At 40.5% G+C, this 144,179-nt stretch overlaps 7 protein-coding genes across 11 annotated transcripts; 3 read left to right on the top strand and 4 right to left on the bottom strand.

The window, feature by feature from the left end:
- Positions 1–20,051: 20,051 nt before the first annotated feature.
- Positions 20,052–40,390, bottom strand: LOC113144788 (coiled-coil domain-containing protein 180-like). The gene is given in 34 exon segments (XM_026331013.1): positions 20,052–20,348; positions 20,674–20,739; positions 20,813–20,896; positions 20,991–21,048; positions 21,420–21,478; positions 21,577–21,698; positions 21,888–21,971; positions 22,208–22,285; positions 22,523–22,639; positions 24,032–24,058; positions 24,060–24,177; positions 24,259–24,405; positions 24,505–24,685; positions 25,483–25,652; positions 25,727–25,908; positions 26,025–26,129; positions 27,016–27,142; positions 27,418–27,533; positions 27,763–27,936; positions 28,022–28,141; positions 28,339–28,430; positions 28,732–28,808; positions 29,243–29,341; positions 29,623–29,786; positions 29,920–30,015; positions 34,432–34,542; positions 35,022–35,141; positions 35,248–35,357; positions 35,790–35,845; positions 36,143–36,225; positions 38,060–38,088; positions 38,171–38,242; positions 38,547–38,999; positions 39,181–40,390. Coding segments are annotated over 34 exon segments (5,064 nt in total). The 3' UTR covers positions 20,052–20,191.
- Positions 40,391–44,860: 4,470 nt separating this feature from the next.
- Positions 44,861–55,164, bottom strand: lonrf4 (LON peptidase N-terminal domain and ring finger 4). 3 transcript variants are annotated; one of them, XM_026330837.1, is made up of 12 exons: positions 54,326–55,164; positions 52,902–53,020; positions 52,155–52,277; positions 51,528–51,716; positions 51,323–51,440; positions 51,059–51,131; positions 50,726–50,840; positions 50,136–50,257; positions 49,892–50,050; positions 48,575–48,737; positions 48,307–48,456; positions 44,861–48,011 (listed from the first exon to the last, which is right to left on the bottom strand). In XM_026330837.1, the coding sequence occupies exons 1-12, from the start codon at positions 54,621–54,623 to the stop codon at positions 47,862–47,864; spliced, it is 1,779 nt and encodes a 592-aa protein (XP_026186622.1). In that variant the 5' UTR covers positions 54,624–55,164; the 3' UTR covers positions 44,861–47,861. The 3 variants fall into 3 exon arrangements, with proteins under 3 accessions (XP_026186622.1, XP_033181300.1, XP_026186621.1); XM_033325409.1 differs by having other exon boundaries at positions 48,363–48,456; positions 51,059–51,134; XM_026330836.1 differs by having other exon boundaries at positions 51,059–51,134.
- A 694-nt stretch (positions 55,165–55,858) lies between these two features.
- On the bottom strand, positions 55,859–58,493 carry med7 (mediator complex subunit 7). 2 transcript variants are annotated; one of them, XM_026329635.1, is made up of 2 exons: positions 58,346–58,493; positions 55,859–57,428 (listed from the first exon to the last, which is right to left on the bottom strand). In XM_026329635.1, exon 2 carries the CDS (start codon positions 57,417–57,419, stop codon positions 56,655–56,657), a length of 765 nt encoding a protein of 254 aa, XP_026185420.1. In that variant the 5' UTR covers positions 57,420–57,428; positions 58,346–58,493; the 3' UTR covers positions 55,859–56,654. The 2 variants fall into 2 exon arrangements, with proteins under 2 accessions (XP_026185420.1, XP_026185421.1); XM_026329636.2 differs by lacking the exon at positions 58,346–58,493 and adding an exon at positions 57,757–58,288.
- A 1,967-nt stretch (positions 58,494–60,460) lies between these two features.
- Positions 60,461–66,326, top strand: itk (IL2 inducible T cell kinase). Of its 2 annotated transcripts, none has more exons than XM_026329750.2 (17): positions 60,461–60,689; positions 60,816–60,920; positions 61,017–61,098; positions 61,229–61,354; positions 61,545–61,582; positions 61,968–62,119; positions 62,220–62,285; positions 62,402–62,456; positions 62,945–63,024; positions 63,618–63,760; positions 63,922–63,996; positions 64,305–64,473; positions 64,563–64,779; positions 64,866–64,930; positions 65,061–65,179; positions 65,920–66,077; positions 66,186–66,326. In XM_026329750.2, the coding sequence occupies exons 1-17, from the start codon at positions 60,552–60,554 to the stop codon at positions 66,249–66,251; spliced, it is 1,854 nt and encodes a 617-aa protein (XP_026185535.1). In that variant the 5' UTR covers positions 60,461–60,551; the 3' UTR covers positions 66,252–66,326. The 2 variants fall into 2 exon arrangements, with proteins under 2 accessions (XP_026185535.1, XP_026185536.1); XM_026329751.2 differs by having other exon boundaries at positions 61,974–62,119.
- Positions 66,327–67,576: 1,250 nt separating this feature from the next.
- On the top strand, positions 67,577–88,023 carry cyfip2 (cytoplasmic FMR1 interacting protein 2). The gene is made up of 30 exons (XM_026329749.2): positions 67,577–67,742; positions 72,970–73,119; positions 73,208–73,297; positions 74,040–74,117; positions 75,089–75,190; positions 75,341–75,522; positions 75,607–75,703; positions 76,472–76,600; positions 76,716–76,820; positions 76,950–77,038; positions 77,167–77,404; positions 77,539–77,691; positions 78,185–78,324; positions 78,433–78,580; positions 80,187–80,340; positions 80,461–80,617; positions 80,694–80,790; positions 80,874–80,950; positions 81,062–81,170; positions 81,273–81,392; positions 81,499–81,698; positions 81,795–81,882; positions 82,004–82,147; positions 82,298–82,388; positions 83,352–83,482; positions 85,004–85,076; positions 85,225–85,319; positions 85,442–85,680; positions 85,854–86,001; positions 86,107–88,023. Exons 2-30 carry the CDS (start codon positions 73,003–73,005, stop codon positions 86,272–86,274), a joined length of 3,759 nt encoding a protein of 1,252 aa, XP_026185534.1. The 5' UTR covers positions 67,577–67,742; positions 72,970–73,002; the 3' UTR covers positions 86,275–88,023.
- A 496-nt stretch (positions 88,024–88,519) lies between these two features.
- hmmr (hyaluronan-mediated motility receptor (RHAMM)) lies at positions 88,520–95,942 on the top strand. The gene is made up of 19 exons (XM_026329593.2): positions 88,520–88,655; positions 88,918–89,016; positions 89,103–89,182; positions 89,275–89,352; positions 89,508–89,696; positions 89,820–89,906; positions 90,019–90,130; positions 90,646–90,711; positions 90,923–90,996; positions 91,076–91,146; positions 91,228–91,595; positions 91,685–91,833; positions 91,918–92,132; positions 93,341–93,541; positions 93,627–94,238; positions 94,316–94,388; positions 94,928–95,104; positions 95,204–95,366; positions 95,494–95,942. The coding sequence occupies exons 1-19, from the start codon at positions 88,610–88,612 to the stop codon at positions 95,508–95,510; spliced, it is 2,877 nt and encodes a 958-aa protein (XP_026185378.1). The 5' UTR covers positions 88,520–88,609; the 3' UTR covers positions 95,511–95,942.
- Positions 95,943–96,303: 361 nt separating this feature from the next.
- On the bottom strand, positions 96,304–98,764 carry insb (preproinsulin b). Its single transcript, XM_026331014.1, has 4 exons — positions 98,727–98,764; positions 98,449–98,544; positions 97,144–97,346; positions 96,304–96,449 (listed from the first exon to the last, which is right to left on the bottom strand). Exons 1-4 carry the CDS (start codon positions 98,762–98,764, stop codon positions 96,304–96,306), a joined length of 483 nt encoding a protein of 160 aa, XP_026186799.1.
- Positions 98,765–144,179: the final 45,415 nt, after the last annotated feature.

Genomic DNA, 144,179 nt, shown 5'->3' on the forward strand with positions numbered 1-144,179 from the left:
CGGCCTTGAGGCAAAGATGGATGGAGGTAGTAAACAGGCACCGGAGACAAAAAGAACAGGACACCAGGAGAAAGAGTGAGAGAGAGATGTATGGTAGCCCACATTGCCTCAGACAGAATGACAGATGAGGGGATTATGGAGCAAGGCTACTTTCCACAGTGATCAAAGTTAGGGAGCCTCCCTGTACAGCCCAGGTAGACTCCCAGCCATTCACTCTGATATGTAGGGCCAAAATCCAGCGACTAGGAAAGACCCTCAATTTCATTTTATCATTACATTACAGAATTCGCTACTTAAATCTTTTCACTGCAAAGCAAAGTTGATTGTCATTTCCATTTCTTGAAAACAAACAGTTTTTTGCCAATAGAAGACATTTTTCATTCTGTCAGCCAGTGCATGATGATGTGGGTCTCTGGGAGCTGTGAATGGGCAATGCCTTCAGCTTTAGTAGACAGTTTTTCTCTGCTCATTTTCAGTGTCAGAGTTCAACCGCAAGACACTCACATTACTGTAGAAACATCCGTAACTCTAAATTTCAGCCTTCTCCTCCCCCCAGGCCCAATGCATTATTTAGCAGGTACACAAATCAAAATTTTCAAGACAATCACCTTATCTAATATGCATTAGTGCAGTAAAGATGCATATAGGCCAATGCATTTATGTATGTGTGTGACTGTATGAGAGCATCTAGAGGGAGCATGTATATATGCAGTACATGTATGCATATATAAGCACATGTGCAGATGTATGTACATCGGTGTGTGAAGCATGCTAGTGTGATTTCAGTAAACACACTATGAAGTAAACCCTGAGTAATGGATTCAGCCCCCGTAAGTGTAATCAGTGAACCCTGAGCTCAGCCTATTGAAGTTTAATAACATTCTGAATGTCAGAACACATGACAGCAGAGAAACATAATCCCTTCTCCCCGTAGAGAGAGGCTGCAAACTAACTCAGCTTCTCTGTCTTTCTATCCCTCCTCTCTCCTCTCTCACACACAAACTGCACACACACACACACACGCACACACACACACACACACACACACACACACACACACACACATCAGGACTGGTAAAGCCTTTCAGATTAGCTGGTGTGATTTAAACAGCTTTTAAAGAGCAGTAAATAAGGAAGAGTTCCATCTGAACAGAGTTCACATATCCATGTCCCCTGCAGGATTTTGTCACCTTATCACACCCAGGGTCTGTCTGTTTGATAACTGGAATAAAAGTCACACAGCGTCCTCCATGGCATCTTCTCATTTCAGGCTGTGTGAGCGTGACTGTTTGTGTGGCTGGTATCAATGTTAAACACCTTCTCGTCTGTGAAATCATCATTTGATGATGGCAGACACTTTGAAATACCTCTCAGATTTTCTCAGCTAACAATGACTGAAGCTAATCAAATATTATTAATGACCAATCTCAGGTTTCCCTGTTGTTGTGCTGTGAAATCAGATTTAGAAAATAGTAAACACATGGACAACATAACAACACAAGTCAACAACATAATAACACACACTTCATCCAGCACAAACCCTTCAGATAAAGTAGTCAGGGTGGTTTATTGAAAGATCTCAAGCTCAGGTTCAGTTTCTCTATAGGATCAGGCCTTAATCCATAATTAAACAACTAAATTCGATCAGGCTCAACTTGAGCTTATTGTCCAGTGGGACTTCCATAGAGATAAAGCTTCAGTGTTGTTGTTTGTTTTTCCCCATCAAAGTAACTGACATTACAATTATTCTCTTCCATTTTCCATTTTCCTTCAACTATTATTTCACCCTAAATTTGAACTTTGGTCCAAGAAGAAAACCTTTATTTGTCATTTATGAGTCCTGAGGTAAAATTCATAAGAGCAACAGACTGACTGTCTTCTTATTTTATTCTACTCTCATATATTGGGATAATTAATGGCTTGCGATTTCCCCAGGATATGATAACAGAGCAGACCTTGGAAACTAATAGGCTACTTTAAACTGCAATGTTTAGTGGAAAATAGTAGTAATGACCACAGCAGTGTGAATAAATGACATAGATGGGAGGGATTTTTGAAAAGAAACTAATTAGAAATAAAATAAGTTTTTTCTTCTTTGATCTGAACATTAAATATTTTGTATTAGCAAAGGATTAAATGATTGTATGTGAAAGGGCTTGCTCATAGCCACAAAGCGACAGGGAATAACCAGCAGACGGTTCTACTCAGCTCTACAAGCTCAGCACTCAGTATTTTTCAGCTCACTGTTTTGGTTTTATTGCCTGCAACTTTGCTGCTTTGGGTTCGTCTCATCACTCTCTTCAACCTTATGTTCAGTGGCAGCCAGCTGTTTTCAATTAAAAAGTGCAGATAACCCACCAAATGGTGCAAAGGCAAAGTTAGTGTTCAGCTGAAAAGCCTGAGAAGTTGAGTAACTATTGAACTTAGATTCAGAAAAGTACACACTCACTATTACATTACAAAACTATTACATTTAGTCAACTTTTTCTCTAACAGGCCTTTGCATATGAGCATTATGCAATAATTATAAGGTCATAATATGGTGCGTTTACAGTTTGTTTCCAGAAGCAGCCAAAAAGTCCCCTTTGCCATGACTGTTGCCATGGTTAACTATTTTTACACTGTACAACTTAAGAAGGTTACCTATACCAAGATGGACATACTGTTCAGTTCTTGAAGTACCCACAAAGTACACAGCCAAGTATATGGTAAATGGTGTTACATCAGACCCTGTTGTTTATACATATGCACTGCTAAAAGAAGAAAAGAAGTCTTAATGTCAGATTAACATGTGACATTTTTAGAAATCCTAAATGAAAAGTACTATGATATTTATGCCACGCAACACTGTTGATTTCCATAAGGCAACTTCAAAGCCAGTGGTTGATTACTGACATTAAAAAGAAAATAAAGTAAACAGAGTTTACACAAGAAGACAAGAAATCTGAAATCATGATTGCTAATAATGCTGCATGTACCGTATCTGAATGCTTCATTATCACAAGTTTGCATTAATTCGTACTTGAACACCTCTTTATTTCTCTCTATCTCCCTCTCTCTCTGTCTCTGCCCCTCACTCTCACATTTATCATGTCTTCTTTCCACACTCCCCCCCATCTTCACATTTTCTCACTGTCCCTCTCTAATCTGTAAAACCACACATTTAGCTCAGTACAGAGAGTGATGATAGGAAATGTCACATTCCACTGCAAGCAGCCGACCATCACACTGGAATGTCAATTGGCTGACTGGTGTCGGGATGGAAGGATGGAGAAATGGAGGAATGAATGGCCAGAGGAGTGGAGGATGACAGGAGCGGCCCTGTTCTATTGTGTATTTTTTAAAGACATGGCGTTTTTTTGATGATTATTCTAATCCCACCAAGGACCTCTCAGCCTGAACTGGGTGCCTTATCTTCCTTCCGCAGTCATTTTCTCATTAAAACACAATCACAGGCCACCAACTCTAATAAACCTTCAACTTCCTCTTTGAGAGAGGGCTGGAAGGGGGGTGAAAATGCAGATTACACTAGGTCTGTCTGCTGGTCTGTCTGTACATGACATGGGGAACAGGAATGCTGCTCCTAATCACTTCTAGTGCAAAAAGGCCATTTAAAAATCATTGAATTTGGTGATTTTTTTTTTTTAATCCATGAGCAAGGTCACCCTTTAATAAAAGCTATGAGGATTACAGAGTGCCTAGTGGGATTTAGGCTGTATGTACCTTGATTGTTTTTTTTGCCTTGGAGAAGTGACTTTGAACACAGTCCTGAAGTCACTGCTCTTGGGGCAAGTTGTCCAAAGTTAACATCAATCCAAATACTTTGGTGCAAAGCTGTAAGCACTGATCCACCCCTCCCCCAACACACACACACACACACACACACACACACACACACCCTCACACACCCTCACACACGCACACACACACACACACACACACACACACACACACAGACATACAGGCATGCTCCAGACAGTCTTAAAGCCTCTTTAATCATTAGCTCAAGTGAATATATCAAATTCTGCTACTTGGCTTAAATTCAACCATGGTGCAGTGAAACCTGCTTAACAACTTCAACATTTGGATATATTATGTGTGCATGTGTTAGGATTGGAGAATAAAGCACATTTACTGACACTGTAAATCTAAATTTACTCCCATTAGAGTTTATGATAAACAATTAGCCTGTTGTCTTTACAATTAACCTGAGACTGACTTAGCTAATTACCTCTCCACACATTCTCAAAATCCAGTCAAGAAGTCTGTTGTTTTTTTTTCCCTTGTCATGTTGCAATTAAAGTAATACAGCACAGGAAAAGAACTGTGCTGAAAACATTTTAATCGTATTTCAGATGCATTAAAAACACTAATAGCATTTTATTGTTATAGTTCACAGAAGAGCTTCAGCAGTTTACTACAGGATGATTATGCCATAACAGTTTTAATCTGCAAAGTAACTGCTGACTCTCGTTGTCATTATGTCAAAACATTTGAGGAACAGAGTGATAAAGTACTTAAAACTGTACTTAAGAACTAAGCAGTATTTGACTCAATATGAATCTTAGCAGAAACCTACATAATTACTTTTCACCTGCTGAATAAATGATAGAAAGATTGTTGTTCTGCTTTTGTACTGCTTTTGTGTACAATATAGATTTACATATAGAAATAGAAATAGATGGCACAGTGGTGGCACAGCAGGTTTGAAACTGCTGTTACCTATTGACTGGCATAGGCACTAATGATCTTTGATATTTGTGCCATATGCTCATGTCAACATGTATACATGCAGTATGCATACAGTATTACTCATTATACATATCTGTTCTATGTGTAAAATCTCTCTCTGGGTGTGTAAAGGTTGGGCTAAGAGTCACTTCTTGTAATGCACTTATCAAACAATGACATGATAAACAAAGCAACTGTTCCTTACTGGGCGTTGATTATGCAAATGCAAATAATGATGCAGTAATACACGTCCACTCATGACTGTGAAAGGGGAGAACCGAGACTCTAAATTAGTAAAACATCTGGAGTTTGGATATATGCTATTTTAAAATGTTTAACACACCCCTGATGTGAACCTCTGCAATGCAGCTCACTCTGCTTCCACTAATCACCATCCCCCCAATTACAAAATTTCAAATCGATATACTGTCTGCCACCCTTTACAGAATGTCAATGCTCCAAGTATGAATCTCTGAGAAATCATTTTGTAATGTCACATTTATCATTTACCATACTATGTTTATCTCAAATACAGCTCCTCCCTGTAAATTTAAACAAACACTCTTGGTTGAATTGCTTCAAGAAAACTGTGTAGGAAATCCTGACGCCATCACTGTACGTCCCCTAAGCTATAGCCTCTGATAACATGTCAGTAATTTGACACTACACCCTTTGCATCCAGACGCAGATTAGAAATGTAAGGAGAAGACTTTATGGAAATAATATGCATTAAAAAAAATGAGAGAGGATCCAGAGTCAGTGCAGGCAGCTGTCACTGGTAGTGATTCAGAGGTCTATGAGGCCTCTCACTTTGTTCCTAAATTATTCATGCAATCTGTCAATGCTACTGTCTAGGCAGACTCCTCTCCCCATGTGTTCAATGATGACAGAAATCCTGTGCTGTGTTCACTGCTATCATCTGCAAATCCCTCACAGAAGACACACACTGCACTTACAAAGCTCCAGCACATACTTTCATATGTGTGAGAAACCATGTGTGTATGTGCTGCCACTTATAAACAGGAATGATACATATGAATACATGTCTCCTTATTTCCTTGCTGTGCATTTTAGACTTTTTGTGAGTGTTGTTATATGTATCTGTATCCATGGCATATGAAAATTCAAAAATATGCACATGTACTCATGCATGTAATCCATGCTTACAACAAATCCACACACACAAAGAAAGACAGGGCTTTTTCTTCCCCCTCATAGCAGTGAGAAATACTGCAGTTTCATGTCTCTTTGTAGGGAATCTATAAAAGACAGATATTCCTCAGATGTTGGAATACATGTATTATTCAAGCTCTCCTTCAAATTGCCTCCTCAAGTTCCTCAAGTTTCCTGTACCATAATAAACTCTCTCTCTCTCTCTCTCTCTCTCTCTCTCTCTCTCTCTCTCTCTCTCCCTCTCTCTCTCTCTCTCTCTCAGTTGAGAATGTACAGCATTCTCAACAAGCCAAAATATTGATAACTTAGTCTCATTGTAAGTATTAAGTAATCATCAAAGAGTTAGGAGGACTATTTCTACAGTATAGATGCTGACGTCAAGTGTTTGTGCAGCAGCCACAGGGACACTCAGGAGAAATATAGGCCCAATACACACACGCTGTCAGAAGGCTAAATGGCAGATGTAGCGCCAGACATCAATATATTTGCACAAACACACAAACTTTAAATACTGTCCCTGAATACACAGGATGTCTGTGTCCAACAGCGATCTAATTAAGAAATGCCCAGTCAGTAGATTATCCCTCGAATGGTAACCAAGGTTGAATGCTTTGCCTCCATGACAACCGAACATCTAAATCTGAGAAAGTCCCTTCTTTTTTTTTCTTTTCTTCCTTTTGTTCTTTCTTTCTTTCTTTCTTTCTTTCTTTCTTTCTTTCTTTCTTTCTTTCTTTCTTTCTTTCTTTCTTTGATCCATGTCACATCTGAAGTTTTCACTTTTCCCTGCTGCTGTATACTGGTCATTTGTTACAGGACTTTCTCTAATGATAAGACTGTGAAATGTGATTTCACCCACAGCTTTGGCTTCTACTGCTTTTATTCAGACATTGCCTTATCTTTCAGACACACCTTTAGCTTTTCCACAAACTTAAATCCCAAACTCACCCGAGTAGATACTCTCTCCTGTGAGAATGATGTGCCGATTTGCCTCTGGTGTAAACTATGACCACATGGTGGTGAGATGAAATACACTGATATCACTGCATTTACTGAAATGTGCTTATTTATCTTATCAGGCTTATCAGGTTTTCTTCTCTGGATCCCTCCTCATCACCTTGTCTGCGTCAGTTAACTTTTCTTCAAACGCTTGTTTATTTCTTTCATGATATTTATTGTTATCATTATCCTCTCTATTGTCTTGGAACTTGATGTAGATATGATCTTTCACATGCTTTTCAAATGGTCATTGTGCTAAATATCTCTCTAACAGATATATATTAAATGGCTCATCATTTTTAAGATTTATCTTAAAGGGATAAATATATCCTTTGCCTTTACTTCAACATGTTCAATTTTTATAGCTTGGGTTCAGACTATCTCAAGAGTTTGATCTACTTTTGCATGCAACATAACCAGTTGCTGTTGAGAAGACACTTGCTTAAATTAGAGGTTACCTAGTACTCTTTTGCCTATGTCATCTTAATACACCCTCTTCCCCTGTAATAATAGCCAAATGTTCAGCTTGACAAACCCAATCCTTGTATTCACGTGGACAGAAATGAGGATCAACATTTCCTTTTCTTGATTTTCTTGAAATTCTTCTAATGTGCTATATTCAGATGGAAGCCTGGCTATTGAGTAAAATTGCTCCATGGATTTTTAGCCTCCATCAAAAAGACATGTTCTAGATGTGTTGTGCATCATTTTACACACATTTCCACAAAATTCAACCTGACATATTTGGTATATTTGGAAACTTCAGGTCCCCTACTAGAATTTAAAATAAACATGTGGGTTTAAACAGTGTTTGGCTGCAGGGCACGGTGACTCACACACTAGTTGCAGCTTGAGGAAACAATGGAGAGAAAGAAATCCTAAGTCAGTAAAAAGGGTATAAGTAAAACAGTCAGACGACACTGTTGACTAGGCTGTGCTAAATTTTATCTGGCTTTCCTACCACTGTGGTGAGTGAAGCCAAATGTTCTGACATTTTTTTGGTAATGAAAACAGATATTTTATCTCTATAAACACACTGAATTGAATTTAGCTTGGAGCATACAGCTGCCCTTGCATACACATTAAAACACATCTTTCAACATCTACTTTTCACACAACACAGCATACAGATGGAGAATCCCATAAACACACACACACACACACACACACACAGACTGCTGTTACCAACTGTTTTTGGGTGTGACCTGCCATGATTACACTTAGCTTTTCCTGTCTCTTCGTCCAGCAGGTACATAAATATACACAAGCAGCAGACCACTCACACAGACCACTTTATAAAACCGTGAGGACCATACAAGGCCAGGTGTGCGTCCCAGCAGGAGGTAACTCTATGAATCAGTGAGCCAGCTGCATGACATCATACCTCCTGCAGTGCATCCCCTACTTTCTATTTCTCCTGTCCTTCATTTCCCAGCAGGCAATCCCGATCTGCTTCATTTGTTTGTGTGTGTGCGTGTGTGTGTGTGTGTGTGTGTGTGTGTGTTTTTTTTATACAAGAAATCACTCAAATATAAAATGAACACCCATGTTTGTTTTTTTTTCTCCTCTAGCACACACAGTCTGTGCCAGTGTTGCCTCAGATATTTACTTTGCAGAGGGAATAGTCAATCTATCTTTTTTGACATGTTAACCTGTTAGTCATGCAACACAGAAGTGCAAATTCTTTGTTTTTTATAGTGAAACCAGAAGTTAAAGGCTTTAAACATGAAAACATGGAAAACTTTTGATAGCTAATCCCGTGACACAATGCTCCTTTCTCGGTCGCGTGCCTTTGTCTTCATGTGTTAACTTTTTGTATCTGTTGTGTTTCTTTATATAAGTATTTTTGCCATGTCCCACAGTGCTAACAGAGGCAGGTGGCTCGTGTGTTTACCCTGGCTCTCAGAGGCACTGTCACACAAGAGCGTACTCATTGGTTTATCATCGTGTTGACACTCAAGGGGATTATACAAAGACAGAAACAAGCAAGGTTTATCAGCCTCAGCCCCACAGGAGAACACACATACACCACACAGACTGAAACGCACACATTGCAAAGGCTCTAATCCTCCTTAGTTGAGGGGCAGTGGAGTACACACACACACACACACACACACACACACACACACACACAGCTCTGGCAACTTGAGCTCTTTCTCACTATCTTCCTCTTCCCTTCACTCTGTTTCAATTCACCACCCTTTTATATCTGAGGGAATTAGCTTCCTGCTTGTTGCCTTTCCAGTGTTATGAGGTAAACACCTTTTACTTCAAAGACAAAGTTTCTTAATTTTCTAATTAATAATCCTACTCTTGACATTGAAGTTTGCAAGTCTAGGTTTTGTTCCTATTACAACAGAGCCACATCCATCCTCTGGTGGCCTTTGTTGACTCTCTTTGTGTTGTTATAAATTACCCAGGAAGCAGACCTCTCTACAGTGTTTTAGTGGAGACCGTAGTGAGTTGTTTTGTAATTACTGTTGAATAATTATTTATAATTCACACATATGTTCACAGTCACTTGTATTAATGTGATTTTCAGGACTGAGAGACCATCATCCCACTTTCTGTCTGTTGCATTTCTTACCTTGGCCTTCACCTATCACAAACTCCAACTTTAATCCTATACCCGATTCTAGTCTTTCTGTCTGTGGAGGATTTTCTTCCCTTTCTATCCCTGTGAGGATATTTGGTCCTCTTAACAGAAAAAATACAAGAACACACACACACACACACACACACACACACATAGCCGATTCCCCCTTTGCGATAACTCCTACAAAACGCCTGTCATCCTTACTCAGTCATATACAAGCAGGGAGTCAGCGCAAGCCGATAGATCAATTTAGTACAGAAAAGCTGTGGCATTCTTCAAATGTAATGGGCTTTGATGTAGACGCTGAGCTGCATTACAGAACCCTGCTGAAGCCACTGAAACCTCTTTTCATCTGCCTGCTTCCTATGCAGAAGACATTGGCAGGAAACGTGCCTCACTTCTGTTATGCAGTTTTTCTTCTTGTTCATAGAGCAGTGCAGTTCATGCACACCTACTCATACATCCTCCTTTACTTTAACTAATTTATGCTTATTTTTTTAGTTGCACTAGAAATAACTGCATCGTTCAAGCCTGTTTCATATGATTGGTTCTCCCTGCCAGCCAACTACACATTTGACCCTATCTGTGACTTTAACATCATCACTTTGAGCCTGTATACAAAGAAAAGGCCATATTCATCTGAAATTTCATCATGTATATCAATAATGAGTCCATTTGTGTAACACTCTTTTATTCATCCACAGCTATGGACTGCCCCCTTGAGGAACATTTTGTTAATAGCATGTGTTTGTAGCATTCTCTAGTTTTTCTTGTGCTGTTCTGGGGATCACATCACACAGCTATACTAGAGAAGGACAGTGTTTCAGATCAAATAAATAGTATCAAATAAACAGGGGAACCTGACATCATAACCAGTGCATTTATGGATACAATAAAACTGGATTTAAACTGAAACATATCCAATTGGACATTTACTGCATGGGAAAACCCATTCTATCCATTCTAATTTTAACTTCTATCCACAAGAGTGTAACTGAGGCTTATTTCACTCTGCTGCAGCTGCAACACCTCACGTCTTGAATAAGACATTTAGTCTTAGTCTGTCTGTCTGACTGTCTGACTGTGTCTGTCTGACTGTGTGACTTTCCACTCCGTCTCTGTCCAATCACGTGGGGCGGGGGGGCATGAAATGGAGACCAGGTGAGCAAATCTGAGCTGCTCACTGTTTGACTGGTTCCAACTGCAGTCAACAAGTGTTTCTAATAAACTGACCACTGCCAGGATTTAATGTTTACGATTAAATTTTAAGGCTCTCTTCCAAACCTGGAGCCCAGCAGAGAAAAGGAGGAGGAGAGAACTATAAAGGAGACACCTCCATGGCGGAATCAGTCACCTCGTGTGGGATTAGCAGGTACTAACAGGTACCACACTCCCATGAAGCTCCCATTTTGTGTCCTGGGATCTGTTGCTCCTAAAACCAGTGGGACCACTTTGTCCTTCACCTTCCACATCCTCTCCAGTTTCTCATAATCCCTGTTTGACTTTCTCTAAGGCATCTGTAAGTCTGAATTTGGGCTTTAGTATAGTGTAGTTCACCCCTGCTTCTGATGATCTGATGTTCATGCCTGGTCTGGTGCTTCTTTGATCGGTGTGTCAGTGCCACCTTTTAGTCCAGCCTTTCTCAGCTACTGTGGCAATTCACTGTTTCTCTCCTACCGGGCCCTCTTGCCTCCCTCCTGGAGTCTGTTTCTGACAGTTTGATCAGAATCCTGAACATCAGCAGCCCGCTGGATGTGACTTTGTAGGACTGTCACAGACTTCCTCCAGAGTTCCTCCTGATGAACCAATCACAGATGCTGAATATTTACCCAGCATGCCTCTGTGTCTCCACCCCATCAGGGTGCAGGAACTGTCAGAGGAGGTGTCAGGAGGAGAAGGAGGCAAAGGACCTGGAGAGCATGGTTCACTCAGCTTATCTGTACAGGCACTTTCCAACCTGCACAACCTAATGGGTTTACAAAATGTATCAGACATGTTCAATTCAGATTATTATACCGGTCTGTATCCATCTCTCTCTGTCTGTACCTGTCTCTCTCTCTCCATCTGTACCTTTCTCTCCTTCTCTGTCTCTCTCTCTCCATCTGTACCTTTCTCTCCTTCTCTGTCTGTCTCTCTCTCTCTCTGTATGTCTGTCTTTACCTGTCTCCGTGTGGCAGAAGCGAACAGTGAAAGCAGAGAACAGTTTCCAAATTGAAGGTGGAGCTGCAGCAGCTGCAGGTGAGTGAGTTTTATTGATAATGAATTATTGATCAGATCACTGATGAAGGGACAGAAGGAAACCACTTGTTTTTTGATGTTAATATCAACTTTCTTAAACACAGCAGTTAAGCGGAGTGGACCGCTGTCATTTCTTGCTTATAAAACATATGAGCTTTTATTTTATCAGCAGACAGATAGTAGAAGTCAGTTATTGTGACCAGGTGTGTCTGTGTCTCAGGCAAAAGTGGAGTCTCTGCGGGCAGAGAGCAGCCGTCTGAAGGTGGCAGAGTCTCACATCATCACGATGAGGCAAAATGCTCAAGTTGCATCAGACACCTGAACAAGATGTCAAGCCGCGCCCACTTTTCCATCCAGCTAGTACCTGCTGTGAGAAAGCCAGGTAGATTATTAACAGACAGTCTGTAAGGACAGGCTGACTCACTGGTTGTAGATAGACTATGGACACGCCACAGTCTCCATGGACAGGAAGACTGCAATGGTCTAGTCCTCGAGGGCCACTCTCCTGCTGGTTTTCCAACTGTCTCCGCCCTACCCACTGCTGACACACCTAATCCAGGTAATCAGCAGTGCGTAGGACATGGATAGCTAGATAACATGCAGGGCACTGGCCCCTGAGGACCACGGTTTGGCCCCCTCTGCCCTACAGACAGACACCACAGACAATGCAGGTCTGTGTAGAGGAGACAGACTTAGACTGCAGTCTGTTGTCAGACGAGGGAAATCGTGATGCAATACAGTTCACTGTCCACTCCAGGCTCAGCAGCAGGCGGATGCGTAGTCAATGCCACTGGACTCCCATCTGATCTGAAGCTGTTTCTGTGTGAATCCAGGAAGCTGTTAGAGAAGGCAGAGCTGCTGCGTCTGGTCTCTCAGCTACTGCAGTCCATCGACAAGATCTCAGACTGGTTGCTGATTGGTTGGTGTGTTGAACAGGTCGTGTGGACACAAACACACTGATCAGTAACTTGGCAGCAGGACTGTGTGTTTGTTAGAAAAAGATTTTATTGTGTTCAATTTTTTGTATATAATCTTACACACTTGTTTTCCTATAAGTGTTTATTCTGGGATTTCTGAAAACATTCCCAGCTTTTTGCCATCTCTACGCTGGGGATAACAAAGACAGGGCGACTGACCGTTGTTTAACCACATTTAGTGCCTTGTCTTAAAGTTGTTTAACCACAGTTCTGTCTTATCCTAATCTGGAAGATGGTTGACCGCTTTTTAACCCATTCTAGGTCTTATCTTAATGTGACAGTTGGTTGAAATTGCCCACACCTCAGGAAGTGATTCCTCTTTCTTCAGACTAACTTTGGTCACACTGAGCTATAAAATGTTCAGCTTGGCTGTGCCTAGCCAATGATCTCTCACTCTCACCCCTGCACGGGGGAGTCTGGGACTCCTGACTGAAAGTCCTCCACTCCGGTCCCATAAGGGAACAGTTTGGAGAGTTGAGAGGCTGGGATCTGCCAGAGGAATGAGGGGTGAAGCAATTTAATTTTGAGGAAATTAGAGACCAGAGGCAAACTTCTGAGTAAGGTAATAAAAATTTAAAGTTGTCAAATTGGGCCTTAGAAGGTCAGGGACCTAAAACAAAACCATTTGTGAAACTAAGTAGGCATATCAGAGACTCAGGGACTCGAAACAAAAGCGTGAAAAGATCTGTGGGGGAACTAGCGAAAAATACCCCGGCGCAGCATCGAAAGTGCTTTTGAGCATACTGCCAAGTGTGTAGGTACCAAGGATAAAAATGGTTGATTTTCAGGGAAACTGAACTGGGAGGACTGCAGAAGGTTGATGAAGGACATAGATAGTAAGAACAGAAGGTAACCGGAAAGATCAGAGGAAAGAATGATTTTCCAGACAATAGAGAGGGTCAGCGGAGCTTATTCTCCCACCCTCATCCAGATCCGCTGTCACAGTGAACAGTACAGGACTTCATTCATACCATATCCTTCTGTTTAATAACTCCCCTCTTTGCAGCAGATCACTCCACCATCCTCCACCACAGTCTCTTCTGCGGTGTTTACTGTTTATGTTCGTATATCGTATAAAGTGTATATTTACTTCTGTGTGTATATTGTACTTATGCAAATATGTTGTATAATCTCCTTTATTATTCCATTCTATTTTCATTTTTATTATTTAATATTTTTCAAGAGTGTCTGTATGTAACTGAGCTACTGTGACCAAGGAATTTCCCCTGTGGAACAATAAAGTTTATCTAATCTAATCTAAATCTAATCTAATTTCCAGTAGCGGACCATCGACTGGGTCCCAAGGACGCGGACGGGGACGCTGTGCTGAAGAAAGACCTGGCAGACAGGAACAGGGTACTCAGCATGACTAGAGTTATGTCTGTGGAAAAACATGCCACTGTGTGTGAATGTGCCCACAGTGTAAGAGATGCTCTGAACAACATGAGGGCACAACAGAGCAACAGCGTGACTGACAGATGAAACAGGTCGGATGCAAAACTCACACACTGAAAAGCAGGGAGACATACAAGAAGTAGAGGTAGACAAAACAGACATTCTGAGCTTAGATGGTGTTGCTGAAATTGTGCTTTATAAAGGAAAAGTAACTTTGCTGGTGCAAGGAATAAAATTCCTTTATGATACAGGAGCTTGTTAAACAGTTCTTAGGAGTCCACCAGCAAAACTTAAGGTGGTGACTCAAGAACACATCCTGGTGCATGCAGCGAATGGGGGGTTGCATGTTGATCCCCTAACAGTTCCATTTGAAGTACATGATCAATAAACAGAGCTCTCAACTCAACACGTCGGCTGCAATGACACCCGATTACGCCAATCAGAGGTCATTAAAATTAATGTTGAATCAGTGTGTAATTTTGCCAAAACAATGTCGGATTCCAAATTTCTCTGGACCCCTCCCCAATCTGACCAGCGATATCATGTTTACCCGCATGTTGTCGTTCCGTCGCTGGCTGTCTAGATGGTGTCCAGCAAACGATGTGGGCTTCATAGACAATTGGGCCAACCCGGTCTAATAGCGAGGGGTGGCATCTATCCCACTTTGGATGGTGCGGCTCTCATCTCTACAAATCTGGCCGAGTTTATTAGCCAACCTAAAGTTTGACAATCCAGGGTGGGGACCGGGATGCAGAGACTCAGTCTAAAACGCCTCTCTGCAGTTTCCTTAGAGCCGCCGCCCCCCTCAAACCACATAGAGACTGTGTCTGCCCCTCGAACATATAAATCAAATAAATCAGAAGTTAACAGAAGAGGAGTTATTCATAAAAACTTAATAAAAATTAAGACCACTCCTCTTATTGAACAGAAAAACAGAACTGTCAAATATGGATTAATAAATATCAGGTCTCTTTCATCTAAATCTCTGTTAGTAAATGATTTGATAACTGATCACCAAATTGACCTACTTTATCTTAGTGAAACCTGGTTACAGCAGGATGAATATGTCAGTCTGAATGAATCAACCCCCCTCAGTCATAAAAATTATCATGTTCCTCAAAGCACAGGTCGAGGTGGAGGAGTAGCTACAATCTTCCACTCAAACTTAATATTAAAGTTTCATCCTCAGAACAATTTTAACTCATTTGAGAGCCTCACTCTTAGTCTCTCACATCCAAACTGGAAAACACAAAAACCAGTTCTACTTGTCATTGTGTACCGTCCACCTGTGTCACAAGGTGCAGGTGGTGTGGTGTGAAGGAGGAGATGTGAGGACCCAAGTGCAGGACAACAAAGGCTTTATTTCCAGGGTTCAGGCAAACGTAACATAAATCTCTGCCACTCGGCGGGCAGGCAGGCAAAAACAGCGGAAACGCCACTCGGCGTAAACGGGCACAAGGCTAAATCCTTTCACAATTACCAACAGGCATCACACAACACGCGGACTAACATTAACAAATGCTTCTGCAACTAAACAAAGGAACAAGGGAGGTATAAATAGGGAGAACACAAAAGGTGATAGAACACAGGTGAACATAATGGGGACAGGTGAAACTCATGAACACAAATTACCAACAAAAGGCTGCCAGAGACCAGAACAGGGGAAAACAGGAAGGCCACACAAAATAAGAGTCCTCTGGCAGGAAGTCCCCAGAGGGACTCATGACAACCTGTCCCTTACTCAGAGTTTTTAACTGAATTTCCAGACTTCCTGTCTGATTTAGTGCTTACTTCAGATAAAGTCATTATAGTGGGAGATTTTTTACATTCATGTAGATGTTGAAAATAATTGTCTCAGCACTGCATTTAATCCTATATTAGATTCAATTGGTTTCACTCAAAATGTTAATAAACCCACCCACTGTTTCAATCACACCCTTGATCTTGTTCTGACCTATGGCATCAAAATTGAAGATTTAATAGTTCTTCCCCAAAATCCTGTTTTTTCAGATCATTCTTTAATAACTTTTGAATTTAAGATAATGGATCATGCAGCGTTTGGAAGAAAATTCCACTACAGCAGATGTAACACAAAGCTGTTAATAAATTTAAGAAAATGATTCCATCTATATTTACATCTATGCCATGTGCCAACACAGTGGTGGGCAGCTGACTCAATCCCACTCCCTACCAAGTTGATCATGTTGTTGACAGTGCTGTAGCCTCACTGCGTGAAACGCTTGATACTGTGGCCCCTCTGAAAAGAAGTTAGGGAATCAGAGGAGATTAGCCCCATGGTACAGTTTACATATTCGTACCTTAAAGCAGGCATGAAGGCTGGAAAGGAAGTGGCGTTTCACAAATTTAGAGGAATTGAATTGAATTGAATGTCACTAACTTTGTGCTCCCTCTGTTCTCTCTGTACCTTCTGCAGGTGTCCCTGGTCCTGGAGCTGTATATTGCTGATGTGCAGTTACTGGCCCCACCAAGCTGCAGTGTTTATTTGTTGTTTATTGTTGCTGTTCTTTTCTCTCTGCTCTATCCACTCACCCCAACTGGTCAAGGCAGGTGAGTAATTAGCAAGCCTCTGTGGGTGCCCAAAACTGAGCCCGGCTCTGCTGGAGGTTTCTTCCCTTAATAGGGAGTTTTTCCTCTCCACTCTCGCCTAGTGCTTGGTCATAAGGGATATGTTCGGTTTTTGTTTTGTTTTTTTGTAAAGTGCCCTGAGATTATTGTATTGCGATCTGGCACTATACAAATAATACTGAAAGACAATGCCTGGACCTCTTCACATCTCTGATTGAGAAGCTCTTTTTTCATGAAGATGACAACCTCAGTGTCTAGCTCTGAGCATTATTTCTGTGAAGATAATGATGAAATGTTTTGAAAATCTTTGTGAATTAACATTTCTGAGCAAACATCCTGAGTTTTGCTCTGTCTTGAGGAATCCTGACCATTTTTGTTTCTAGCTGTAGTTATAGAATGATAAAACGAGGGGTGGGCAGCATGGTGGATGAGTGGTTAGCACTGTTGCCTCACAGCAAGAAGGTCGTGGGTTCGCAACCCGGCCTTTCTGTGTGGAGTTTGCATGTTCTCCCTGTGTGTGGGTTTTCTCCAGGTACTCTGGTTTCCTCCCACAGTCCAAAAACATGTATGTCAGGTTGATTGGTGACTCTAAATTGCCCATAGGAGTGAATGTGAGTGTGTGAGGTTGTTTGTCTCTATGTGGCCCTGTGATGGACTGGTGACCTGTCCAGGGTGGACCCCTGCCTTTCACCCAAAGAGAGCTGGGATAGGCTCCAGCTGATCCCTGGGACCCTGGCTTTCAGGAAAAAGCGGGTACAGAAGATGGATGGATGGAAAAAGAGGGGTGTGTGTGAGGGAAATTTCCAATAGAATACCTTGACAGACATTACATCTACTACCTTCCTGTGTGACCTGAACAAAGACTTTTGACACTACTTTGTATTTCAGCAGGAAGCAGACGAAAGGACAGGTCGTCACACAGGCTTGCTGAATTACATTTCCGACCACTGTGTATTCACTTGTGTATATGTCATGCAGGCGTGACTTACATGTGACTGACTCCGATGTGTAAAGTGAAACTGCTGAGTAGGTATAAAAGACTGCTTTTACCTATATTCTGGATCAATCGGTATTGGCCATTCTGCAGAAATGGAAAATTCTGCACAACAAAGGAAGAAGGACGAAACAACAAAAGAAAGCTCCCTTCTTCATTTCTGGGTTAACGTCCACTCAGAATTATGTAAATGTTCTGTGCTTCACGTAGGCGACGTCACCCCCACAGCTTGATCTCCTGGGCCTTGTGTCTGTGTGTTGTTGGTTTTAAGCTGTACTACTGTCTACTTCTCATCACACATCCTGTTGACATCACAATGATGATGCTAAAATGATACATGGTGCACACGTATTAAGACGATGACAAAGAGGATCTTTTTCGTTACTGAATACCTGTGGTACAATGAAATTCAGTTGTAGTTCCAAGGCAGACCTGTTCCTTTGGAAATACAGCCTGTTGAGCCATGGCCATAGCTGCTTTTTCTTTTAAAGCCTTTTTAACAAGTTATTTTAGACTGTGCAGAGACAAGAGGCAACACAGATGTTCTCTCTCTATATTGGCTGTTTCATATAGACACTGTTCTGACACCTGTCAGACAAAACACACGCACTCTAAGAGAAGTATCAACTCACACCGCCTCATTTAGCAAAGCTGCTGTTTAAAACAACTGCCTTTGGTAATTTGCCTGTCAGTTAATTAGTAAAGACTGATCAGGCTCCTGGTGTCATTTTCCTGCCTCCGTAATGGGTGGATAAAATCTTGAAGACCATCCCAAAGCTCTGATTCCTGCTCTTTTACGAACCAACACAGCCCTCCATCAAAAATCAGCTGGTGACTGGACACTTCAGATGAAGGACCAGAGGAAAGGATGTCTCTAAAAACCATGTTCCCTCAGTTCCTCTCTCTTTACATTTTACATGGGTGGACTAAGACATGTAAGAGATATATGGGTGGATTTAAGGAAAATGATGTATACCCAGTGAAGCTATCTCTACAAATACAGCTGCACAATTGTTTCTAAGAATCATGTTTGGTAATAACTTGTGGAAGATCATGAACCAGACCAAACTATACAACATTAGGCTGAGACTAACTGGCCAGCAGATAGAGAACGAGCTTGTAGGGTCAAAGATTACAGGTGAAAGTTTACCTGCAGGTATGAGAACGTGGTCCAAGTGGTAGAACAGCTGCTGTGTCAGAGATGCCAGTGATGTCACAGACTGCTGAAGAGAGAAACACAGAGGCAGCAAGCTGGACTACTACTGATACTGCTTCACACCGACTCTGACCTCTGCATACCTGCAGTTCCAGGTGTGACGAGCAGACGGCAGTGTGCAGCTGCTGTTGGCGAAGACCTCCCACTGTGTCATGATCCTGGTCATGGACTTCCTGTAATGAGACTTTTAGTTTGGTTATGTTTCCTGTTTTGTCTGATCTTGTACCAGGTAGCTTTATGTTTAGTTATGATTATTAGTGTCGCCTGCATCTGGTCTGTCTTGTGTGTGTCCGTTCTGTGTGTCTGACTCTATCTGTGTTTGCGTGTGGTCTCAGGCAACAAGGAGATGAGCCTCACCTGATACAGATGAGCAATCAGCGACAGGGCACATATACCTGTCGGCTGCCTCATCTTGTTGCCGGATTGTCACTGCCATAGATGTTCATGGTCATTGTCCAGGTTACGGTTTGTATTTACATACCTATATCTCATAGTCACGTCAGGAACTACTGTACACTAACTTCTTCACGTTTAGATTACCCCTTGCTTAGTGTCTGGATATTTTGTGTATGGACTCAGTCCCGGTTTTGACCTCTCTGCCTGCTGGAAGACTGGATTTTCTGTACTGCTCTGGATACCATCGCCCTAATTACAGATACATTAAATCACTCATCTATCTGGTTGTCTGCATTTGGGTTCGCCTGTCACAGCCCATCCTGACACACTGTAGCTTACGTCAGCGCACTAAGCATTGTGGGAATCTGACAGAAACTACAATACAGCGGATAAGATATCGAATATCCCGTATTTTATGACAGACGCTCTCCTCCATATACAACGTACTCTCCATCTGCGAATTATTAGCCATTTGTGTGTCTTCATATGCCTTACAAGATGGTGTTATAAAGATTTTCATACTTCCTCACAGAAAAAGCGGGAAGACATGTCTGCTTTCCGCATTAACCACGCCCACTTCAAATTTCTGACCAATCACACAATAGTTCTCTGACACCACCCGAGAAAAAAGTTCTGCCCAGATGATGTGTCGAGAACAAGCTGTGAGAACTTCCAAACCAGGGCTGCGACAAAAAAATGACATTCTTTTCTTGCAGCCAATGGGAGAGAGAACTAATTTCTTGCTTCTCGCAGAGTATGTACAGGCCTTTAATGTGATTAAATAAGCCCAGATTGAGGGTGTGTGTGGTTATTTTGACAGCATACGATTTTTACAGACACCTCTACAATCAGTTGTGATGTATGACATGGACACAGCATGATTTATTTCACAACTACAGAAAGAGAGATATACCTTCTGTGCTCATGCTTAGAAACCTCTTGGCCTGCTCCTGATATCCCAGCAGTCTTTGCTGCATGCTCTCAGCCCACTGCTCTACAGTGTCAGGAAGCAGCTGGAACCTGTCAAGACGCTTGCTGGTGTAAAAAGTCCTGAGAGACGGAAAGATGAGACGTGTTCTGAAGCGTCAGTGTGGACAAAGACTGGTCACATTTTTCAATCTGTAACAAACTACAGTTCTGACGTGATGCGGGGTTCAGCATGGACATGCATTTTGAAGTCACCCTCATGTGCTGTAACACTGTGCTGCCTGAATGGAAGAGGAACTGAGGTCTGAAACAGTGGATGAGACAGCATCAGATGTTGTTTTTGAACATACTCACACAGGCCTACTGAGAGTGGTGCACTGTGGGTGGTTTGCAGCCTGAATGTTTGCAGTGTGTTTACAGTGAGTCTGCCAGCGGTGTGTCTCTTACCTCTGCTAGCAGCAGGAGGTCGTTGTTGGTTTTCCACAGCTGAGATTTCACTTTGGAGCTGAAAGTGCTGAAACACAAACACAGGCGTTAGCACCTGAGCAACATCTGCCATCCATCAAACATGATCAGATTAACCGTACCGCATGTTCAGCTCTGTTTCTGGTTTGTTTCCAAAGACCTGGAACCCTCTGTTGGTTCTGATGGATGGGCTTCTGCTCCTCACACTGACGCACAGGTAAAAACAAAGCAGAAAATCCACAGTCAATGTCAAACCAACAACCTCTGCAGCTTAACGTGTAGCTCAAAACATTCAGGAACTAAATGTACCTGTCACACTTTTCAGATTTTTGCTGGAGATCCTTGACAGGACTCTGACCTGTGGACACACAACCTGCTTTCAGTTTGTTTCATACACAACAGGAAGAGAGACAAGCTTTTAGTTTGCTATTAGCAATGTTTAAACACTCAAAGTATGTTTCAGTTTCATGCCCATCGTTCTTTGGGTTTCTCCTTAGTGGCGATAAACAGAATCATATCTCGACTGTTTTCTGGAAATTTTGGGGAAAAGCATCATTTGCACTTTTCTCTGTCAAAGGTATTAGATTTCAAGAGCAGGTCCAGGGATCCAGGGCCCATTATGGGGAGTCACAGCAAACACTGATCTTGTTTAATTTTCTGCTCATACTGATGAATACAAACGACTGGTGAAATTAGTGCACAGGGCTATAATTTAGACCAGGGGTTTACCAGCTGCTAGTCTTCCCCTCTCCTCTTTCTCTGCTGTAGCATCCTGGAATGTACAGATCCTGGGGAGGCAGGATTTTGGACAGATGAAAAAAAAGTTTTACTGCAATCAGTACTTGTACTTCCTGAAGAATTACTGCAGTATAGCTGGACTACATACTTATTCAGGGACCTAATGAGGCCCACCACAGGGTCAGTCCTGCTCGGCTGCAGTAAACCAGGAGTTGAGGCAGACCGAACCTGCTTCCTGTATTTAGGACAAGCTGATGGAGTGAGGTCTTCCTGCAGGTGTGTGTCATAACACAGAAACAACACCCAGACTGTTAACCTCAGGACAGATCAAGGTGTACACACAGACAACACACAGAGGTACAGACAACAAGTACCACAAGTACTGTCACCTAATGGACAAAAGGTGACAGATGTTGACAGGTGATGGTCAGACAGCTGTTAGTGCAGAAAGTAACATACCAATTTATAGTCCAGGTACTGACAGCGCTTACTGATTTCTTCAGTGACTGATGACAGGAATGAAAAAACCTGATGGGGAGACACCTGTAGACAGACAGACAGGTGGAAATATTAGTTGGACCTTGTATGTTATCTTACAGTATCTATCACACATTGACATAGACCAAGTGCTGCTCATAAGCGATTTGTTGGGTATCTGTTTTTGTGCTCACGTGCCTTGAGATGGCTGTATTGTGATTTGGTGCTATACAAATACAATGAATTAAACTGAATTATTAACCATGCAGTTCACAGTACTAATGCAGCAGTACACTGTGTACCTGTGTGTTCTCTACCATCCTCTTGAGATTCCCCAATCGGCTGCTAATCATCGACTGCTGCTCATTACTGCTGGCTTTCTGTTAGACAGACAGAAAGAGAGGCAGTCAGACACAGTCAGACAGACAGACAGTCAGACAAAGTCAATCAGACAGGCAGACAGATATGGTCAATCGGACAAACGGTCAGAAAGAGAAACAGTCCATCAGACAGGTAGAGATAGTCAGACAAACAGCCAGAAAGACAGTCAGTCAGTCAGTCAGACAAACAATCAATCAGACAGATAAACGGAGACAGACAGTCAGACAAACAGGTACCTCTGCCTTGATGTGAAATTGAGTCCTGCTGATGGTTTTCTCGATCTTTTCCATGAACTCAACCTTAGACCTGATAAAGCACAGTTTCTTCTCCAGTCGATCCGATGTCCCCATCACCTGCAGGAGGAGTAAACCACCTGTGACATCTTTGTTTCTCTGCTTTTACTGATTTCTGCAGTAAGTTCGATTTTAAGACTTTTGATGACATTTTTAAAATGACACAAAATATAATGAACTACTATTTCACCAGTTAGCCAGACTTCAAGCATGTCTGAAGGACATAAAGGTTTGAATGACCAGTATAGATGGTATAGCTTTGACCACCTTTTCACTACTGTGAAAAACCTTGGAGTTATTTTTAACCAAGATATGTATTTTCCACATAAAACAAATCTCTAGAACTGCCTTCTTTCACTTGTGCTATATTATCAAACTTAGGAACCTCCTGTCTCAAAATCTGAGACAGATTGCTCATCTGAATCCTGTCTAGATTCTCGTCTTTGGCCCCCTGTAAAATCCAGATTGGAATTTAAAATCCGTCCTCACATACAAATCCCTTCATGATCAAGCTCCTTCATACCTTAAAGACCTCATAGTACCATATCATCCCAAGAGAGCACTTTGCTCTCAGAGTGCAGGTCTACTTGTGGTTTCCAGAGTTTCCACAAATAGAATGGGAGGCAGAACATTTAGCTATCAAGCTCCTCTCCTGTGGAACCAGCTCCTAGTCTGGGTTCAGGAGGCAGACACTCTAGACTTAAAACCTTCCTTTTTGACAAAGTTTATAGTTCGTGTTGGCTCAGGTACCCCTTAGTTATGCTGCTATAGGCCTAGACTGCCCGAGGACTCTTCATCATGGACTGAGCTCCTCCCCTTCACATGTATGTCTCACCATTGAATGTCACTAACTTTGTCCTCCCTCTCTATCGCTGTACCTTCTGTCCCTGGTCCTGGAGCGGTATATTGCTGATGTGCAGTTACTGGCCCCACCAACCTCCAGTGTCTATTTGTTGTTGCTGCTCTTTTCTCTCTCCTCTATCCGCTCTCCCCAACTGGTTCGAGGCAGATGGCCCCCAAACTGAGCCCGGTTCCACTGGAGGTTTCTTCTGCTAAAGGAAGTTTTTCTTCTCCACTGTCACCAAGTGCTACTCATAAGGGATTTGTTGGGTTTCTGTTTTTGTTTTTGTAAAGTGCCTTGAGATGATTGTATTGTGATTTGGTGCTATGCAAATAAGTTAAATAGACTGAAATAAATTATCATGAAACATGAAACACGTTGACATTTGTCTCCTATCCTTGAGACCTCTTAGCTACAGAACAAATATTTCTAATGTTGTCATTTGTTAATTAAATGAGATCTGGACTCAGATCTGCAGCAGAGAATGGATGGCCTACTGAATGTTTCCCTTATGTGTGTATCCAGTGTATATCCATGTCCAGAAAACATCAACATGGCTTGTCTTGCTTCAACAGAGGCTGTCGATGGTGCTAAAAGCTCAAAGCACATACCTGCTCTAAACTCTTGGACTCAAAAGATCTTCAGCTCAGAGCAGATGGACTCCTCTGTCACAGCGATCTTTTCAATTATCTTCTGCAGCCTCAGCTGAAACACTTGAATCTCCTGGAGCGCAAAGTTGCCTCCTTCACTAAACAACCTGCAGGAGGAGAAATACCTGAAAACTGTTTCTGTAGGTTCAGGTTCTTTCAGGTGACTGCTCAGGTGCTCTAGGTGTTACCTGAAGGAATTGAGGAGTTGTATTGTTGTGTTTCTGGCCTCCTCCAGTCTGGTGCAAACAGTCTGTCTGAAGGTGGTTTGACAGCAGTTGGTGTCTTTGATATGTCGATCCAGACAGTCACGCAGGGTGGAGCTCAAAGCCTCCAGACTGCAGAGAGAGAGAGAGAGAGAGAGACAGACAGTGATAAGTGTTTCAGACCTGTCTGTGCTTCATCAGTCAGTCAGTCGGCCAGAGGTCAGCTGTTACCTGTGGCTGCTATTGGCCATCATAATGTCACCCTCCATGTTGGACAAAGTGACAGAGAAGTCTGTGTTCTTGCTTCTGATGGACGTCTGCAGCTCCTGGAGCTCCATCCTCAAGGAGGTCAACACTTCCAGCACCTTATCACAGTGCACATCCACCCTCTGCCTGTGGAGCTGTAGCTCAGCTAAAACCACATGCAGATACACACGTGCAGAAACACACACAAACAGTTGAAATAGCTGACAACACCTCAGCAGTGTTTATTATCCCAGTGTGGGAACAGTTTAACAAGCAGTGCAGTCTAACACCTGTGTCAGCCACACAGGAACCGTACAAAACAACGTTCTTCATCCTGTTGTCCACATTGCTGTGAAGAGCAGGGCTGGAGGTGACTCTACATGAGAAGGTGGAGGAAGTAGGAGGAGTCAAGTATAATGGGTCACGTGGGAGTCCTTTTTCCCTCAGAGCTGCAGCAGAAACCTGTGATTCCCACACCAATGGCAACTGTTTTTCTGTGTAACGTGTAATGTGATTTGTTGTCAGTTTGGTTTGCAGTATGCAAACAGATGTGCTGAAATGTGTCATCATTAGCTGATGTCTGGATTAAAACTGTAATCATGCTTGTAGCTGTCAGGCTACGTACAGCAGAGCTTTGAGCTGAATTCCACTAAAAGCATCATCTAAAGCAGCTGTGACATCCGTGTCTAACCAGGCATCAGCGAAGACGCTATTTTGCATGTTTTGCTGCAGCAGAGAGATGTTGTTGCCGTGATTTCTGTTTATATTGTCATGTTTACAATAAAAAGAATCTGCTTTCAATCAGGGATGTTGATCATTTTTTCGGACTTTTATTAACACTTGGAGATTTTTTTTGCTGATTTGTACTTTCTGAGTTTTTCTACTGATTGACCTCTAATTTCCGTTCATTTTTCTCTCATTCTGCAAAATTATACAAGGATGGATGGATGGATGGATGGATACCCAGGCGGGGTTGGTAGATGTGGGTCTGTATGTATTGGAGGTCCGGGTGCTTCTGCTCGAGTTCCTGCACCAAGGACAATGCCTCCTTCCTGTCTGTTACCATGGTAGAGGCAGAGCTGAGGACGTCATGGAAATACTGCTCCGAGTGGTCCAAAAACAGGGTGCGTGTCCTGCACATTGAACAGGTTCAGGTTAAAATAAGAGTCAGGGTCCTCAGAAGTATACAAGAAAAGTGTGTGTGTACCTGCTCAGTGCCTCTGTGAGCAGCTCCACAGGAAACATGCTCAGGTATGTTTCCTGCTGCAGGTTGTCTGGCAGGTTGGGGGAGGGGCATTTGAAGGCTGGACCAGCATAGAGCATACCCTTTGACGATGTAAACTTAACACTGCAGCTGATGTCACAGAGCTTCAGCAGAGAAGATTCAGCCTGAACACACACACACATACACACACACACACACACACAGACATGCAAACAGGTGTTTTTTGGTTTTTTGGATCAATAATGAGTTGATCATTGATTGTCACTGATCAGAGCTTTACTTCAGTCAGCCATTCCTGACAGGGCTGGGCAGAGTCATCGTGCACTGTCCTTTCAGTGAGTGTGACTGAACATTCAGTTTTCGGCTGCTGGTTCAGGAGTTCATGCTGAAAAGAGAAAATATGTGTTTGACATTTTCTTTACATCAAAGCCTTGATTGATTGTTTGTTCATTAGTCGACCCAGACAAAATGAAAGCAGTTTCATAAAATACAACTTTTTCAACTAAAGAAATGTTACAAATGGTTGCCATGGTTACTGGCAGCCAAGTGTTTGTGGGAGGTGAAGTTGCCATCAGGTACATGTGCATGTAAGGTGTGGTTCCCATGATTACTGGCAGCTAAGGTGTGTGGGGGGTGTACGGTGGCCGACAAGGGCAAACGCTTGTTTGAAACATTGTTAGCACATATTAGCACATGAGAACAATCATCAGAGGTCGCTCATTCAATTCTTTTGCAATTCAACACTATAACTTGCGTCATTACGCAGCCTCCAAAATGAGACGTGACTTATGTCACTACATGTGTCTCTCTCGCCTCTGTAAAAGTTCTTTGTTCATTGCACCCCTCAGTACGGGGTCCCCCTATCGGCCTGGCGCACTTCCGTTGTGTTCTCTCTTTTGCAGCGTTTCTCTTTTGCAGCGTTTCTGTTTTGCAGCGTTTCTGTTTTGCAGCGTTTCTCTTTTGCAGCGTTTCTGTTTTGCAGCGTTTTTGTTTTGCAGCGTTTCTCTTTTGCAGCGTTTTTGTTTTGCAGCGTTTCTCTTTTGCAGCATTTTTGTTTTGCAGCGTTTCTCTTTTGCAGCGTTTTTGTTTTGCAGCGTTTCTGTTTTGCAGCGTTTCTGTTTTGCAGCGTTTCTCTTTTGCAGCGTTTCTGTTTTGCAGCGTTTCTGTTTTGCAGCGTTTCTGTTTTGCAGCGCGTTTGCCCTTGTCGGCCACCGTAGAGGTGTGGTTGCCACCAGGTACATGTGCATGTGAGGTGTGGTTGCCATGGTTACTGGTATGTAGGAGTGGTCCAGGTGGTAGAAGGAGCTCAGGCTGCTGCTGTAGGACAGAAGCTCCTCCAGAAAGTGAGATGGGAGACGATCTGGCACCTCCCACTGGCCAGAGACACATTGTCTGCAGCTGCACAAACACACGTCTGTTTTCAATCCTCGTATATTGAATATATTCATCTCTTGGAGACTTCATCCTGACCTCACTTTAACCATAACCTAAACCCAACCCCACCTCAAGCATCATAATTAAAAACAACAGCTTGTCATCTTAGAGAAAACAGTAAACAAATTTGCGATAAACTGTGCTGGTTTTTGCTCAGTAGTAGGACATGAGTGTAACTAATTTAAGACCGACATAAATAACTCACAATAGCTTTAGCATTAGCATGTCTGCTACAGTACCTTTCTTTGATGTCCTCCAGGCAGCAGACGCTTTTGTCCAGAGATGTCTTCAGTGTGTCCTCGTTGCTTCCCTGACGAAGTTCACTGAGCAGGACATCGAGACACTTCATTTTCGTCTGACAAAACAAGAGCAAAGCATCATGGGAGACACTTCTACTTGCTGACAGATATCCCACTCATGATACCCCGTGAGATGCATCGACACTAAGACTCACTGTGTGTGTCGTTGCAGAGACTCTCCTCCTATGAGTCAACACAAAGACTTGCCTGTATGTGTCGACGCTGAGACTCACCTGTATATGCTGTTACTGAGACTTGCCCATACTCTTCACTGCTAAGACTCACCTCTATAAGTTGTTGCTGTGGGTGTCTGAGGTCGTCCAACTCTTCTTGTAGTTCTTCTTGTCTCCTCTCTAATTTGCAGCTGTGTGTCTCCCATAGCAATGCAGCTCCTCTCATTACAACAAATACACATCTACTGAGACTAAGACTGTGACGGGCCACTGTGTCACAGCCCACCTGCAGACAGACAGGACAGTCATAAATACAGACACGTTTGCCATGTAAGAGTAAAGACATTCTCAGTCAGTGATGTGTGACTGACATCCAAAGCTGCCAATCGCTCTTTGTCTCGACTCTGGAGTTGACCAATGAGAGTGAGGACCTCAGAGCTGACGAGTTGGTTCACCTCCTTCTGTGACAGCTGCAGGGCAGAGAGCGCCTCCTGCAGGTGGAAACATTAAAATCACTACTCACATGTATGTTACATGTGGTTTACCAATCCCACAACACAATGCTCCATATTATACAGACACAAATGTTACTGTGATTCGACAGCTGTTAATGATCTGAATTTACTCCTCACCACTGTTGGTTCACTGTCAGGACCTTTCTGTCCCACTGTGTCAGTGTTGTTTTTACCTTACAGCGCTCCACCTCCGCCAGTCGATCCTGCCACATCTGTTCATAACAGCAACGCAGCTGATGGATGAAGTCACCATGAAGATTGTCTGAACACACAGTGAGACTGCAGTCAACTTTCTGTCCACATCACATTTATCTTCAGCTAATTTCATGGAAATGTTCCAACAATGTGACTGAGGTCTGGTTTTTGCCTGCTCCACCTGTGCGAGTCTGAGCTGACAGATGGAGACAAACAGATTCTCCAGTCACTGCCGTTAAACCACCACAGAAGAAGAAAAGCTGATCAAAAGATGTAAACCATCATAAAAACCTGATGAAATGTGACGTTTTGGTTCATATCATGTCTTCATGTGAGGAAGGTCATCAGGTTATGTTTGTGTTTATTTAGTCTTTCACTTTCCATACTTTCCAGCTGGTTGAACCAATCACAAACCATTGTATTGGAGCAGGTGGGCGGGACCAGGGAGCTGAAGCACTGAGACAGGATGTAATTGGACAATCAGTACTGAGGGGCAGACACTGGGAGCTTCTTAAACACTAGACCCATTATTAGATCCTCCGGCAAAGAAAACAAAAACAAACAAAAACGTAAAGCCAAACAGCCCAGAGGGTATATTCCAGAACAGGTTAAACAAACTTTGAACCTAACCCTCAACACATCAGAAGGCTACAGCTGGAAAAGTGGTGGATGTGACTAAAGTTTATATTCATTTAGCTGCAACCCAATGGACAGCTGGCAGCAGCTCTAAATATAAGAACATTATAGTGCCCACAACAACGTCTGGAGCTGGCCTCCCATTGTTGGTGAGGAAGAACCATGTGAGCCTCCTTTTCTTTTTAAAAGGACAAAAAGACATGACAGAGTGAACCAGTCAGAAGACAGAGTCTGTGCTGATGTTACCAGATGTTGTTGATGATGTCACAGCGTTGTGCCATCAGATCTCTCTGTTTCATCTGAAGTGAGCTTAGCTGCGGCTGCTCATCACTGCTGCAGAGAATCCTGCAACACAAACAATAGCTGATCCTGGACCTGTTACTACAAATACTACTGCAAATACTACACATTCTTTATATACTGTAAATAATACGAACTCTACAAATAGTATAAATACTTTAAATACTACTGCACCTGTGTGTGTTAAACTACTGATACAGCTGTTGAAAACTGCGGTACAACTAGTGTTTATAAGGCTACTGCTGCTGCTGACACTGTTATCTGGAAAGGTCTGTACTACATGCTTCACCTGTTTAGATCCATCGGTACCCTGGCTCTTCACCTACCTGAAATGGTCTATGACCTCTCTGACTCCACCCATCTGCCAGCACTTTTTACAGTCCTCCCAGTGTACACGAAGGAGGAACTCCTTCTGCAGGTTCTCCTCCTGGAGGAGTAGCATCAGTCGGGCTATGCTGCGACGGTTCACCAGCAGAGACTGATTCACCTTCTGAGACACACACACACACACACACACACACACACACACACACACACACACACGCACACACACACAGAAGTGTCATATCAGTGTGTGGAAGTCAGAGGTCAGTGGTCAGAGGTCAGAGGCGGCTGGGAGTTACCGTGACCTCAGTGTCAATCAGTCTTTCGACGTCTGGAGGATGCAAGAAGTGGATGTTTTCCAGCAGCTAACGATACCTCCTGAATATAGCTCTGACCTGCACGTACACACACACACACACACACACGCACACACACACTCAGTACTCGAGTCACATTCAGTCCAGACCTGAGTGTCTCAGCATTTATCAACAAGACTTCAATTCTATTGGATTCATGATGATTCATCATCAGAAGTTGTATACAGATCTTCGTAGAATCTTGGGATAAAATCATTTTTTCCTTGAAAATAAAAGTGTTCACATTTACATCATTTCAACTAAGGCAGTTCCAGAGCTGGTTCGGTGCCAGTGCCTAATGTTGAACCAGTTCTTTGCATTTCAAGAGCCAACGACCTGGTTCTCGACCAGGAAAATTGGTCTTAACTTAGCACCAACTCTCTGCTGCTCCATAAATATATAGAAGCTGAGTCATGGCAACAGGACTTCTAGTTTTTAGGTTGAAACTTTTCACCACTAATCCAAGTGTCTTCTTCAGTTCAAGGGAAATTTATCTTTCAGGTTAGTTTCACTCCACCTCTATCCTGAATTGGCTCGTTAGGTAGACTATATAACTGAGACAAGAGTTGTTAGACCCACAATCTTGGTGGAAAAACCCTCCCTAAAAAGGGTTGGAGGGATCAGACATAACTTATCTTATCATAACAATCTACCAGGCTGCCCTTTCATCTGTTCCCAGGAAATTAAGGAACACATCAAATGTCTTCCAGGAAGGACCCATTCTGCAGCCAGTTGGTGAATCAGAGGGGTCACATGAGTCTACCCTTTATGACCCTCACCTTAGCTCACTTCTATTGTTTACCTAATAATCCTATTCAGGGCAGCTGTGAAGTGAAACCAACTCTCACTTGATTTACATAGCTCACCCAGTGATCCTAAATGGGCTATGGGTCAAACCAAGCTGAAAGATAAATTTACTAACATAAGCATTAGCTCGTCCACCTGCATGCTGTGTTCACTGCTCAGTCAGCCTGCATCACATAGCTGCAGGTCTCATGCTGGAGAAACAGAGCGCTGTTTATTCTGCTGCTGCACCACGATTTTAACTGGGAAGATGCAGCAGATCTTCTTTGACTGGGACGGATCCAGTGACGTGTATACGTGGGGCTTTGCTGGCTCTGTAGCCCCTGGAAAAACAAACTGGATCTGAGAAGGTTCCCAAGTTGAGCCACCTCTGAACTGGCTCAAGACTGGCTCCGAACTAGCACTTAACTCTTAAGAGATCCTAGGGACATTTTGTGCCCTTCAGTTTTTTTTTGTTTTTTTTTTAAGCCCTTTTGGCTGTATTGAATTAAATAGCTCAAGTTTGCCAGAGGATATTAATTTTTAAAAAAACTTTAGAATTGTTGTCTTTGTTTCTTAATTTAGCCTAAAATGGCTAAGCTACACAAAAAGCAACACATTTTATCCTAAGGAAAAAAAATGTCCAATTGAACACCACTGAAAATGCCATTTTTAATCCTGCATTTAACTTAACATAAACTAGTGCATTCCTTTATGTTAAGATTTCATTTTGGAATACCAACTTTCAATTTTTAATTTTTATATTTGTCCACCAGACCTTGTTACTCTTTCCTATTCAAAGCATGCAGCAAAATTTCACTTTTTACTGTTTTTTGCAATTGTGCCTTGCTAATGAAATGATAAGTGTCTGTCACTATTGATGCTGAATTAATGGTGTGTGTTTGTGTGTCCAACTTCATAAGTCTTTTCTCACAGAAGGCCACACTCTGCGTTATAAAGATCAGAAGCAAGGAAATGAGATGCGGGAACTAAAGCAAAATTGGATTTTGCTTTGGTTCTCGCTTCCCACTTAAATTAGTTTAGTACATAAACAACACTGAGGTTGTTTATGCAGCTGCACTCCAGCTATGGTTATGAGTAGAACTTTCCCCCTGGGCTGACGTATTTTCTGGGCCGGGCCGATACATCTTCATACCATATTTGTCCAAACGTTTTTCCCATAGTTTTTTCTGCCAAATTTGTTGACTCAACTAACCCATCTCCCCAAAACACATGCTCCCAAACCCCTACATTAACTCCTGAACACACAATGAACAGCAACCAAAACGCACAGTAGAACAATAGAACAGATAAGGTAACCAGCTAGTTCTTCTTTACCCAGGGTCCATTGCACCAGGCGCCCCCCTGTGGCCAACACGGTATGTGGTGGCCTGGTCTAGGCCAAAATGCCAGGGCTGATTTTTTGTCCCAGTCCAGCCCTGGTAGTGCGGGAGTAGTCATTTTGGAGATGGCAAAACATTCTAGCACACATGAGACTCTGGACATGATCATGCACTCTGAGTGCAAAGATGGCTCCTCATCCTCCCCTGAGGACTCTGAGTCTGACACGGAAGAGGCCTCAGTGGTAGAAAATTTTTGCAGGAATCCCGTGGGATGGGAAATCAAAATCACAATTAATTATTTGATTGGGATGGAACGGGAAAAAATGCAAGTGGGAGTGGATGGCATCGGGAATCGTAATAAACACTATGATACCCAACTTTATACACAAATACCATTTATACAAATGAACTATATATTTTTATTTTGAACTCAATTATAGTTGTCCTGTCTCTGTATGTTCTCATCCTGTTTGCTTTGGTGTCTCTGGTTAAGTAAATGACGTGCTCCACACACCCGTAACTGTTGGTGGCGGTAATGTACCAAGTTGGTACACCAATGCCAACCACCAATAATATAAGAGAAGAAGAAGGTTTTCATGCATGTAGCCCACCAAAACAAACAGGAGGTGGGAGTGGGAGGGAATGGGAGTCATTATTCAGAGATTGGGATTGGGATGAGACAGGATTTTTTTTGTGGGAATGGGATGGGTGAGGTTTGAAAATCCACTTCCGTGTCACCCTCTAGTAGAAACAGACCAGCTCATTTGACCAGCTTGTTGACTTATCTGAAGATTCAGCCGCTGCAGGAGTAGTTGCAAATCTGCAGGGTGCTGCTGCAGGGCCCTCTCTCATCAGTAAAAGTATAGGCAGGAGGCAGTGCAACTTTTGCACGGACATAAAGAGAAGAGTTGGGAGCACCTGCTGCAAATGTGGGAAGTTCACATGCAAGGACCACAGTCTGTCCATTTGCATTTGCTCCACCTAATGCCAGGCTTCTGGCATTCTGGCGTACACTACAGGATTTTAAAAATCCAAACCGATTATGAAATCTGGTTGCACCACACACATAAGGAGAATCTTTGCAGATTATCTTCCCTCAAATCTTAAACATGCACACACTACAAGATTTGAAAATCGCAGCGCGTCACACACTACAAGATGTTGCTAAGATTATCCTGGCAGAGGGAGCGCCTCATGGAATCTAGAGGAGACACGGAAAAGCATCAAGGTGCTCAACAAGATTTTTGCTCCAATTCTCGGGAGGAGGAAATCGGGGCTAAATTGGGCTAAAACTCCTGTAGTATGAGCCTGGAAAAAGCTGGACTCACACCCAAACACATATGCTCTCTTTCACTGTCTCTCTCTCTTTCTGTGTTCATCATTCAATGCTCATCTGTCATCGTTCATAAATGTCTTTCTGGTTCAAACTGATCTTGTATTTTTTAGACCACAACAGGGTAATAAGCATTTAGTGGGGAAAAAAACCTTTTACTTGTAGCCTTGAGCCTGGTTCTGCTGGAGTTTTTTTTCTTCCATTAAAGGGAGTTTTTCCTCTCCACTGTCGCCAAGTGCTTGCTCATAAGGGATTTATTGGGTTTTTTGTTTTTTGTTTTTTTTTGTAAAGTGCCTTGAGATGATTGTATTGTGATTTGGTGCTATACAAATAAATTGAATTGAATTGAATTGAAATTGAATAATAGGACAAGACCTAATAAAAATCATCATATATAAATATAGATCAAGATTATTCTGCCACTGCAGAAAAAATGATGCATCAAAAACAATGTTGCTGCTAATTATTGACCCATCTGATATGCCTTGAATTGTATTTTATGGACTTTATTTGAGTTTTTGGAAAAAATATATATATATATATATATATATATATATATTTTTTCCACTTTAAACAGGAAAGTCTTAAAACTACTTCAGCCTGAATTATACATATCAAATATTAAATATATTTTGGGGGTTTTTAAAAGCTCCGGAAATATAATTAATATTTGATATGTACATTTCAGGCTGAAGTAGTTTTAAAAGGCTTGTTTAAAGTAGAAAAATATATATATATTAATATATAATATTTTTAGAGCAGTTTTTGGGATAGTGACATTTTTTGTCATTAGTGACAAATGTGTTAGGATATTAAAGGATCTCTTAAGGGTTAATTTGTGTTGGTGGAAAGCAGGTAACTGTGTAGTAAATGGTGCAGATGTGGCCCTGTGCTGATTCCTCCTCACTGGGGAACACACAAATCCACCGACAGTTTGAGTTGCATTTAGAATCTCCATAGAAATCAATTCCAAAGCCCTTAGGGTCAAACACTGACCTTATCTGTGCGCTGAGCCTCACATTTAGTCAGTTTATCGTTCAGCTCACGGATCTTGATCTTCTTCAGCTTTGTCTCCTCCTCAACCTGTTCCCACAGACCATGGAACTCCTGCAGAGGAGAGGCTGTCTGGTCAACCTGTCTTTCCACAATCTGAAAAATATCTGAATCAGCTTTAAAAACCCAATATGTGTGAAAAATGTGTGTGACTGTAAAACATCCAACATCTTATTGTGGGTACGACCTTGGAGTCCTCTGTGACAGCTACAGTCCTGCTGAAAATATCTCAGTAGCCCCCACTCCCTCACCTCCCTCTTAATGGAGCTGTCCCATCACCAGCGGCAGAACTGACAGTGATCAGCTGCTGTTTGCAATGAACCCAAGGACGTACAGACAACTGTCACTGGATCACTGTGATACTGAAGGAAACTTAAAAACAGCAGGAGTCTGAGTGAAGCTCTGCAGCTTCTGTTTCTTTTGAGTGGATTGATGTAGGTTTGTTGTGAAGGGACATCAGAGATAATGAGACCCTCAGGACATGGAAGTCACACTGGATCATATCAACATGTGATCCAGGTCATCATGTGTACCTGCAGACTGGCATGATCCCGGCGTTGCATTCTGGTCTTCAGAGTGTCCAACCTGGGGTCCACCTCTTTTAGAGAAGACAACAGCTCCTCACTGGCAGACCTCACTTGAGTCTCACACACCTGAGGGGACAACATGAGAATTATTCAAAGCTAGACAAAGGTATACGGTGTCTACTACTGCTTTTACTAGTACTACTAAGGTTTAGCATACTAGTATATGTTCTACCTGACTAAGTTCTGTGAGTTCTGCATCCAGCTGTTTCAAAGCCTCTTTGGGTTTTTTATGGCTTTTCTCCATCATACGCTGGGTGATACCTGAACATGCACCACTGGCCACTGAAAGAGAGCGGGAAGAAGACAGGTGAACACGTGAAGTGGCAGCTGTGACTGGCTGTAGGGGCTCTTTAGTTTTGTTTACTTTGAAAAAAATTTTTTTAAAGGCCTGAAGAAATAAGAACAATCATAATTTTCTCAGGAAAAAACAGAACAAAACTCTAGTTTTTTTTTTTTTTCTTAATTTCTGTAAACATCCTGCAGATTCCATATTCACTTTAGGAGCCCTTGGCAGGGTATCAGCCTCAGGTTGGGAATCATTCTGAATCTCCCACAATGGAGTTTATTTCAGTTTTTCATTAGCATCAGTATGCAGCTCTATTACTTGTATTGTATATCTATTAACGTGCACCCCAACCTCACCCCCTTCTTGCTTCATCACTTCACACCATCCAGGTGATTCACAACGATTTAAAAAGTCCAAGTGATACGAACCCACAGTATCAGGAAGACTGCTGACCTCATTAACCTCATCGTCAACCTGCTGACACCTGCAGGAGGACAAACACAAGAACCTGAGAAACACGAAACAGTCACCTTCACCCTGAGGTAGAAAGTAGGTTTCCATCCAAACCTAGAGCACATTTATTGGAATTTCCAGAAAAGTCTGGTGTGCATCTCCTCCACCTGTGCGAGTCTAGCTGACTGAGAAAAAACTGTTGCTGCCATTAACCCACCACAGAAGAAGAAGAGCTGGTTAAAAGAGGTGCAGTCAAAGCTCAAACTAGGAAACAAAGTGGAAACCACAATAGAGTAGATGTTGGCTGAGTGTTTTCCTGTGTGTCTACCTGCTGGCTGAGCTGCAGTGTGTGTTGCTGTCCTCAGCAGACTGACAATTTGTCCTCGTTTGTTTTACCCCAGCCAGCTGAACCTGCACAACACAAAGACACCTGCTCAATAACAGCAACAGAGATGGTGCCATGTTAGAGGCGAAAGTCTACAGGGAAAGTCAGCTGACAGTGAAATATGTTCTTTATGGCGAATTGAATTGCTCTGAATTGAAAGTCTGCACACTATGGCACACTATGCAATTAAAAAAATGTAAATGGTTTCAAAACAATGCCTTGATTAAATTTTGATATATACCAGTCTGTGATATTCCATCCACTAAAATATATGACTCAATATAAGTCAGGTGTTAACCCTCGCACTGTCTTCAAATTTACTACGTACCTTTTGTCCTCCCGAGTCAAATTGACCCGGCCTGTTTTGACTGCTTATAAAGCAAGAGGTATAAAATGATCACCAATTTTTTTGTTTCATCTTTTAGTGAACTTGTTTCCAACATAATAACATATATTTTAGTAGATGGAATATCACAGACTGGTTTTGTGTGCGTCTGTGTCTAGAAGTCATTTGGGGGTTGGGTGTGTTTTTAAATATGTTCATTGTGCTGTAAAGCGCAATAGTATATATATAGTACAAGGGTGGGCAATCCATGTTCATTCAAGGGCCACTGCCCTGCTTGTTTTACAGCTTCTGTTCCAGCTTCTGATTGGCAGAACACACCTGACCCAGGTAATCAGAATTGGTAAGGCAGGGATAGTTGGAAAACAAGCAGGGCTGTAGCCCTTAGTGCCCACCTTTGGTATAGTATATAACCCATTGCACCACTAAATGTTGACCCGAGAAGACCACAAGTGCTATAATTTAACTTTAATAAAACACACATAATTCAACAAAAATAGTCATAATTAATTTTACTTGCAAAGAGCATGGTAGGGAACTATCCATGTCATTTTTAGTCAATTATGTAGAAAAACATTTATCAATGTGGCCTAGAGAAATTGTACAAAATTATTAAACTGTGTCCAATTCGGATCGCTTTTCAGCTAACATTCTATTAAAATTTTTCTTTAAATACTAATATATTTGATCAAATAAAGTTTCCAGCTGATTTAATAGCATATAATTAAAGTCTAAGTTATTACCTTTCTAACCATATATAGTTTTATTTATTTAGTCAACATTTGTTATTAACCGGAGATGAGAAAAGTGCCCTATCGCGGTTGTTTTAGCCGTGCGCAACTATTGTCCAATTGTGACCGCCTACGTCTGCTCGCTGCATCCACTTTGTCCTCCTGATTGTTTGGGGGTTATTAGCTTGTTCCTCATCAGACTGAGTTTACCACAATACTATCAACACATCCGGCTGCAAATTACTGCCCTTCAAAATAAGATTGCATGCTCTGATAATTACAGATTGTGCAATGAAAGCGTGCAGATTTTAATCTTCCTGTCTCATACTTGCTGTTTGGTCTTTTAAAATTTTTCTTATTTCAATCTCTTCTTAAATAATTTATATACATATAAAATATAAAGATTATATGATCACACACTTACTAGAGAGGGGTAAGAAACAGCAATTACAAGTAGCAGAGCAATAGTTGCAGTGTGGCTGTAAATATAAGGACTGTATTAAAATGTGTTAACAAACCAAGTCACATGATGAGCAAATGCAGATAATATGATTTATTCAGATCAATAAATAAATAAATAAATAAATAAAATGAACAGCAACAAAAAAAAAAATTTAAATGTCCTGGCACCAATAGCACCAATAATCTTATTCCAGCTCCTCCTCCTCCCAGCCCACACAAATGGTGTGAAACCATTTGTGGCAGTTGTCACACTGGACCCACAACACCAATCCCTCTGAACTTCCTGGAGGTTCAGGCTTCCTGCACACACCGCCAGACATTTGCCTCCTGTCTTCTTTTCTGAGTGGTGTGACCTACTCACAGAAAGAAGTATAAGTTAGATAACTCAATAACTATTATGGGCTGTAATGCATCTGTTATGTTTATTTTTACTACCGGTGGATGTCGTGGGTCCAGTGGACGAGGAGAAGGAGCTGGACAAAGGTTGGGCCGTTGGAAGCTGAATAGCTATATAAATAAGAGAAAGACTTTAGATACATCTTGCTTACTCTTCTTCAGGGATAATGCTACCAACATGTCAGAATATTTTTTTGTGCAGTTTATATTAAGCATTGGTGGGAGGGAGAGGAAGACATTTGGGACCCCTGGAGGCCACATTTTTGGACTGATGTTGATGGCTCTAAAACAAAAAGTTTGTATTTTAGCATACAAATAAATGCTCAAAATGATATGTAGCAGATTGCTATCCATTGCTATAATTATTATATTTGAATCATCAAATACTACAAAGCGTAAAACAGATATAACTTACGGTCTTCGGAAAACATGGAGAGGGGGACACAATCTCCTGCAGGCAGGCTCATTGGCGATGGTGTGCTGCTGGGGGCAGGCAGCCAGGGACCGTGAGAGGTAACAGAGGGGGCCGTTTGGGCTGAGGGACCGGCAATGGAACGGCCGGAGCTGGCAGCTGGTGCTGCCCCGAGGGGCACTCGTCTTCTGTGGCTGGGGCGGGAGCCGCCAGGCAGGGTGCAGGAAGTGGCTGCCAGGCTGATGTCTTCATCCCGCTGCTGCTCTCGATCTCTTCTGGCCAGAGCTTGGGCCTCTGCCCTTGCAGCACGGTCCTCCCCCTCCTCAATGACACCAGACATCTCCTGAGCTGTCAACACCCGGGCCTTGCTGGTGTTCCTCCTGACTCTGCCGGTGTTGCGGGCATAATTGATTTCAGCCAGGAGGTGGGCCAGGTCTGCCGATATCCTGCCTGATGCTACCAAGGGATGGGTCAGGTAGGGATTAGATAAGGGAGGTGGAGGAGGGGGGACAGTGGTCTGGTGGGCGGGGACACAGAATGTTAGGGGATGGGCAGCAGGAGAAGGATGAGAGTGGGGTGAAGATGCAGGGGCAAGTGGGTTTGAGGGTGGGGCAACACTAAGGGGGGGAAACAGTACGTGGGTGGGTAGCATCAGGCGTGGCCCAGGAAGATGCTGATGGGGCTGGCAGAGGTGGTGAGGTCCCACGACATGGCCCAGACGGCATGACCCGTGACCAGTCAATGGCCAATGGGTCCAGAGGGTAAAGGCCACACCTCCTGAACCCAGCCACTACAACCCTGCGATCCTTGAGCCTCTGATAAGAGTTTCTCCGGACCCTTGAAAACTCTTTCTTGGAAACCAAAAAAGAGTGGCTTACTGCCGAGAGATCTCCTGTAACACCAGAGAAATCTGCCTTCAAGGGTCCGAAGAAACTCACATCAAGAGGCTGTAGGATGTGAGAAGTGTGTGGTGGCAGGCAAAGGAGAATGACCCCTTCCCTCTGTGCTGCCCGGACCAGCTCTGGATCCAGGTGGGACTGATGACCGTCCATGACGAGCAACAGCGGGCGTTCCTGGGTGGCAAACTTGAGGAAGTGCCCGGCAAACCACTTCCTGAACAGCTCTCCGTCCATGTACCCTGCTGGCGACTTCCCATAGAGGGCATCAGGGACCCCTTCCTTGTTATAGGGGCCCCCTGGATATCCCCCCTTGTAGATGATGAAAGGGGAGACATCCTCCCCAGCCGCGTTAAAGCAGGCCAGGACGGTGATGTGGTCCCTGGTTCCCTGGGCCTGCCGGTATGCGTGTTTGGTCCCCCGGGGCACAATGACCTTTCTTCTTGTCTGAGCCAGCTGAAACCCTGTCTCATCACAGTTGTAGATTTGACGGGGCTTCTCCCTCAACCTGTGCTCCTCCAGGGTGGTGGTGAGGAGCCTGAAGTACTCTTCAATGGGCCCCCTCTTGGCACAGGATGCCCTCCCACGGTCATTGATGTCTGGGGTCCTGGATGTAAGGCGATGGTGATGCCGCTCCCTGAAATTAATCCACCACATCTGGCCAAGCGCCGTTTTTGGTGCCTCTGGGTGGCGGAGGTTGTAGATGGCCAGAGCGTGAGCCATGACCTGAGGCTTTGTCAGAGGAAACCCATGACTGGCAGAATACAAACAGTACTCCACCAGGGAATTCTCATCTTCAGGGGTGAGAAGTGTCCTCTGACCCGGCACACAACCAGAGGACACCCTTCCACTGACTCTGTTTCTCAGGGTGGTCTTGGGAATTCCCAACTGTTTGGCTGCCTGCCTCACACTGAGCCTGCCTGCTTCCACCTCCTGTAACGCCAGTTCCATGGCCTCCAGGGTCCTCCTTCACTACATCCAAGAACCTCCTCTGTGGTCTTCCTCTAGGCCTCCTTCCTGGCAGCTCTAACCTCAGCATCCTTTTACCAATGTATTCACTGTCCCTCCTCTGAACATGTCCAAACCATCTCAATCTGGCTTCCCTGGCTTTTTCTCCAAAACATCTAACATGAGCTCTCTGATGTCCTCATTCCTGATCCTATCCATCCTCGTCACTCCCAGAGAGAACCTCAACATCTTCAGCTCTGCTACCTCCAGCTCTGCCTCCTGTCTTTGTCTCAGTGCCACTGTCTCTAAACCAGACAACATTGCTGGTCTCATCACTGTCTTGTCCACCTTTCCTTTCATTCTTTCTGACACTCTTTTGTCACACATCACACCTGACACTTTCCTCCACCCGTTCCAACGTGCTTGCACACGTCTCTTCACTTCTTTTCCACACTCTCCGTTGCTCTGGACTGTTGACCCTAGGTCCTTAAAATCCTCCACCTTCTTCATCTCTACTCGCTGTAACCTCACCGTTCTACTTGAGTCCCTCTCATTTAGACACATGTACTCTGTTTTACTGCAGCTGACCTTCATTCCTCTCCTTTCCAGAGCAAACCTCCACCTCTCTAGATTTTCCTCCACCTGCTCCCTGCTCTCACTACAGATGACAATGTCATCTGCAAACATCACGGTCCACGGAGATTCCCGTCTAACCTCATCTGTGAGGTTGTCCATCACCACATCAAACAAGAAGGGGCTCAAAGCCGATCCTTGGTGCAGTCCCACCTCCACCTTGAACTCCTCTGTCACCCCTACAGCACACCTCACCACTGTCTTACAGCTCTCATACATGTCCTGCACCACTCGAACATACTTCTCTGCCACTCCAGACTTCCTCATACAAAACCACAGCTCCTCTCTCGGCACCCTGTCAAACGCTTTTTCCAAATCTGCAAAGACCCAATGCAGCTCCTTCTGGCTTTCTCTGTCCTTCCCCATCTGCATTCTCAAAGCAAATATTGCATCTGTGGTTCTCTTTCTTGGCATGAAACCATACTGCTGCTCACAAATGCTCACTTCTGACCTCAGCCTAGTCTCCACTACTCTTTCCCATAACTTCATTGTGTGACTCATCAGCTTTATTCCCCTGTAGTTTCCACAACTCTGCACGTCTCCCTTGTTCTTAAAGATGGGCACCAGTACACTTCTCCTCCATTCCTCAGGCATCCTCTCACTCTCCAAGATCTTGTTAAGTAGCCCAGTCAAAAACTCTCAAAAACCTCTCCTAAACACTTCTACCTTCTACCTAAACACTTCCATACCTCCACAGGTATGTCGTCAGGACCAACTGCCTTTCCACTCTTCATCTTCTTCATCCTCTTCAACATCTTCCTCACTTCATCCTTACTGATCTTTGCTACTTCCTGCTCCACAACAGTCACCTCTTCTACTCTGTGCTCTCTAACATTTTCCTCATTCATCAACTCTTCAAAGTAATACTTTCCATCTTTCCATCACACTTGTGGCACCTGTCAACACATTTCCATCCCTGTCCTTAATCACCCTAACCTGCTGCATATCCACACACAACACACACCTCTTCTACCTCATTCTTGTGATACACATCACTTTACAGATGTTCATGACGTGACTAGGGCTGTGCAATTAATCAAATTTTGATTTCGATTTCGGGTCCCAACGATCACAAAAAACTATGTAATCGAGAAAAAACGATTATTCAATTTTTCAAGTTATTTTGGCTTGCGTTCTTAATGACACGCATGCACTTTACGCCTGAACTCTCCCAGCCTACACTGTCAGTGAAACTAGTTGTGTATGTGGTATCTGGTGTGAAGATGGCAGAAATAGAGCAGCCACAAGTGTCTTTGGTCAACAAAAGAGGTAGAAGCAATTCCATTGTTGGGGAACAGTTTGGATTCGAAGAAAACGTGGATCAAAAAAATATTATGTGCAAGATTTGCTACTGCTAATCTTTTTAACCATCTAAATTTTAAATACAGACTGACATATGACCAACTAAGAAAAATGAAACAACATAGAAGGACCCCCACAAAGTCCTTCGCTACACAGTCATCAATTAAAGACACCCTCTTCAGTGCAATGCTGAAGAGTATATAAATAGCATGTATATTATTTGTTTTAAAGAGAATTAATTGTTTTGTTCAATAAATGCAACATATTTCCAAAGTCAATGAGTAAAATAATCGTGATTTCAATAATGACCAAAATAATCGTGATTTCAATAATGACCAAAATAATCGTGATTTCAATAATGACCAAAATAATCGTGATTTCAATAATGACCAAAATAATCGTGATTATGATTTTTTCCATAATTGAGCAGACCTAGACGTGACTGACCTTTGGCAGCATTCTCTGTCGGCTCCTCTTCCTCACTGCTCACACTCCTCTCACCCTGAGAGAGAGGGCCTTCAATATATCACGTCACTGTTGCATCATGATTATATCACTGCTATATCAACACGACATCATCTTAATGTCATGTTTTAAAATGAGTCTAGTTACTGACAGATTCAGTTCCAAGTTGGTAAATCACCTGTATTCTTTACAGGCAGCAGCTGCAGACTCACTGTGTGTGTTCCTGAGTCCAGATCCCATCCAAAGACTTGACAGCAACAATTAATGGTGTCCTCAGTGTAATGTGTGTGAATCAAGAACCTGGTTTAGCTTATTGGTCTGTGCAGTAGACCTCCATTGTTGTCCAAAAACTATTAAAAACTCAGCAGGGAGCCACACGGCTTCACTGGCTCACATGGTTCTTCCTTGCCAACAATGGGAGGGTCGTCTTTTTCTGGCCGTCACTTTTTACAGTCTCTGAAAGAACAAAGAGTTGACTGGTCTCTGCTTCTGCTGTTCCTCCAGCTTCACTCTAACTATGCTAAAATGTCTATGCCAAAATGTCTTTCTATCAGTATGCAGGGCCATGCAGAGACCTTTTAAGGGGCAGGTGCTCAAAGTATAAAAGGGGCACCTGGAACAAGGCTTTAAATAGGGCTGTGCTCAAAACATCAATACAGCAATACTATATATATATATTGTGACACATGTGACACAAGTACAGAGGCTTCTGTATTGATATAGCAGCCAATGCTGTGATGCGGTTTTGAAAAAGCAATAGAACATGAAAGACCACTTTAATGTTTAAAAGGTTAAAAATATTTTTTTGGACCTATTAATAACTCTGGGATTAGAAATTGACTTCTGTTAAGTTGTCCACTTCTTAAGGTTTTCTCCTCTTTGTTATACAGAATAATAAAGAACAGCTTTTATATTAAAGGTCACTAGGACATGGTCACTATTGGAAATATATGTGGCCCTGAGGTATTGCTGCTTAAAACTGCTCCTTCTTTTTTTGTTTGATTCTCATCTCTTTATGAGGCATCTTTGCATTGCAGAACAAGCACAAATGGACATTTCATACCTTTTCCTGAAACCTACAAATAGGTATCTCCATCCATGTCATAATATCTCCATCACTGCACTTTGATGTCGTCAGGTATATTATTCATTTTATATTGAAATTGACATTTATTTCCAGAGGGATATTAGTTTAGTTTACAGGCTATAGTGTTTCTTTCTGTTGTTGTAGAAAAAAATATTTTTGTCATATTAAAAATATAATTCTATTCTAATCTTGTTCTGAATTTCATTTTTAAAATTATATTAAAATAGTATTGATAAGTATAATTAGGAGGATGGAAAAATCAGACTAATCATGTTTTATCAAGTGCAGTGATAATTATTTTGAAGCCACTCTACGTTTCTTAAATCAATATTGTAGTAATAATAACAGTACAAAGTATGAATAGTTAGTCACATAACATAAAAAGACCAGATGCCCCTGAAGCCTTTCTACCCCAAACAGCAAGAACAATTCATGAAGCGAACATGCACTTTTGTTTATATTGCTGTGTCTAGAAGTAACATTAGCCAGGCCAGCTAACTTCAGTTCAGGGCAGGCTACACACACACACACACACACACACACACACACACATATACACACAGCTCTCTTCACGTCACTCTTGTAAAAATGCTACTACTTATAATAATAACAAATAAGCAGGGGTGGGAAGTAACGAAGTGCAAATACTTCGTTACTGTACTTAAGTAGATTTTTCAGGTATCTGTGCTTTACTTGAGTATTTATTTTTATAATGACTTTTTTCTTTTACTCCCTACATTTAAACACAAATATCTGTACTTTATATTCCTTACATTATCAAAACAGGCTCGTTACTTTTTCAACCGTAAAACCGTAAAAGACGTAACTAACTAGAGAGGGGAATCAATGTTATGATAGAGAGAAAACTTGCAGTGCAACATGGAGGAAGGAAGGGATCCAGGGAGTATTGCCAAGTCCAACGACGATGCAGCAGATTCAGAAAGGCAGGTTAAATTTGAATTTAAATCCATTAACTTCATATAATGTAGGATTTACTTTGAAAAGCTTTATTTAGAATAACATTTAAAAATTCATCCACTGGGCAAGCAAATAAATAACAATTAGACCATTTACTGCTTTTGGCTTGGAGGTGCAGGAATGAATATAAATAACTTCTATATCAGTGGGTTTCAATGTAGTAACATAGAAGCATTTGAACTTTTTGATTTTGTGCAGAGGATACATAGTCATGGCTTCAGTTCACACAGACCACTGACCATCAAACCACATCAGCCAACATTTTCTGCAAAGTTGCAGCACATAGCAGCAACACGTCACCATGGTGCTTTTCACAGCCTTTCCCAAGTATACAAGTGTGAAACTCATTCTTAAGCAGAATTGCTGCCAAACGGGTCACTTACTATGCTCCATGTCAGAAACTAGGCAGAATTAGTGCAAATTGTTTTAAATGTGATAGAAGACATTTTATGATATCTAATTATACTGCATCCATAGCTAATGGATGCTTGCCAGGGTATAAAAGAGGTGATTGCCAAAAAATCATGACTGTGCTGCAGCACATTAGCAGCACCAAGTTGGAGTCTATTAAAATAATATAGTCAAATTAAACATTAAGTTGATAAATAATTCAATCAAAAATAGGGAGGTGAAATAATTTATGTGTGTGAATGAAATCACACACCCAATGACAAATTTAAGTTCTCTCCCAAACCACTAACTGCTGTGACCAACATACCGTCATTAATTAGTTAGAAGGTAAACTCTTTAAGGTTCAATGTGTAGAGTGATTTATTAGCAGAAATGGAATATACTCTTCATAAATATGTTGTCATTATTGTGTAACCACCAGGAAATACCAACTGTTGCAGTTTCTTAATTTCTCACTAAGCCTTTTAAAACTGCATAGAGCGGGTCTCCTTTCACCAAAGCAGCCATGTTCTGCTGTCATGTTTCTACAGTAGCCCAGAATGGACAAACCAAACACTGGCTGTAGACAGGGAATCAAATTTTTAGTTTTAAAGCTGACAGCCACCACAGAAGGTTGCATTTTGCAATCTCACCACTAGATACTGCTAAATATTTCCCATTTTAAACAGTGCACCTTTTAAGGAATATGGATAGCACTCAGAATTATGCATGATTTGCCAAAGAGTAAAAAACTAAAAAAGCTGCTGCTGACAACCAGAAAAGCACACAAAATGATTTCACTTTGTAGAAATGTCTTCTCTGATAAGAATTGAATCAGGGGAGTGAGAATCTCTTGCTGTTAGGTGTTTACCACAAAGGCATATAAAAAACAACAAAACAAAAAAAAAAAACTGTAAGTTTCAAAGCCAGCTGAGTGAGCTTTTATGATGCCCTGTAGCAGGAAACTGACCTTTGTGTTGCATGCCATTTTTCAGTGAAATCATAGCAGTGAAGATATGTTGTGATCACGGGCATGTTTAAGTCTTTGACTCTAGTGTTATTCCCAGATGGCTTCAAAAACTTCAGAATTGATTAATCCTAAGTTAAGAAAAGTATGAACCCTGAATTCATACTTAAGGGTCAACAAACATATATAGTCATTCTTTTGTTGACTATTGCTATAAAACACATAACAGAAATATCTGTGGCATATTTGCCAAGGTAAAAAGCTCTTTTGTTTCACCTAGTTAAGCCTGTGATTTATGTAACACTGCAACTGCAACATTCCATTGAATATAGCACTATATAAAAATCGCACAGTCGAATCTCTATGCACTGCAGAATCTCTAAGATGTACAGGTCACCAGGTGACTTGGCCCATGTACTCAGAGGCACTGTTACTAGTAGCAGAGGGGTAGGACAGACAGGGTGACACAGTAGGGGCCAGAGGTAGGTGTTGTGGCCTACTCAGAGGCACTGGAGAGGGACTCATGTCAGACCCTACCCAAATTTTATTTACCTTTGTCCCTGTGCAAGAGATTTTAAATGCTCAGTCTTGCACCTTTGGCAAATGGACATGACAGTAGTTGCTGTTAGTGCTGATACCATGCCAAAGCTAATTAAACAAAAGAAAAATCAACATGGCATCTGAGAAAAGTGACTCCTTATTCACAGATGACACACATCCACATGGTGCTGCATCTATACATGACCATCAATGGACGTAATCACACAACTAATCTAGTACACCTCCATCTCCCAATTCACTGACCCCTTCTCCACTTTGTCATAATTTCACAGAAGACATTTTCCACTACATGCAGAGCCAGTAGGTTTCATTAATTTTAAATGATCCTATATGCTATTATTGCAACATTTACTAAAACTCAACAGGGATTTTTAAAGATTATTCAATAATGTAAATTGAGCCGTATCAACATTTCTCAAGGTCAATACATATAAAATGCAAACTTTACTACTGTGCCCTTAAGCAAGGGTGAACATCCAAAATGAGTTCATGCAACACATGAACTTAAGTTCTCTAATCTGCATAGTCCTGAAAAATTCTCTAAATTGTGCCTCCTACTAATGTCTATTCTCACTCCAAACTTAGCTGAGTTAAAGTAAAAAGTATGATTTCAATAGGTAAAAAATGACAGTATAGTGACATAGTGCTGCTGTTGGTTGTCATAAATGGAGGGAAAAAACAGCGACACCTAGTGTCGGTTTTTGAAAATATTATTTAGAAAATGATTTGATTTCATTATAACATACACACCAATTTTTGATTCTTGATGATCGTAAATAAGAAGCATCTTTGGTCAATTGTGCAGTGCTTAATGGTACAGCAAGTACAATATGTATTCAGAAAGAATTCTAAAATGATGAGTTCCTGGGGAATAAAATGACATAAGAAATATAACATAAACTCAAATGCCAAAGATCTGCCCTGTGATTTGTAATAAAATCATTACCTTTCTGTTATCAACCAGATTAGCTGACTTTGAGCTCTGACTTTAAGACAGTTCCTGCATTATTCAGAGTAATCCAACCCCAAAACTCTTTGTCTGTGTAATATCTGACTGTAGCTGTGGTTATAATACCACTATGCTTTGAGATCTAGCTCTGAGAGAAGTACTCAAGGACGAGGCGGAGGTGTCCTAAGCGGTCTTTGAGTGAGGTCAGGGACAGGACAGTGGTTTGATAAGCAGGATCCAGCTGGAGGACAGACAGCAGCCACCAGCACCAGGCCGGACCATTGGATGAAGCCTGGGGGAAAAGATTTGAACAAAAATATAACTCAGAAACACAAAACACATACTTAGATATAAAATCTCATCAGCCATATTAATACAAATCACAATTGAATCAGCTACCTACTTTTAAAGAAACTTGTACATTTTAAAATTTCTAAGTTCTGTTTTATGAAAATCACATTAGCAGTGGAACATGACAGACTACTATCTAACATAAAAAAACAATGACTCAGTGGTTCCTGTAAACGGGTTGTAAAAGTAAATGATTAGCGCTACATTAGGAATCATAGTTGCTATTACACCCCAACCTGAATGTTCTCGTCTTTATCTGGCATGGTGCCATACTGTCTGTCAATCTGCTCACGGATGCGGCTGCCAAGACGCTGATACCAGTCCTGAGCCTGCTGGTACACACTGTCATGGAGCCGTTGCAAAAGCTCCAACTCACTACCATCAACCTGGGAGAGGGGAGGACACAAAGCATAAAGATAAGAGGAGGAGAGAGGGGGGATGATGATCAGTAATCAGGTTGTTCAGGTTCTCCATGCAGCGTTGGTGTATCTCTGAGATGCTAACCTTAAGGTCCTCCAGATACTCTACATCAGCAGTGTGGTAGCCATCTCTCTGACCTCTCTTTAAGACCCTGAATCTGCTGCCACCGACAGTGTCCACATAGGACCGTCCATCCGGCAGCAGCTCCATGCTATGGATCTCCAGCATACAGCCATAGTCTGCAAACCTGTAGCAAATAAAAAGAAAAAAACATTCTAGCTTGACAGTTGTACCCCCTGATTTATCTTTTATTGTCATTTTTGTTCTATTGATAAAACAAAATCATTTATATTTCATATTTTGTATCTTTTTTCAAAATACTTTCTACCCCTGTGGGGTGAAACATGAGGACATCAAATAGCCTACAATGCAATTTAGTGGTGAGCAAGGGTGGCCTCCATGTACCAACTACCAAGTAATTAAAAAAACTTTTATCTGCACTGCTCACACGTAACGGCTCATATTGGTATAAACTCATCTAAACATCTTGTCATTACTCTTTATACATCATGAAGAACAACACTAGCAGCATTGCATCATGTCACATGATGTGGGTCACATGACACACTGGGAGTGGCATAAACTCAGTGCAGGTCTACGAAAATGGGTGTGTAGTTGATTTTTGCCTTGTGATTTTTGGCATGACATCATAGTTAATAATACTGTCAAAATAAAATAATCATTTGAGCAGTGCCATAGTGTCAACTATTAAGTTGATCAACCCCAATTTATTGTGACAAGGTCTTTTATTCATTTAATACAGATGGAGCCAGCTGTCTGCTCCATATTTAAGGCAAACTCTTAAGTTAATATCTTCAACCAATCTTCAAATTAGCCATTACCAAAAAAGACAATCCTAACTGACAAAACAGACAAGAGACTATGGTACCCGGGTCAGGTTGTTAAATAAGACTTATTCAAAAGGTTTGTAAACTCATAATGAGCTGCAGAAACAAAATCCCTGAATACATTATGCTGCATATGTTAAGATGTTTTATTTTGAGGTTTAAATTAATAAACCTACCAGGAACTAGCAACTAATATTTGAAGACAGATCTCACAGCAGAATGTTGCTACCCCCCCCACGGTCACATATGGCTGTTTTAAACTTTGCCCACTGTGCTCCTGCTTGTACTGTGCCACCGATAATCCCATCAGTCTCCTCCTAGCCTGCTGTGCGCTTCAACGGTTACAGGAATGTCAGGTATGGTCTCTCCATGCCCAGAGAGTCTGGTCACAATAACTGTTAACACCTTTGAAAAAGCCTGTGGCCTTTAACCAACAGAGTATTATTTTGCATTGCTTTTGACAATGAAGAATGTGTTTCTGTGTAATGTATACCCTTTGCCGTGCTCATAGCTGCACATGCCAAACTTCTTGGTGCCGGTATCCATGCAGCGACGCATCATCAGCCGATACCGAGGCTCAAAAATGTGTAGTGGGCAGGGCACTCCAGGGTAGGCCACAGTGCAAACAAAAATAGGGATGTCCTTAGTAAGACTGCAAAGGAAGAAGCAGTAGAAAAATATGTGAGGGAGTTTGGAGAGTTGCTGGAATAAATGATGTTTTATTGCAGGGTGCCTACTTGGACAGTTCAGCCATCTCAGCATCGTGGACCTGTTTCCTCTCAGCCAGCTGTGAGGGGAAAAGGTGGGTCATGATATCTTGAAGCAGAATTGTTGGATTGTACTTCCTGTTTTTAAAGTACTGTGAAGAGAAAAAATTGAGTGTAGGTTGTCAGGTATCATGATCAAACATGTTCATACTTAAAAGAAGTCCTTATGTTCCACAATGCATTTGTGGATATATAACATAGATTAAAGAATTTTGTATTTTACTGAAATGCATTTTCATCTGCATTTACATGCATATACAAGGTTATTTATACATGTGACTTTTTATTGCAAGAAAAGCAAAATAAACAGGAACCAGGAAGTTCTTTATGAAATCAATTACATTTAGCAAAACATACCTTTTACCATAACATCACAAATGTAAAACAGAGGAGTGATGCTTCACATCCTGCCTGAGCTAAATTTGGCATTTCAAGACCACATTGCAGTGGCAGGCAGTAACAAAGCTTTAATAATTAATCAACTTCAAAAGTGAAAATATTCTTGAGCCAAAAACAGGACCTACTGTAGCAACCATTTCAAATAGATGTATGAAATTTACCTCTTGTAGTGGCTGTTTGCAGAGTGGACAGCGGAGATTGTGATCCAGACTCCTCTCTATGCAGTTTTTACAGAAGCTGTGACCACAGGGGGTTGTGACTGGCTCAAAAAACAACCTTCAGACAACAGAGAAAAACATAAGCCAGGAAAGATATGCATGCTACTTGTAGAGTTGTTGTTGAGTCTGGTGAATATTTTGTTTACATGCTATACGCATGTTAAACCAGAGAGAGAGGAGCTTAAGAACAGACTCAGCCTGATATATGTCTCTACTGCAGACAAGGTACAGACTGCAAGCCATTATTGATTCGAGCGAGCACTCCAGGACACTGACCTGATGCAGAGAGGGCACTCAAAGTCTGACACAGTGAGAACACCTAGGGTTTTCTCTCTGCAGTGAATATGTTCTACTGAAACAGAGAGAGGAAACAAAATGCAGTCATTTTCAAGTGTTATAATGCATTTGCACTATTGAAGAAGTAGTGATGATTACACCATTTCAAATCATCTGCTTGTCGCCGTGGTGAAGCTGTTTGTAGTGACAATGACAAAGATGATTCATAACAATGAAGAAGCAATAATGAAAATGACACTGTACCCCTGCCACTCCTGTCTTCCTTCCTCATCATCATCTCCTCGTCCTCTTCAGCAGCAGGGAGGAAAGAAACAGCTTGGCAAATGCTAAGGCAGCACTCAGTGCCCGTGTCATGCTTCCCCTACAGTGAAGACAGAAAATTCCATCAGTTTCAACAGTTCTGATCAGTACACCCTAAAAACCCCCTAAGACATCTTAACCAGCTTACCTGATTTACCTCCCTCCTCCCATGACCCTCTGCTTTATCCCCATGTGGATGTTTGAGACCTTCAGGGAGAGTTGGCCCCTGGGAGCCACTGAGGCTGGTAATGGGGCAGGGCTCTTTCAGGTATTCAGACACCACTTGCAATATACAGGAGACCTCCTCTGGCACTTCCATGCCCTCTGCCTCCAGGATCTGCCATTTCAATTCACATCACAACATATATGACTCACATAAGCGTATTAAGATAAAAGTGTTCTGGAACAAAAAGGTGATAGAAACATTATTGTGAAGTGGAATGAATTTAAAAATTAAATGTAATTGTAAACATTAGTTTCCTGTTGCATGTAATTACTCTTTTAGCATGTGTGTCATATGCTAAAGGCCTTTTGGTAGATCTAACTGTTAATAGTGTTTATAACAAGAAGGTAATAAAACATGAGTTGGAAGAATAAATTCACACTGCCCAAAGTCGCACATGATGATGAAAGTCATTCAAATGTCTCTGCTCATCTGCAATATTCTCAAAGTGCAAACTAATGCATTTTTACAAATGTAGAATTATGCATTTACTCAATATGTAAAACAGAAACCGAGTTACCCTCTTGTTAGTGGTTAGCAAAGTAAACAAACCTTTTTGATCTGGCTCTTTGCAGGAGAAAAGTCAGCTTGGAGTTTTAGGCAGCGATGGAACTGGACAAGAGCTTCTGTTTGCTGACCCATTTCCAGCAGAACGTTCCCTTTCCGAAAGAAACCCTGTACAAACGGAAAAGTGCAATCAGTGCAGCACTCCCTGAGAAGGTAAGTAACATGGCTAAAGTACCTCATTGCAGAAAATGCATAAAAGTCATCAAAAAGTATATCCAAATTATGTTGTTCTTTTAATTTTGTCCTGCTTTTCCCTCTTTTTGCTACATGAATTATATACTGCTGTCAGCTTAAGTGATATAATCCATCTCTGGAAATTAAATGAAACATTTATTTACTATATACAGTTCATGTTTCTGCTTTAGCATTGAGCCACCTAGTGGCACAAAGTGATTAAATGACATTATGACATAAGTAGCAGTTTGCATAACTTTACTTATGACATAACATCAATAAAGCAAAAAGGTCAGTTTTGAACACTAAGGTAAAAAAAAAAAAAAAAAAAAGGGCAACATCTTTTTCTATGATTATGTGTATCCTCTTACGTGCAGCTGCATGTTATGAAATCGAACATTAAGAGTGTGGGGAGCTCAGTTCAGAGGTGAAGTAAAATAGCAGCTTTCAATTTGGGGGTATTGCTCATGGAACAGCACAACATATTTTTTGTGCTGTGTGTGCTGTGCCATATAAGAGAGACATAATTTGTCTGGCCAACACTGTCCTGTATCTCACCTCAGTCCAGTTGGGATGAAGGCAGCAGAGGTAGTCGAGGTCTATCAGAGCGTCAGAGAAACGCATCAGGCCACAGTTTGCTTCAGCTCTGTACACCTTCAAATTCTGATCATCTGGGACTATGGATTCAAAAAGAGAAGAGAATGTAAAAAAACTAAGACAAAACACAGCATTGTACGACTTGCTGAGACTCTGTTTCTACACCTTTCAATACACAAAAACAAGCAACATGTAATGACAGGCCTGCACAAAAAATGGTTTTCATTGAACACAAGGGAAATGCATCTAAAAATGTACATGCTATCAATCTGTTGCACTGGGTTTCTATTGGCGCTGACTATTGTGTAATGAACACCTGGCAAATATGTTATTAAACAGATCAGAGTAACTATCACTGAAGTATTACCTAAAGCTAGCACTAGAGTTTATTTACATGACACAGCCCTGGAGCCTGACAAGTCCCATATTATGTAATGATACTGGAAAATGATCAGGCCTGATTTCCAGTGACAAAAGCATAACATCCATATATATATTTGGCAGGAGTTCATTACACAATAACCAAAACTACTAGAGCCTCAGGAACAGTAATATGGCATTGGATTGGCAAACATGCCAAATGTATAGCGAATTCAGCAGCCTGCTGATTCACTGTAGGACAAACACACAAAAACACAACACCCCTACAGTCCCCATGGGTGCCTACTGACGGTCTAAACTGATCTAGGGCACAAGTCCATTTTACTTCCTCGTTGCCGCATGAAGAAAATAAGGTCAACTGCACCAACAAAGGCAAGTGCAGAGGATATATAACTGTATGGTAGCAGGGAAGATCTATTTTGCAAGGCTGTACCTAGGAATCTGAAGCATTCATTAAACAATGAAAATATTACACAATGTCCTTTACACTCCCTTCTTCTTTTGCATATGGGGTTTCACTGCAGAAATGAATGAAAAGCCTGAGCTTAAAAACAGAAACTGCCTTAGATTGTGTCCAGCATCTTTCCCATGTAACTGCTGTCACAGCTGCTATTACTGCAGCTTGTGGCTACTGTGTGTGATGGATGCAGTGTAACATTCCCCTTTTTATCTTTCTTACAGTGAACAGAACATTAGGTGTTTGATGGATCTCCTTATTGGTTTGATATAAACACAAAGCAGTCTTGATAAAAACCTAACTAGGAATAAGGAGCACCTAGAGACTGTACATTCGGGTTAACACTAACGTTCCTGCATTTGTGCATCACCGGCACAACATTGTGTGCAATGCGTAAAGGTGGCATTGAAAGTCTGTAATCTTAGTTGCAGTGCGATCTTATGTCAATGTGTTTGTTTACACGATGTTAACGTGTAATAAACTCTTTTCATATTTTCAGCACTGACAATGTCTGCAGCTGTACTGAGGTTTTGCATGCGTCCCTTACCCAGGTCGAGCCCCTCATTCGCGATGCGTAAAGCCTCGGCGAACTCGTTGGTTTTGAGTTTCTCCTGTATGTGGCACTTCAACCTCGTCTCGTCGGGGCAGCACTTTTCAATGACGCTGATGAGCAAAACGTTGTTCTTCATGCTTTTCACCTCTCTTTGTTTTAACCTGTCTTTGCACACCGGGCATCTGGGCAGTACGTAGCCCCCCACGCACCTCCGGCAGAACGTGTGACCGCACGACATGGTCACCGGCTCGCATATCAGGAAGAGACAGAGCGGACACTCCAGCAGATCCATGGTGGATATGATATGTCACCACGGCAATGTTCCTTTCTTTTATTCGTCAAAGCAACGCGGACGGAGAGGATTTTCTTTGTAATAGTGTTGCACAAACCATTTAAATAACACAGAAACAGTTAGAGATACAGTAAACGTTCCTCCTCTATTATCACATCTGGCCGAACCGTGCAGGCAAAATATATCTATGCCCGAACCCGACCGGTTTCTGTCCCGTTAGGCGAATGAGAACTGGAGCTGTCATATGCTCACGTTAAAAATGTCCTTCATGCAGAAATCTGACATTGTCCATTTCCAGTCCCAACTTAGTCTCAGGTTTGGGACACATACCACCTTCCCTTTTCACGCAGGTTTAATAAAAAAAAAACAAAAAAAAAAAACGTATCGTCCAGTCCCATGCGCCGCTTTCCTCGCCGCTCCAAACTCCAAACGCCGGGCGAACCGGACTGGGATAGCTGCACATTAATACAGTTTTTCTTTTCAGTAACCCTGAGCGCTTTTACCCCAAGTATCCACTGCCACAAAGATAGGCTAGTGGGCAACACCATTACATTACATAAATAAAGACCACGTGACCAAACAGCGCGCCATCCGATTGGATGAAAGGATGGCTTTCCGCCCTGTTGTGAAACACAAGGATGCAGAGTTTCATAACATAATTCCTGCGACGAAACTTCTTATTGTTTATTAATTTATTTTTCATTTCGATTTAATTCAAGCACTTGAGTTGATATCTCGCGTGTCTGTGTAGCAATGATAATTCAACTCGACAGGGCAGGAAATAAAAATTAGCCAGCCACAGTGCAGGGAATCCTGAAAATTAGCAAATGTACATGGTGCAATGCTAAAAAGGGGCTAACAAGTTAAGGAGGTTTTGTTGATGAAAAAATAAACTGCCTTCTGCGGTTTTAGGCAACGCAGGACGCCGCTGCAAAATCCCCGTATATCATTTATGCAAGCAAACGCATGTCAGGTGAAAATTCAGTCTCAGAGAAGCCATCCAGGGCCAGCTACATAAGGCTGGACAGAACACCTCTTCCATTCCTATTATTTTATAGGCTGCTGCCCTACAGGCACTCAAACACATCGGGCCCTCAGAATAAAAGTCATGCTTTATTTAGCGGGAACTGTGATTCAACAAAGACTGATTTATTTTTTTGCTGTTAAAAAACAAAACTATTTATCTTTTTAATTACAAACTGGGGAAAGTCATTGCAACACCAAAACTTGGCCTGCACTCAAATTTTTTATTGTGCACACAACTAAGTCAAACTGCAGACTGTCAAACAGGAAGTAGTAGTACACTTTAATATTCAAAATCGGATCAAGGAATTAAGGAATAATGAATTGGCTCTGTGTCACAGGGAGGGAATTAGGGTTCTGATGAGATGTGTGTGTAGTTAACACTGTAGTTAAACACATGAAATTGCAAAAGGTCAAAAGATAACCTGTGTTGCACTTCTACCTAAGACTCATCAAATAACATGCTGGCAGAAACCATTAGACAGAGCAACAAAATCCCCATTATAGTACTTTCATGAAAACGTCAGAGCAAGGGGCTTGAGGTCAGGAGGAGTGGCTATGTTACTACAGTCTATATCGACCTTTTCATGATTGCTGTTACTAAACAGTGTGCAGGTCACTGCTACATCATTGCATATAATGCATTCCAGCACAATGGATCTTTCCGATTTGATGCAGAAAGAATGACAAACCAAAATGAACACGACTGTGACACTGCGACAGCACTGCATTCCTACATTAGTGGAAATTCCTTTATTGGTTTTATTACAAAAACTGAAAACTTGCACCCCAGATTGGTCTGTGTAATATTTCTTTGAATACCTTCACAGGAACTGGTAACATAAACATGATCTACCACTTTTAAATAAAACATCATTCAACTCCATATAGGAAATTCAGGCCCAGTGAAAACACATCAAATATACCCAAACGCACGCTAAGGACAGCATACCAAAAACAAACATAGTTCAGGTATACAAAAGGAAACATGACTATTCAACAAGAAAATTATGCTATTTCATCAATAATACTACACATAGCAGCATCCTTGTCCCATATTTTGTCCCTCTTTGAAGAAGGACTGCTCTTCTCCTGGTGACCTACTGCCATACAGCTGGCACCTGCCTCCTCTACATCAATAGGTTCAGGTTTCAGCCTGGGGGCCTGCCCAGAAGGACATCCACCAATAGCTGTTGCAGACACACTCCTTGTCCCATCACCAATACTATCAGGACCCTCCATCTGTGGCAAGTCATCGGGTAGGGAGGCAAGGCATCCCTGAATCATCTCCACCACTCTCTCCAAATGTTTCTGGAACCTCTCAGCTGTTTCTAGCCTCTGTCTCTTCTGCACTTCCATCATCACTCTCAGCGTCTCCCTGGCTTGGTGTGGCCTGTACTCATTTATCAGGTGGTGCATGTGAACAAACAGAAGCTTCAAGTCTTCCAGCTTCTCTTCACGCTTTATACTGCTGGGGCTCTTGATGAGGATGTCCAGCAAGTCCAGGAAGTTCACAAGAATTGACATGTTGAGCTTCTTAAGCTCTCGTTTGTGGTCAAACTGCATAGGATGGAGCCTCTCAATGCCCTGGCTCTCCAGAGGCCGAATGATGAGGTCATCACACTGAAACTGGTTGCCAAACATCATGTAGCTGTCTCTGATAGGTGGAGGTGGCTTGGGAGCCAGGCCCTTGCGGATATTTTCATCTGTGTACTCCTTGATGTACTGCATAGGTGGAGGAGGCAGGGCACTGACCTGCTGTGGCTCACCCATGATGCTGACCTGAAACAGTAACAAAAAGCCTTCCTCACTAAGCAATGCAGAATAAGACGTAACATAGACAGAGATAGGTTAGCATGTAATTGTACAGTGACAGAAAACTGAAATCTTTGGATTATTAACAAAAAGGTAGTCCTCACGCCACATACACCACAAAACACCATAATATTCAAAATGTTGCTTAGTCAATACAGCGGTGCACACATAGCAGGAGTACAAGAATGCTTACAAAGAGCTTTCAGATTAAGTTACTGTAATAGTAGATAATGTAGTAATGTGTAGGCAAGATTAACTGTTTTAGTAATGGTCAGTAGTTTTGTCTAACTTTTACCTCTGAGTGATTTATTTTCTAGTAGCAGCTTATTCTTTGAGTTTGTTGTAGGTTTGCTGCTTGAGAAAACCCAACTGCAAAATACCCTCTATAGTAAAAGGCACGCTAGTTTTACAACATAATACTCAAGTAACGTCACTATACAAATGGATATAGTATATATACATGCAGTAGGCATGATAAAGCGCTTAGTTTCTACCGAATGTAATAACCCGTGTCTTCGCCGAGGATCGAGTATCAGACTGCTCCATTTACTGTCAACATATCCAACATACGAAGTGTGTAAGGAGGATGTTAGCCAACTAGTTGCCAAACACATCAAGCAAGTAATACAGGTTTCGTTAAAACGGTCTGTTGGATGCCTGCCTGAAAAGCCGACGAGCAGCTAGTAATATTAGTGATCTAAAGCCTTTATTAACGCGACCGAAAGCATTAAGGTTTCAGTCTATTAAGGGAAACGTAGCTCAATAACTTAGCTGTGTGGCTAATGTTTGTCAAGGAGTACTGAGGCTAGTCTCTTCCAGCCTAGCTGCATCGGTAGATCAAATTAGAAGCTAAATAAATAGAGAGCGATGGTATTTCTACACACCTCTTAAACGACTCTTTAGCTGCCCAATGTATATCTTGGATGTGAAATGTAACAGAGGTAGCTGTTGGAGATGAGACAATTAGTTAGCTCATGATTAGCGTAGCTTCTTCCACACACCGATATGAACGGTCATTTCTGTCCCAATGCCATTGGCTGAACTGAGCTCGTGACAGTTTTTTGGCAGACCGGATTGGACCGCGCCTGACGAGCAAACTCAACGCTGATTGGTCGTCACGTTTGGAAGCGTGGTTAATGGTTGGCTATGAAATCAAGGTTGTTGTAGTAATTTGAGAAATTATGACTTGATTCTTCCGACAAATTAGTGAGAGATCCACCGTAAAAAATGGAAGTTTATTTTTATAGCATTATTAGTAGCCTGGTGGTTAGAAGACCTTTATGCCCTCTACCGTAATAAAGTAGTCTAACTGCTAAATTGGTCACCTCTAACACATATTTTAAAAACCACTTCTAGTGAATGTCTAAATTGTTTTACAACCTTCATCACCTTATTCCATAAGGGGCCTACAAAGACTTTTCAAGTCAAACAGCATTCTTAGAAACAAAAGCTGTTAATAATACTAAACACTATCACTACTACTAGTACTACTACTACAAAAACAACAACAATAATTATTATTATTATGAGTATTATATAAATATATGATACCACTACTACTAATAATAATGGTAATATAATACCATTAGTAGTAGTAATAGTAGTAATGGTACTGTTAGTATTATTAACAGTTTTTGTTTCTAAGAAGGCAAGAAGTAGCTTAAATAACAGTTTATTGATTGTCTGTAGGGTAAATTCAGGTTTTACAGCAGCACGGCAGAAATTAGAATAAGATCAGTAAAATAGAAAATGGAAAGCAAAAAACATAGGAAAGTGCACAATATTACAAAAGTAACAATACAAATTATTCACTTACATATTTACTATAAATTTAAGGTGAATTTGTTGAGGTCAATAGGTGTGCAGTAAATGAAGTTCAGATAGTGGCGTCGGAGAAATACGTCTGTACTCATTTGAGTTTCCTGAGAGCAGTACTTTAGGTTATGAGATGAAAATGAGTATTTAGCCACAAAAACTCAAAACTGACTTGTATTTATCTTTCTGTAGTATGTTTACATTGCTTTTTTGTAATGTTAGTATTACACACAGTCCAACTTTGATATATTATTTTCAGTGGTTATATGCTGAAATTGGACAATATTAGTTTACAATTCCCAATATGGAGGGTGGAAGTTGATCAAACATTTTTATTTTGCAGATACAAATTTTATTTTTTAACTTATTGGTGGTGTTCTATATATATATATATATATATATATATATATATATATATATATATATATATATATATATATACATATATATATATATATATATATAGATATATATACATATATTATGGTGGTGTTTTATATATATATATATATATATATATATATATATATATATAATAGTATGGTGGTGTTTTATATATATAAATAAAACATATATATATATATTATATATATATAATGTTTTCGTTTGACAAAAAAAATCATCATCATGAGTGAATACCTGAACCACATTGGAGTCCAGTCTCATCCAACATTTTTAATTCAGGACAAATTTTAGGAACAATTTTCCTGATGGTGGTGCTGTAGCATCCCTTAAACCTGTCATGGTAAAGGAGGATGAATTGTTTCAGTTTTGAATTCTCAAACTTATCAGTATTTCTGAACACTTTTGAAAAATCCCAAAATCTTATTTCTCTTAATTACTCAAGCCCATTTACATTATTGCTTGAAGCTGTTATAATCATAGTTTACAAAATCTATTTGTCTGAAATGAAAGGCAGAGAAAGATAATAAAAGACACAAAACTTGAAACCATTACCTTCACGGCTCATACTGTGGTGAAAAATATTTAAAGGTAATGAGATTAACAAATCCCCCACTACTACTGCATGTGAAACGTATGCACACACTGATTGCAACCAACTACTGAATTCATGTGTGTACTATGTGTGTTTGTGTGAATGTATGTGTGTGAACTCATTTCCTGTTGAGGTGGCTTACCAAGCACAACAACGCTATGCCGGAAGCTCCACAGCTTTTATCAAGTTACCATCCAGTATTTTTTTTCTTCTGTGGTCTTCAGTTGCTCTCTCTATACTGAAACCCTCCATTTCTCTCGCTGTTCATAGCTGTCAACATGTTCCCCAGGGTGATTTTGAAGGGAACTATGATCAAAAAATCCCAACAAAAGAAAAGAACATCACCTAGTAACTACAAGGAGAGATTTTTTGTACTGGATACCCAAGACCTGAAGTATTCTGAACGCCGCCCCGGAGTAAGTATGCACATATTCAATGAATACTTTTTATAATTATGCAGCCAATTCTGCATCATTTGAATCATATTCCTGTTTTGTAACATAGAGGTAACATAACCTAAAGTGAAGATCATTTCCTTTCAGAAAAAGCCCCTGATAAAAGGTTGCATCGAGCTCTCCAGAATAAAATGTGTGGAGATTGTGTGTAGTGATGGCCCCATACCATGCAGCTATAAGTACCCCTTTCAGGTGACATTCAGAATTTAAGTATGATGAGGATATTGAAGTAATAGGCCTTATGCAGAAAAAATACTTATATTGTCTAAAATGCAAATGTCTTCGCAGATTTTTCACGACATCCATTACCTCTACGTTTTTGCTCCAGACAATGATTGCCGTCAGAGATGGGTCAGAGCTCTCAAAGAAGGTACGTCATTTTACAACCTTGCAGTTTAGGCAGTGATAGCAGGGTGACAAATAATTGTGAACACTCCATTATACATAATAGACATTGATCCGCTTGATAATTCAAACTGTATTTGTATTATCTCATATAGAGACAAAGAATAACAACTTGGTCTCCAAATACCACCCATACTTCTGGATGGATGGAAAATGGAAATGCTGCCAACAAACAGAGAAACTGGCAGCAGGTTGTCATGTATATGACCCAGTGGGTTATGGTTTGTATCATATTATTCATATAGATTTTCATCATTGGCCTAACCCTATAATTTGTATATTTAAATACACACTTGAACGTGTGGTTAGGGCAAATCTTGGTATTGGTCCAAATTAAATAGTGTTGCCTATCTAAATTCCCATATTTTGGATTTCAAATCTTCGATTTTTATATTTCTGATTTTTCCGCAGCTTCTAAAAAGCCACTCCCTGAACTCCCAGATCCAGAGGTAAAACCTTGTACACCATAAATAACGTGTGCTCTTGTTGAAATATTATTGAAGTGTTAATCAGTAATGTTGAAATCTCAGGGAATAGACAAAATGCTGTTTTTGATATATTGATATATTTGCTGTTTCTGTCCCGGGGGGCATGGGGGGCTGTGCAAATCCCGGCTAACTTGGGCGTGTGGCATGTTATTATTCCACTTTTCATAATATAATGTACAAGAAATTAAGTTTTTTTTATGTACTTTGTCTGAACATTCACTTCTGTTTATCAGTATTGCGCAATAGTTGCTGTCCTCACAAGACACATGGGAGAGCGCTGGATATTCAAACAGTTTTTTCATAGTTGAGTGATGTCTTTAATCATGCTTATCTTTCTTGTCTCTGGATGGAGCTGCTTGAATCAGGACAGAGGAAGATCATCGCTCTGCAGAACTACATACCGCTGGGAGATGATGACTTGCCTCTTCACAAAGACCAGGAGTATATCTTGATTAGCAGCACCCACCCTGACTGGTGGTTCATACAGAATGAGCAGGGGTACGGCACATTATGATTACCACCCAATCTTAGCTCTATCTTACACTATTGTAATAAAGATTATTAATTCATGCACATTTTTTGATGATTCCCTCATCAGCAACCGTGGCTTTGTGCCCAGTACTTACATTGCTGAAAAATCTGGCAAAAACTTTGAGAGATTTGAGTGAGTTTTATTTCATTTCTCTCTCTTTTACCACATGGATACCTGGACATCCATTTGTTTGCCTTCCATGGAAGTCATTTCATTGATTTAACTGTGAATAATTTGTTGTCTTGCAGATGGTATAACAAAAACATAACCAGAGGGGAAGCAGAGGATTTGTTAATGAAAGAGGTAAAACCTTGTCAGTATACTGTCAGTATTTGAAAATCCAGTGATTATTCAGTTTTCCTTCATTTATGCTTCCAGTTGTTTTGACAGAAATAAAATACTAATTCAGATTCTAATTAGTAGGATGTTGCTCAGCTATGACGCTGTGAACTTTTGCTGTGACTGTACCACCTACAACAGTGTTGCAATTGCAAAATTAATGCAAATGCACCTGCAAAATGATTTTCTGACATGACATAGGACTTGAAAGATGCCTGGCAACCACAATGTTTCCTCCAATTTTGAATTTCCTGCTGTGAAATGCTTTGCTACATTTTGCAAGCAGGAGCTAGAGCAGCAATCCCTTGTCATTTATTAGCCCACACAAAACAACAACCTGTTCTATGCTGGTGTTTGCTGCAAATTAAACCATCATTATGTATGTTTATCAAGTGTGTTCCAAGTGTATTATTAAATTTGGAAGACTTTATTTTCTTTCTATTAACTTTTAGGGAAAAGAAGGTGCATTTATGGTGCGTGACTCAAGACAAGCAGGAGTCTACACTGTGTCAGTCTTCACCAAAGCACCGGGGTAATTGTACTTTCTTCTTGTATACTGCACTTGTATATTTCATTGCTACAAATAATGATATACAATTAGAACCAAATATGGGTATAGTATATAATATAGTGTATAGTATATATACATCTAACTTCTTCTTCTTTTCCTTTCGGCTGCTCCCTTCAGGGGTCGCCACAGCGAATCATCTGCCTCCATTTAACCCTATTCTCTGTATCCTCCTCACCCACACCAACTATCCTCATGTCCTCCTTGTTTAAATCCTTAGATTTGAGTAAAATAACTTTTAAGTGAAATTAGAAATTTTCATGAATAATGTGTAATTACTGAACCTGAATCAAAAGTAATGACATTTTCCTTCTCTTATGCTACTTACTGTAGTTTACTCTGAACATTTCACATTTGAAATGCTCACTTTGAAAATGCACCCTGTGATGGACTGGTGACCTGTCCAGGGTGTACCCCTGCCTATCACCCAAAGAGAGCTGGGATAGGCTCCAGCAGATCCCTGGGACCCTGGTTAGGAATAAGTGGGTATAGATAATGGATGGACATTGGAAACACATGCAATCTGTTGCATGAAGGCATCTCTTTATAACCCTTAGGTCAAATGGGGAGAAGAATCCAAGAGTGAAACATTACCAAATCAGAGAGTCTGAAACAGAAGAGGTTGCATTTTACCTGGCGGAAAAGTACCTGTTCAGCACTATTCCTGAGCTCATCCTTTACCACCAACACAATGCTGCAGGTTAGTGCACATGTAACTGTTTCGATAATATGAGCTAAAAGCAAAATATGGTAAAGCAAATTACGCTTCACAACCTTCCTGACTAAGGCCAACAGTATTTGCTGCTCTGAGATAAACATGTACTAACCTGTCTCTGTGTTTTGTATCTTTTTGCTTACCAGGCCTGATAACGCGCCTGAGACACCCTGTCTCTAAAGATGGAGGCTGCCCCCAGGAAATTGAAGATTCCTCAAAAGGTTAGAGGATGTAGTGTTGTATGAATGGCTGAGCAGATTGAAGTGGACCTCCAAACAACCATTACTTAATGCTAAAAATGTTGTTTTATCTGACCTCTAGTGGTTCTCATAGAAATCTACTAAAGGTGTGTCCAGCACAGCATTTCACAATTATGTGATTGTTTAGTGAAGTGCACCAAACCTAAAATTTTTGTAATTCTTTGATTATAATCCATGAAAGAAATGGTGTGTGATCTATTAAGTTATCATTTAAATCTAAACTTTTACCCTACCTTAACCAGATTATCGGTATTTTTGTTTACCAATAGATCAGTGGGAAGTGGATCCTGAGGAGCTGATTCTGGGCCAGGAGTTAGGCAGTGGTCAGTTTGGACTTGTCCTGGAGGGGAAGTGGAGGGATAGGAAGGTGGCAGTGAAGATGATAAGAGAAGAGTGCATGTCAAATGAGGAATTTAAAGAAGAAGCAAAAGTCATGATGTAAGTGCCATCAATAGTGATGCTTTGTGTTGCTCAGGCAAAACTATTTGGAAACCATTTGACTTATGTATACGTCTGTGTTTTAACAGGCATTTGTCTCACTGTAAGCTGGTACAGCTGTATGGTGTGTGCATCCAGCGCTCTCCCATGTGTCTTGTGTTTGAGTTCATGGAAAATGGCTGTCTGTCAGACTATCTCCGTGCCCAGAAAGGGTGTTTATCTCAGGAAGTAATGTTAGGGATGTGTCTGGATGTCAGTGAGGGGATGGCTTACCTGGAGAGCTCCAATTTCATCCACAGAGATCTGGTAAACCAACAGATTTCAACTTTATTTTATATTTCACATTTGGATCTCTTCTGCGAGTAGTAAACATGTTTTTCTTTCTTTTGCAGGCAGCCAGGAATTGTCTAGTTTCAATAAATAATGAGGTGAAAGTGTCTGATTTTGGCATGACCAGGTAGACTTTTACCAACAAGTCTGAATATTAATTACAACATTTTTAAATATAGCAATCATATCGTGTTTCCCATTTTTCAGCTTCCTTGTACCAATGTTGTTATGGTATATGTCCACTATCTGTGCTGTAGATATGTTCTTGATGATCAGTACACAAGTTCCCAGTGCTCCAAGTTCCCTGTCAAGTGGTCGGCCCCGGAGGTCATCAAATACTGCAAGTTCAGCAGCAAGTCTGACGTCTGGTCGTTTGGTATGTTCACCTGTCTGTACCTTTCAGTTGTTTTGTTTGTATGTGTGATTTGTTCTCTTTCTACATATATAACATTCCTTCTTCTGCCAGTCTTGGAGTTTTTACAACAATCTCAAACCAAATTTTTTTATTTTATTCATAGCTCATGTACGGCCCCCCTGGGACATGAGTCGACACAGACGTTGTAACTTGCGTGTAACCTACATATGCATGTTTTGCTGTATGACAAAAACAAACATAACATATTTCATTCAGCTTTATCTATGTTAGACTGATTTTCACTGAAATTAGGCTGTGGAATAAATACAGGTCATGCTCATTATATACAGTATTTCGGTAGAGGGATCATTTGTTTATATCAAGTGGCAATGTAGTGGACTAATGGGGAACATGCTGCAGAAGATGTGACGTTAAGTAAAAATTTCAAGAATGTAATGCTAAATTGCATGGTCAATGCAGCTGTTCTGAAGGATATACAAGATCTGTAAATGTGCACCAAAAATAACACACTGTTGATAGAAGTACTGCTAAATGGAAAAATGCGTGGCTCTGAAAAAGTGTATGCAGAAGAGTCAGTGTAACATCAGACAACCAGACACATTCAAACGACTAACATGAGACACAGGATACTGATTTGATTTGTCCTCAATACTAAACTGGTAAACTAACCACAAGTTCATATCTGCAAAGGTTTGTATATTCTGTTAACAACTGAAGTCACCCTGTTCACCCTTTCTCAGGTGTGTTTATGTGGGAGGTGTACAATGAGGGCCGGCTTCCCTACGAGAACCGCTCCAATGCGGAGGTGGTGGAGTCGCTGAATGCAGGCCTGAGGCTTCTGAAGCCACGTCTGGCACCAGACTCTGTCCACCTGCTCATGGAGTGGTGCTGGAAAGAGGTGGGCACAGGAAATTAACAGATTTCTAGAAGAACAACAGCCAAATCATGTAATAAGCTGTCAGCAAAGTGCTCTATAATAATGCATATTTTCTGTTCTCATTCCCAGAAACAAGAAGATCGTCCATCTTTCGCTGTCCTCCTGCATGAGCTGGCCTCCCTCTCAGACCTGTGAACCAAGATAAGATCTAAGGATGACATTTAAAAAAAAAACCACACAGCTTTTATTTATTTAATTTATTGATTGAAATGTTTTGAAAATGTCTGTAAAGTTGTTTCATCAGATTATAATGAATTATAAAACACAAGACCATTTAAAATCTCTGGATTTTGCACTTTATCTGCTTCAAAGATCTGTAAATAGTTATTAAGAAGGTTTATACAATCCACTTTCACAGTTTACTGCAGGTTTATGCAGTTTTCCAATATTCTGTTGCATTTCTGTACATTAAACATGCAAGACTGCTTTGTTGTTTAACCCATTTAAGTAAATGAATCCATCATTTGTAAATGATCATCATGTTCTTTCTTTTTCCACATAGAATTTCTGCATATTTTTATTACTGCAATTGAGAATAAAGTATTTGATACACTTGCATTTCAGAAATAAAGAAAACTTCCTGAAGCTGCCACTGACTCTAGTGTCTAATATCAAATACCTTCATTACTGGGGCCAGTGTGAAGAGAATTTGGGATCTTGACATGCAGCTGATCATGAAACTCATCAATGAACCAAGCTGCATGTTGTGCTGGGGCTCAGAAAAGATTTTTACCATATTGTACTGTCACAAAATACCTAGACATAGGCCTACAGAGCCAAAAACAATGATAATCTACACCAAAAAAAGTGTTGTCATTATAACCATCAAGAAAGTTATAAAGAACCACTCAAATCGAGCTTCATATAGGCCACCTGTCTGTGCAGCGAGTTAGCCAATCAATTATTATACATCATACTTTTATTTTATAGATTTTAAAAGATCAATACACCAATATACTGTATATATTAAAGTGGGAGATTAATTACAGTATATATATCCATAATTACGATAAACCAAGTGAGGAAAGTGGGCATCCTTCCATCAGGGTCGTGTGTCATTGAAACAGTTTTATAGCTCACTTGTCTCCAATATGCACTATAAAAAATTATATTGGGACAAAAAAGAATATCAAAAACTGATACACTATCACAATGAACATTGTAAAAACACTATAACCCTACAAAGATTTTAAAAAAATATTTTTCTCTCTAGCCTGTTGGATTAGAGTTTACCTGGTCACCACTTTCCCTGCTCAAATACACTAAACAATGAAGCTTTTAACGTTAGTAATTGAAAGTGGGGAAAGCAGTACATATCGGCTGCAGGTATAAGAAGTTTTCCGTAAAACAGTAATAATAAAAGCTGTAATGGGCAGAATCAACACGGCGGAGGCCCTCACCATCACCGTCTCCGTCAGCTGCGGCTGTCCCTTTAAGAAAATGCACTTGCAGCCATTTTCTGCTCTTTGTGTGGGGAGGATTAGCACTGGGTAGGTGCTGGGTGAAACTAGAGCATCAATCGGTACAGGAGACCAGGAAAACGCCAAGAAACGTCGGATCGCCGTCGCAGACCGCGACACCGTCCGCCCGTCTTTGTATCCCGCCGGACGGACATGCAATTTACAGGTATGTGGCAAAAGTAGCGGCGGATGGAGCCGCAGCACTGGAGATGAAGAGGGTGCTGGTGATGTGCGCTGGGTAGTGATGATGGCTGGAGACCAGAGAGCTTTTTTTTTTTTTTTTTTTCGCGTTTCCTCCTCGCACCTTGCATCTTTCCCGTTACTTATCAGTCCGTGCACAAACATACCAGCCGAGAGGAGGATCCCGGAGAGATCGACGTCCGTGAACCGGCGGGCTGAGCGTCGCGTTTTTCGCGGATTATGTGGCCACATGAATGGGCTTACAGCGGCATCGTACACACGCTGAGATGGGTGGGGTGAGGAGAGGGTTTCTGTGGAGCAAGTGCACTGATGTATGATGGATCGCCTAAATGATTATCAGACCAGAAAGCCGTTTTTTTTTTTTAGAAAAGAGATGTGCTCCGTGATAAGATGAGCGAGTGTGATGCTTCAGCTGGCTCGATTTCACATCATCACCCTCTCTCATGTTTCTTTTTTTTTTTTTTTTTTTTTTTTTCTCGCCGCCCCCCTTTGATCCACCCGGCCGACAGGGCGCAGCGTGTTACACAGCACAGACACAGCCGCAGACTTGCAGGCCTGTCACTGATGCACAAGTTGACAGGTTCACCCACTTCCGTTTCGCGCAAATTCTTAAATGTGCTGTTTTTCTTTCTTTTTTTTTTTTTCAGCTCCTCTTTTTCCGATTTCTTGGTCCCGAAACGTGAATCTGCTGTCGCCACTGTGTCAGACTCAGAGTTGTAAATCAGTATGCCAGCCCCTCACCAGCAAGCAGTGATGTAATGATAATACTGGTGTGAAACTAATACTCATCCATGCAAAATCTCAGTATCTCACTAATATATAAGTATATGTTATTCAGACACTTCATATAGCTACATGGACGAGCTTTACAGTCTGTGCAGGAAGGAAAAAGGAAGAAACCTCTAATGGAGAAACAAGTAGGAAAGGACATGGTGATAAAGCATATCTAGATGTTGCTACTTTCTTTCTCTGCTTTGTTTCATTGAAAGTTGAATATCTGGGGCTTTAAATGGCTGGTTGGACGAAACTATTTTAAATTTCCCTTTTTGTATTAATAAACCGTATCTTACCTTAACAAGACATTTGACTTCATGTCTGAGAACCTCTTTAACACATTATGTGACGTTGTACAAACTAATAGTTGGAAAAAAATAATCGACTGAGAGCTGTAGTCTCAGGCCTAGTATGGAATTTGTTGCAATATCTGTTTTGTGGCCTTGCAGTTATATGTGTTACTATATTGTAAATATTGTTGTAGCCATTCGCTGCACACCAGACAACTTTATTATGAGCAGCCATTAACTGACAATACTGTTGCTGTTTTATTTTCAGTTGAGTATATTAAAAAATAAAGGCTTATAGACATAGACAACTAACCTGCCACCTGAAGAAAAGAGAAGTAGAGGTAAAAAAACAAAAAAAAAAACATAACTCATTACTCTTTCCTTAATGTTGCAATAAAGTTGACACTCGCTACGTTAAGGTAAAGCTATGAAGCAATTTTATTAAAAACGTGGAAAGAAATTATGCAAATATAAATTTGAGATGTTAGAACAGGTTTTATTACCCTCCTCTACCTCCCAGGCTTGGTCATGTTAGCTTGGTTTATCTATTGTTTTTTCTTCTTTGCTTGTTCCATAGTCATGTGCTGTTCATTGTTGTCCATCTAAAAGCAGAGCGTGACATCATGCGGGTTATGAGACAACAGCAGTTTTGACGACCAGCCTGTCAAATACCTTAGCCAGCCAGCATCCTGCACATGATCACACACTGTAGACTGCACTGATCCTGCTAGAACGTGCATTGAACTAATGTCCATGCCTGTGCCAGTCACTGTGTGCGGTAAATTATCATGTGCATCTAAATGCACAAGATTCAATTTCTTTAACACTGATCAGATCTCACTGTGTTGTGTGTATGAAGATAAATTACAAAGCTTGCCTTGTGGGGGAGATCCCATTGACTGGTCTGACCCTGGAGTTGACACACTTTCTTTGACTGTGTCTTTCTCTCAGGGTATATGTAATACACAAGTGTTAGCAGCTCATATTTGTCATGATTTTCTTCTAAAAGTTGTGTGTCATATGTGTTAAAGCTGCTTTTTGTTATTTTTCTATCTCCTCTACCCTGTCTCATTTGTCTTCTTTATTTTAGCTGTAATATTTGGAGCACTCAATACCCACATGGTTTAGTGCTGTCATGAGTAGATTTGACCCAAGCTCTTAGTGCAAAGCAGCTTTAGTTGTAATATCAGGTTGGCCTGGGGGATTTTTGCTATGCATCTAATTTATTTTCTCTGTTTAAGTTACTCAGAAGTCAAACTACTATACTGTACTACTGGAATTTATTCAAAGAGTTTTGTCTTGTTTGGTCTTACATAGTTGTTGAGATGTAATAGAGGCCTGAGGCCATGTTACCAAGTGTCTAGAAGAGAATGAAGGGCCCCTTCTTCTTGTAAAGATGCACACAAAAGACAGACACACACACACACACACCAACTGTTGAGCAGGGTCTGAGATAGAGTGGGGAAGTTTATTCAGCTAACCCAGGCTTCAGTCTGCGCCTGTATTCCCAAGCACAGATGGGAGTTTAGTAGCACTGAGCATGTTTGTCTGTGTGACAAAACCTCATATCGCAGGTGGCATGTTTCATTTTCTATAAGCTGAACATTTAAAAATAACCAACGCTGTCTTAAAAGAAACAGAAACCATGTGAATATCTGCTGTTATGAAGTCACAGCAGTGTAAAGTGCAGTGGAAATGCAGATAGTAACTCAACCATCATAGGCTTTTAGCAGCACACCAGAGTTAAAATTGGCACTGACATTTCATTTGAACATTTCATCTACGTACACCAGCTTCATTAAAAACCTGCGGATCTTCATTTATTTGATTTTCATACTTGCAGTATAGCAAAATTAATCCCCTCTTCATTGTTTGTTAGACTAGTCAGGAAGAGGTCTCCCAGTATGTCAGTGTTACTGTATGGAAGTGAGAAGTAATGTCAGCAGTCATCACCATTTGCATTATAACAATATTAGAGATTTTGACAATATGTTGATTATAATGGTAAAAGGATATAACAGCATAGATTTAACATATTTTACCTCAATATCATCTGCATGTGGAAGGCCTATTGACAGCTCATTATGCTGGCTTCAAGTCTGGCTATTCACCTCATGCTGCTCCATACTTTGTTCATGTAACCAAACTGACAGTTTGACAGGAAACATCACCCACCCTCTCCATAGTTCGCATGCCGTCATGTTAGTAATTCTGTACGTGGTGGTTTGACCAACAATAATGTGTCTGTGTATTTGTGTTGTAATTACTGTGCATCTCCTAAGGCAAGCTTAATACTAATTTTGTCTGTCAGTTGTCAGCATGCTGCAGTTTTGACATTTGACTTCTGTTCAGCAGTATTTCATTTTTGGAAGTAGTTCGGTTCATCTGTCTGTTCGTTTGAACTTTAGTCCTGTGGCTGCCTGCCAGGACAAATAAAAAGCTGCAACTGCATAAGACCACATAACTTATGCATTCCAATGAATATAAAATAACTGTATCCATGAACTGTTTTATAACTTGGGTGCAAAACCTTACCTTCTGTTCCTGTGTGCACTTTGTCTACCTGTGACAAGGAGGAGGGAGACTGCCATGTTTAGTTCTATCTGCCACTTTTCTCATTGATGTTTGACCCCTGGCCCTCTTGGCTCTAGTTTTGCTTTTTCTGGCTGTGAATACAAAGCTGATTATCAGCGCTGTGCGCCCCGTTCTCCAGGTCAGACGCAAAATACAGATTTGTGAGAGGCACATGATATACACACTGCTTTGGCTGGGCTGTTGCTTTATGAGGAGAGGGCAATAATAGGACTGTTTAGTTTCATAAGGGGTTAGCCAGATATTCCATGGACAAATCGGGTAGAGCAGCTGTACAATGATGGCCTTGCGCAAGAGCTGAGTCTCCATTTGCATGTTCATATATGCCACCCTGAAGTTCAGCCTGTATAAACATTTTTCTCCATCACCTACACATTTTACAGTTCTCTTGCAGCTTTTGTCATTGCCAGTGGGTCCACTGTCTTTGTAAGATAGCACATCTTGTGTTTGCCAAAATGTCATGCATTGCTAGACTGCTTTCTTCGACATTCTCAGACCAATGAGATTTCCGGCCGTGTGGCATTTCAAGAATTATATGCTTCAAATATTCTTCTAGTCAAATACGAAGTTGAAAAGGAAACAGTGAGGGGCCTCTGCCCTTTACTTCCTCTTATTGTTGTGTATTGTGAAATGGGAGAAGATACAGGTGCAGGGTGAACAGAATGCACCACAGCCCAAACAGGGTTTGTAAGAGGAAATAAGATTGCCTATTCATGTGGTATATTTCAATGATGATAGAAGGATTAGGTCCATTTGGTTTGGTCCACTATGTCACTGCTTCAGCCGTTTCATCTATTTATTTATTTTACAAATTATATTTACTTATTTTTTATTTTTGTATTTTTTTTAATCATTAATTTTTTCCTGTTCCACCTGTTTATTTGTCCCTTTCAACTCCTATTCAATAATTTGAGCCAATTATTCAGCCTTTCTTCATTTAGGCTACTTTAAATTGGCTAGTTAAACCTTTTATCTATTAAATTAGAACTATCACCCTCTTTGTCCCTTACATGAATGTAACTATTGCACCTGATGCTTTACTGCTTTAAGCCAATTATTTCTGTTTGTGCTAGTTGTGCTCTTTATCCATCCATTAGTTTTATTCATGTATTCCAACTGTTTTTTAGTTTTAGCTTTCTATTTTAACTGTTTGTCCATTACTTTTAGATAAATCAATCTAATCTATCCATTATATTTATCTATGCTGTTTCCTAATTACCTATGGTTAATTGTTTCTGCTTCTGTACTAATTTGCTTTTTATTCTTCCAACATTTAGTATTCAGTTGTTATAGGTTGTGTGATTGTTATTTATTTTATTTTATTTTTTTTACAAGTCAAACCATAAAGTCTGTTTTATCAGTTTTATCTTGATCCACAATCCAGGCAACTACAGAAATATATCCAAGTGTACGTTAGGCTTGGAGTCAGTGTTCTAAATCATGTCTTGTCCGATCCTGGAGCTTTTGGCTTTTTGTAATAAAGTTTGTTCTGCCCCCTTATCACTTATTACTCTTTTTTTCCTCTCTTCCTGTCAGATTGGGGTGTTGTGTGAGTGACACTTTGTTACCATGACGACCCACGTGACCCTGGAGGATGCTCTGTCCAATGTGGACCTGCTGGAGGAGCTGCCTCTCCCGGACCAGCAGCCATGTATCGAACCTCCTCCCTCTTCTATCATGTATCAGGTACACACACAGTTTCAGCCAAAACCATTATCCCCAGTTGCTCAGTTGTTTTCAGTGTACATTCACACCTTTCTTCCCCCTTCTGCAGGCTAATTTTGACACCAACTTCGAAGACAGGAATGCATTTGTGACTGGCATCGCCCGTTATATAGAACAAGCCACAGTCCACTCCAGCATGGTGAGATCTATGATCCACTTTTTAAAGCAACATGTCATGGTTTACCATCATATTGTTCTTCACATCTGACTGGTCGAATAAATATCTTTCTGTCTATCTTGAATAGTTGCTGTTCCCCTTTCAGTGCACACAAAGGCAGCTGTGGGAAGCAGCTCTATGCTCTTAAAGAGAGCGTTGTTTTTTTCTGACTCGATTATCATTTGGCTCTTTTGTTTGGATTTGGCTAAGCCTGGGGCAGGACACACACATATACATGCACACTCATGCAGACACACATTCCCCTCACACACTGGTGAATCAGGCAGGGAATGTACCACTAAACCTCTTTTCCCTGATGGTCAATGAATGTAGAGTGTGATTTGACTGGTAAAGAGGGGAAGTAGTGCTTTGTTTTATGTTATTTAAGCAGGAAGTCCCATAGAGGTTGAAGCTGATCTATTTGCAGATGCTACTCCTTTAGCCAGGGTGATGGGAAAATTTATCTCACCTACTTCTCAGTGGAAGAATTGTTCCTCTTTTTAAATATTTATCATGCCACATTCATCCTGGAATGAGTGACTTTTCTGAGATGTTTTACATGGATGGAATTATTAAATGTCTTTGCAAAATTTTGCATTGCTAAACATATTAATCATGTAAAGCATGCAAGGAATTAAGGCATGCACTCCACACTACACTATTGAAATAACTGTGCATTAGGGAGTAATGATGTATTTTTTTTTTATGTTGTTCGTTGGTGCAGAATGAGATGCTGGAGGAAGGGCATGAATATGCTGTAATGCTTTACACGTGGAGAAGCTGCTCCAGAGCCATTCCTCAGGTAAAACACATACCTGTGCTAAATAAAATACCTAATCTCTTTGTGATCTGACGTCTGTTCAGCACACTCAATCTTGACGGAAAAGAGATCCAAAAATAATAAACCAAAAGTAATGGAAATTCTTTAGTAAAATGAAAATGTTTGTGATGTGCCCATGTCAGTCGGCTGTCACTTTCAGCATGCAAGTTCCCCATCATTTGGCAGCCTGTTAACTCTTTTAAACCGATGGGAGTGCCCCTGATCTCATTTGGATATCTATTTTTAAATGCCTGTAGAACTGTTACCAAATAAGATAATGTTTCTATATTTAATATATAATAATTCTTTTAGCATATAAAAGTGGAGGAGTTACACTTTCATATCATGCATTTCCTAACGCAAACGACTTTGCACAAATCTCATAAAAATGCGCTCGTAACAAAACTACTATAATGCAGACCGTAGCTTGGTTATAGCTATGGTCTGCTGGTTACAGCCCTTCCTACGTTCCATATACGTCATCACATTATCACGAAATGGCACTGCAGCATGTAAAAATGTAAAGATATGCTCTGGCGGGCTTGTTCTATGCAGTCATAAAGGGATAAGGAATGAATATACAGATAAACATAGTAATACTGTGCTACAATGGCAAAGGTCGCTAAACTCATTGTACAGCTGCTGTTGGATTGAGAGACTTTTTGACTAACTACATCATAGGATAATTTGAAGATAGATCTAGTCATTGGCTTCAAACAAATGCACCTCAACAGTTTGTTACTTTATTATAATTTATTATTATTATTATTATATTTGGCAGTGACTTTATTATAGCATGTATCATTTCCCTAAACTGGAAAATAAACCTTAAATATGAAAAACCTTGGTGGTTGGAGGGAGAGGAGAAAAAAAAGCACTTTAGCAAATTCTTTTAATTCATGTTTACCTGCAAGCAAGCACACTGTATCATGGCTCCCTCTTGTGTTTGCTAGGTGAAATGCAATGAGCAGCCTAACAGAGTGGAGATATATGAGAAAACCGTGGAGGTGTTGGAACCTGAAGTGACCAAACTCATGAAGTTCATGTACTTCCAGGTAAGACTCAGCTGCCAGTCTTTTAGATCTGGAGACACACTGGGCGATACCCCAACAGGGTCATAGAAAGTTGTGATTTTTTGTGATGTAAATCCTTGTTGATGAAATTCTCATTCAATTTAATTTAACCTGGTTTCTCTGTCTCTGCAGCGGAAAGCCATAGAACGATTCTGTAGTGAAGTGAAGCGTCTGTGCCACGCTGAGAGAAGGAAGGACTTTGTGTCTGAGGCCTACCTGCTCACACTGGGCAAGTTCATCAACATGTTTGCAGTGCTGGACGAGCTGAAAAATATGAAGTGTAGTGTCAAGAATGATCACTCCGCCTACAAAAGGTAGCTTACCATAAATAAAGAAATTTGAATGCATTTTCTTTTCATCCGAAGAGCTCAGTGCATATTTCCCTCTTCTGTCTTCAGGGCAGCTCAGTTCCTGAGGAAGATGGCTGACCCCCAGTCCATCCAAGAGTCCCAGAATCTATCCATGTTTTTAGCCAACCACAACAGGATCACTCAGGTTGGTGTGCAGAATCTAGCCTCTCTTTACAGCATGCGGTCTAAAATTGCAACTGAGGACACAGAGGAGGGAAGTTTGACTTTTTGAATGAACAAATTTTTTTTTTTGTACGCTGTACTAATGTTGTACGGTCTTTTCAAGGGTTTTCTCAGTGCATCTTTGTAAAAATTACCCCTTTGAACCTTTTGATAAAAGCTGCACCTAAATACTCTGTTCAGTCTATAATAAGCTTCAAAGTTTCTGATTGAATATTTTAGGAAATAACTTGTGAGACCAATTTATGACTCACGGATGAATGACTAATATTTGTACTCAGTGCTTTCCCCAAAGTGTTGTGTGACTGTGGCTAAGTGCATGAACATATTATGCAGTCTGATGAAAACAGCAATTAAACAGTTAACCTACCATTCGTACAGTTAACCAGCACTAGCCCCTCTGTAAGCCTGAAGCAGCAAGCAGTGGATAATGTGTGGGTGTGGGTGGCCTATCAAACCCAACCTAACTAATGTTTGACCTGCTGAAGAAGCTGAATGATATGAGCAATCATTCAACTTGCAAACTGAAATATTATTGCCAGGTTGTGAGATTGTCATTGCTGTGGTGGAACTGAATTAATTGCCAAGACAGACAGGTCTTCACAGTAGTGTCAATGCTAATATACACTGTACCAGCAGGACAGAACAAACCCTGTCTGTCATTTGTCTGCAAAATGAATCGCTGTTTGAACTGGAGGTGACTTATTCCTGTCCAATCCCTGCCTCTGTGTAGTGCTTGCACCAACAGTTGGAGGTGATACCTGGCTACGAGGAACTTTTGGCCGACATTGTCAACATCTGTGTCGACTATTACGAGAACAAGATGTATTTGACACCAAGTGAGAAACACATGCTGCTTAAGGTACATATTTGACAGCTTAACATGCCGTCAACCCGTAACAGCTAATAGTCTTACTTGCAGCTGGCTCAATGTCCTTTGTCACTTTAAAACAAATCTTCCCCTCTCTCTGTGTCAGGTGATGGGCTTTGGTCTGTACCTGATGGATGGGAATGTGAGTAATATCTACAAACTAGATGCAAAAAAGAGGATCAACCTGAGCAAGATTGACAAGTTCTTCAAAGTAAGACATTTGCTTTTTCAGCATCTCTTTTATCCAGGTGTGTACTTGTGTGTGTATAATATAATTGGTGAGTGAGATGTTTGTTCCTGTTTTTTTTTTTTTGTTTGTTTTGTTTTGTTTTGTTTTTAGCTTCAAGTGGTGCCACTATTTGGAGATATGCAGATAGAGTTGTCACGCTACATTGAGACAAGTGCTCACTATGAAGAAAACAAGTCCAAGTAAGGGAACCCAGCCCATCTCCATAACTAGATAAAATCTAGAAATACTGTGAACCATAAGCAAAAGCAGAAACGTTTGACCACTATGCCACCTGCAAAACCCTCAATCTTCTCCACTGTGTGCCCAGGTGGACATGCACCCAGAGCAGCATCTCACCACAGTACAACCTGTGTGAGCAGATGGTGCAGATCAGGGAGGACCACATCCGTTTCATCTCGGAACTGGCACGCTACAGCAACAGCGAAGTGGTGACGGGGTCTGGCCTGGACAGCCAGAAGTCCGACGAGGAGTACAGGGAGTTGTTCGACCTGGCTCTGAGGGGCCTGCAGCTGCTTTCCAAGTGGAGCACACACGTCATGGAAGTTGTGAGTAAAGCAAGGGCCTGGGCAAGACGTTTGAATGGCAGGCAGTATGTGTGGGTTAAGCTAGTGGCTTATTCTTTATTTGGTATTGCCATTGTTGTATCTTCCATCTGTGTATGGTTTTCTTTGTATCTCAGTATTCGTGGAAGCTGGTACATCCCACAGATAAATTCTGCAACAAGGATTGCCCAGGCACAGCGGAGGAGTATGAACGGGCCACACGTTACAATTACACCAGTGAAGAGAAATTTGCCCTGGTGGAGGTCATTGCCATGATCAAAGGACTCCAGGTAGAACACTCCTATTTGCTGAGTGTTAGATGAGAAGATTGATGCCCCTCGTGTCTGTTTGCTGAATATGAAGCTTAGCTTAGTCTGTTGTAGTCCAGTGTGTAACTAGACCAGTGAGAATGGAGTATGAGACATCCTCTATCCAGCAGCAGAACTTCAGAGAGGAAAAATAGGGGGAAAATGCCATTTTAAGAATTTGAATTAGTTAATTCATTCCTTTTTATTGAAAACTGTTACTATTCAAATCAAAATTTCTTCAGGTCTGTGTTTTTAAATTATGACTGCGGGGCATCTTTCAAGAACAGACAGCAGAAGTGATCTTTTGATCTTTTCCTCCCCCTCTCTGCAAGAAATAAAATGAGCATGTTTCATGAATCATGAAATGTCAAATGATTCTTTTAACACTTAGCTGATAGTCAGAAACCCTTGTGACCGAGCTGATAATAATGATAACGGTAATGATGATAATGGTGCTGTGTAATGTACTGTGTAGGTACTGATGGGCCGAATGGAGTCAGTGTTCAACCAGGCCATCAGGAATACCATCTATGCAGCGCTTCAGGACTTTGCCCAGATGACCCTTAGAGAGCCCCTGCGCCAGGCTGTACGCAAGAAGAAGAATGTCCTCATTAGGTACACTGATGATTTGCTCAAATAAAACATTAAACTTAATCCTAAAATGCTTGTGTTTTTTGGCTCTTAAAGAGGTGAAGCAGAGCTATAATCATGCTTTCTTTGTAGTGTTCTTCAGGCCATTCGAAAGACCGTCTGTGATTGGGAGGGGGCGAGGGAACCTCCAAATGACCCTTGTCTGAGGGGAGAGAAGGACCCAAAAGGTGGATTTGACATCAAAGTGCCACGCAGGGCTGTTGGACCATCCAGCACACAGGTAAGACATGAAACACAGGCGAGACATGTTTGTCCCACTCTAAACTCTTGAGCTCAGATCATCTAAAGCGGGGCGCACACTGTATGATTTTGGTCGTCGGGGAGACCGATTTTAAAAATCCTAAAAGATTCCTGTAATCCTAGGCTAAAATCTGTAGTCTTTGATCACTGGTTTGATATGTTCATCAACTGCCAATTAATGGCTGTTGTGATAAACTTTTTTTCTCTGATGAAATTCTGGCATCATCAGAAGGTTTCAGACACTTTCCTGCAGTGTGACTTGACTTACGATGAACCAATAGGAGCGCTGAACCTGATGACGCAATGAGTGTACTGTTATTGCTCAAGTAAATGTACCTGTTCACACATACACTATGTTAATGTATTCACCTCTCGAAACAGCAAACCGTTCATATGGGGACACTTTGGTGTCATTATTTGTAAAAAGAAAAAAAGTAAAGTTTCTTTAATAAGAGGCAGGATGTTTCAATTAGAAACAAAATTACCTCAAGTTTGCGCTGTAAAATTGGAAGATCATAACGTTTATGTTTTTATTATCAAGGCAAGTCCTGAACAAAATTAAAGCTACAGATTGTTTCGGTTTGCTGCTACCTACCAATTAAGAACGTGGGTCTAAACTTGCCACGGATTAGTGGTGTAAAACTGCAGTCAAGTCTTCTTGTGTGCGTCCATTTTTGATGTGTCTGGACTGTTACACAGTCTGATATTATCCAACTGAGATCCTACAGTGTGACATGGGGATCACTTTCGTACAATCTGATAAGCAACAATTGCGAAGGACTATTAAAAATCGCAAAGTGTGCTCCTTGCTTAAGACTTAAGATACTTCTGGGGAATTTTGAGGGGTTTACTTCGGTTACAACTCTTAATTTTTTCATTGCTAAATAATGTTTGATGACTTCACCATATATACATTTTAATAAACTCCAACCTGAGCAGGTCTGATTAGCCACAAGAACTACACACTTGTGTAGGTGGGCAGGGCCTGTAATCTATACTAATACATCATATTTCATATGTTTTGTGTAAAGCCAAAGGAAAGTGGTAACTAAAGTTTAAATAAAGTAGTAGAGTAGGAATTACACTATAAAATAGTACAAAATATACTCAAGTAAAGCATAAGTCTCTCAAAATTGTACTGTATACTACTGTAAATGTGCTTAAATGATTGTTCACTACTGGCAAACAGAATGCTTCAATGGAAATAGTTCCATCTTCACAGACATTATTTTTCACAATCACAAAATAACTTGTGAACCACAGTCATTCTGATAATCAGATATATTTTTGTTAAACGGGATGCAGATCTGAATTATTCACTTTTTACCCTCTGTTACAGCACATAATACACAGCTACAAAAACTGCAAATACCTTTTTTATCTGTATATTTTTCGACAGGCAGTGTGGCAGCACAGGCACAGTGGATAGTGTAACTTTGCAACGCTCTGCTCTACTACTCTCTGCACGAACTACATTATTTTTGTTTAATATTTTGGACCTCTTTGAGCAAGGGTTTTATTCTTAAGGTTAGAAACTATGGTTGGTAGGTTGTACATGATTTGTGTCCATTTCCCTCTCTCTGCAGCTGTATATGGTGCGCACCATGCTGGAATCATTGATAGCAGATAAGAGTGGGTCTAAGAAGACTCTCCGCAGCAGTCTCGATGGACCCATAGTGGTGGCTATAGAAGACTTCCACAAACAATCATTTTTCTTCACACACCTGCTCAACTTCAGTGGTGAGTAGTCCCAGTAAATTGTCATAATGAAATATTGTATTGATGGTACACTGGCGATCCTTGTAGATATGTAGACATTTAAAGTAATTCTGTTGTTTTCTGCCTCCTGCCCCTGTCCAGAGGCCCTGCAGCAGTGCTGTGACCTGTCCCAGCTGTGGTTCAGGGAGTTCTTCCTGGAACTGACCATGGGCCGCAGAATCCAGTTCCCAATTGAGATGTCCATGCCATGGATCCTCACTGACCACATCCTGGAGACCAAGGAGCCCTCCATGATGGAGTAAGACTTTTCCAACCTCCATAGTATTTGGACCATGTTTTCGACTGTACTGTAACTGCCTTTTTCCATCTTCCAGATATGTGCTGTATCCTCTAGACTTGTATAATGACAGCGGATACTACGCCCTAACTAAGTTCAAGAAACAGTTCCTTTATGATGAAATCGAGGCTGAGGTAATGTCACTTGAAACTAATTTAGTCTTTAAGATATGAAATGCATAAATCTGTAAAACCATAATTTCAGTGTTGTTTTTTAGGTAAACCTCTGCTTTGATCAGTTCGTCTATAAATTAGCAGATCAGATATTTGCCTACTACAAAGCAATGGCTGGAAGGTAGGAGAGGAGTCTTGCTCTTCATACACTTGCAATATTGGCAGATAGTGTATCCATCTCTGCAGAAATTATCTACTTAAAAACATAAATCTTACGTCTGTTGTTCCACAGTGTCCTCCTAGACAAGCGCTTTAGAGCAGAGTGTAAAAACTATGGCGTGATAATCCCTTACCCCCCATCAAACCGCTATGAGACACTGCTCAAACAGAGACACGTTCAGGTACTGCAAAAATGAAAAGCACTTGTTGAGAGTTTGAAAATTACTCATTGGCTTGTATAAGTTGATGTTATTTTTCTAAACTGTTTCTCTTTTGTCTTGCAGCTTCTAGGTCGCTCTATTGACCTGAACCGGCTGATCACCCAGAGGATCTCAGCAGCAATGTACAAGTCTCTGGACCATGCCATCAGCCGCTTTGAGAGCGAGGACCTCACTTCCATAGTGGTAGGATCACACATCAGGGCTTCACTCCGAAAGTAGCCGCACATACTAAGACCTCATCTCTGTTGAAATAATTTTTTATGTTCCCTTCTATGTGTCTCTGGGACAGGAGCTGGAGTGGCTGCTGGAGATCAACAGACTAACCCACCGACTGCTGTCCAAGCACATGACACTGGACAGCTTTGACGCCATGTTCCGTGAGGCCAACCACAACGTCTCCGCTCCCTATGGACGGATCACTCTCCATGTCTTCTGGGAGCTCAACTTTGATTTCCTCCCAAACTACTGCTACAATGGATCCACAAACCGGTCAGCTTGTAGACCCATTTTTGTATACTTTTCATTTTTTCAAAGCCATTTTTTTTTTTTATCTTTTTGGATTGAAACATTTGTTTCTCTCCTCAGCTTTGTACGTACAGCCATTCCCTTCACCCAGGAGCCTCAAAGAGACAAGCCAGCCAATGTGCAGCCTTACTACTTATATGGTTCTAAGGTATGTTGCCATCAGTGAACTATATTTCAAACAACAGTAATGATTTTCCTAAAATCTTGCAAAAAAAAACAAACAAACATCTTCCTACCCCTCCAGATTAACACTGTTTCTTTCTTCTCAGCCTCTGAACATTGCCTACTCCCACATATACAGCTCCTACAGAAACTTTGTTGGCCCACCTCACTTCAAGACCATCTGCCGTCTCCTTGGTTACCAAGGCATTGCTGTAGTGATGGAAGAGCTGCTAAAAATTGTCAAAAGCCTGGTATTTGTCTTCATTTTCCAATCCACCCGTATGACATGTTGCCTCTCCCCTCATTGTGCTGGATTCTTACTGTCGTGTTTTTATTCCGTCTTTGTGCCCCGTCTTCCCCCTGCCTGCTGTGCTGTGTCTGTCTTCCTTGTCATTTTGCAGTTACAGGGCACCATACTGCAGTATGTAAAAACACTGATAGAAGTCATGCCGAAGATCTGCCGCCTACCCCGCCATGAGTATGGTTCCCCTGGTGAGCTTATAGTCCTCAGTGCTACAGTGCATCTAACAATTTTCATCATTGGTGTTATTAGTATTATTATTGAATAGTATGAAAAACCGGGTTTGATTTGTGTCATGATTAATCTTAAGCATTATAACTTAAGGGAAATGTGTGTGGAATTGGTAAGAAGCAACTACTGCAGTGTTTGGTGCACAGAGAACCACTGTGAGTACCGCAGCCAGGACATGGCACGTACATATTAAGATTGTACTATAACCTGGAGCAGTGAAATATTTGTAGCATACAGGCAAAACACTGTCAACATGTAAATCAACAAGAGCCAAATTGCTAGTAGTGTAAAAACAATTAGGAGAGGTGTTGATCAGCATGTTGGAGAATTGTCTCATCTGCTACAACAGAAATCAAGTTTTATATGGGTTGATAAACTGATATATTCTGAAATTAAATAAATACAATAAGCATCATAAATTATTTCTTTATTTGTCAGTATGCAATGGACAATGGACAATGAACAATGAATAATACAATGAACAAAATGCTTCAAAATTCAGGCCTGGCATTCAAGCATGTCAATTTGTGTATTTTCTGACCTGCTACTTTTGGCCGGATCTGCTTGCAGATTAGAGGCCAGTCAGATGGGATGTCCCTATGAGGAGGACTTCGTAATCTGTAGATTACTGATGTTCTGCACTCTGAGTTCTGTACCTGGCTTACTGCCTTTGATCTTACTGTCAGCAGTTAATGATCCTCCCATGCGCTGCTGTGAGGGCCTGATGCTCGGATCAAATGTGGGTCAGGGCTAGCCAGGTGGACTCAATGACATCATCCTAATTCATCCTGCTAGCAATAGATTTTCAATGAGCTATTTGTAGATGCTTACTAACTGGCTGTAAAAATGTATATGTTCCTCAGTAAAGAGGATTTAGCAGGGTATCGATACTATATTTTTCCATTCTATTTTTGCCATTCCAGGTATCCTGGAGTTTTTCCACCATCAGCTCAAGGATATCATTGAGTATGCTGAGCTCAAGACAGATGTCTTTCAGAGCTTAAGGGAGGTGGGAAACGCCATCCTCTTCTGCCTGCTCATCGAACAAGCTCTGGTAAGTATTATGCCATACTCCTGTTCTCATCTCCCCTCCCTCCTTTTTTGTGTTGATTGTATATTTAATTGTACTCTGTCTTATTTGTTTCCTTTATTCCAACCCCACTCCCTGAATCTATTAATTCCTTCTGAGGCACGTTTAATATGCAGCTACCTCAACTCCCATGTTTTTTTATGTGGGTGACAAATAACTTGGCTGCCTGATGGTTTCTGCCCCATTTATGGTGTCGATTCCCTCTCTTAATCAAATGTAACAGATGGAAACTGTCAAGTGTGTTGGATATTTTATGTTTTTTTTTTTTCTGAAATACAACTCTATTTTTCATTACACGCTGGCAACTACCACAGGTGGTAAGGATTTAGGTCTTGTTGATATCACAATAACACAGAGACTGAATATGTCTTTATCTCTTGTTGGTGTTGGGCTGCTGTGTTTCTGTTTTTCTATTTTTCACCATGTTAGTTTGCCAGTCAGCCATGGAAGCAAAAGGACTGAGGCCATTTTAGTGTCTTTTCATTTTACTGGGAACTAAGTCAAAATTCATCCATGACACCAAATATTTGAAAAAAGAGAATTGATCAAGTCAATTTAATAAATAATAAAAATCTGAAAAAAATATTTGGCCACTCACATGACAGAATATCCTTGTCTTCCATGGAAGAGCTAATAGAGCATTTCTGGCTGGTTGTCGGTACCGTCTTGTGCTTAACTCCATACTCTCTTCTGATTCTGGGTGCCTGTAATGTCCGTTTACATGGTACTGCTCAGTTCTCACTGTTGCTGCCGTTTCTATCAGACCGCACTGAGTCTTGTAGGTTTAGTGTGTTTGTGTGTGTGTGTGTGTGTGTGTGTGTGTGTGTGTGCGTGCGTGGGTGTGTCTGGCTATGTGCATCTTGCGCTTACTATTGCATGTCTCTCTCTTTTCGTTCATCACGCTTAGTTGAGGTTTCAACAAGCTGCTTCTCTGTGTTTAATTTGATGTATATAGTTTTTTTTGTCTCGACTAACAATAACCATGATCACCATCAAGCTAACCAAGCTGGAGAAGTAAGAGTTACCCTGCTACATCACATGGCTGGAGTATACATTTATACACTGACATTTATTCCAGAAGGATGAAAATTTCATGAGGTGGTTGTAAACCTGACCTCTTGCTGATAAACCAGATTAGATGAGAGGCTGTATAGCGTGACAAAATATAATCTGTAATTGTGAAACATAGCATCATGGTGCACACATACACACTCCTTCTGTTATCTTAGATCCTTCTCTGCATACTAGATGGTGTTGACATATTGATGTCAACATCCTGCTACAGTATGGAGCTCATGTCATTTTTCCTAAGACTTATTTAAGGGAGTTTAAAATGCTATAATTCCTACTTGCAGCATGGATTTTGAGACAAAATGAAGGAATTAAGCAAAATCAGCATCACCTCATGGCTACCTGCATGCTCTGTGAGGATGGCCAAAAAGATTGATTGAAAAGATCAATTTTTGTCTTGTGCTTAACTCATAGTCCCAGGAAGAAGTGTGTGACCTGCTTCATGCTGCCCCCTTCCAGAACATCCTGCCCAGAGTCTACATCAAAGGTATGCTAAAGGGTTTGAAGCAGTAAATTGAATGTTGATGGGTAAAAAAAGTTAAATTACTCACATTAGGTCCAGTGCCCATTGATTATGAGTTTTTTTTTTTTGTACAGCATGTGCATGTCCTTCCTTGTGTTTGTGTGTCATACAGAGGGAGAGCGTCTGGAGGTGAGGATGAAAAGGTTGGAAGCGAAGTATGCCCCTCTCCACCTCGTGCCTCTTATTGAGAGGTTGGGAACCCCACAGGTGAGTTACCAGGGCCTTTATGAGAGCTGACAGACATAAAAGTATATCCAATCTATTAAAACTAAAATGCAAAATGATGCATTTTATTGCAGTTTTTTGTTGTGGCTGTTCTTTTTAATCAGCAAATTGCCATTGCCCGTGAGGGAGACCTACTGACCAAAGAGCGTCTGTGCTGCGGCCTTTCCATGTTTGAGGTCATCCTGACCCGCATACGCAGCTTCCTGCAGGACGGGGTGTGGCGTGGGCCTCCACCTACCAACGGTGTCATGCATGTCGACGAATGTATGGAGTTCCACCGCCTGTGGAGCGCCATGCAGTTTGTCTACTGCATCCCTGTGGGTACGCATGAGTTTACAGCAGAGTAAGTAAAACCAACCATCCATCCATCTATCAAACCATCCATTGTTACATTTTCTGGAATATATATATTCGCATAAAAATATTTGAGAGAAATATGCACGTAATTGCACATTATTTTGCAAGTACATCATAAATTTGCTTAAAACATGTGCCTCATCTTAATGGAATCTCCAGGCAGTGCTTTGGAGATGGCCTGAACTGGGCTGGCTGTGCCATTATTGTGCTGCTGGGACAGCAGCGTCGTTTTGACCTCTTTGACTTCTGCTACCACCTGCTCAAAGTCCAAAGACAGGATGGCAAGGATGAGATCATCAAAAATGTGGTGGGTATATGACATCCTATATATGCAAAAACATACTACTTTACTTCTTTTTTTTTGTAGCTGTTTCAGTCAGATACACCCAATTATTTCTGTTTTTGTTGCTAGCCCCTGAAGAAGATGGCAGACCGTATTAGGAAGTACCAGATCCTCAACAATGAGATCTTTGCCATCCTTAACAAGTACATGAAGGCAGTGGAGACAGACAGTTCTACTGTGGAGCATGTCCGCTGTTTCCAGCCTCCTATACACCAGTCCCTGGCTACCACCTGTTGAGAAACATAGTGCACACATACACATACAAACAGACACACACACGCACACACACACACACTTAATCAAACACACATACGTATTCATAGCTGTGATACCAATTTCTGCCTCTTGCTGGTCTTGTAGAGGTGTAGATGATCTGTAAGAATCCAAAGACAAATGCTGTCAAACTGTTTCTCTGTCTGAAATGTGACTGTCTTTGGATTCTTTAAACCTCCATATGCAGACCACACCAGAGGTGGAAGTGTATACTCACGCCTTTTTTTTTTTTTTTTACTATCTGTGTGGCTCTCACTCAGACTCATGCATGCCTTCTCTTATTTCTTCAGCTGCACACCTGTGGATTGGACCACTGACACAAATGCCAAAAGAGTATCTCTATCTTGTAATCTGGGTCAACTTGTTTAAAGTTACATTCATTCAGTCATAAACACTTTGCAATCAATTTGCAATCAAAAGCTGAGACAAAAGGAAATCTACCATGGTTTAAATAAGATATGACACAAATCCTCTACAGTATCCGCACAGACACCAGCTACACCTGTACTATTATTTTGCGTGTCCTCTATTATGAACCAGACTTGTTTATCATAATGCATTTCACTCTCACTCATTTGTATAATAACCTAATGTGCCCATGTTCATGATAAAATGTTTGTCATGGATTTAAATATTTCATTTCTTTTTCCACACCTGCTTACTTACAAGAGGATGAAGGTACATCACATTTTTATTTTTGCTTTTATTTCACCTACCCCCAAACTGGTTTTCTTGCCTCTTCCTTGCACATTTTTATTGAGTACCAGTTCTGCTGTAAATTTCACTGTTAAACAAAGTGAAGTGTTGAGTGTTGTAATTGTTCTTGTTTTTAATTATTAATATTTTAATTTACACATTTCTTGGTATACTTGCCTCTCTACTACTGACTGGAACCTCATCAGCAGTTTTTTTTTTTTTTTTTTTTTCTTTCTTTTTGTCCGTTGGAAAAAAATTTTATATTCTGTACATGAATACAGTGATCTCATTTACAGTTCGCACAAGACACATTTTCATCTGGGTAAATGTGTTTGCTTTTTCAAGAGTTAAAAAAAAAGCAAAACAGAAGAAACAAGATTAGAAAATACCTCTAGGTTGCTGTACTAGACTGACCTGCTTTGAGTGTGAATGGATGATTTTGGTCTGGTTGACCTCTCAAACTCTGCACATAAAGGAAAAAAAAAACTCATAACTAAAATGTCAGTGATATTAAAGGGCAGTTTCCTAAATATAGTCAGTATTTACTATTGTTGGGTTTTTGCTTTAGATTTAGCAGTGTTATCAAAAATATGCAAAATTGTCCCTATTTTTTTTTCATATGAAGGAAAACACATTAAGACATACCCCCCCCCCAACAGCCCTGTGATCTTATTCTGAAGATTTTCTGTTTTCAATGAAAGTTTCTTTTGTAACTCCTCTCTTTTTATCATATTTATTCAACTTTGACTTTTTTTTCATTTAAAGGTTGATCCCGTAAAAATGAAGGTACAAATGTATCATCTTGAAACCTTAGCATGGCAAGTGTAATTTATTGTCATCAATGGCTCCATTTGTGACATGAGGCTTTGTTTATGATATTGTTGTACAAGTGATTATGTTTTCAAGTACAAAAAAATTCAGAAAAGAGTATAAAATGTACAACAATGGTCCTGCAAAGGATTTGAAATAATGTTGTATTTCCATGAAATAATAAAAAAAAACGTTTAACTGGAAAAATGAAAGATGAAAGTTTCTTGACTGACTACCACTGGGGACACAGATGACATATCCTGGATAATATTTTTGGAGGATTTAATGTTGTAAAGAGAATTTAATAGAATTTTAAGTTATGATTCCTTCTTTATTACACGTTTGTGTGTTTTTTTTTTTTTTAAGACAAACTTAAAAACATCTGTTTCATATATCCTGAGACTGTGACAGGATTGTGACTAGTCTTATTTTCTTCTTAGGTCAGTAGGATGTGTTGCTTTGCTGCATGAGTGCCTGAAGGTGGCTGATGAATTTATAATATAAAAGCTAGAAATACTTTATAATGCTGCCATATGTTACACATGAATTAGTAGCCTAACGTAATGTCATTTACTTATTTACAAAAGGCTTCGGGTGAAATACGGTAACATGGGTGGGAGGGTGACGTCATCAGAGACTGGATGCCTATTGGCCATACGTCCGTAAAAATGCGTATGACGTTATTTTGAAATTTCAGCGGTGGAACGTCTGTTGTTGTTTCGTCCGGAGCGGCGTTGCAGCGCTATTGATAAGATTAGCAAATTTAAGCATCGTTAAGCACACTGGTTTAAAGATGTCTTTTTCAAGAGCCCCCTTGAAAAGATTCAACGACCACGTAGGTAAGTAACGTTAAAGACCTAACATTTATTAGCATGTCAGCAAATTATCCAACGGTAAGTAGCTTGTGTTAGCTGGCATTAACGTGTGCTAATTGCAAGGCAAATGTTAGCTACACCCCAGAATATCACATAACTGTATGATATGCTGCTTTGTTCTCTTAGGTTATTAGAACACGTTATTCAAACTAACGCAAATTATATGTTTAAAGACGTTGTATCAGTGTTTGCTTAGCTGACGCTAACGTTGTACTTTTGGCTGAAGGTTGTGCTCCTCCGCCGGGGTCCTATGATATTAAACCCGGGGACCTAAGGGGAGCTGCGTCTTTCGACAAATCTGATCGATTCAGACAGGTTAAGCCAGGTGCGTAAATGCGAGACGCACAAACGAAGAAAACCAAGAAACAGCGTCACTGTCTGTGTCTCTGATTTCATTACCTGTGTTTTCAGCTGCTCATCTGCCACCACCATCGCCTTCCAGAAATATCCTAGTGTCCCCTGTGCGGAGGACTTTATCCGTTGATGGTCTTGTAAGTTTATTGTCTTTTCAGCATGTAAAACAATAACAGATCTGTTAGTTCTACAACTCCCTTTGCTAACTTCATGCCTTGTCCAAACTTAGGTTGAAGTATTGAGTGCAAAGAAAGAAAGGAATGGCATGACTGTGGAAAAAAAGCAGCAGAAGCTCCTGGAGAAAGAGGTACGTTTTAAAGAACTGGGCTGGCTGTAAGAAGAACTTGAAGTAAGAAATTGTTTCTGTTACTCAGAAAAAAGTGGTAAACCAACAGGTGTTTATATTGGCATTGCTACTGTTGTGTGTGTTGGAATCATGATCTTTGGTTAATATCGTTACAGATCCGGTCCCTGGTTCAGCAGCGGGGGGAGCAGGACCGTCGCTTGCTGGCCCTGGAAGATGAGGTGAAGAAGCTTGAGGCCAAGCTACTGGCTGTAGTCAGGGAGAAGACGGGCCTTGCTGCCAATGTTACCACCCTTGAAAGACAGCGGGCTGAGCTCAAGAAAGTCAATGAGTTCCTGAAAAGCAAGGTGTGCTTAGTTGGAACGATTTTTTTTTTTTAACCTAATGCATTTAGAAATCCTGTCTGCATCATTCCTAGAGAAGATGTATCTTTGCTACATAAAACATATATATATTTTTTTATTCCTTAGGCTTCTGCTGACACTACAAAAAAGAGAATCAATTCACTAACAATGGAGCTGATGGAGGCTAGAAACACTTTGGATGTTAAAAACAAGGTATGACATACTCCTTTCATCATTCAATAAATTTCCTGGTTCCTTGTTCATTTACAAGTAAACAGTCAAATACTGTTTCAGCTCCATTAATGTTTATTATGTGCATTTCCAGGAATTAAGTGTCCTGCAGATTAACAGTGAAGGCCAACTGAAGTTGCTAGAAACTAACCTCCAAGCTTCCAAGGCTTCTGTTACTTCTCTCAATGAGAGGAATACAGATTTGGGTAAGAACTGAAAAAGTAAAGTGCTAATAGGGCTGCCTCAATAATAGTTTTTCAAACTCCTTCTTATGATCATTCTACTGTGTTTACATTAGTAAAGAGATTGATTGCATCAAACCCAGCTCTCATTTTTCCTCGTTAAGTGGCGTTAACCAATAACAGCAATGTTACATCATGTGTCAAGCTGTACACAGGAAAACTGACTCACAAACAAAGCCAACATGTGTGATATGGTAAAAAGAAAGGCTTATAGATGTGCTAATAAAATGAGTTAGATTTGAGAAGAGCCTTCTAATGAAAGTGGAGAAGGTGAAACAAATGTTTCCAACCCTATTATGTACAATAACAGCAAAGTTGTAAAGATCATGTAGTTACTTTCATTGGTCAAGAAATGTGGGAGAAATTTGTGATTCAATTCTAGATGAAAACAATTTATTTTACCTTAAACCATTCAGCCATAGGTACTGCCAACGAGACAATACTTTCCAATAGTTTTTTTTTTTTTTTCTCCCTTATAGAGAACCTTTATCAAATGATGCAAACCCAAAATGATGAGCTGGAGAATGAAAATGCCAGGTTACATGGTGAGTTTTTTTTTTTTTTTTTTTTCCCTTCATACTTATTTAGTTGTATTCTTAACTGTTAAAAAAAAAATCCACCTTTTCAATTTTTCTGACCCATCTATCATTCCTGCACTGCACCCAAAGGATGCATGTATCTTGCTATGCTTTGCCCGTTATGTATCAATAATCATTTTTTTATTTTTATTTATTTATTTGTTTGTTTTTTTCTCAGCTGTGATACAAGAGCTGAAGCAGGAGATCAGAGTGGTTCAGGAATATCTGGACAAAGCCAATGATGAGATACAGGTATAAACTAGGCTTACAAATCTGAGTGAACATCTTTCTTTTGCACTTTGTGACATGGTTAACCTGTTTGTATTTGTAGGAGCTCCGCTTGAAGCTCCAGTACAAGACACAGGAGAACACTCTTGCAGGTTCTCAGCTGGAGAAAGTGAAGTAAGCAAATAGTTGATGTTTTCTCTAAGCCAATTAGAGTTCAGTTGCACACCATGACACTTATTTGTCACTTTTCTACAGGCAACTAGAGACTGATCTAGAGCAGTGCATGACTGACACAGAAGCCACTCAAGACCTGCTGAGGCAAAAAGAGGAGGAAGCACTGAAATTCGTACAAGAGCTGCAGGTGGCAAAGAATGCTTTATGGCAAGCAGAGAAGAAGCTGGAGAATCAAGAGCTAGAGCTTAAGTCTTTGCAAAAGGCAGTGAGTGACACAGAGGAACAAATGAAGTTGGTCAACCAAGAAGTTGTTGACTCTAAAGCAACAGTGCGTCAGCAGGAGGCGGAGCTTGCTAGACTAAGGGAAGTGCTCAGACGGACGGAGAAGGAGCTGGACGAAAGAGTGGCTCATCTTGAACAGCGGTGTCTTTTCTCTGAGGAAGAGAGAAGTATGTTTGGCAACAACCTGTAACTAAATGGCAAAAATGAATTGATGTTCTTATGATGTTCATGTATGCATTTTGTTCTTTGGTTTTAGGCAGGACTCAGGAGGAAGGCTTGAGGAGAGTACAGGAGTTGAGGACCGAGCTCAACTTGCTTAAAGAGGCTAAACGAGATGAAGAAAAGCAACAGATTCTGCTCCAACAAGAACATGCTGTTCTTGCTGAGGAACTGATGAAAGAAAAGGTTAGAAAAACATTTACAGTGTACACTCTTTTCAGTTGAGTACGGGAATGCCTAAGCCATAACTTACACTTCTGTTTTGTACAGGCGCTTGTAGACTCCCTGTCTGTCCTAGTAACACAGGAGAGGGAGGACTCTGAGGAGCAGGTGAGACTGCTGAAGGAGGAGTTGGAGGAGGTGTTGGGAGAGCTCGCTGTATTAGAGGACCAAGATAAAAAGAGTCAGGAGGCCCTTCGGAGGCTGCAGGAGCAAAATGATGACCTGGAGAGACAGCTGAGTGATGCTGGGGCACTGCTGGAAAGGTAAACGGTCATAGGCCGAGCACACAGAAAGTTATACTTGCATTGCATCCTTCTTTTCTGTGGTTTTTTTTCTTTACACTTTCAGAGTAGAGACGTGGAAAAATCTCAAATTTGCAGTGAGGATGTTGGTCATTGAACACTTATTTTCTTGATTATGTAGGAACATGTTAATTCCAGTGGTTTCCAGCCTTTTTTATCTGGCATGCAGTACATTTGGAAAGTATTCAGACCCCTGTTCCAGCCATTCAGTACCATTTAATGACAACGTGAAAACAGAATTTTAGGAATGTTTGTAAATTTAAAAAAAGAAAAACTCAAATATGACATTTACATAAATATTCAGACCCTTTGCAACAATGCATGAAAATTAGCTCAGGTGCTTTATGCTAGGCATATTCAACAATCCATAACTTACACTTCACAGCTGGGGGAATGCTACAAAAAAAATTTCTACTGCATCGAACGTTCCCAGGAGCACAGTGGCCTCCATAATATTCAAATGGAAGACGCTTGGCACAACCAGGACTCTTCCAAGAGCTGGTCACCCAACCAAACTGAGTAATTGTGGGAGAAGGGCCTTAGTAAGAGAGGTGACCAAGAACCCGATGGTCACTGACTGAGCTCCAGGAGTGAGCAGCTGGTGTGTGTGGTTGTTTGTCTTTGTGCATCTATATGTGGCCCTGTGATGGACTGGTGACCTGTCCAGGGTGTACCCCTGCCTTTCACCCATAGAGAGCTGGGATAGACTCCAGCAGATCCCTGTGACCCTGGTTAAGGAATAAGCGGGTATAGATGATGGATGGATGGATTGATGGATGTTAGCTAACTATTTCAGCTGGTTATGCAGTGCTTTGGCTTCAGCCATTTGTTTTATCTATTTCATATAGTATTGTTGTGCCATACTTTTTTTGATTAAGAAAGTAGCTGTATATTAGTTTTCTGTCAATTGACTTTTAGAAAAGAACAAAATACAAAGATGGAAATTGACTATCTGGTAATGAAGGAGGCACATTTAGCAGCTGTGAAGGAACTTTGACACACAGATTGACAGAGCAGGATAGGAGACAATGTCACAGAGCTGGAAAGGTGGGTGTTTGAGCGTCAGTGTTTATTAAAGCATCCTTGGAATGTGTGTTGTGATTTCTGCTTGCGTTTAGCATAAAATTCTGTCTGTGTAAGCTTTACAGACTTCTTGTTGTGCTTTTCAGCACTGAAGAGGCTCTGAAGAGATCAGAGGAGAAACAGAAAGAACTGGAGGAGGAGGTGGAGACAGTGACCCAGCAGATGAAGGATGAGATGAACAGAGTGGTTCAACAGAAAGATGAGGAGATCAAGAGAGTAAAGGAAGGATTCGAGGAGCACCAGGAAAGACAGTTAGCTAAAGCTAAAGCCGGGGAGGAGAATGCAAGGTATTTTTGAAAATCACTTTAACTCTGCTGAAATAACTTGTCATTTGTCGACATTTCTGTAGCCCCTTTTTTATTGATTTGACAGAATATTATTGGAGATGCAGACTTGTCTTGCACAAAAAGATGAGGAGATGAAGGCCATGGAGGAGAACCACTCTGCCCTGATCACTCAGCTACAACAGGAGCTACAGCTGCAGACAAGGGAGAAAGAGGAGGCACTGGGGCAACTAGAGGAACACAAAGGTCAGAATGTCACTCAGCTCCAAACCGAGATGGAAAAAGCACAGAAACTGCTCAAGGAGGTTAGCCAGGAGAAAGAGGAACTAATGCATCAGCTCCAATATGAAAGAGAAGAGAAAGTTAAAATTCAAACAGCCCTTAAGGAGGAAAGGGGAACATTGGAGGCTGAAAGGTCAGAGGTGCTCAGACTGCAGACCGATCTTGCAAGAGTGAATGAGTTAAAGGAGAGTCTTCTATCTGAGGTCGAACAAAAGGGTGTGCGCTTACAGACTCAAATAGATCTCATGGAAGAGAAGATGCTGACTCTGCAGCGGGAGGTGGAGGAACAGCAACAAGGCAGACAGGCTCTGCAGGGGCAGCTGGAAGTACTGATTCAGGAGAAGGTTAATCTTCAGTGGGAGATGGAGGAGCAGCAACAGGAGCGCCAAAGACGAATAAGTGAAGCAACAGAGAAAAGGTGAGTGAGACTGGATGTTTTTTGTATGTGTGTGTTTTATATTTGCAGAGTTTAACTTATTGTTCCTTTCTCCTAAGGTCCCAAACTTCAGAGGCAGAACACTGGAGGCAAGAATATGATCAGCTGTTTGCTAAAGTCAAACCTTTCCAGGTCAGGCATATTCACGTATGAAACTAGTTTAGACCCTATTTCTTTAAAGCTATGCTAATATATGTTTTTACTGATCACCCACCACTGTATTTCCTCAGAAGCATTTTAGTGTGTTTTGGCTAATTTTAGTTTGTGGGATGCAATTTGATACAATCTTAGTCATCTCTACGACCTTATTTTCAGCCCCAGCGTGGCTGTTTTCAGCAAAATAAAAATTTGCTAAACCTACTGCACATTACCAAAGAGCAGACACACTGACAAACTCAGCAACTATCTTATGAACAAAGTAAAGAGCTGCATATTTCCCTCAGGAGTGGGAAAATTGTAGTATGACCCCAAGTAAGTGCTGCTGGATGTGGAAAGAGACCATTGTTTGCATTGTAAATGTGGTAATACAGTATGTCAGTGTTTATAGCGTTTTGCAATGGCCCCATGTGGTCAGAACAATCATCCTTGACTTTAAGTTTATTTATTTATTTAAGGTAAAATAACGGGAAAAAGTTAGAACCATCTTATTGTTCTAGTTGTTGTCTCCACAGGAACAGCTCAATGCGTTCGCAGCGGAGCGAAATGCCCTCCTCAACGAGAATGGGGCAAACCAGGAGGAGTTAAACAAGTTGGCTGATGCTTATGCTCGCCTGCTGGGCCACCAGAACCAGAAGCAGAAGATCAAACATGTGATGAAGCTGAAAGATGAGAACATCTCCTTGAAACAGGTAAAACATGAGCGTATCAAAAAAGGATTAGGATTTTGTCTCAAATTCAAGTGCTTGTACCTCATCCTAGCGTGTTTTTTCTTGACTGTTTGTATGTAGGAGGTGGCTAAGCTTCGCACCCAGGTGAACCGGCAGAGGAGTGATCTGGAGCAGCTGAAGGCAAAGCTCCCTGGTGCTCCACGCCGCAGGTTTGATCCCAGCAAAGCTTTCCAGCACGACAAGGAGAACAGGCAAGCTGAAGCAACTGAACCTCGCAAAGAAGGTAAGCAGTGAACTGACCCAAAACCCTAGAGATATGACAAGATGTGATGAGAATTGAATACTTATCATTTTTGTTGATTTCCTCCTTATTTGTGTGGAAAGCTAATTCTTTTGTTTGTTTTTGTCAGGGCATCATTATGCGTAATGGGGCTCTTCTACCAGACAAGTACAGAAAACTAATTTGCTGATTTCATTTAAATAGAATTTCTATCATTTGGCCTTTTGAATAACACATCAACCTCTTACAAATGTACTGCATTCTCACATGCTGATGTTTTACAGCCCTTTGTGTCAAATTGTTAGATTAGTAGTCTGTGCATTTACATTTGATTTGGATTTTTTTTTTTTTTTTTTTTTAAAGAAATTTTAGTAGCAGATTGTTTGAGTGTTTGAAAATAATGAGGGCATTGATGAATGCAAGTCTTAAGCGGTCACAATTCAGAGAACAAGTCTGCATAAAATGTGTTTTACTGTTAAATTACTTTTATGTCTTTAACTTCAGAACCAGTTATTATCAGATGTGGTATAGCTCTTAAACCTCTCTTATTTGTAAATAAAGACAGATTTTAATACTTTTCTTAAATGTCTTTGCTATGAATCCTAAAAGTGTTACTGAGATTTATTTACTTCCCAAGTGTAAACATGTGGTTTACAAAGCCTGTCTTGCTTCTGTCTGTCCTCAGCCAGTAGAGAGCACTGTAGGACTGCAGCCACAGGTTAGAGCACAGCAAAGGCCTATTGCAACCCATGTTTCAGTCACACTATATCCCAGCTACAAAGAACACAAATTGACTTCTTTGCAGAGTGGAGCCTTAGGTTATGGGTCATGAAGCTTTATTTCTTTCAGTTGATAATACATAGCCAGCAAGAGTCAGACCAGAAATTTACTTTGTGACCTTTTTACAAGCTATGAGTGGTTAGAGTTGTGGAGTGGTGAGTCAGTTGCAGTAGCCTTGCAGGTGGTAAAGGCCGCATGGCCTATGGCAACACTGCTCCACGATGCCTCTCTTCACCTTGGGCTCATCATGGACAGACAACGTTCTCCACAGCTGCTGCTCCTTTCTGGCCATTTTAGACAGGAACCCTTTTGAAGTGGAGAAAGTTTCCACAGCCTTGTGTTAAATCCTGCTGCTGATGTGCAAACCGCCAGTTGCTCAAACTACCATTCAGACTGTTCACACCATAATGCAGACTTAATGGCTATGTAATCTGATCTCCCCAATCCATTTAGGCCTGTTGGTTTCTACTTCACGAGGAGATATGACAGAGCTCTAACAGAGGCATATCATGGCTGATACAAAGTTAACTTCAAAGCATCAAAAGAATGTTTGAGGTGAAAGATCCAAATGATGCATTTGGGGGATACCATAATGAGAGTTATGGGGATTTCACAAGATTTGTGCTTACTGAATTTGTCACATCATAGAAGTTGTAAGCAACAATAATAAAACAAAAGCCTGGCCGCACCACTGAATTCAAAAGAACCTGGGAGAGGTTTTGCACACTAATGACAGTTAAGGCAAATCCACAGATGTAGTTCAGTAAATTTCAGCATGCTGTCCCTAAATATGGTTCCTCCAGCCAATGTCCAAATTGGCATTCTCATTAGACTGAGTCTGAACTTTGAACATGGTGGGCAGGGATTGCTGGGGGCACAAAGCCAGTCTGAGGTTTTGGGCAATGTCATGCTGTTCCTTTGTGAACTCCCACTATCGAAGAGGCAATTAGAACTTATTTTACACATGACAAACAAAAGACCAGCCTTCATGCTGCCTTACCGAGCAGATGTTCTACATCCCGCTTGTGTGGGTGATTGGGACTGTAGAAAAAGCCACGTTCCCCACATACGAAGTAAAGGGCGTCCACCAGGTGGGAGCCACACAGGTGCTGGATGGGAGCTGTGGACACCCCTTGGGAGCAGATCACCAGCAGTAACATCATGGACAGCATCCATGATACCCTGGCCATAGGAGGGAAACCTCTTGGAAGTCTAAGATAGTACATACGTTATCAAATTTTTATGTTTCAAAGACAGTAAGAGTAAATCCACCTATCAATACTTAGGACAGATGGTTGAAAGCTAAAAGTCAAGTGTTCAAATTATGGGAGATCTTTTTTTGATGACACTGAAGCATTACAAGACTTTCTTTTAATACTTTTAGATACAGAGATGTTTGTGATGTTTCTACGGAATACCATCAGGCCTTCTGAGAATAATCGTGCAAACACAACACAGAAAGCAACCCCAACTCAAAATAAGGGCTTTGAAGTGAGCAGAAAGCTGAATAATTTATTCAATCATTGGAAATCAAAGCCTGCTGTAAATCAAGGTCTGTAGAAAAGTCACTGGATGATATCTGAATCACAATCTCTAAATCTTACAATTTCAGCAGCATCCTTAGGAAGCAAAGTCCAAGATTAAAAACCGATGAGTGCAAAAGTTACATTTTGATGACCTAGATGGTCTTCAATCTGTTGTTCACATAGGTGATGTGGTAATGGTATCAATAAAGTTCTGAAAGTGCTGGACAATTTTAAAGTGAAAATTTACCTGACCAGTTTTCTTTTTGAGGTTGGGCATTTCATAGTTCATATTTGCAAGCTGTTTTAATAATTGCCCATCCAGGGTTATATTTCATGTTATTACTACACAGCTCCGATTGAAGTAAATTGAAAATGGATTTTATGTCGATTTAGTTGAGCCTTGTTTTATCTTAGAACCATATTTTGCAAGCTAGAAACACTGCTAGCTCCCAAAATCATCATTGCAGATTGTATCAGTGCATCTTCAAGGTCGGTCCCCACCTTGCAGTTCAGCGTAGCTGACTACAGTGCTCAAGAGTTCAAATGATCAAAAATTAAAGAATTATTAGTCAATTCCCGTTTGTGATGGAGATTCTCTTGGGTTTGAAGTTCAGCTCCTGTTTCAAGGTGAAAAACATATTTAACAGTCATTTAGAAGCTATATAGACCTTTTGTGGACATCTTACAGTGTACTGCAGATTATTGGATGGAAAATGAATCATTTTAACAGTGTCTTTAACAATGCACCTGTGCCAGGCATTACAACATTGGCAGAGCGCTCTATCTGGCATGCCACTCCTCTATCCCTCTTGGCTGTAAGCCACGCTCCTTGGCACAGCAGATTGGTTGAATTATAGATCCCTGCCTGTGCTACTCTTTACTTTCCTCCTGGTTATTATACACATAAATTTTAAAAGTTAAAATCTTCAGGGAATGGAGAGAATCTTGCTTACCTGTGTTTGCGGCCTCAGTGCAGCAGAGCAGCTGGTATTTACAAATGAAAAGATCCTAGGCCTATAGGACTACACAGGTACAGAGAACATCTCTACTTGGCTACCTTTCCCCATTATAGCTCCTCTCCTCCACCTGGCCCATGCTAGACTCAGCAGAAAACACTAAGGTCCGCTCATTAACATCCTGACCCGTAAGCATGCTGATCTGTTCTTGAGTGGCACTAAGTAATTTAAGAGTGTACCAACAGCAGGACTGGGATAAAGTTGAGAACTCAGTCACCCAGAGTGATACCCAAGTCCACCCCTGCTGTGTAGTGGCCTGACTGGCACTGATCGCAGGATGACGGACAAACACCATATGCCATGTTCTGATCTGATAGTGTAGATTAGAGGACTTCCAGGCTTGTTAGTGACTGCTGGTGGAGTGAGCTATTTGCACAAGTAGTGATTGGTGAGAAACAATTATTTTTGAGTGGTTTTCTTCTATAAGTCTCTTACAAATTAGAATAAATATTCAGCTGACATACCTTTAGTACAATGCCTAGATTTTGACTTCAGCAGATGTTTTGCATATGCAACACCTGTGTGTGTGATTTGTGCATATGTCGACATCCTTGTAGTTTTCTGTCAATTATGCGGTGAGGTTAAACTTTTCTGTGATGGATGTCATATCTGCTGTCCTACCTTAATATATGTTTTTGTGAACCGCAGCGTCAGCTTTGGAGTCTTTACAGAGGTTTCCATCCTACAGTGAATCCTCTGAGAGCTCCTTTGACTTGCTGCACAGCTATAAGGGGCTTTTTCTGTCCATCCATTAATTCTCTATACCACTTAGTCCAACTCAGGGTTGTGGTGAGGGCTGGAGCCAATCCCAGCTGATATTGGGCGAGAGCCTGGGTACACCCTGGACAGATAGTCAGTCTATTTCAGAGCTGACACATAGACACAGACCATGGGTTTTCCCCCACCAAACAAATAATTTCCCACTCATTCACAAGACTGCATCTTGGTCTACAACTTTGTATTCTTGTCTGTATGTTTTTTTTTTCTTTTAGAGTGGCTCTGACTCATTTTTGGCAAACCAACCATCTTTGACCCTGCTTTGATTTTTAAACCTCTTTTTTCTCTTCTTCTTTTGCATGATCACCTCTTTATTGCTCATACTGACACACATCTCCACCTCAGTGTATCAGTTTCATCTCTGGATCAACTCAGAGCCACATGTGTGTCAAACAACTCAGCGTCAACTAACATTTAGCAGCTAACTGTCAAGTTATTTCTACATCTGTATAAACCCACTGAAATTAAAGATAAGACTTGGCACTTTAATGTAGTATCCATATTTGATTTCAAATTCAATTTGCTAAACAACAAAGCTTGTTTTACAGTGTGAGGTAGGTGATGTGATGTGTTGATACAAATTTGTTACACCCCTTCAAAAAATAATATAAAAACATATACAAAATGATCATGTTAAAAAATTAAAGAAAGCATCAATGTAGTTGATGTAGCTTTGTGTTATTGCATAGGTTTTCACTCATCTGTCATGTGTAGCAGCTGTTCTTTTGTTCTTTTAGTGTGCCTATCTGAGGGTGGGCCAAACTGAGATGAGAGTTGACATGCTATATAATTTTATATCAAATGATGACTCAGTTGTCAGGCCCTGAGGGTGTACCACAGCCCAGTAGTCTCACCTCTCTGTGGTTTAATTTAACTATTACTGGAACCAGAGATTCTTGGGAAGTCGTAGACATAGCAGTGAATATTTGTGAGATTTGACGTTGTACAGTCATTGAAGCTCTGATTTTCTAGAGACATTAAATGCTAAGTTGAATTGTTACACCAGAAGGCAAATGTTCAGCCAACATTAATAATAAAACCACAACTCGTTGAATCATCATCTATAGGGCAGTGGCAGATATTGCAGCCTTTTAGTTTGCTAACTTTCAGGATTGGTTCTCTAGTTTTTTTTTTTTTTACTTTGTGACTATCAGCTGAACTGCCCTAGGAGCAGGAATAATTTGATTTCTAGAAATGTTTCACATTCCCCTTTCAGCTGTCATTGCAATATTTAATTCAAATGTGTCCACCAACTGCAAGCTCACCTTGAAATAGAGCCACTGGACATTAAATTCAAGTTTTTAAAAAAAATGCTACATATCTCTGTACTTCACTGTAACCTGGAGAGCTTCTGGAAGCAAACCTCTTCAGGTTGCTAGAACTACTTTTCCTTTTTATTAGCCCTACCATCAACTCATGAACCGGTTTAATTATATTTTTTTAAAGTTTATTTCTGGTCTTGCACATAAGACATGTAGATTTGCAGGTTGTACGTATGTAGTGTTGTAAGACACAAACAAGCCAGAAACCCAGAACAAGATATTTTTAATGTTAACATTTCCCCCATCAAGCTCACCTGATGATAAGACATGTCATTATTAATGTGTGTTAAACTGACTTCAGGGTTTTGCAATAAATAAAATAAAATAAACATCTGAAGCTGACAAATTTTAGCTAAGTGGAATAGGGCAGGTCTTTCAAAACCCAGCTAATGACGAGGGGTTCTTTGGAGGAATGATCAAAAAGAAGAGTGGGAAGAAAACGATCTAGCACCTTGGCACTGTGATTTGAGAAGGTGTTAAATGTAGAACCAGAAATGGTCCAACTTTGCCACGCTTTGAAACTTGTTCCTCGAGGGAACATAGCAAAGCGGCGAGAGCTGTGAACAACAGGCACATCCTTCTCACCCCGGTCACATGGCCGCTTCAAACACGCTACATCAAATAGCAGAGGACTAAAAGATGCCCCAGACATGTAGAGACAGACAGAAGTTGGGATGGAAAGTCGGCTGGGTCCCTAAGGTGGGAGTTGCGTAACTCATCTTCTTTTCTACTGCATTTGAGGAGATAAAAGGGAGAGAGGAGTTCAGCCTAGTGAGATGTTGTTAATCTGCTCTGAGAGTGAGCCTTTTTACTCCCATAATTATCCTCGACTTTCTGAGGATGGAAACTGAAGAGACTTAGAACATCAAAAAAATCATTGAGTGATGCAGCAGACAACAGCTACAGCTTGGATCATTATGTTTTTATGTGAGAGTTTCCACCATAAGAAGGCAGACGTAATGAGACAGTTTTCCATAAGTCAACTCTGAGAACTGGATATTGATACAAAAGCTCCATGAAGATTCATCTGTGATTGGACGGAGCAAAACTTTGAACACAGAATGACTGGCATTAAAAATCACTGGAAGAGAAAGCGTCAAAAATGTATGAAAACTTTTATTTCTTTTAAATTTGAATCGTTGGCAAAAGCAAGCAGCTGGGATTCTGGCAGGTCAAGGGGCCCTGTCATGTGCAAACACTGTCTCATGCATGTGTGCACATAGTCATAAACGACCAACTGGACATGTCTGCCTGTTCCAGGCACTACTGTCCATGTGTGTCATGGCCTACTGGCTCAGATTTATGACCGAATGCCATGAAGTTTCAGAAAAAGCTGGTGTGTGTGTGTGTGTGAAAGAAAGAAAGAGGCCTGCCCTGGTGTCTGCACTCTCCTGTCCTGCCAGTGACAGTCGCTAATGCAGAACTAACCTCTGTCATGACCTACTTTGCTATGCCAGCTATGTCTGGTCTTTCACACACACACACACACACACCCACACAAGCACTAATGATGAAAGCAATGAAAGTGGTCTTGTTCTAATTTCAAATACAAATTTTAATGTATTTGATTCACAGTGCACACACACATGCACACTCACAGACATTTGAGCACTTTAGAATTAGAAGCTGACATGTTGGGGTGGATAACAGAGTTTGAGCATGGTTTGACAGCTGAGAAAATGACTACTTGTTATAAATGTGACAAGTTCCCAAGAGAGAGGTGAGGCAGGACAGAATGATGGCCAGTTTTACTTTCAGACTTGAAAATAAATTTCTATTTAAACCCTCATGTGACCGGCCTTTTCAAGTTGAGCTCAGCGTGAGACAAGGGAATTACATTTAGAATTGGCATTTTACTAGTTTGTGTGAGGCGTCCTTTAGTTTGACGGATTGATATGAGAGTGCCTCGCTTCTTCTTTGAAGGGAGATTTTTTTCACACCACATCTGAAGAGAGAAGGATGTTGTGTCTCTTATTTTGTGACCCTCTCAACTGGGTATTATAACCCTTCAAAACACCAGTGTGAAGTAGTATCAGTTTGAAATGTGCCCGATCTCTTGCATTCCTCACTAAAAGTAGGTGTTGAGTTACTCTGGCTTGAGATTGACATGATACAATTTTTATCTTGTTGATGTTGACAGCATTTGAAATCAGTTCTATCTGAAAGGTCCACAGCCATACTAGTGGCTGTGTGAGACTGCACTTTGGCATGCAGAGTCAGCCAAAGTGAAACCAGAACATCCATGTTCTGCTCCAAAGGCAAGCAAACCTCATCCAAAAGCGCAGTGATGCTTGTAAAACGTACACACACACACACACACACACACACACACACAAAATCCAGTCTTTGAACAAAGGTTTTTCTGCTAGCTCGCTTAGATAAGGGCATAGGGGTTAGCTCAGACATGTCTCTAATAAGAGCAGGACAGACAGGACTGAACTCAACTTTAGTGAATTATATATATATATATATATATTGACAAAGACAAGTTAGAGTGATGTAACCTGTCCTGCTGCTCTTGTAAAAATTTCATGGGAGCTATATTTTCTTTTGTGGTCACAATTTAATGTTCTTAAAAATCACAAAGATGTTGTTTGTTTTTGTCTCAGGACATGAAAAGTAGACCTCACAGACAACACATTTTTCAAAAACAATGAAAGAAATGCTGAATGAAAGATTTTAATAATAACATCGGTATGCTGAAGCCCTCTTCTTGACAGCCTTCAAGCACAGCCAAGGCAGCCTATTCTGTCCTAAACCAGAGTGTTGGACAATATGACATTTTGACTTAATGGTATAGGGATATGAAAAGTTAAGTGATCACCAAAGTGCTTCACATTCATTTGGGAGGGAGCTGTACCAAATTTAATTGCAATCCATCCAATAGTTAAGTAATTTCACTCAGAGCCACAAATGTCAACCACTTGGTGGCAGTAGAGGAAAAATCTAAAAAAAATCAGTCAGTTAAGATTCAACCTCAGGGAACCGTCCGTGCATAATTCCATGTCAATCCATCAAATAGTCACTGAGATATTCCAGTCTAGATCAAAGTAGTGCTGCTAGTATGGCTAAAATCTTTCAAAATAAGAGTATCATGTTTTAGAATATTGCTTATCTTATTTTGTTGTGCATATATAGATAGTAAAAAAGCGTTTTCATTTGTTATCACAAATCACCCTGTAGTTGTCACGTATGATTGATGGAGAAAAATCTTGAGGATTATAGCAAAGCTGTGCACAGCATTTGATATGATGAAACAAGTGTTTGTGTGTCTGTGTTTGTCAGTGTGTGTGTCTGCCTGACTGCCTGCCTGCACATGTTTGCACAAATCGATACAGCTGATATCACCCTCCTGAGCCTGTCTCCCCATGCTCTTACAGATAAAGTAGAGAAAGCAGACCTACAGCCAGACATATGAATGGGATTAACAACAGGCACTTATTTTGGAGAAGAAAAGAGGCAAACACTAAAGATAGAGGGATTTTAACACTTTTCATTATTTTGCGGTGAATGTGCACAGGTACTGTCAGGGAAAAGGTCAGAATCAATCAATCCAATGATCTCTGCCAACCTGCCTAAATTGCATATTGACTCAGTGTAACGGTCTCCAAACTAGTGGATTAGATGCATGCTGACAGCTCTAATGCTACAGCAGAGCTTTTCTGGAGCAGTATCTATGTGCTGTTATGGGACATCTCAGGGAGTTTGACTTGACGTTACTAAGCCAGGGTTGTTTGTATCCTTCCTGTGCTATCTCTTCCTCTAAAACTGCCTCTCCTATAAGGTGTAAATGCGAGTGAGAGAGGTGCTGGTGGTTGTGCAGCAGAATACAAAACCTATCCATGTTTGTGTGTACTGTAATGCGCATGTATACCTGACAGTTGAGAGTTATCTTGATCTGTAACTATCTACAGGAGCTGTCAGTGCGATATATTTAAGTGGTGTGTAGTTGCATTGGAGGGCTATGCATTGTTGGTTTCCACTGGGTTTGCATATAGCACGTCGGACAGGCGGCGCTGAAGCTTTGATATATTGATGAGAACCTTATATGCTTTGTGTGTGTGTGTGTCTGCGTAAGTGTTTTACTCTTTTGCTCAAGAGCAGGGGAGAGATACTCCAGGTGTGTTGTCCTTTCATTCCCGAATCCTCCTTTGAGGTAAAAGGATCTCACGGAAACTTAACATTTCATTGTGGCTTGCTGCAGATAAAGACTGAATTATCTGTGTTCTGCTTAAATCCCTATTCAATTTTTTTTTAACAGGGATGAAAGATTTTGTCTGTGGTACCTGGGGAGCTGTGTACCCCGCTGTTTGGTAATATCTGAAATTAATTCCTCTGCCCGTCCCAGTTGTGCCTAAACAATTCAAGGGCAGTGTTAGATCCTCAAATTGAGAATTTACTGAAAGGCCTTTGTGCCGCAGTCAGTGATAGCATTTTTGTTAAGTATAATTCCATTTATCATTACTGACGAAGTGGTTTGTGATGCCCAAACAACAAAATCTATTTGATATTTGATGCTCAATCACAAAGATTGTTACCAGTTAATGCAAGTAGATTTCTGTGAAGAAAGGAGATGCCAATTCTTTGAAGTGAGAGCAGAGGACTTCCCTCTGAGTCACCACAAAGAAGAATCTCTATGAGAAAGTGGAGGGCAAGATGGCAATGAAGGAAGGTGAGAACAGAGGAGGATTCTAAGGAGTTTTTTTTTTTTTTTTTTAGAAATAGTGCAAGAATACGTAATTCTTTCCATGTAGGACTTGCTCCATAATTCAACAGTATCTGGACCAGAGCTCCTCATCTGCACAATGATTCCACTGTATTCACTTCTGCACACACGCATCCACCCTGTACACCGTGTTATTGGCCTTTGCCCTGGCTCAGTAGACAGCTGCCTAGAGATGTGAATCGTTCTGAATGCAAATTCTGCATCTTGGTCTGTATTTAACCTGCAAATATAACAAACTGTAGATGTGGTTTTAATAGACTTTGGCAGTTACGCCTTTGGATGAGGTTAAAAGGGCTTTCTTTTCAACTCTGTATCTTCTTGATGGGCCTCTGGTGGTTAAGCCAGTAGTTCATTGCCGGGTTTGTAGAAGTAAAAGTTTTCAATGAAACTTGCCAAAAGGAAAGTGTATGTGTATCTAAACAAACACCCACACTTATTAAAGCTTTCATGTCAATATGTTTTTTTGTTCTGGCCACTTGGGGGCAGTGCAACAAGGCGTAAACAACACATATACAGTATTATAAAACTGGTACGATAAACATGTTAGTAAGCAGGCTTTTTTGTTTTTAAGGCAACATGCTGACACAAGCAACATTAGGATTTGCACAACGTGATTATCGGAGGTTTTTCTCAGAAAAAATATAACTTGGTGCTTGTTGCAGCTGAAAGTTGATGATGAGAATCAGAGTGGTAGCAGGCTGTAAAAGGGAAACAGTTAAAAGTTACCAATAAGTTCTGTAGAGGTGAAGGGAACTGAGTCTAGGGATGATTAATAGTTCATCGCCACACGTGATTCATGATTCACATAATACAAATGTTAATCTAAAAGTGTTGTTTGGAGCAGCTTTGGGTTTTCCGTTAAATGTGGAGGTTTTATGAGCTTGCTGGTTTGCTAGACTAGTACATTTACTGTGGACTTGTTTTGATGGGTCTCATTGATGTGGTGAGAAACTTTTCAGATGAGACCACTGATAAAGTGTGATCAAAAGAGAAAATTATAGAAGAAGCGATTTCTGTCTTTTCACATGTTGAAATAGTAACAATATATCAAAAATCAATCAAAAATTACAATTTTTAGACAATAAAATTGTACACCAAGTGCTTTACAAAAGTTAAAATCAATTCAATATAAAGCTTTGGAGGATTCAGGATTCTACCCACACTGTTGTAGCAGATGCAAACAGGAAGAAAGATGTACCTTGGGAAAGTGAGGAGTCCCAAATGTAAGGGTGACGCCAGCCCATGCTAAGTTTCACAAGTCATCTGCAGCAAGAACTGCCTTTAGGATGGACATGGAATAAAATATGACTCACATTATGTGGAAAGTTTAAGATTCCAGCTTTAAGCATTAAAACGGACAAAAAGAGCTTTCATAAAGCAAACAGCAACAGTGATTTAGTGCGGCCCACCTGACATGTCAGAGGCAATCCTTCTAATAGAACCACTCTGATTTATCACCAAGACTCTCCACAATAGAGACTGTAATGGGCTTTATTCATATTTTTATTTTATGAAACACGATGAAAGGGGTCACGGTGCCCATTAGGTAGATTAATGGTATGTGTTGGGTAAAGAAGATGCTATAAAGCCTTAAAAGTTAATGCTGTCATCTGTGGACTGCTGTCCTGATGGAGTGGGTGGGACCATAAGCAGCTAATAGACATAATTCAGCCAGGTAATGTCGGATCAAGATAGATATCACTTGGCAATGTTATGGGGTGTGTCATGGCGTGCCGGCACATTTACGCAGGTTATTTATGCTCCATAATGAAGAACATAATGAAAATTGGACACAACTATAAATATGAGCAGCGAAAGCGTAATGTGGAGGGATAATCATTGATGCAATTAAGATGTCGTACACATGAGTGTGAGCCTGGCCTCCCCTGACTTTCTTCTCTTTTTTTCACCAAGGCTGTATTTTATCCACCAACATCACATGTAATCAGCCAGGGGATGTCGGCATAAATCCACAGGTTCTGAACAAGGATGCAGGCATTTTAAATGTGTCCATGCAAAAGCAATAAAGGTATTGTTTAATCTCTCTCTGAGGTTATTCATAGCTATTCCTAGACTGTTAGTGGTATATCTTTGCCTTAATTGGTGTGTGTCTTACTGTGAATACAGTTTGTGGGGCAGCATTGCCTGCACATTATGGTGGTCTATCAGAAGTGTCAGTATTTGAGTGAGGGAGGCACGGAGTGAGGGAAGGAAAGTCAGGTCAGAAGATATGGGAGTGGGAGCGATAGAGACAGATGAGAAAGGGAGTCCGGGAGCTGAAGTGACCCTGTGGACCAGATGCTGATAAACTGCCATCACTGATCGTTCTGTCAGCTCTGGCTCTCATCTGTCACTGCCATACTGCTACATCTCACCCTTTTCTCCTCCTCCTCTTCTTATTTCTCACTTCACCTTTCCTGAATTATCTTTTTTTGTCCATCTGTCTCCTCTGTGCATGCTTTCTCTTTTTCAGGTTACTCACACCCATCTAAATAACCTTTGCACAGTTTTATTCCTCTCACCTCTCACCATTACTTTACAGTGAATGTTTCAGAGTAGGCATGCCCAGAATATGGGAAATGACTCACAGCTGCAACCATTATTTTGACGGACAGAGCAGCAGACGGGTATGGAGGCTTTTCAATGCATTTTTGAATTTTCCCTCCATGTTGGAAGGCTACGATTGTTATATGCCAAGCAAAAGCTGCTTTGATAAACAAGTCGCAAGTTAGGATCCATTTAAAGTTATGTTTTCTGGTGGCTTGGTTACAGTTTTCCAATATGTTGACAAGTGGTCATGTTTGGACACATAGATGTACATATCAATTCCATACAGAGCCTAGATTGACGATATGCTACAGAGATGATGAATGTTTAAAGTGCATTGGTGCTCGTATATGTTGATACATACCGAGTTGTGAGGACTAAGCAGTTACTTCCTGTTATTTTTATTATAATATTTTCTTTAAAGTTTCCTCTTTTCTGTTTTCATAACATTGCACGGGATAAATTCCAAATGATCGTTTACTTGTGAAACTTGCTCATTGGAGGGATGTACCTTTACAGTGAAACAGAAAATATGCAAAGGACAGAGATCTCTGTCCTTGTTCAGCAGTAGAGGTTGGGTAGAAATCCCTCAGGTTAATCTGTCTAAAAGCAACTATCCTGGCTGTCACAAGCAGGCTAGGGCAGCCACTTGGAGGCTCAGATGACTTTGTTTTGTCCCTGTCTGAGAAAGCCCAGCTGATTGGGACTGTGTGGGTGTGTGTCTTCAAAATAGAACCACATAGACATTGATTTGTGTTTGGTGGAACAGATCAAATTGTCCCCTCATGCTTGTACCCACTTTTCCATGGCAGAGTGTGCATGTGTGTGTTCTCAGTATGCCTGTGTCTGTGTGTGTTTGTGTGCACGAGTGTGTGCGCGCACACAATGTGGCATCCTGATTCCCGGGCCAAACCCTGTCATTTTGCGCCTGTCACATTTTGTTAAGTGTAGCTCACACTCCTTAATTCCTCACATTCCCCTGTCGCCTCCAACATCAATCCAGACGCTCATACTGTTAACGGCATCTCTCAAAATGGCATCTGATTCATTACACCACCACTCACATAAAAAGCAGAATACACACATGGACATTTCTGGTTTTTCATGATTTGTTTTGCTGCTGTCTACCATACATGCTGTTTGTTAGGAGCTCCTTATAATATTACAATGAAGAGATGTTTACCACTGATGAGCTTGTTGGTGGAAGGTGAAAAAAAACAACCCAACTACAAACAGAACAGCTTCCTGTTGTTTTGTGTCTGTCATTTTAAATAATTTCTATTTTTTATGGCTATTTATGACTTTTTTTTTTCTTTTTCTGTTGTTAATCTTTTTAGGATTTCCCTCTTTGTATGTCTTGTTTCATTATTTCATTATGTGTTTGCATTCATTTTGCATTTGTAGTTTCATGTCTCTTAATTTTTTATGTCATTTGTTGTCTTTTCTTCTCATTGAATTCTGTGACTTTCAGTGAAGAAATATTAAAGAGGCCCTGGCCCAGGGCCTTTTCTGCAATCCATCCGTGCTCATGAAGCATCATTATTTAAACTCTGATGCAATACATAATGATAAACCACCACATTTCAAGACCATTTGCATAGTACTTGAAAATGTTTGATTTTGTCTGTTAGTACAATGAAAAAAAAGTGGAAAACATGTTTTTCTTAGTGTATTAAACTCTGTAGTCCGCTCTAGGCTGTGGCACTCTACAAACACGTACATCGTACAACACGTACAGCTACAATTACTTGCTGCAGATGGCCCTTTTGTAGTTGATTGTGAACACTAACTGTATCAGGTGCTGCGTTAACCAGACAATCCATTTAAGTCAAGTAAAATTTATATCATCCACCATCTACGCACTTATATTTTGCAGAGTCCCAGGTGGTCGGAGTCTATCCCAGTTCAAATTGGGGTAGAGGATAGGTCAATTTATATGTGTCCCTAAATCACAAATCACATATTTGCCCTAGAGGGCTTTTCAATCTTTCCAACATATGATACCATCCTTAGATATGGCCCGTTCTTTGAAGTGGGTCACTAGAAAAAGGTTCCACATACTTTTCTGAAGTGCAAAGTTCCAGGTAATAGTTGATCAGTAGCCATGAGGCAGACTGGTAAAGACATGCCACCTGGAGATGTAAAGGATGGAGTATTACCTGCTTTCATTGAGAAGCAGCTGGAGAATTCACTAATATGTAATTTTAGTAAGTTAAAATGTCAGGCTGTTGAAAAAAACAAAACAAAAATAAAATGTTCAGTTCCACCTAGTACCTTAAAACATCCACATATTCTTCTGCAGCAGGTTGGCAAGTGCTAAAAACTACCATTCAGAGATAAGTGGCACTCAGCAGCTCTAAAAGAAAAAAGAATTTGATCACAACTGACACTTTCTTCAATCAAGGTTTATCAAGTCTCTGCTACCTCAACTAAAATCCCTCTATATCCTATAAAGGTGTCAACAGCTTACAGGCCTAAATGTAAGTTGGTTGTAGTGCAGTGAATTTGCTTTTTTAGCATTGGGTGGTTTTAGTCATGCAACTTACTGGTTCACTCATATATTTAATTTTGGTTGTAGTTTTAGTGTCTAGGTTGTAGTGTTTCTTCTTTTTATACCCCCCTGAATTTTTTAACATAATTCACCAATATACTAATGAAATCTTCCATGCAGGTGTATATGTGTGTGATGAATGTACTTCACTGACGGAATAGTGAATTTCATCTCATCTCTACTTCTACCCCTCAAGGCCTCCATTCATCCACATAAGGGAGTCTAAGAGCAATGGCATTAGTTTATTTATGCAAAATATTCAGCTGCTGTGACTTTTCATATATCCAAACTGGCACAACAGCAGTTGTCTTCCAAGCAGTGCTTAATTTCTCACTTCCCTACTCATGTCACTCTGTTATTAAATAATATCCTGTAAGAGTAAAAAGAGGAAAATCACTTGTACTAATCACTCATACGCAAAGGTATCGAAGCAGGGTGTGTTTTCACCGATTAACTCTTATTACCACATACAGTAAATGCAAACACATAGAGTCCACTTACTCTACAACAGAAGCAAAGCGGTGTAAGACGGGATGACACTATTAGCAGCCCACTTGACTGTCCACACAGATGTGAGCCAAAACATTTATGAAATGAAAGAGAAGCACTGGCCGTGGCACATCTGTCCAGAATTGTTCTTGGAGATTCCTGTCTCACCCATGGGGAAGTGGGACTAGCAAGGTGTACCTAATAAAGCGACCGGTGAGTGTACTTTAAAGCACTGCTATTACTGTGACTCCTGTGTAAGACAACATCGTAGAAATAGTGTATAGACTAAAGACTTCAGAAATGGCTAAACTGGTTGCTGAGATAAGTTTGTAGTGTTCAAAAGTACCTACTCTATGTGAAGCAGCACTCACTGTAGTATCACATGCTAATATATAACTTCAAGAAAACATCTAGAGTTATCTATTACTAGAAATGGAATATAGTATTCATAAATGTGTTGACATTAGTGTATAATCAGCAGAAAATACCAAGCATTATTAGCATTTGTTTGCACTCATGTTTGTTTCCACCTGATGAGTGTAAATGTAACACTCATTTTCCATTAAGCGCTTGTTTGGTCTCCTCCACGTTGTCTGGCTCTTAGCTGCTACATGTTCCACTACGTTCATCAGCACTGGGCAGGTAGTGTACAGTGGGTTGGTTAGAGCATGGACAAAAACTGCCTGCCAGGAATAGAAATCAGGTTGATGAGTGGCGGTGAAAGTCAATCAACTAATCAGCTGAAAGGTGCTAAATTACTGTCTGAGGAAAGGGGAACTGCAGAGTTTGGTGATAATTTTCAGTGGGTTCATAATGGCCCTTTTCATATACATGTAGTCATTTGGTCCATTGTTAATATTAAAATATTGATAGGAGCAGGTTTAAGATTTAAAGGGCAAAAACAACCTGAGGGTGGAAAGGAAATTAAAGGAGATAGGCATGTGAGCTAGAAGAGAGATGAAAAGACATTATTGCAACTGTAGACTGAACAAATATGAGTTGGTATACATTATAGGCTATATATAATTATGTAAGATGGAGTGACCTTGATTAATTAACTTAGGATGACATAAATCACTGCTACAGATGCTGTAGGACATAACCTCCTTCCAGTGGCCTATGTGTTATGATAGTGATACATGAGCCTATTTCAGGACTGAGGATAAGCTAAAACTATTTTTGTGGTTTGTTAGTATTGTGATGACATATCGATGCACACGCCAACAAATGCTTTGAAGATTTGGGGGTAATCATATCATTATTGTTGATAAAGATGCATGACATTTGCTGAAGTTCTCTCAAACCTCGAGAGGCATATAAAGTACACAAAGAGTTCACACTGATCTTTAATCAACTTATTCTGCAGTAAACTGCAGAAATGGGTGGAGAATAGAACTGCATTAAAATGTTGCTTCATTTCACTTCACAAGAACCTTTTAAAGGACGACATATTTACCTTAGAGAATTTACCTCTTTAAGTGAGTCCTTTACTGGGATTTCCTGCTGTATGAGCCCTGGAATTATGTGCATGAATACTGAGTAGATTCCATAATGACAAAAGTGAACTTTTTGATTTTCTGATTAACTCCAATGTTCTATTTGGGGTCCCAGAAACCCCCATCCTCTTTTACAGGTTAAGAATCATTCATAGCATTGTTATACCGGTTTGTTGCATCATGGTTTTTCCCTATTGTATTAAAATTGTTTATGAATGACCCCAAACACTGTGCATGATAAATACTGCATATTACATAACAAATAACAAATACTGTATGTGCAAATACTATTAATATTGCATGATTATTAATTTGTGAATGGGTTTTTGGAAAACTAGGAGAGTATAATATATTTGGTTCCAGCCCTTTGACATGAACTGCTTTTACGGTCATTGAATTGTTTTATGGTCATTTATGTATATTTTGTTACTATCACAAAATGCACCAACCCAGATTTTCTACATTTAGAGTTATAACAAGTGATCACAAGATGTTTAAAGACTAAAAATCTCCAAAATGTTATTTTGCAGTTAAATTGAAACCAATAAAGTCAAGTCATTGAGTTTTGTTCTATATGTTTTAAGTCTTTAATTTAACCAAGATTTTATTGAAATAAATGTATATACAATTTGCATAAAATCCAATTTTTATTTTAGATTTTTTTATTTATTCATTTATTCATCAATCCATCCTATATTTTGGAAAATAGTGAAGCCCAATTCTTAATTCTGATAACACAATGTTGTAAAGGTTGCTGGTAATTGATTTCAGTATTACCAACAAGATTTAATCTCTGCACAATCATACCCTAACCTTGAATGATGCTTAAGCCAAACTTCTTATCTCTATTAGATCTGTGAATTATAATTAACATTGCTGGTGTGTTCTGTATTAGCTTCTGTGGCCATATGCTCATCTCCCTCAGCTTCACAACAGCTGAATCAGTGGACATCTCTTTCAACCAGAAAACACAATATGACAGCATTTGGCAGGGCTTGTTTTCTCGTTTTATGCCACTGTTGGTGCCAAAGCTTCTCTTACTTTTTGATGAATTGGAGCCGAGCAGCAGTAGGTGGCAGTGTTGCTCTTCTGCACTTCTCACACAGGTTTCTTGGCTTCTGCTGAGGCCCATTGATTAATTAGTTTATAAAATGTTGTGTAGACTTTGGTGTATTGGCTCTCGTCCGCTTTGGCTCTCCACTTCTGGTCGCAGACAGATTAACAGATAAATGGATCACCATAGAGAATTCCAATGTGTGGTGCAGCAGGAATCAATATCTATTGTCCAGTAATGGCTCCAGAAAAGAGACAAGAACCTTTCTTTTCCTTATTTCAACCCTTCTACCCCTCATTCCCCAATTCTTATGCACTGAAACACCCAGGAATAGATCATTTTTGGGAGAGAGACAAAAAAAAAACAACCTGTTATGTTACTTTGCACGAAAGCAGTCAAAGGTTCTTCACTGTCTATAATAATCAAAGAATTTACAACTAAGTGTTAAAAATTAAATTATATCTTCAGAATATTCATAAATGAGGTGATGGAAAACCTTTCAAGCTCTGCTAAATTGCCATTAGTTTTCAAGCATATTGTTAATCTCAATGAAAATTAATTTCCTTTCATTTCAATTTTGTAAGGTCAACTAACTTTGAATAGCTTAGTAAGAGTCCACTATTATCATTAAATGTGTCCTGATTGGGATTGGCCTTGACTGTACAGTTTAAATGCTCGAAATAGAACAGGAAATTGTGGGTGCAAACCTTCTGGGAAAATGATAAGGAGAATCTTTTCTTCTAATGAATCAATTGTGTTTCCAGCAAAAGAAATTAATTACATACCTAAATATCGCTTATTGAAATAGACAAAGAATTGAAATACTTGGCAATCTATGGAGATAGAAAGGCACTCAATTTGTCATATAAATGAAATACTAAATGAAGTATCATTAATTAGCAAGAACAATAAGAGTAGCTGTTTGAAGGATACAGTGAAGGGTAAAGCATACGCTAGCGATCAAAGCTTAAGTTGAATGAAACTTCGGTATGTCGGCTCAAAAGAAAACACTTTCTTTTAACAGCTCTATCAATAATGGATACAAAACTGTCCAATTCTTCCCATCCACATGCATTCATTCACTTCTAAAGCTTTTTTGATATAGAGCTTCTAAAGAAGACGAAAGCTCTATATGTTTGTGCGCACATTCATGTATGTGTCAGTCAAGTTGTTTAAATCATGTTGACTTGTAAAGACTAAAGACTGCAGGGATAATTTCTTCATCATTTCATTGGATGTTAGCAGCTCAGGAGTATACCAAAACCTGTTTCTGTTTTCTAAATGTTTGCTTTCCCTCCCTGTCAGAAAGGGATGATATGAAGATGTTAAGATTCTGTGAGTAACATGGACTGCTGAGTTTATCCTTCTTTCTCTAAGGAGCAAAACTGTTATGACAGATACTATGTCTGTGTTTTCCTTCTTTCTAGACATGTTATGCATTTTTATATATATATATATAAAAAAAACTCCCCAAGTGAAGGGGTGGGGGTGGGGGAATTCCACAAATCTGTTGAAATCTAGTTCTTGAGCTGAATTGTTGAATAATTGCTGAAGCACCATTTGTATTAGCAGTAGAGAGTGCCCCCTTAAACCAAGGCTCTGACTTTTAGACAGCCTTTTAAAAGAGCTGCAGCATGAAGGTCATCACTAATTCAACACTTGGCACCCTGACCAAGTAACAAAAATGTCCCCCAAGAACGAAAAGAAAGCTTCTGTTTAACCTATTTAATAACAGCCATGTGTGGATCTAATCAGACTCATTCTATTTGAAACTCTGGAAAATGGTAATTAATTTTTCATGGTGTGAATTAGAATCCCAATTTGAAAATTTGAGATCAAAAGAAACAATTTCAATAGCTGGCTAGTGGAAGTAATCCTTAGTGGCCAAGGACAAGAGGCTGTGGTGTTTATGTTCCCAGTGGCAGAATGCAGAGAGGGATTTGCTGTGTTTTTTGCTGAATCACATTAATAAACCATGTACCTATTAAACCATAGCAACACTCAAATGAGTAATAAGTCATGCTTCTTAGTTCATTTTTATTTTGTTTTAGAATATCCTGCTCTTCTTAATAACGTGCTGCATTCTTATACCGGTCTATGCACATTCCCATAGGCTGTACAGTACATGTTTGACAAGCAGCTAAATGAGCAGTGCACGCATTCAGTACATTGCAATAGGAGCAATTGCATTAGGTTGGAATCAGTTCTGCAGGCTGGATGGAAAGGTCGCTGAGGTTATGAATCACAGAGGAATCCTAATCAGGCCTTGTTGCAACTCTAATTAATTACAGCCCAGAGGGCAAGAGATCATACAGAGACCTACAAGCTTGTGCATTTGCAAACACTGATGCACATACACACACAAAGAGTAATTGTATCCTTGGATTGTCTTACACTGCTGTATACATATCAATCTCAGATGTTAAATAATTTTCTAGAGTTACTTTATGAGGTGTTGTAGCTTACACTTATATTGTACCACTCCCACAGCCTGCTGCCTCAGTCAGAAAAGCCCTATATATCCAGATAATGACTTTTGACAATCTTGAGAGCACTTGCCTGAACTTGTTGCATCCAGCAGTTTTATGTGTGGGCAACAGCAAGACAGCTAGACTTTGTACTTGAGAAACCACAAGAGTCATGATTGTTTTATAAACAGGAATCAATTCTGAAAACTGTGTATTTTTTTCAGTATGATTTCCATTGAGCAAAATAGTCTAGATTGAAATGATTTCTATCAGTTTTAAGAAACTGACTATAATCTTGACATTTTTTTATTTTTTCCATTGTGGTTGCCAAGGGAGAATCTCAGCATTGTATCACATCAACTATTAAGAAAAATATTCTACACCATTCAATACAAACAGCAGCTCTTTGAAGTATAGCTCGACATTTTGGGAAATTAGAATAGCTGAAAGGTCAGACAGATAAAAGTTATGTCATTTTAATGAATGTGGAGCAACTGCATGACCCTGTGGCTCTGTCTCCCTGCACAAGCTATAGTGGAGTTGTTCCCACAGCTCCTCCCCACCAGGCTTTTCATAAACATTTTTGACTCAATTGGACCCTGAGTTACCGAAATGTTTAGGTGGTGTTTTCTCTTTTAAATATACGGTTGTGGAACCAACACTTAAAAAACCTGGTTTGGACCCAACAAAACCAAGAAATTTTATGCCAATATCTAAGCTTCCCTTTATGTCCAAAATCCTAGAAAAGGTGGTATCTAAACAAATTACCGACACAACTGGTACAACTGGTTTCTGCAAAAACCACTCCACTGAAACAGTACTACTAAAAGTATCCTGTGACATTATGATGTCAGCTGACTCTGGGAAATGCACAGTCCTAATCTGGTTAGATCGTTCCTCAGCCTTTGACACGGCCAACCATCATATCATGGTAAATAGACTGTGTGATCTGGTTGGAATGTCCCATTTTACAGTGGTTTTCCTTATATTGATCTGACAGGAGTTTCACTGTCTTCACAAACCAGTTTGTCTAAGCATGCAAATCTGGCCTGTGGAGTTCCCCAGGGTTCAGTCTTGGGACCAATCCTGTTTTTGTTGTATGTCCTCCCTCCTATCTTTCAGGTTGGTTTCACTCCACCCCTAGTCCCATAGGCTCATTAGGTGAGCTTTGTAAATCAGGTGAGAGTCGTTAGACCCGCACTCCTGAGTTGGTTTCACTTCACACCTGGCCTGAACTAGAGTCTGTAGATCCTTTTAAAAAGCAACTTAAGACATTCCTATTCCTACAAGCGTTCTAGTTAGACAGAGGGCTGCCATGACCTGTTGTATTATGCCTGTTTGTTTTACTATAGTTGTATTTGTTTGTTGTATAATGTCTATTTTATTGTGAAGGACTTACTGACTGGTGTATGAGAAAGGTGCAATTCAAATAAACTTTATTTACTTACTTACTTATAGCTCCAGCCACCCAACAACTTACCAGTTCAAGTTTGTATCTTCATGACTGGTAAACAGTAAGGCACAAGCTGACTAACTTTACATGAATGACAAAGAGAAAACCTTTAAGAGCTGTGGCTGCAAAGCTCAGAGTAAAAAGTTTCAATTCAGAAAAATCCAAATGATTCACTTTGCACAGTAATTGAATTGGAGACCTGAGGAAGAAGGAGGAATTATCTGAGACCTGAGCTCTCTCAGAAGCAACAAAATCAAGTTTGGTGTGTTACTGATAATCAATTGTATTATATCAATACTAATCATAAAATACAATAAAAATAAAAACAATAAATGTCACATCTCTTTCTTGTTTGTTTTGTGCACAGGGAGAGCTGTTTTCACTTTTTCACATGAGCACTTCTGTGGTCTTTAACAGAAGAAATAATGAGACTTGTCAGATTTATTTTGAACAATCAAGACGGAGGCAAACACAAGGAAATCTTATTAACTCAAAGGAATTACAGCAAAGGCCAAAAAAAGACAATACTTGAGAGGCAAATGAAGAATCTATCATTACCCTGAACCAGATATAACATTAGCACTGACTCTGGTCTGGTTGCACCAACCAAACATCTGCTGAAGAATTTTCTGCCAGCTTGGTTTGATCTATTTTGTTTGCTGTATTAAAGGTAGATTTCTTTATGTTTAACAAATATCTTGAAACTGAATTTTCCTGTAAAGCATATAATTTCCACAATCACCATGTTGCCCGACCTTGTGTCTGATTTATTGGGCTGCTTTGCCATTGTATTGTGCCCCTTTGTGCAGATTTGATGTTAATGCTGAACAGTATGTAAGTGTGCTCCTTGTGTAACACATGCATTGTTATAAAAAATAGACATTTCACTACCTCTCAACTGACGTCCACTGAAAGCCACAGTTATTTGCCCCCTGGTTGTTCATCTAACAGCAGTTGTGCAGACAGCAGCTCTCAGTGGGTTCTCTACAAACACCAGTTGAGTCTTACAGGATAACCTATAGGCAGGACGCAGCAGGAAGCCACAATGTTAAAGCTTTGTTCTTTCTAGTTTCTTCAGAAATTCTAATACAATAATTGAAGTATCCAAAGTCTGTGAGTCTGTGATATGCAGAAAATTAATGGAGTTCGTGTTATTTTGTTCTTAAGAAATTGCCGTCCTCAGCCACATAAAGAAGCACACATACTAGCCCTGGATAAAAGATGTCATGCTATGTTATATAAATTAACAATTAATTGCTATTGACCAAATTTAAAAAAAAAAAAAAAACCTTTTCAGAAGGGTTATTGTCTGTTTTAATATTGGATACTGTGGATACTGTGTTTGAGGCAGGCAGTAATAGAAAAGACAGTGTGTGTGGGAAGTCTGATTAGCAGTAGTGAGGCCAGCCAGAGGCTTCCAGGGCAGCTCTGTTTGCAAACAGCGAGAAAAGCAAGGGCAAGGCAAAGCAGGAGATCACAAGGGGGTGTCTGTCAATAAGTGCGTGTGCATGCATAATGACATCTCTCTAAATTAGACAGTGATGAGTAAAACTCTGCTGACTCAAATTCTGGAAGTCACTTCCAGATCATCATTTGCTGTAAAATATTGTGATCTCTGACTAACCTGAGATCAAAAGAGACTTATCAAAAAGAAAAAAAAAAATTAAGGTGATAAATCATTGACTAACAAAAAGGAAGTGAATATGTTAACCTTGAGTTCAGCATTTTGGCTAATGTGCTGAGTAGGTAAAAAACACTGACTTAACTTCAATAATGCCAAGTTCTCAAACTCATACTGATGCAGAGTACATATTTTCCTAATCGATTTGGGAGCAATTCCTCCACTGAAGGCAAACCAGACTTTAGTATTCATTGTGGTATGTATACCTCTCACTATGTTAATGCTGTCCTCAGACGGGCTTGTGCTGTAATGAGGATTCGTGAATTCAAATCACAGTCTGCAACATATGTCAATGCCATCAATATACCACACCTCAAGCTATATAGTTTCCTCTCCATTTCTGACACAAGCCGACTTCCTGACCCTCCCCACCTCAACAAGGAAGTAGTGTGGAAGTTATCAGGGCTCCCATCAGATAATGACAAGATGATTGCTGGCCTGTGGCCCCAGCTTCATGGTTTACAGAAGAGCTGTTGGCAAGCAAAGGGCATAAAAGGAGAAAAAAATAGAGTAAAATGGAGAGGTTTTAGCACTACTGCTATTTACTAGTTGTCAACATATCAGAAAGTGTGATGCAAGCAGCATATGGTGGAATTCAATTCCCTTCGCTTTTTGAAAATAGACTTGAAAACCTTTATTTTTTCTGTATTTACTGACCAGTTTCTCTTTATAGTCTTTAGCTGTGTTTTCTATAATGATACCATATCTCTGTTTAATAAATCTTTAATAGGATGGGTACATGAGACTTTAGCCTGCCTATTCCCTGTGTATTGAACAGTAAATGTTTGTTTAAATAAGGGCTAGCAACGCTCCCTCTGGTCAGGCCTCAGTGGATGCTGCTTATTTACTTCAAAAAGTTGGAGCCTAAGAAATGATTGTTTTGTTGTTTTTACAGATAATTCACATGATCTTTGAAGCTATACTTCAATTATAGACAGGTGAGTGCCTGGGTTGTTTAAGTGCATATTCTCATACTCCATAGCATCATTATAATGAAAATGACCTCTCTTTAAGCTCCCCAAGCTACTCCTCTCTCTTACACTTTCTGTTCTAAATAATTACTTTGAAGAATGAACTTCAGGTCATTATAGCCAAAGTACTTGATTAATTAAGTAGTTAAAAGAGAAAGCACAGAGCGATGGTTTGCTGCCTTTTGGTCAACACTTGTTTGCTAGTTTATTAAAAAGGATCCTTTGGGTGAGGAGACCTCTTAAATAGGGTTAGTGCTCATTGAAAGCAGCATTTTGTAGTGAATAATTGGATTGCGGTTCAGTGCACGTGTTTAAATGTTGAGATCGAACAGCGTCTGGGGTGTATTTACCTGACAAGGCTCTATCCCCTTCTATCCTTCTTTCCCCCTCCTACTGTCCATCGCTCCTCTCCTCCTCCTCCCTAATCAGTCTGATAAAGGATATCCTTTGCAGTCCCCCCAGCCATAGCACTGCAACAACAGATTAGGGAGTCTGCACATGCACATGCACATCTTCTACTACAGGGAGATGGTGGGCTGCTGGAAATGGCCTGCAGAGATAGGTAGATTTACAGATGGACAAAGCTACAAGCTTCATGCTGCAGCTGTAAAGTTCCTTCACATGCATACATATTGATGATTCTTCCCTTCTAATGCAAAAAAAATAATAATAAGGCAGTTGCAGGATACATGCACACATTTTACATTCACATGCTTACATACATGAAGCAAACTGGCATATACACACTGGCATAAACAAACTCTAAGACAGGTACTCCACTAACAAGCGGAAGTTAGTGGTTCTGACAAATTGGTGTGTGCTGATGAACTGGTGTATGTATATGTTGGTTTACAACACCTGGATTAATGAGCAGGCCGCCCCTAAATTAACCTCAGCATGTTGAGCTACAGAGGTGGATGCTGCTTGAGAAGGTAACTCATGTTGGTGTGTATCTATACATGTTCGATTGGTTTTGTCTTTGGAAAGAGAAGGAGAAAGAATGGGTTTTATATCTGAATGCATGACCAGAATCCTCTCCCTGGGTCATGACAAATGTCGCAGACTTTAATGTTATCACTCCAGCACCAGACTATTTGTGTGCCTATAAACACAGGGTAGAGCAGAAGAGCTTGTTCAATGGCTTTTACTATTCTACGGAAGGTGTATGGAGACTGTTTGCTCATCTGCAAATGGCGAGCGAGATGCCAAGTCAGAAACATTAGTGGATGGTGTTGCTGATTTCAGACACATTTTTATTTACTTTGAGCATGAAATTACACCACTCAAGCTGTTTGTGGCACTACAATGCTTTTATAACCTCTTGGTGGCACTTGCAGGTCTCCAACACCACTGTTCTCAAAATACACAGGCTAGCATCGCTGCCTTTGTGACAAACCTATCATGCTTTACTTGCAATGGCTTTTATAACTTCATGGAACAGGGCAGCTGAGAATAGTTTACACCAGCGTCTGTCTAAGGGAGTGTGTTCATTAAATGCGGCAGCTTGCCGGTTTATGCGGTTCTCTATCAAAACAATGAATGCAGGCATATTCTTTGTGAGGCATTTATATTGGACAGTGCTTGTTTGTTCAAAATGCACTCTCTCAGTGTTGGCTCCCAGATGAGACAAAGCTTGCTCTGTGTATCAGCTTTTGCATCACTGTGCCCTCATTTAGCCTTCCCTGATGCTGAACGAAACCTGTTACAAGCTGAGATTCACACAACCTTGATAGTTACTCAGTGTAAATCACACACTTTTACGACCTAGTTTCCCACCCTGACACACTAGACTGAATACGATGGCATGCTTTATAATTGGAGAAATGCAGCACCCGAACCGCCTCTCAGCATATTGTTGTTACTGTAGCAGGCTCTACAGTTGATGGAGTTATTAAAACACAAGGCGGTGGTGCCCTTTACGCATATGGCTGTCAGTGTCGTGTGAGGCTGCTATTACAACATGACACGGAGGACTAAACACACTGATTCACAGTGTTGGCACCGTGATGGTCACATTTCTCCTTGACCGCAGGTTTTATTTAAGCAATAAAAATGCAACACAACCATTAAAAGTCAGAGGTTGAGATATTTAGAAAGTTACCTTGAAGACAAACTACAGGCTGTTGTTTGAGCTGAGTGAAATATTGAGGGTGAAACAAAGCTGAGAAGGAAAGTTTTTGTTGATACTGGCAAAAGTGGACATAGGACATATGGCTTTGTAAGACAGGTTAGAGACCTCCAGACTATCAGCCTGAGGTTATGAGCTGGTTTTTCTCCTCATATTGTGCCTGCATTTACACATGCATTCAAGTTGTTTTTAATATGGTCCTGAACTTCATCAAGACACATGGCATGGTCCCATTATTTGCACCTAGAGAGCAGGGCTCCAGAAGCTGATGGAACCAAGGAACACTGAGAATCATGGGCTTAGTCCAGTACAGTAGAGACACCAGATTCTGAAAGTCGACCATTTTGTTTACCTTTGTCTTTATTCTTTTATTTCATTTCCTCTATACTATATTGTGACTCGCTGTCTCGGGCTGGGCAGCGAGTGATATCTTGTTTGGCTCTTGACAGCACCACTTGGAGAGGAAAATGAAAAGAGATGGTGATAACACTGAGACTCATGCATTCACACACACCTCCTGCCAGCATGTCCACCTCACGCTGTTCATAGGGCAATTCAGGCCTGGCAATTTAGAGCCGAGTTAAAGTGGAGGCAAAAGCCTAAAATAGTGAGGCAAGGCAAAAGAGAGAGGAAGAGAAGAAAAAAGGAGGTCTACACAGTGATTGGTGGAATAGTAGGGGACAGATGTAATTTTCAGACAACGGCAGGGAAGTGATGTAATTTTCTGGATGCAATTTGTGTGTGTAAATGCTTGTGTGCAGGCATATATTTGTCTGTGCAGTGTGTGTTATGGGACAATGCAGATGCTAAAGTATCACTTATATGGAGGACTCATCAACTGAGAGAAACAAAACATCTCATTTTGGCACTTAGGTTTTTTTGGCGGACAAAAATTGATGCGGGTTTTCATGCTATAAACGCCACCTTCAAAATAAAATGAGAGTTTTGATCTTGTTTGCAGGCTTAACTAGATTGGTCACAGACATATTCATTTTCAGACAATATTAGTGAGTTTTCAGTGTAAAGGTGATGATTGCATTATAAATATATAATATATATAATAATAATATAAATATTTTCTTTTTATTATAATAACGCAATGATAAAACAGCAAGTGCAATTTCTAGCGCATGAGCTTTAAAATTAAAGGACACATTTGATATTGCTATCAATGTAAATTGTGACTTTTATTTTGTCTTCTCAGTTGGACTTGCCAAGCTAATGTTGTGCTGGGACAACATCGTTTGATGCATTAAGCGCTTGGCTGTCATGGTAAACAATTAGCGTGACAGATGAATTAAAGAATATGAGACCATTTTCTGCAGGAGATGGATACCTCCTGCCTATATCCATTTACAGTGTGTGTGTGTGTGTGTGTGTGTGTGTATCTGAATTTGGAATGGGGGAGGAGGGTGCATTTTCATATCATAGGAATGAGAAACATTAAAATTTTTGCATTTCTTAATTGAATTGTTTAATGGCAGAGCTCTCAGACCAAGGACTTCATTTGAACTTTGGATCGAGCGTTGAATAAAATGACAATGGACAAAATGTCAGTTTAAAGGATTAAGGCCAGCTTTGTTTTTAAAAGAGTGAAACTAATGGTCAGTATTCTACTAGCAAGTACTGCTTGTGAAGCAAAATCCTTGTTTCTGGTTTTCTTTATTCTTCAGAGCCATAGCCCTTCATTGCTGTCCAAAAACTAATCTCACACTGTCCCTGTTACACTGTAAATACTCAGAGCAAGGAAAAATGTGCTTCTTCAGCTGCCAAATGTTCCACTGTCTTTACTACCTAGCTCCCGGTGTTGTTTGCTCATTGGTGATGTCCATGTAGTGTACAGTGTTTATAGCTTTTCTGCTAAAAAGAGTTGCCTGCTGGGCACAACTGACCCAAAATAGTTAAGTTATAGATGTAAGTACCATAACAAATGAGCTGAAAGATGTTAAAACACTAGAACTGGGGAGATTTGCAGCTTCTCTCAGGGTTTTGTCACTTTCAGTGACATGTTTTATTTTATTTTTTTCGAATATGTAATATAGACCTAGTGATTAGTGCACTTTTAAATAACATTTCCAATTTTAGCCTTTTTTAAAAATTAAACTACAAATTGTGAAACATTGTCAAAGACAAGTGTGAAAGTGTAGAAGTGAATATGTTTTATGTATTGTTGGTTTTGATCGTTTCATTGGCTTCATTGATATGACACAGCATCTTCTGCAGATATAAATCTAACACTTCATGCAGTTATTTACACTTCCCAATAATCCGTTGCCCTCTGTAAAATTCTCCACCTGAAATAAAGTCAAGATTTAAGCCCAGAGTTACATTTAATTTCTTCCACTATAACCATGACTGATTGTGTTGAATTAATCTAAATGTGGTGTTGCATGGTGTCATGTCATGTGGTCTCATTAAACGCCGCAGCCATTGTCAAACTGTCCTCTGACCTCATCCTTCTCTCATTTTGTCAGCAGCAGGTCAGGGGGTGTTAGAAGGAAAAGACGGATTCTGCCAGTTACAGCTTGTGGTAGTCTGTGCATTAAATGGGCCTGATCAGCTTTACTGGGCTGTGTCATTATGTGATGAAGTTGTTGATTTAGTTAATTCTGTAGCAATAGGTTACAATGAATGGCAGCAACCAAACCCCTCATAATCTGCCCAGATAATTGGATAGTTTAATATAAGACCCTATAACGAATTGGGGATATGAACCAATTTTTAACGGTGTAAACACGCAGGCCATGACCTCATGAAATCACAAAATCTATGCAGCCAAGCAGATTTTATTTGAGCATTCACCAGAAGACAAGACAGCGTTTACTGGCTCCTCTTGTGACCTTCTCGTCCTTGTGAATCTCAGCAGGACTGTTAGTGTCTTGATGCGAGGTTACCTCCTGACATAAAACACTCAGCCTCTGCAACAACAACTTTATAGAACACCTGTGGGAGCGGGATTTTATGAGCTCATTGGCTGCATGATTTTACATTTTCCAGTTGGCAAAGTGACATATGCTGCAGGAAACAAACACTGAGTCCCTGAGACGCCCGCACCCAAACCTTACGAGCCGCATGCACATTGCAATAGGCTAGAGTCAGTCATGTTGGTGATGCTGTGACCTTAATTGTCCTACTGAGACAACACATCTAAGATCTTTAAAAGGGACATGTAATGCAACAGTAATCCTGAACCATGGGGCCAATCCTCATAAAGAATATTTGATGAACAAATGCATCATTACATTTTACCATAATCAAAGTCAAAATGATGAGTCAACAAGAGTTGTCCACAGTGTTAATACTCAATTAGCACTCTTTTTTAAGAGCCTCCAATAAATACGCCCATTTGCATGCATTTTGCATAATCAAGCTGGCGGAGGCTGACTTAGAAGAGCTGTAGTTATATATCTCCTTGAGCACCTCGATTCTTTTGGGGGCAGTTGAAATTCTGCAGAAGCCCAGTTTTCATTTTCATGGCTGCATTTACATGCTGTCCTTCTTTGAGTTATATCAGGGAGCTTTATCACCTGAAATAAAGCTGAGATAAATGTTGCTGAGAAAGTGTAAAACACACGGCTCTCAACAGTACAGTATGCATGTGTATTGTGTGTGTATGTGTTATTTAATGCTCTAAATCTTGAGCCCGTGTGTCTGTGTGTGTGTAAACAGCGAACATTTTGCAGACTCGGCTTCTCACGCAGTTCTTGCGATTGTGCTGAGGATGCAGTTTTGGCTCAGGGCTGCAGGAGGTCACTGTCTGACAGAGCGCGCACACAAACACACGCACATACAGACACACATCACCACATGCACACACAGACTCACATCACCACGTGTATGTATTTCCTTACATTTGACACGGTGATGGATCCAGCTGTCACTACAAGAAGACCACTCTCCTGGTGACATTTACCTGGGGCTACCAGAAGTCATTAAGTAAGGTCAGTTTTATAATTTCTGGTTGGAGCAGGGATAACAGACTTGACTCTATCTATAGTACTCCACCGAGCTTCATGTGTAGCTTGACACTGTATAGCAGGAATGGGCACAGCGGGCCGCCGGCCTACTTGTTTTGCAACTATCCTTGCCCTGTCATTGCTTACTACTTGATCAGGTGTGTTCAATCAGAAGCTGGAAGGTTCCAATTAATTTTGTCCTCCCCAACTCCACCCTCATCTGTAACACACCTGATCCAGGTACTCAGCAGGGGGTAGGGCAGGAATAGTTGGAAAACAAGCAGGGCAGTAGCCCTCATGGAACATAGATTGCCTACCCATGTTGTATAGCCATGTAGGTGGGTGCACTAAACAAAAAATGCTCTCTGGCACATTTTGATGAACACTGTGTGATGAAAATATTGGGATAAACACAGTTTTTATCCTCTAATAGAACCATGCTAATACTGAAATGTGAAAACCCATTCCCACTGTATTATCTCTATTAGGGCCTTAGATTCTGTCTGCTTCCACCTACAGTGTCTGTGTTTTCTAGTTTGTACTTAAACCATCTTCTGAGACTTGAGCACCTTTATTTAGGGATATTTTGGTGAACCTTTCAGCTCTCCTGAGCGACTGACTCCACTCCCTCTGAAAGCATCACTTGAGAAAATAATAGGAGAAAATCAAAGCGTTAAGCTTACACATATATAGTAAATACAAACAGAGGGTTTCTGTGTATGTTGTGCATGTGTGTGTATGTCTGTCTATATACTGAGAGCTAATGAGTATCACTGAAGGGATTTTGAACAGGCTGATGTGCAGAGGCCTTGCTGAATAATTGTTTTCCTTACTATATTCCTCATAGATAGCAAAACTCACTTAATATTCTCCTTTTCCCCTTTTTCATTCAATATACACAAGCTTGCTTTTCACTGTAGGTCTACTTAGAGCCTTCACTGACTTGGGATTCATTTAGGTTTGCTATGGTGCATAGTAATAAGGAAGTCTGTGGACAAAAGAGAACTCAACCTTTACTGCTCACAGATGCAAATGGATTCATTAGAAAGCAATCTTATTGGCTCACTCAGAATCAGTTGACAGGAATGGACAGAAATATTCTGATCATGTACCACTGGCGCAGGTTATTTCTTTTTCTCTGCTCCCTTTTTGCAGTGATCCATGTCTAGACTGACCAGTCTGGAGTATCCGTGCAGACTCATAAGTGGTTAACTGTGGATTGTGGAGGATCACCAATCATTTAATGACACAACACGAAGCAACACTAAGACATAATGTAATATCACAGTGCAAATCCAATTTAGTCATACCTGGGGGGTAATTGATGGGTATAGAGAGAAAACAGTGACACAAGTACAATCTAATGAAGAAAATATGGTAGATGATAGGTTTTGCAGGTGGTGTTATAAGATAAATTGCCATTTTTAATAGTCTTGCATAAAACATCTTTATTGTGCTTTCTTTCCCACACATATAGACAAATGTCTGCACCTGTGACTAGCCTCAACCACATGCAATTATAAAACGAACACAGAAACCCCTGATCTTATACACAACATCAACTCTTATCTGATGCAGACATAGTGTTTTCAGATCCAGCACCTAGTGATACAGAGTGAGAGAATAGAAGATGCTGTTCTTTTGCCAGTCTTTGCAGAACAGAGTATGGTGTGGACTCTGTGCCAAGCTGGGCAAGGCAGAACTGGACCAGCCTGGACTGGATTGCCTGTGTCCTGTCGCTATGTGAGTCCCCTGTTTGGAAAAGATACATAGTGATGCGCTGCTTCTTTACTCTGCTGTTCCTGAGGCTCATAAAAACAAATTTTGCCCCAGGCCAACACAAAACACATGTCCTTTCCCTCAGTACAACGTTTTGTTGGGTCTGAAATATATTTTGTTATTCTATTATCTAGCCTATCACGGTACAATACAGTGTACATTTGTGCTCATGCCATTGTAAGTGTGTACACTGACTGATGTGAAGATGTGTTCCAGAAAATGGAACTGTGCTTTCAATTGACAAGAAAAAGGAAAAGAAAAAAACAAGTAGTAAGATTCAGGTGTGCTGCAGTTTGGGCAGAGAAGAATCATCTGTAAAGGCTGGAGGAGGTGATGGTGTGGGTGACTGAAGAATATAAGAAGTTTGTCATAGTTTATTTGTGCAGACCCTCTTTAGGGCAAATATGTTTTAAAATGTCATATTTAAATGATTTAATGATTATGTGGTATGTTAATGTCAAAATATATAGTATTACATTCAATGTAATGTAATTCAAACTTTAGGTACTTACAATAGGTTTCAGTCATTCCATTAATCCAGTTTTAGTTGTAAAGACAGAAAATGACCTACACCTTGTGAAATTACCAATGTAATTAATTTATTCATTAGAAAATAAAAGCTTGAATAACAGAAGAAAAGGTGTATTCAAACACAAAGTAAATTTTCACTTTGCGTGGCCCGTTTGGACATTTTGGGTTTGTTTATCTGAAAAAGCCAATGTAAAAACTGAACCATCTTGAAGAACCGCTAAAATGTGCAAGGGGTAGGTCATGTGACTGATGAAAACAGTTGACGGAGGCAGTCACAGCTATTTTTTTCCCCTGTCCTGTCCAGCAGCTGATCTATAACCTAACACTGTAATCCAGCACTAATGTTACATAATTTGCTCATTTGCAAGTAGTAGTGCTGTCTTGGCTGACTTCATCTGGGCACGTGACTCAGCCCTTTGCATGTCGTAGAGGTCCTTTGAGAGACTACCAGGTTCACAATGTGTGTGGGAGTGTGTCTGCGGTCAGCTCAGCCTCTGTTGGCACTCACCAGAAGCTCCGGTGCTCTTTATTACGTGGTTCCACATTGTATGAATAGCGTTGCCTCAAACACTTGCATTGCACACTTCTAGTCTACATGTATGCGAGTGGTTTTGTGAGCCAGCGGTTAGGCCTTTTGCGTCGAGATACACACTAAAACGTCCACATGCTGGCATGCTGGTTTTTAGCAGGCATAATGTTCAGCTTTTGAATAAGCTAATATTTGCTAATTAGCACTAAACACAAAAGCTGTACTGAAGGTGCTGTAAAAGGACGACTGAGACCAGTGTCATTGTTTTTTTTTTTTTTTAGGTTTTTGTTCATAATCAAGCAGTGGACAAGCTGAAGTTGTGACATGAGGGTTCACAATGAAATGTTAACCACAGTTATTACAATTCATAGTAATCCATGAGATGAGATATTTAGTGGTTTCCACATCATTGAGATCGCAATCCCTATAGAGCCATGCTGCCTGCAATGTCCAAATATACTGTAGTTTGCTTATTTTGTCTGCTTCTGCTCTGTTCTGTATACAACTTACCCACAGGAAAGTTCACAATCATCCTAAAATGATAATCATCCTCCACACTGATAGCAGGGAGGTATGCACATTATAAACACGTAAATACACCACGGACATTAACGTTGGAAAAACAACTGCATTTTATCTACAATTGATCCAAATAAAATGAAACACTAGAGGTTATTGTGAGGACATCAGTGAATCCAGGGCTTTCATCGCTTTTAGCAGTTTAAGTCAACTGTTTTGTACACATATCCCTGCAAGTAGTTTGTCCTAGGGAGTTCTCATATTTTATTCACAAGTCAACACTGGCTGTTTTTGTTTTTTGTTCTTACAGGAAGAAGTAAGACATGAATCTGGTACAAACTATCTTTCAAAATATCCAGAGAATTGAAGTGCCTGCATGCATTTATCAAGTTTGTCAAACTTCCCACAAGACTCCATTTCTTTAGTGTTCTCACTGAGCTACAAAGTCACCCTGATAAATTTATTGTCTGCTTTTCTTATGCAGAGACAGAGAGAAAATGAGATAAGGGCATGAGCATAGTGAACGGTAGGGGACAATAATTGAATCCAAGAGTTATTGATTTAGCCTGAGTATCACTGCGGGAGACCTACGGCCAAGATATCTTGTCTCTAAAAGTCTGATTAACATTTAGTGTGCTAATAGCAGGCTTGCTGTAATTATGTTTTTATTTCTCTCACTCTTTTTATGTGCTTTTATTCCCTATCTTCTCTTTTCACTCAGTCTGTCTCACATGACTCCTTTTTAACCAACATGATATACAGTAACTACTATCCTCCTCTTTGCCTGTTTCCCCAGCTCCCTCCTCACATTTTCTTGTTGCCCTTTGTCTTGCTGCCTTCAGCTGAAGCCAACACCTCTCTGCTCTCCCACCTTACACACACACACACACACACACATATATAAATATATATGCTTGCTCAGGTGTAGACTTCTTCCAGCAGAAGTAAAGTCATGCTTCTCTCTCTGGCCTGAAGCCAAAGGCCAGTACTGGTGTTTTACAATGAACCATAGAGGCACAGGTGGAACTGCAGAGATGGCACTTTCTCCACCTCAGTCCCTGGCCTCCTCACCACCCCTCTCCAGCCCCTTGGTCCCTGGGGATCCGTGGAGATAAGGACTGAACATCTCTGGATGCCACTTTGCATAAATGTTTAATAGCAGGGAAAACATTAGCATCAGTAATTAAAGCAGTAATTTAAGCCCAGACGCCATCAACAGGCGAGCTACTTCCACGCTGGAAAAACGCCACTGAAACACAGTAATTAGCTTTGCTTTGATAGGACGGGAGACTAGGTTCAGAGAATATGTGTTTGTGTATCTAAGTGTGTGTGTGTGTGTGCACTCTTGTACAACCGCATGCACATGACAAAGGACATACTTTTTGTATTTGCCTACCTACTACACAGGAGAGAGCTTTGCAAATATCTGCTGCTTGCACTTGATTCATGATTGATGTGCTACTACTCCCTGCATGCCTGTACTCAAGATTGATTGCATGTGAACATTTGTAACTACACCCAGTGTGTGCACGTGTGTCAAATGGCATTTGACATTGCTTTGGACAGTGTTAAACATTGGCCTGAGGAGGTCAAATATTGTCTAGGGCTTCCCTAAGGAAGCTGATGTTGTCCTATGTCATCATCCATGTCTTGTGAGCCTCTCCCTCCCTCTAATTCCCCCTAAACTCTAGACTGTAACCTTTCTATCTGTCTGGGACCTCTGGGACAGTACCATGCATTCTTTTTCATTAAAGTGCTATGATAGCAATATGGCTGTGAGGAGGGATGATATGTTTTGCTTTTTTCCACTGACATCAAAAATCGTTAGGAGTGCAAGGAGGTCAGCCTGGCTCGTATCTGGCTTTTAATGGCTCCTTAAAGCTAGGCCCTAGGGATGAATGTACACACACACGCACATACACACACACAAACTGCAGGGTGTCTGAAACCAAGCCAAGACCTTGCTCTCATCTCCCCTCACTCTTTATTTTACTCCTTTTTGCTCATTCTCCCTCTGTGTCCAGCCAAATAGCTGCAACCTTTGATGTATTGCAAAAGACTATTGCTGTGGCGTATAAGCGCTATTCTGCTTATTCTTGGATTTGGATGCCCTCATGATCTTGTCATTTCAAAGCATGCATTTGTCCCATTCAAGGTGTATTTCTATCATGCTGGGTGTAAGAAGTTCTTATTCTCGTATCAACATTGTTAAACATTAAACATTGCGACTTTTGACCTTTCCGAAAAGAACACTTTACACTTGTGGTGGCATCCTGCTGCTTCTGCTCAGTATGCTGATAGAGTTTCTGCGCACTTTAATTAAGCATATTGAGTTTGCATCAGCAGTGGGGTGTTATATGGCCAGCCGGGCACACACACACACTCACATAAACATGCACACATGTTTGTGAACACACATTCTCCCACTACCATGCACACTCCTATCTATCCCAGCTGACAGCTTGTTAATTGCCAGGGGGTTAACTGGAAGTGGTGGTGTAATTGCATCAGAGTTTTAATTTACCCAGGACTCTTATTTATTTACTTAGCTGTAGATTTTAAAGCAGCTTTAATTGTCTGGGTCCGTCAGGGCAAAATGGGAATCGGGAGCCAGGATGACAGTCCAGATGTGGTCCAAACAACCTGTAGACTGTTCAGTCACACGTTGCAAGAAAAAAAGAAGACTCTCACTGTAATGAAATCTTACAGCGTTGCTGCATACATTTAAGGTGTATTATATAAAGCTTATTGAAAAACAAGCTAACGATTGAGTCACTGTGATGTTCTTTAAGGTTTCAGGGTCTTTTCTTACTGAACTGCTACGGTGTTTTATAATGTTTGGCAGTGATGAATGACTCACCTCTGCCTAACTTCCTTATTATCAGTGTTTTGTGCAGTTGACTATTCTGAAAATACTGGATATTGTGGCTTATGAGGCCTTGATGCTTGAATGCATGGCATTTTATGACTGCATCAACCTTTTTTTTTCCTCACGCTTTTTTCCACTTCTGACCTCGGGGAAACAGAAAAGCAGGAAGGCCTTGGTAATCAAATTTATTTGACAGGGAAGCAACTTAAAAGCTCTGCTGCAGAATAGGTCTTAGTTCAAGGTTTTGTGAAACGTACAGGGGGAGACACTCAAAATACCTATGAAACACATTTTAAAAAATACAATCTCCTTGATCTGTCCACGCTTGCTTTGAAAAATGACTACATTAACTGGAAAATTAGAAACTCCATTTCTGTTAGGACTTCTTTTTGATGTTGAAGGGTTTCTCTGTATCTGTGTATCTCTATATGTGTGTGCATGTGCATGTGCATGTGTGGGAGCTCTCTGTGTTTATTCACGTTGTACATCACAATGACATTGGGTGAGGAAGGTCGGGAAATGGGATATATTCCCAGAAGCAATCCAAATCTGTAGCTTGATGCCTCCTGTCTTTATCTATCCACCCCCGCCATGGTCTGATCCACATACACATACACGCACACACACACTGACTGACTCATTTCTACGAGGCCATCCATCCATCTCCTTGACATGATTGTTCCTCTCTTGTTACTTTACGTTCTAATCCATCAGCTATGAGTAAAACGGCAATTACACCCGGCCATCGATGCAGCTAGCAGACAGAGTCAGAATTATGGCATGGTGCATTACTGCAAATTGCTATTAAAGGTCTTTTTTTTCTCTAGAGCATAGGGAGCAAGTGGAGAGTAATGGACACTTGTAATAAGGCAGATCATTAGGATAGGCATCTCATGGTTTTAATTGCAGCCTGCAAACTTTCCATACATGCAAGAGTATCCCGCAGTTTGAGTTGTGGTTTTCCTCTTGCTGCCCACTTTGCCCCTGAACTCAGAGTTCCCACTTTGTCTTAATCAACCATGCTGCTTCTGCCTGCTTTCTCTTTTTTATCATATTAACCACATATTTCCTTGGAAGTTATTGCAGTCCACCAACACCAACTGTGATACATCTTTGCCAATTTACAAGCTTACTGTTCATGATCTAATCTGGGCTAATGTATGCTAAAAGGTGAAACCGCTACCTGAAATGTGGCTTTCCTCTTTGAATGATACATGAAACTCTGCAAGAACTGTCTCAAATTCAATTACTTAATGAACAACCGAACAACCTACTAGCATCATGTGTAGATGGGAAAAGACAGAAAGGTGCAGTGCTGAGTGGTGTCCTGTAAACCAGTGCTCGAGGAGATGGATGGTGTGTATGTGGGTGGAGTTGTCCTTGGTGTGGTGCTGATTGTGTATGAGGTGGTGCTCAGCAGGAGAGATGGTGCTAGTGGGCAGATGAGTGAATAATGATGTTTCACCACAGTGCAGTAATTACCTGCTCCTAGGCCCTCTGCGGTCCGCACGGCCGCACACACGCGTATATATAGGACACACACATTAATGCATGCCTTCATGAGCCCTCACACAGTTACATATGTACAGTTCATGCAGATATGCACATCAATAGCAACATATACACTGACAACCCTGTTCTTCCACCTTCGGGACTGATTGAAAACTATATGTGAACACGTTTTGATGTACTCAGAAAAGTGTGAGATTTAAGCACACATTTGGAATCGGGTAAAATATACGCACCTGCATGTGAAATCACCTCATGAGTGCATGGTGAGTTTACACCTCCAGACATAGGAAATGTTGGGGTACTTAATGAATCCCACCGCTGGAAATCAGTGTCTGAAAAAATAATCTTCTTAATGCAGTTATGTAAATCACAGCCTTATTGTAAACCACACGCTATACACATTTGGAGGGGGGGGGGGGCAAACAGAAAAAATCCTCTGACATGAATCCAGGTCTGGTTCTGTGAGGTTTCATTTGTGTTCACATTGTGTTTACACATTAATTCTAATTAAATCTAAATCTACTTTTTGGGCATCACAGAGGGAAGATAGCAAATGTGTCTAGCTTGGTGCACCATCAACCACAACTGACAGTGTTTGTGGATTTTAAGCTGGTGAAAGATTATTTGCCTATTGCAGCACCTTGTCACTTTTACTGCTTATTATGCATATTAAAATAAAATTTAAATCATATTTAATACATTATAAACCATTATTGCATCAATTAAAATAGCTGAGATTGGGTTATAAGTGCATGAAGCTGTGCACTTAAAGCATTTAAAGTCACATACAACTAGTGTATGCATTGCAAACAATACAGAAGGGCAAGCACTGCACACATTAAAAGCCCAGAATACAAAATTTGTTTATTTTTTTGCTTCTGCTCTAATCAATATTTTTCTATTACCAATGGCTCAAACAACAATGTGTAATTGGAAGGGGTCGCCTTATATTGACCACGTTAATTGTTAAGGGGCTGTGAAGTTTCTCCTCAGCATATGGAGCATTTCAAGTTGTAATAACTTGTTGTTTTAGTTTTATGACTTGCAACTTTATTGTTTTGATTCACTCTCATCTGTGCCATTTCCACCAGCAAGGCAGCTGTTTTGAGTGAAAAAAGCTCTAATAAATCCCCTGTGCACAACCTGCTCAGCGCCAAAAAGCTGACAGAGTTAAGCAACTAGCTGAGCCATACATTTCACTATTCAATATGGGACCAACATTTCTCACGTTAATCAAATGAGAGCCAATCAGGATCATCTTGACTCCAACAGAAATGAAAGCACAGATTTGCTGACTACGCCACTTCACTATATCAAGGACTTTTAAGACAAATTCAGGAAAAACATGCCATCACAATCTTTGGCCTCCCAGTTCTGTAAGATTTGTCTTTAACCTAAAATATGAAGAATGACGTGTGGAAACCACTGCACAACTGGAGCAGAGTATCTACATTTTATGAGAAACTAACAGATTCACCAAAGGCCAGGTACGACCAGCTACTTTGCTTCCACATTGTAAGGTAGGTACAAACCAGGTCAGAAGACTTGTTGACCCCACCTCTTGGCCAATGTGAGTTTGGATTGGCTCCAACTTCCTGCGACCCATCCATTGATAATGGATGAATGGATTTGTTGATCTAACCTAACCTGTTTTTTTTTACCTTTTATAACCTCAACCTTGTAATTGTTATTGAAGCCACACTGTAAAATTAAACTAACTCAAATTAACATATTTTTATTGTATTATATTATATATTTTATTTTTTATTTTGTTACCTGTCTTCCCTAAAGTTTTGAGAATGTTTTCCAGGTTTTTACACTTTTATTCAAGGTCCTTCTAAAAAAATGGTAAATTCCTTCTCTTGGCTTGATATGTCAGGTTTAGTAAACAAATTAGTAACACAAACAAAGCATATTATTATTATTTTTGTTGTTGTTGGTGATGTTGTGTATTATATTGATGTTCTTCTCTTTTGTGGATGCTTGTTAATTGATCTAATTAACTGCCAGTGCTTGTGCTTGAGTTCACTGCATTCCGGCTTGAGTCTAATTATCCTCAGTTCTACTCAGATTTTCTCGAAACCCCTCAGATCAGGTCTCTCTCTTTTTATAAAATGAACTGATGCACATCGGGCAGATGAAGGTCCAGTATGCTCCTGTGGGTTATATCACAGGGTAGGGATAAATTACTTGTATGGTTGACCTCCAATAAAAATCTACACTGGTGGACTTCCTGTTGGTCGTACGATTTCGACGTGATAAGCTTTTTTGCTTGCCTTGAAAGGAAGAAGAGGCATGCCGAGCTTGGCCATTGCTTTGAGGTTGTGTATGAAACATTTAAAAAAAAAAAATTAAAAAACATTTGTGTGCAAACCACAACATATATATCTTCCGAAAGCTCTCGCACATCGTCACGTCATGGTGGGGTCAGGGGCAATGTCAGACGCTACCTGGGTGACCCTAACCCCACTCATTCACTCCTGGCTCATTGAGCAGTTACAATAATCCCTTGCCTTCACCTTCGGTGGAGGCTCAGGCTTAACAATAATAATAAGAAGAAAACTGTTACTATTATGTTATTAGTTTTTAACAAGGTTTCCATGTATATTACATGTGTATCTAGTAACACACATCGCTTTGAGGGCAGCACAATTTGTCAGTCTTATTCAGTTGACGTGTAAAACAGGCTTCAGTGTGTGAAAGTCATACTGCAGAAAAGTTAGGAAGAAAGGAAGAAAGATGGACTTGTGGTATGTGATGAATTTTTCTGACCCTACCACACACACTGGATCTGGCAGGCCAGTCTATGGCAAGACTACCAAGTAGACTTTTTGTGCTGCTGGACTCATTGGGAAAACTCCCAATGTTTCAGATGTTCAGTCATGCTCTGCTTCTTAATACTGACAGTCCCCTCTGCCCTGTGCCTCATCCTGGGTACAGATCAGTAAGGATTTTGTTTAATCACGAGCAAGCTGGAATTTACTTTTAGTTATTTACTTGTTCTTACTTGCTTACTTATTTGGGGCAGAAAAAATATTGCTGTTGCCCCAATAAATGAGGTCTAAGAGCCCCCTCAGCAAAGACAAATACACAGGGATGGCAGGGTATTTACCTAAATGATTAATGCTCTGCCATCTAAACTTTACATAACAGTTTGTAAGAGACACCAAAGAGTGTCAGACCACCACAGGTATCACAGAAAACCAACATCATGTGTATACCCGCAACATATCAGGCATGTGTTCATTTAAAAATACAACCTCTTCTTGAGGAAATATTGTAAAATGATCAAATAAGCTATATGTATGTATTGACAGTCAAATTGCTTTTGTTGGTATGTAGTCTGCACTAATGGCTTCTTGTGACTTCTGTATATTTTACTTTGCATTTTCTTTCTGAAATCCTAACTTAGTGTCAGCTCATTTGCATTGAATCTGGTGTTGGTAACACACTGGGAATTTATTGGTGACATATTCTTCTAAACAGTGTTTATAAAATATTTCTTGGCTGTAGTATAAATTGACAAAACACTGGCACATAATGAAAAATTTTTACAAGTTTAGTGTGAGTTATAGTTTCATCTTGTGTGTTTTTTTATGATCAATCCTTTGGGTTTAGTGAAGACACACACGTGCACACAACAACACACACACACAACAACACACACACACACACACACACCTGAACATAGACATTACTAGACACCGAGCTGACTGACTTTTATAGTTGATACACTATTTAAGGTAGCTGCTGCAGCACTGACTATTTGCAGATGCTGTTGTGTGGAATTTTTTAATACATCTCTTGAATTACCTAGATTTAAGAGTTACCCTTAATCCAGACCTGTTCTTCTTCTTCCTTATTCATGCTATTGTATTTAATGCTTCGCAGTTTTAGTTCCTCTCTACTCTGAAGAGTACTCTTCTTTTGTATAAAATGAAAATAGTCTGAATAAGGGTGAGAGCTTGCTTCCAGTATTGTTATACATACAGGAGACATGACAAGTTGAAAGTAAATTATTGCCACAATTAAAATTAAATAGGTTTCAATAACGTTTATTATAAATCAGTATTTACAGCTTTTATTATGACTGCAATTGGCAAAAAAAAAAATCAATACAGATTGCATTTTTTTATCAAGCAAAATAATACTTTTGTAAAAAAACTTGAAAAACACTGACCTATCCACTATCATGATACTATTTTCAACTACTGTTGCAACTACGGTATCTTCAGTCTTAAAGCCAGTAGCTGCAGCAGCACCAAATCCCACAACTGGCTAGTCTTAAATACTCACATGTCAATTAAGACCTTGTTTCCACAACTATATGGTCTATCTTCATTAAATAAATTCTGACATCTACAGTTTATATGCAAGACAGTGTATCACTTGCAGGTCATCATTTAGCTACTCTACATTCTGCAGCTGTCATCTTCTGCTCCAGACAGCAACCACTTCATCAAAATCAGCTGCTGGAAAGTCTCACAAATTACCCACAGGAACCTACTACAGAGCTTGAAATAGCAATCAATTTCACTGCTATCACATCTGATGTCATATGTGGTAAACACTACCGTGCATAGCTTATCCTAATGACTGTGAGAGGAAGGAGGGGGCGGGACAGACACGGTCCTTAGATGATAATGTTATTTATTGTGGTTGGTTAAGTGATGAGTACTGCCTTTGTGCCCTTGGGATGCAATAGTAGATTCTGAAGAGTAGATCATTTCATGTAATGGTATACACAACTGACTGTAGCTTAGAGAAATATGACTTTGCTTTTAACACACAGAAAAGATCTCAGGGGCATTTTCTTGAAACCATCTTAAAGGGGATCATCATGTTAACATGCCTTTGTAGAATTTTAACAGTAGCTGTAATTGCCATCGCATTTTTATATATGCAATATGAGTCTCATAAAACCATTTTTTTAAAAAAATATCTCTCATCATTATGATTAAATAGTGGTGCAATCTCACATCATTAACAAGGTCTCTCCCTTACATATTTCTCTTTCTTGGCAGCAACAATTCTAATAAGATCTTCAATCCATGCTAGTTCAGGGTCTGGATATGAAAAGAGGGAAGATAAAATAAAAATCAGCCTGTTTCTCTCGCAGGTTTTTTGAAAATGAGAGAATGAAATCGGCTGCCAGGATGTTTGTGATTAGGCTTAAATGGGGATGAAACAATGTGCAACTCTGAGCCTGTCGAGGCAATGACCTGTCAACAAGCTAGGCTGCAGAGCAGAACTACATCCTCCTCTGATCCTCCCCCATCTCACTGTCTGTCTGCTGTCACTCCCAAGGGGAATGTATCCTCATCTCAAAGGCCGCTGCGTCACTCATTCGACTCATGCTATTTTCAGGAGAAAGAAAAGTTGCGAGTTTGTTCCTCCTTCTGATTTCCATCTCTTTTCATCTGCACTCTCTCACTTCCCCGTAGGCTCTGTAGTGTTGGTGGACTTGTTGCACACATGCCATTTTCTGTCATAAACACAACAGACCTCACTTGTATCTTCTCCAAGCATCACAGAGAGCTTCCCAGAAGATACCTCAAAGCAGTACGTCTCTGTAACTGCTTAGCTGTTATAAGCTGCTTGAGTGTACCACCTGGGCTAAAGGCAAAAACAGAATCCATTATCCATTTTTGACAGTACTTTTCTTCCTAACTGTTTGTTACAAGCATTTACTGTATATTGGATATATTTTTAATCAACCACACAATCATTTTCCACATTTTTAATGTGCTTATTCCAAAGTAGGTCTTTTGTTAAGGCCTCATATACATTACATGTAGTTCAAGCTGCTCGTACTACAGTAGCTTTCTGGTCATTTTTATTGGAGTCCTAAGTACTAAGAGTATTTTGGCTTTCAAGCAAACACATATGACAATGATAGGATGAAAGCACGCTATAAGCAGTAGAGGTGTATGTGAGTGTGCTTCTGTGCCCCTTGCTGGACTGATCTGTAACTAAAGTGGCAGGTCTGATCTTCTAAAGGTCATCCATGCCATCAGGCCTCGGCTGCTTTAGGCTTGATGCGTATTGGTGCTGATAGCTGCACCACTGGTGAAAACTTTGTCCTCTCTCTCTAGCTGCTTCTCTCTCTTCTTTAGTTTTATTCTTAAGCTCACACGCACATACTCAAAGAAGGACGTGAGTATGTGCATAGTCAAGCCTCAGGTATTTAGTTTGTCTGAAAAGGTCAGTCCCACTCATTCACTCTCTTTACTACTGAACAGTGGGAGTACATGATAAAAGCCTTCATGATGTGAGTGTTTGTGATTATAACTGTGTGTGTGCGTGTGTCATTCAGACACCTTTCACTAGAACAGGAGAGGGAAAATGGAGGAGGACAAGATAGGTCAAAGTCAACACAACAAGCCCTCTAATAGACACTTGCATCTTGCAAAATATATACAGAGAAGGCTGATAACACTCTCATGATAATTGTTTTTTTAATTTTTTTTTTGACAATTAGGCCTTATTTGGAAAAAGCCAAAGTATATTCCCACAGTGCTAATTCCATTGGGACGAGAGTGATGAGTGATACTCATCACTCTGCTGCTCTCAGTTTCCCTTCTCAAGCAGAAATAATATTTTCATTCACAAATCAATTCTAGTTTTTTCACCCTACTGTTTATCTCAAATGATGCAACAGCAGAACTTTCAATCTGAAGGTCTTCCAGCATTTAATGTTAAAAATTCACAGTAACTACTGAGTTTTATTGACTAATCATTGCAACATTGCATTGGGCTGAATGGAAATGCAGATAAAACAGAATTAAGTGGATGCTTTTGCTACTTCTATCACAAGCGCAAACATAGAACAGTGAAGTGTTGAATATGAAATGATTATTATACTGATTGAAGTAGTACTGTAGTAACGTGCATTAATCTAAACCTCACACGTGACAGGTGCTCATAGGCCCACGGGGCACATTCCTAGGGGCCCAAAGGCTCCTGGGACCACCATACTGGAGCTTCTATTAAAATGACATGTTTGAAAGTAAATAAAATGACTATGAAAAGAAACAAAATAACTACAGACGCTAAATATCTACAAAGACATGCAAAATGATCAGAAACGACTCAAAAAAAGATGAAAAAAACACAAAGGGATAAATTAGCATTAAAACACTATCCTAATAATACAAATAGATTTAAAATCACTGCAAATAGATATAGAACGATCAAAGAAGATTACTACAAAGACATAAAACAACCACAAAGGAATTTAAAATGAGCACAAAATATCAAACACCACTACCAAAATACTTAGAAATAACACAGAATATGACCACAGCTTTTAGTGTGAGAATTTTGTCACACACAGAGGAACCTGTTGCCTTTCCAGTGCCCTTCAGCCACCAGAGGTCCCCATACTGTCCTAATGTCTTCAATCACCTGACTCTGCCCTGCTCACCTGTTGACTCCAGTCATTGTCCTGATACATACACCACACCTCTTCCCTTCACTCCTTCCCTGGTTGCTGGTCACATTTACCCAGCCATAGTTACCTACTGATTTTGATCTATTGGTGTGGATATTTTGCCTGTTGTTCTGGACTCTACCTGTTGCTTTGGACCATTCTTTACTGGTTCTTCTGTGGACTTTTACCTTGGCTCAGCCTGTTCCTGCTTGGACTGTGAGTAAGCCTGTTTTTGTTATTATTAAAGCCATCCTTCACAGCATCTGCCAGCCTGTCCTGTGTTTGTCAGAATTTGGGTCTGCTCCCTCTGTTATTTCTTCTGTGAAACATGACAGGAAACAAGGGGAAACAGCCTTGCAGGCTCTGGGCAAAGGTAACAAAATCTGCTACTTGTTGCCTGCAAATTAACCATGACAGCAAGACTTAAGTGACATGAAGACTTAAATAAGTCTTTGACAGAGAAATATTTGCATGCTAAACAAAATGGCTGCTAGTTCCAGCTTATTTGCTTATTGATTTTATATGTAGATACTCTGTACATCTCTATTATTAAAAAAATATATCATGTGAGAATGTTGCTTAGTGTATCGTATTAGTCGTGGTTGTTAGTAATTGTAAAAAGAAAATTAAAAGAGAAATTGCTGTTTCTTGTACGTTCACTTAATTTACTTTAATTGCTCAAGGGCAGGAGGCCTTTAGAAGGGACATGCAAACACATGAAAATGTTTCCTTTTGTTGGCCTAAAGTACCCTTATGCTTAGTCCCCCTGCTTTGTCTGCACATGCTATATTTGTTCTGTGCATTTCAACAAGCAGCAAAATGCTACTCGGTCAAATTAAGATGAAAAGCAGAGTGGCATAGTCGAGGGCCTTCTGTTAATGTTAAGTAGCTTTTTTCCCATCGGGGGTCCCTGAAGCTCAGAGTGCTCTAATGTCAGATGCAGAGATAAAATGGACCGGCTGGACTTCACCATGGCAACCGTATTCATCAAGATTTACCCAGGATGCTTGTTGTTCTGGTGTGACTTTTCCCCCCAACCTGAGAAGTTTCTCGATTTGCAAAGTTTATTTGTCTCAGTTTTGTCTTCTGTTGCTGAGAATGATGAACATTTGGGACATTTTTGCTTAACTTATATAAACTGTGATATAAGGTCTGCTGCTGCGGCCCATTTTTAAACCTGCCCACAACCCCCACCCACACACACACACACCCTCTCTCTCACACACACACTCACACACTCACAGACACACACACACTCTCTCTCTCAAACACAGTGTATCTCCCTTTCCCCTACAGTTGGCTTGTGTCATGATGAAGGCTCTGTCACTCCATCCTTATTACCAGAACAGAGGTCAGTACAAGTTCACCGTTACATCACTCAGACCGTGACAGTAGCTGCGCTCTCTGCTAAGAGAGAAAAAGGAACAGGCGAGAGGCAAAGAGAGAAATGATTCTAGTTTATGGGAGGCTACATCCACCAAAGCAGCACTGTCTCCCACTGCCAGCCATTGTTGGTGTGAGCTGAAGGAGTCAGTCAACCAGCAGCGTCTTGTCCATGTTTTCTGGCCATTTAGTGAGAGGAGGAGGTGCAGAGGAAAAAAGAGGAAGGAAAGCAGTTCAGCACATATCACAGGAGGAAGCTTGGGTCTGAGTGCTTCTGCGTCCAGAATACTGAAAGGGGTAAAAAAAAAAACAAAAAAAAAAACACTAAGAAAAGAAAAGCAGCAGAGATCGGAGAGTAAAGGATCTCCCATATTCGTTTAAAGGAGACTGTGTACTATTTGTTGTTACCCAAACATTAGAGGGCATTGATTTCCAAGGAACTGGATATGGGGAGCCATATTTTTCCACATAACCTTTTCAAGTGTTTGTTTGAGTAGGCATTGAAACACTTCCTCTGCTGTACTATTTTCAGCACACCAGGAGGGCATCCAGCACTGCTGTTGAACATATGTAAGCTGCTAACTGTGATTTCTGTGCTTGCAGTTCTTGCTTTTTCCTTTTGATCAATCACTTCTTTATTCAACATGACCTCTATTTTGAGCTTGTATTTCACTCTCCTCTCCAGGATCTGCCCTCCATCCCTCTTTACTTTTGACTCCTGTCCCCCGAAGTTACATTACCTCCCTTCTGCTCTTTTACACCCTGCAGGAGAAAAGTACCTATGCTGAGATACCTGTGTTAAGTTTCTTTCTAAACATTTTTTATCTCCCCAGGTAACCACACCTTCTCCACCTTCCCTTTTCTGTTCTCCTTCTCTTTTTCTCTTCTTTTGAAAGGTTTAAGCCACAAAGAGTGTTAGTGCAACACAGAGGTTCTCTGCTTGCCTGAAGAGAAAAGCAGGATAGAGAAAGGCCAAACTTTGTTTTATTATTGACATAATCCTAAAAGCTTCTGCCTGTGAAGCCAGATCAATTTTCTGCACCTTATCCTATTATTAAAAGCTGGCCTGAGGGCTAAGGAGACCTGATCTTACAAGGAGAAACAGAAGGAGAAAAATGCACAGTGAGATAGATGGAAACACACAAACGCCTACCCTATGTTGAGCCAGCTCTAGCTGATAAAACATGTATCTAGTGTGAACTTGATTTTCCAATATTGTCATTAATAGATGAGGTAGCTGGGGCTGGGGTTGAGGCTTGTGGAGCGGGTAGGCCTGCTGTAATGCTCACGGACAGGAGTGAAGATATAGACAATCACGGCT

This window comes from Mastacembelus armatus, chromosome 10 (assembly GCF_900324485.2).
Source record: "Mastacembelus armatus chromosome 10, fMasArm1.2, whole genome shotgun sequence".
Lineage (NCBI taxonomy): Eukaryota > Metazoa > Chordata > Actinopteri > Synbranchiformes > Mastacembelidae > Mastacembelus > Mastacembelus armatus.

Excerpts from the sequence above, each read along its gene's own strand:
- itk (XM_026329750.2), top strand. The coding sequence starts at position 60,552 with ATGTTCCCCAGGGTGATTTTGAAGGGAACTATGATCAAAAAATCCCAA. Across the intron at positions 62,286-62,401 it reads AAAAACTTTGAGAGATTTGA|ATGGTATAACAAAAACATAA; the intron begins GTGAGTTTTATT and ends GTTGTCTTGCAG. Across the intron at positions 63,761-63,921 it reads CCACCAACACAATGCTGCAG|GCCTGATAACGCGCCTGAGA; the intron begins GTTAGTGCACAT and ends TTTGCTTACCAG.
- insb (XM_026331014.1), bottom strand. The coding sequence starts at position 98,764 with ATGGGCCAGGTGGAGGAGAGGAGCTATAATGGGGAAAG. Across the intron at positions 98,545-98,726 it reads AGGAGCTATAATGGGGAAAG|AGTAGCACAGGCAGGGATCT; the intron begins GTAGCCAAGTAG and ends AGGAAAGTAAAG. Across the intron at positions 97,347-98,448 it reads GGAGTGGCATGCCAGATAGA|AGGTTTCCCTCCTATGGCCA; the intron begins GCGCTCTGCCAA and ends TAGACTTCCAAG.
- cyfip2 (XM_026329749.2), top strand. The coding sequence starts at position 73,003 with ATGACGACCCACGTGACCCTGGAGGATGCTCTGTCCAATGTGGACCTG. Across the intron at positions 77,039-77,166 it reads TATGAAGAAAACAAGTCCAA|GTGGACATGCACCCAGAGCA; the intron begins GTAAGGGAACCC and ends CTGTGTGCCCAG. Across the intron at positions 77,692-78,184 it reads CCATGATCAAAGGACTCCAG|GTACTGATGGGCCGAATGGA; the intron begins GTAGAACACTCC and ends TGTACTGTGTAG.
- med7 (XM_026329635.1), bottom strand. The coding sequence starts at position 57,419 with ATGGGTGAGCCACAGCAGGTCAGTGCCCTGCCTCCTCCACCTATGCAG.
- lonrf4 (XM_026330836.1), bottom strand. The coding sequence starts at position 54,623 with ATGGATCTGCTGGAGTGTCCGCTCTGTCTCTTCCTGATATGCGAGCCG. Across the intron at positions 50,258-50,725 it reads GCAAACAGCCACTACAAGAG|TACTTTAAAAACAGGAAGTA; the intron begins GTAAATTTCATA and ends TTCTCTTCACAG. Across the intron at positions 48,012-48,306 it reads ATAAAGACGAGAACATTCAG|GCTTCATCCAATGGTCCGGC; the intron begins GTTGGGGTGTAA and ends CTTTTCCCCCAG.
- hmmr (XM_026329593.2), top strand. The coding sequence starts at position 88,610 with ATGTCTTTTTCAAGAGCCCCCTTGAAAAGATTCAACGACCACGTAG. Across the intron at positions 89,183-89,274 it reads CTTTATCCGTTGATGGTCTT|GTTGAAGTATTGAGTGCAAA; the intron begins GTAAGTTTATTG and ends GTCCAAACTTAG. Across the intron at positions 90,997-91,075 it reads AAGCCAATGATGAGATACAG|GAGCTCCGCTTGAAGCTCCA; the intron begins GTATAAACTAGG and ends TTGTATTTGTAG.